The 144,179-nt window shown below is 39.8% G+C and overlaps 4 protein-coding genes and 1 long non-coding RNA gene across 9 annotated transcripts; 1 reads left to right on the top strand and 4 right to left on the bottom strand.

Annotated features, from left to right (window-relative positions):
- Positions 1 to 5,074: 5,074 nt before the first annotated feature.
- Positions 5,075 to 12,353, bottom strand: dhcr7 (7-dehydrocholesterol reductase). Its single transcript, XM_086302036.1, has 8 exons — positions 12,237 to 12,353; positions 11,105 to 11,213; positions 8,714 to 8,936; positions 8,540 to 8,630; positions 8,158 to 8,371; positions 7,854 to 8,058; positions 6,520 to 6,651; positions 5,075 to 6,389 (listed from the first exon to the last, which is right to left on the bottom strand). Exons 2-8 carry the CDS (start codon positions 11,191 to 11,193, stop codon positions 5,925 to 5,927), a joined length of 1,419 nt encoding a protein of 472 aa, XP_086158162.1. The 5' UTR covers positions 11,194 to 11,213; positions 12,237 to 12,353; the 3' UTR covers positions 5,075 to 5,924.
- LOC147338545 (uncharacterized) lies at positions 11,735 to 18,867 on the bottom strand. The gene is made up of 3 exons (XM_086297608.1): positions 17,941 to 18,867; positions 17,138 to 17,826; positions 11,735 to 11,794 (listed from the first exon to the last, which is right to left on the bottom strand). The coding sequence occupies exons 1-3, from the start codon at positions 18,590 to 18,592 to the stop codon at positions 11,735 to 11,737; spliced, it is 1,401 nt and encodes a 466-aa protein (XP_086153734.1). The 5' UTR covers positions 18,593 to 18,867.
- Positions 18,868 to 37,161: 18,294 nt separating this feature from the next.
- LOC147338543 (protein MTSS 2-like) lies at positions 37,162 to 115,398 on the top strand. 3 transcript variants are annotated; one of them, XM_086301823.1, is made up of 15 exons: positions 37,162 to 37,656; positions 57,558 to 57,619; positions 58,367 to 58,440; positions 88,015 to 88,099; positions 88,924 to 89,015; positions 90,052 to 90,126; positions 94,561 to 94,718; positions 95,316 to 95,423; positions 95,513 to 95,610; positions 98,317 to 98,464; positions 98,781 to 98,855; positions 101,600 to 101,755; positions 102,208 to 102,390; positions 104,664 to 104,829; positions 105,367 to 115,398. In XM_086301823.1, exons 1-15 carry the CDS (start codon positions 37,570 to 37,572, stop codon positions 106,233 to 106,235), a joined length of 2,436 nt encoding a protein of 811 aa, XP_086157949.1. In that variant the 5' UTR covers positions 37,162 to 37,569; the 3' UTR covers positions 106,236 to 115,398. The 3 variants fall into 3 exon arrangements, with proteins under 3 accessions (XP_086157949.1, XP_086157866.1, XP_086158036.1); XM_086301740.1 differs by having other exon boundaries at positions 98,188 to 98,464; XM_086301910.1 differs by lacking the exon at positions 101,600 to 101,755 and having other exon boundaries at positions 98,188 to 98,464.
- On the bottom strand, positions 81,056 to 82,496 carry LOC147338544 (uncharacterized). Its single transcript, XR_015130139.1, has 3 exons — positions 82,320 to 82,496; positions 81,322 to 81,427; positions 81,056 to 81,166 (listed from the first exon to the last, which is right to left on the bottom strand). It is a non-coding gene; the product is annotated as an uncharacterized LOC147338544 (long non-coding RNA).
- Positions 115,399 to 122,280: 6,882 nt separating the features above from the next.
- On the bottom strand, positions 122,281 to 129,010 carry LOC147338542 (sterile alpha motif domain-containing protein 3-like). Of its 3 annotated transcripts, XM_086301450.1 has the most exons (9): positions 128,512 to 129,009; positions 127,388 to 127,583; positions 127,060 to 127,218; positions 126,814 to 126,901; positions 126,463 to 126,618; positions 125,798 to 126,004; positions 125,364 to 125,535; positions 125,179 to 125,258; positions 122,281 to 125,074 (listed from the first exon to the last, which is right to left on the bottom strand). In XM_086301450.1, the coding sequence occupies exons 1-9, from the start codon at positions 128,837 to 128,839 to the stop codon at positions 124,778 to 124,780; spliced, it is 1,683 nt and encodes a 560-aa protein (XP_086157576.1). In that variant the 5' UTR covers positions 128,840 to 129,009; the 3' UTR covers positions 122,281 to 124,777. The 3 variants fall into 3 exon arrangements, with proteins under 3 accessions (XP_086157576.1, XP_086157663.1, XP_086157743.1); XM_086301537.1 differs by lacking the exon at positions 126,463 to 126,618 and having other exon boundaries at positions 128,512 to 129,010; XM_086301617.1 differs by lacking the exons at positions 126,463 to 126,618; positions 128,512 to 129,009 and having other exon boundaries at positions 127,388 to 128,486.
- Positions 129,011 to 144,179: the final 15,169 nt, after the last annotated feature.

Raw genomic sequence — 144,179 nt, 5'->3', positions numbered from 1 at the left:
GGGAGAATTCAGGGTCATCTGGTCCAGCCCTAACTATATGCTTTAGCAAAACAGAACGTTTTAAGCCTTAAAAGTAGAGATAGTGTCTGTCTCCCGAATCCAAACTGAAAGCAGGTTCCATAGAAGAGGAGCCTGAAAGGCTCTGCTCTCTCACACTCCAGGCTTATTTGTTGTTCCTAGAGTATTTAAAAGTAGAATGGGAGGCAAAGTGATATCATTAAGATAAGATGGGGACTAATTATTTAAGACCTTGTATGTGAGGAGCAGGGTTTTGAATTCAGTTCTGGATCTAACAGGAAGCCAATGAGGGGAAGCCAATACAGGAGAAATATGCTCTCTCTTTCTAGTCCCTGTCAGGACTCTTGCTGCAGCATTTTGGATTAACTGAAGGCTTTTTAGGGAGTTTTTAGGACTCCATGAAAAGGGGAGTCCTAATAATGAATTACAGTTGTCCAGCCTAGAAGTAATAAATGCATGAACTAGATTTTCACTCTGAGACAGGATATTTTTAATTTTAGAGATGTTGCACAAATGGAGAAAGCAGTCTTACATATTTGTTTAATATGTGTATTGAAGGACATATCCTGGTCAAAAATGACTGCAAGGTTCTTCACAGTGTTACTGGAGGCCAAGGTAATGCCATCCAGAGTAAGAATCTGATTAAATACCATATTTTTAAGATTCACATTCATTCAAACACTTTTTTCTACTCCTAGGTGCTTTCTATCTAGCATCATCAAAGAGCAACTTGGGGTTGAGAATCTTGCCGGAGGACACTTTGGTGACTGTCGGAGCCAGGAATTAAATCTCCACCCTTCTGATTGGCAGATGACCTGAACTACAGCCACCCAAAAACTACAAATGTTTAGAGAGTGAGCCTATTGTTCCCGTTAACCATTTTAAAATATATAAAAACAGTTCAAAAGATTTAGAACTATTATATATATATATATTAAAAAAAAGCAAAGGTGTTGCGTGTTGCTGCAGAAGTGTTCTGAGAGAATTAGCCCATGCTGCACCGCTGCACCTGTGCAGCTCCACTGTCTACACCACATTGAAAAAAAAATTAAAAAGAGTGCCACAATTACTAAGCATGCTGTGTTGTGCATTGTGATTGCAGGTCCCTGTGTAATTAGGGACCTGCATCACAGTTTGACCCTGAAATTACTTTCAGCGGGTGTCGTTGTCACCAGATGCCATGCCAGCTAATGTTCCAAATTCTGGAGTTGGGTGAGGTCTCGTCAGGCAGGGGAAATCTGGTCAGAGGCTGTCCTTGGTGTTGAGGCTCTGCTCAGTTTGGCAGTGTCAACCTTCACACTGGTGCCAACAAATATTCCTTGCCCTACTCCCTACCCTTTAGACAACTGGCTGTCACTCGTGCAGTTCTGCCACACCCTCATATGCATGTGTGTACTTTTCCAACGCAACCAAACATGTCCAAGAAATACCCTCCTTGTGGAAACTATCCACCTGTTTCTTGTGAATGTGCCATTATGCTCAAAAACTTGTTCATGAGCTTCCTTGTTTGTGCTTATGTTGTGTACGTCTGTGAGTTCAGTGGAAAATAAACTGCTTATTCGGTGCTTCAGTTGTGTTTTCAGGGGTAATCACAAATGTTGCTGATCTCTCAGCATCGTTTATTATCTGGTAAACAGTGAGAGTGTAACTTACAGCCACAGCAGCTTCCCTCCAGCTTTGTCAGGCTCAATTTGGCTCAGTGCTGGCAGTGTAGAACTCAAGCTGTTCTCAAGTGTTGTCTGTCTGTCAACTCACAGGAGAAGCAGAGGGAAGTCAGACTCTTGACTCCAAACACTCCAAACACTTGAAACATGTAAAATATGAGCAATTTGTTGCCCAGTCTGCTGGTGTTGCCACTCATGTGTGACGAGTGTTAGCTCCATCCTTCACAAGCCTTGTTAATATGAGCTGTAGCATCTACAACCAATCTTTTTTCTTTCTTTCTTCTTTTTTTTAAACCACATCAGCTATGGATTTGTTGGTGCAGCTTGAGAATTCCTTTTAATCCATCTAATTCTTTCTCTGCACCTAATCCTTTTTTAATTCAACACCCTCAGTAACTTACAAGGAGACAAATCTAAAATGTAGGCATGGGATTTTGTCAGCTTACTTTGGCAAACTCCTTTTTCTCAATTTAAGACCCATTTCACTTTGTCTGGAAGACCACAGCAGAGAAAGCCTTAAGAGTTTAGGTGGGACGTGTTGTCTGGCTACAGGCTAAAGACGCAGATGCATTTGGAGCAGAGCCATAAAGTTAATCTAAGAATGAAGATATCTGACTAAAGCTCTGACGTGAAAAGATTTTTCAGCAGTCACCACATCTTTTCTTACTCTGTTAAACACTGTCAGCATTAACTATTCCCTGACATTTACCATCGCACAACTTTTGAGACTTTTTGTTTAGTCTGATAGTCAGTCTGGTTGTCTCATCAGTTATCATTAGCTAAGAGAGACTGGACTTGAGGTCAGAGGTCAGAGGGGGAAAAGGGTGTAAGGAAGGAAGATTACTGGAAGAATGTGGAAAAAAAGGTGTCAGAGAGTTGAAGGGTTCAGAGATGTTGAGTTGCTGAAAATGAACAAAACTACAAAGCTATGTAAGCAGTTGTGTGGCTTTCCTTTTGGAGCAACGATGCGGTGAAGGTACTTTAGGAAATGTCAAAGGATCACAAAAGTCAGAAACTGCATTTCAGAACAATGATGAGCTACAAAAGATTCAGTTTTGACCAAAGTGGTGAATAACCTGACAAAGCTGCTGCCTGTGATGCTAAAAAAAAAGGGAAGATTTGAGTGGCTTTTTTTTTGGCTAAGCTGTTGAAGAAGAAAAAGAGTCTTGCAATAAATGTAACCATCAAACCCGAAGTACAAGAAATCAACATTATGACGGCCAGAATTGCTCCTCTGCCACCAACCACGGGCAGCCGGTCTATCTAGCCTCACGCACCGCAATGTGATTATTAGGCCCTGCTGCAGTCTGGAATGCTCTTTAGTGGTCTGCTGTACTTTATGGTATATGTGAATTATCATTGCCTACAGTTTGCTGACAAATCATGTACTTTCCTACCTCTCCGGTGCCCCTTTCATTGCTCACTTACGACTCTTACCCACAACTCTCTTAGCCCTCAAACTTATAATAAAAACTAATTTGGTCTCTTGGGAAATCACGCCAACTTTAGCTGAGGAGTGGCACCAGCTCCAAGTATCCCATTGTGCATTACGCATGATTCATTCTTCTGTTTTGTCTTTCCTTCTTATTCTCTCTGCCACTCACTCCATATCCTGATTTTTTTTTTTTTTTTGCCCCATAACCCCCACCTGCCCCTCACTACAGATGAATGTGCTGCAAACCGGGGCTTCAACAATGTGTTTACTGTGAACACTGGACATTCATTGGATGGGTGCATGAACTCCACTGGCAAATTCAATAGTCTGGCTTTTAGTGTCGTCACAAAAAAAGATGGGGTCTTTCTTCAGATTTCCATCTCATTCACACAGAGCTATTTGTCAACTTGGTTATGGGTGAATCCGGTCATTGCACAGTGAAGCCCCTTTCAAGCTCCAGCGATACTTCTTTGCCTTCAGGGGTAATTTGAGAACCAGTTACGATAAAAAAGCAGTCGAAGGTCATTTGGTTCTGTGTGATGCAATGTAATGAATCAGACCCATAATGCATTAGCTTTGCACAAAGGCAAGATGAATCAATGGGTATTCCATTATCATAACTGATTTACATTCATAATATGTATTATTACACTCAAAGGGGATCTACTGATGGTAAAGCGGCCTATTGTGCTTACGTGGCACAATAGGCCGCCAGTTCTGATGGATTACTAGATACTTGAGAACAAGCTATCAACAACAAATGGCTTGTCCTCACCTATTATGAGGGGCCCAAAAAAGGTGTTTAGACTGTGGCTTGAAGGTAGAGTTTCCATCTAACACCTTCATTAGAGGAGAATGCATCCTCAAATACCCCAACAGCCACGCTGAGGAAATCCAGTGTTAATGTAGAAGATGCCCTCTTTGTGGCTTCCTGCCAAAGATGCAACATTTTCACGAGCGCTTTACGGACTGAGCTCAGGTTTCTGGAAACAGTCAGAACAAACTTATGGCAAATCCCATTCAGTCGCTGCTCTGAGCTCTGCTGAAGGAAGCATATTTAGTGAAATCGGTTAACTGAATTTTTTAGCAATAAGATAAGGCACGCTCTAGGTTTTCCATCTTGGGATGAATCAACTCACAATTCAGTTTTTTGATCCAACACACGTAGCTAAATGTAGATTTTCAGTTTGGGATGTTGTTCAGCATATTTCTTGAATCCTTTTGACAACTATTGTCAAATGGAGGTCCTTTAGTTCTTATTTTGTCTCCATAATGTTTTTTTTTTTACTTATGCACATCTCTTGTAACATAATAGTGGTGCTAAAGCACAATTTTAATTTATTGAAAGACAAAGAACGCCCATATCTAGGATAGGTTCAACAATTTCTGTTTTGAGCATTGTTTAATTTGGTCCAAAGTCAGGTCCAAGAAGCTTGAGTTAATAAAAAGAAATTCAAGTTTATAAATCTAGTGCAACCCTGTATTAATTTCTCCTCAGCTGACCAGCCACAGAGATTAGCTGTCACCTGCTGCCCTCTAGTGTTAGACACCGCAACGTACAACAAATGGGATCAACTTTGATTGTCCACTTTTTAGTTCCTTCACAACTGATATATGTAGAATTGTCTTGATATTTGATTATGATGCAAGTTTCTGAATAATTAATTTATAAACCAAGTGAATAAAATTTATTCATTGATTGATGGGCCGCACGGTGGCGCAGTGGCACTGTTGCCTGAGTTAGACTCCACCATCTGGCTGGGGTGTTTCTAGGTGGAGTTTCTATGTTCTCTTCGTGATGCGTGGATACTCAGCTTCCTCCCACAGTCTACAGAAATGCAATTAGTGCGGTTAGGTCAGATATATGATTCTAAGTTGCTCATAGGTGGAAATGTGAGCGCAAACGGTTTTCTGTCTTTATGTGTTAATTGGAAGAGGATGGACATTAATAGACTGATATTTTTAACATTTTAATTCTTTAAGTTTAATTCTTTATAGACTTAAAAAAAACAGAAAGTGCATTTTATTGTTGTTCAGTTGTGTCATTTCCATGATCCTTAATGAGTCTTAAAATGAGTCAAGGCCAGTATATGTGAGCATGCTGAAAAAAAATAAACCCCCCAAAAACATTCACCAACAAGATAAACCATTACACAACCTGGCTCGTGTAACAAAATTCTCCTGCTGGTTAGAAATGAGAATCTTGCAAATGCTAATGAACAATGTGACACCATAAAACAACCTTCATATAAAAAAGGCTTGTTTTCAGTGAACCTGTGAATAGAGCCAGCTATTAAGTCATTCAGAGCTATACGTCATCTTAAAAACTTATGAAAGAAATTCCCAGGAGATAAATTGTAATCAAAACTTACTTTTGATAAATGACTGTCATATCAATCACCCATACACAAACCACAGCATTGTGTAGTTGGAGAAAAAAAGGAATTACAGAACTAGCTGTATATGCTCCTGATTTTGGTGTGAGCTGGTCAGGCTGTGTTTGGTCCTTCTGGTAAAAAAAGGTGTTTGAAATCGTCAGAGCTTAAAGAAAATAGATTTGCATCAAACTGTCTTTAGTGAGGCGAAAGTTACAGCAATACATCTACTCTGCCTGCATACACACATGTAATACAGGCACCATGTATAAAAATACAGCACATGTGCAGAGTGTTCAATGATGTATTCCCGATGTGTAAAAATTCATGTTTATCATGCTAACCTAATAGCATTTCAAAATTTCTGTATTTATTTATCTTTTCCCCGCTCACCCTTCCTTCCTCCCATTATTCCCCCAACCCTTCCACACTCTAAAACACTCCAGGAATGAGCCGGGAAGGCACGGCATCGGTGTACCGTTTCCAGTCTTTGCCATACTTGCTGCTGCAGCGGTGTTCATCGCGAACACAGCGGTGGACCAGCAAGATAGTCATGTAAACAATGTAGAAATATGGAAGTATGTGGCCGAAACCACACGAGGCACAATAGGCCAGAGAGCCCATCAGGTCACCGGTGTAGTTGAAGTGCCGGGCCACGCCCCAGAAGCCTGAGGTCAGGAGCTTGCTGCGGTGCATGCCGCCATCGGCGGAGCGATATGTGCACTCAATCCATGTTGGTTTGCGGCCCCAGATGGAGCAGGAGCCCTCTGTGCGGCGGAACAGATCCTTCTGGTGGTTGGTGGAGCGAAAGATGTAATACCCAACGAGGCCGAGCAGCAAGACGGCGAGGGCGTGGGCATCGGAGAGCTGGACTGGGTGGTACACCAGGTACAGACCCTGAAGAGAAACAAACGCATTCATTCTTAATGGAAGCCATCTGATTATCAAGGTAAGAGTATGAGAAAAGTAACACTGATGAAGTTTGATCTTGTGTGTTTTTGAGTGTTACCATCTATATATTTGTTACCTGCAGTGTGTAGAGGTATGGCAGCCAAACACAGTCTCCCCAGCCCAGATACCATCCAAAGTGGTCATGACAGATATCGATGGTCTTCAGGTACCACGCCTCATTCCAGAAGAAGTCCAGTACATAAATAGCCTATCAGAAGCAGAGGCTTTTTACTCAAATTGCAGCTTTAGACTTCAGTTGCTTCGATTTTCATCCAACAAAGGTTTTCTTTAAAGTCGCCCAAAACTAAAATAGCCTCAGTGAGCCAAAAGCTTCGGCTTCAAAGTCATATATGCTCAGTTTCAGGCAGGCTTCGTACTATTCCTAATACGGTCATCTCAGACACACAGCACTAAGTGTGAGCACAGAAGCACCGCCCACCTCTTGTTCAAACTCTGTTTATAAGGGAGAGTGACCTTTAAGAGAGAGGAACTAAATCAAAATCAGGCTGAGGATGAACTGAGAGGTAAAGTAAAGAGAGCTCAAGAATAAAAATGTCTTTCAGCATTATGGGTCCGCTTTAATGAAACATGTTGGAAATATATCATGCACATCTACACACAACCTTGACGTGAACATGAAGGATGCAATGCTCTGTTGTATTTTAAGTTTCACAGCATACGGTGGGTTAGATAAACTTGTTGTACTAGGATATAAACCCGGATATTGACAAAAAGTTTGAGATAGTAGAAACATTTAATTAAATTCTGAAAAAATAGAAATGTAAAAGAAAGAATTAATATTTACAGATCTAGTTTATTTCTATGTCAGCAATCGAAGGTAAGTTAAACCTGACCTTCTGTCATTGAACACAGTCTGTACCAAAGATCTGCTGAGTTGCATTCTACCACTGAAACAGGTGACACTATCTAATCTACTCATCAGAGGCTTGCTCAGGTTAATCAGTCCGCAGCCATAGTTCACCTGTTATAATATGACTGGGCTTTAGAGCTGCCAACAGAAGACTGCTGACCAAGGAGCACTGTGAAAGTAGGACACATCAGGGCTTTTCCTGCTTACAGGAATTCATGAGCATCTTGAGGAGGTTTTATCCAAAGCTCGATGAAAACATTTTTTTCCCCTTGGTTCATTATGATGTCAGTGAGTGCAAATACCTACAATATGGCCTTCTCAGACATACAACTAGTTAAAGCTTCTTTGAATAGAGGCAGCAAATCTGGAGCTAAAAAACACTCATTTCAGGGCTGCAACAAGACTAAATAAGAATGATTTTGAACCGTAAACCTTGCAAAGCCACTCTAGCAGTGCAAGTATAAAAATATCCTCTTAAATCATTCAACTTTCACCTGAAATTGCGAAAGAAGATTCATTTAATTTAAACCTCGTCTTACCTGCAGTACATTCACCAGGATCATGGAGTTGGTGATGTAACCGTAGAGTTCTTGTTGCTTGGCCATGTAGGACAGATTGATTAGAGTCCAGGCTACGATGCCGGGCCGGCCGTTGAAGAATAACTTGAAGTCAAACCACTTGCCTATGCGGGGGTTGAACTCAATACCCATCATGTAGTTATAGAAGATGTTCCCTGTGAACTTGCTGTATAGTCAGAAACAGAGATGGAAGAAAACATGTTCAAAAAGTTGCTTTAAATTTCTGCTCCTCCTACCTCAGTGACACGTGTGCATCAGTACTCACCAGTCCTCAGCGTTGGTGGGGAAAAGATGCGCTTTTATGAAAGCAAACGTGGACACAGCATAGCCCAGTATGTTAGTGCACCACAGCAGGGGGATCCAGTTGTCGAATATGATCGTGGGAGAAAACCAGTGGAAATAATGTGCGTTGGCAAACCACAGTGCATGAGTGATGAGCCAGCACTGCAGTCCATTGATCTCATACTTGTTAATCAGGCCTTGTGAACAGAGAAAAAAAAAGACAACTATTTCTACATACTGCTTTGATAATAAAAGCCAAAATCTATTAATCTTTTCACAGGCATGGGTATAAAACAGGTCCTCATAATTAAACAAGTGCTGTGGACTGATGAGTGGGTATATGTGTGTGTTAATCTGTTAATCACCAGCTGGGGTTCGTGCTCCTTCCTGCACACCACCAACATAGCCAGGGATGAACTTGTGGGTAATATCAGGAAAACACATGTACAGGAACACCTAAAGGAAAACACAGAGCATTTGAACTAAAAGACAACAGACAGTTTCTTTGAGTTACACTGCCCTCAAACTCCCCTGCTTACCTGGAAGCTCACCCAGATGGCATAGATCTTAGCAGCTGACCACGAGAAGGAGGGTGCCCGGGCCCAAATGGAGAGCAGGGTGGCCTCTCCTTGGTACAGATCCAACACAGGCTGGGTGATGGAGCACTCATACTGATCACAGGCCATCACAAAGTAGAAGACAATGAAAGGGGCAAAGCAAAGGAGGCCGATTACACTGATGAGGGAAAACCAGTCCACCTCCCTGTGAACAGATCATACATGCACACAGATACAGTGTGAAGACTTCAAGCTGAAACATTATTCACCTGTTTCATATTTCTCTAAATGTGAAATGTGAGTGCAGTACTCTAAACCTAAATACTTTGAGCCTCTCTTAAATAAGGGTGATAGGACCCCCTAGAGGTACTTTACGGTACTGCATAGGAAACTGAAGTTTATTTTGTTTTGGGGTTTTTTAACCTATAAACTATGTATTATGAATAATTCCTAAAATTAAACATGTATTGGTTAAACAAAATAATTGCTAAGATAAAACTCCATTTTAGTACCAATCAGAATAAAACCTGACTGATGGAAAAGGCAAAAGATTACGAGGAAGAATTACAACAAAATAAATCCATCTATCCATTCTCTTCCGGTTATCCTTTGCAGGCTCGCGGGGGACGTGCTTCATGACTTGGTTCCATGAAGCTGGTTTGCACAATAACAGGAAACTAGAACAAAAGAGCACCAAAATGGAATGCAGCTGTTTTTTATTCTCTTGCATTACACATGTGAAGAGTACAACTTCTACCAAACATCACATGATTCAACAAAAAAGGGAATTATGCAGTTTTTTTTGTGGATTATCATTAAACTTTCATTTCTTAGTCAAGCATCATTTCTGCAAGGGAAACCATCTTAGCCATGTCAGCTCTGTGGCTTCGGTAATGACCGACTGTCAGTCTGAAATCGATCAAAAACTGTTTAACGGACTGGCTCGAAATTTTACACTGACCTTCGCTTGCCCAGGTGATCAATTTTGCTCCTTAGCAGCTCATCCTTCATCACCAGCAGGTAAATATCATTTGACTGGTCTTATTGTAGATATTTATGGTCTCCAGGTGACAAATCCTAAAGCTGCAGTTATTGTCTCTAAATAAATTGATGGATCGATTCTGCACTGATGTACCACAGAGATGACTGCAGAGACTCGCAGACCAGCCTGGTTGTTAAACTGGGAAACAACAAAATGTTCCGTGCCAGCATACCTGACGACATATTTGCAGCAGGTGAACGTGAACTGTAATGAGTGCTGCTCTCCTTGTGTTTTCAGGGAAATAAATAAAAAAAAAATCATAGGATAGACTGACATTTATTTTGGGTTATACATAGTAATTAACAGCTTAATATTTCATCTAAAGTCATCATCAGCTCCAGTTTGTGACAATAATGTGTTTATGATCAAACACTTGTCAAAGTAACGACAGTCTCATTAGCCTCAGACATACATTCTGATTAATTTTTAATCTAACCACTTCCCCCTGGTGCATTACTCTCTGTTTACATATCTGTGTGTCTTCTCCCAGCTTTGTACCAAGGCTCATTTGTGTGCCATGAATATATGATGTGTTGATCAAACCGTTTATGATGCCATATCCCAATGACCCAGATAAGTCTGAAGATTGTGTTCTGAATTTCATGGACTTGTTTAACAAATTGTTCCAGGATGTTGCTGAAAAAGCGGTGTGTCAGTGTTTCCATTTATAGTTTGTGGAAGATTTCAGTTTTTTGGGTTTTTTTTTTTATAGTCTTAATCTCAGTAGAAATTTTCTGGCGGTCCTCAAACTTTACTTTGTTATCAAAAGTTAAATGCAACAGCACTTTGGTCTTAAAACTCAAGACTAAACTTGAAATCACTTACTGATGTCAGTTAAAAACCAACCAAAATACCAAGTGGTATTTAAAGACTCTTTCATCATCCTGTACATGAATGTAGACATGCTTACATTATGATCATAATAGTGAGATAAGGGTTCGACTGCAGCTTGTTTCAGATAAATAAATAAATGCAATTGCATGTGTAGAGAGTGAGGAAATAGTAGCACCGTTTAATTGAAGCGTTTTTGTTTTTAAATTTTAGAGCTTAAGACAGTTCATTTTTAAGGTCTGTGTTCTCCTGGCTTAAAAAATGCATTTCATGGAGTAATTAAACTCTGTGTCAAGACTGCTCTGTGTATATTTAAGCCAAACACGTCTATGCATTTTAACATTATTTCTGACTATATGATAAACAAAGATTATATGTTTTTAATGTCCGAGTAGATTGTTTGCAGGAAAGACTCTCAACAACTTTTTTAGGACTTTCTGAGAAGTTTGTCAAAACTGCCAAGGAAAATTTAGGGTGTTTTTTCAGTGAATTCGACTCACCACGCTCTCCCCCACTGTGCTAGCTGCTCCTTCTGTTCAGATCTTTTCCCATTGGCACTGTGCTGCAGTCGTCTCCTGGTGGTCTCCATGGTCACTGCTCCACTCAACTCTGGTGAAGAATTGTGCTATTAGTTTACAATCTGTTATCTACAAATGTGCTGCACTTTGTGCACCACTGCGGTAAGTCGGTCAGATACTCAGTAACTTTCACTGAATGTACCAGCAGTAAGTAACAGCCTGTTATTAACCAAACAGATGTTACCTTCCAGTTCACATATTGACTCTTTTGTGTGTACTTGCTGAACAAACCCTCCAGAGTCACAGTCTCACTGCAAATCTAATCATGCAGCTTACTCCACAGGCTGCACGTTTCTAAACAGATAATGTGCTAATTGGAGGAATAAAGTGCAAATCCTTGGAGATGTGCGATAACAGACAGACCCAACTCGTTTAACAGGAAACCTGATGGCATGAAATCTTTTATTCTTCTTTGCATCGGTTTCATTTTCGCTTCTCTCTTTCACACACAGACACAGTCACGTCTCCTCCGTGTCATGCATTCATGCACTGTTGCTTTACAGTAAACTTAACTGTAACCCATCCTAAGCTAAAAAAGGTAAGTACTAAAACTTACTTTCCAGGAATTTGCATTACCTGCACAAACAGGGGGCGGATCCCCAGAATGTGACCCTGTGAACCGCCCCACAAACATGAGTAACACAAATGCACACCGTTCTGCAGCACTAAAGCTACAATAACAATAAAACTGGAAAACTTCAGTTTAAAACACTTAAGGCTTTCATGTATATAGTCCAAACAAGTAAAAACACGCTGTTTTTAGCAGCTTCCTGTAGAAAGCTAAATCTGACGGGGGAGGGGGAAACCCATCGTTGTATAACGTAAACAAAACCTTTAATTTCCGGATTATGTGTTGATAGTATGATTGTTCAGTACATACGTCTGTCTGTCTTGCAAGATCCACTTCCCATAATGCAAACTTAATCTACCGTGTCCATACAGAAATAACTGCGTCCTTTGTTCCATGTACAGTGGATTTTAAAAAGCACACTCACAATTTATTCACGGAATACCGTTAAACACACGCTACACAAATGCACCGTGACCCACTCACCTGTAGATAACCGTAACAAATGAGGGACAACCTTCTCTCCACTCCTTTCCTCTTGCCCAGGTGTTGGTTATAGAATAACAGCTGGAGAGAGCTCACCGTTCAGTTACAGACTCCGCCTATAGCGCCATTAAGTTGTCAGAGTCAGCCAATGCCAATCAAGAGAAGGCGGGCACGGGAAGAGATTCTGATTAGTGATTGGGTGATGCTGACTGGAGCCACAAGCGCCTGATAGCGTCACTTGTGGTTGAATGGTTCAGAAAGACTAGACAACAAACTTCCGACACACACATTCTCTGCCCTTTGACATTTGAGGATTAAAAAGTAAATGTTTTTTTTTTTTTTTTAAATGTTAATTACAATAATACTCAAGATATATGTAAGAAAATGACAGACAATTATTCAATTATTGTGTTGACATCGATACACGACAGATTTGGGTCTCTTTTCAAGTAAATAACTAATAATAACTTTTAAAAATGTTTGAAAAGTGTTTTTTTAAAACTAATTAAAAAATTAAAGAAGAAAATAAATATGGTCATTTCAATTCCCAAAAAAGGTTGAGAGGCTGTGCAAATTGGAAGTAAAAATGAAGTACAATGACAAGAGAAGATACCAAATGTTTAAGTGCAGGAATTTTATAATTTCATTAAAAAAAAAATACTTGGTCATTTTGAATCTGATGGTAGCAGCATGTGTCAACAAAGCTGGGAGACCTACTGAAAAACAACTGGAGGAACATTTTGCCACTAAATAAGACAACAGATCATTAACATAACCAGTATAAAAATAGCATCTCAGAGGAGTTTATTTTTTTCCTTTTTTAAAGAGTTTCTTAGTAGTACAGGTACAGGTTCATCAATTTTCAAAAATAAACAAAAAGAAAAAAAATTCAGAGAATTAGATAAATCAGTATTGGATGTCAGTGATCTTCAGACACCTGAGGCAGCATTAAAACAGGCAGAATTCTGTCATAAAAACATCCAGAAATCTTTTTCTGGGAAATCCGTTTTGACCAGGATATATCCTTCAATGCACATATTAGGCAAGGCAAGGCAAGGCAAGTTTATTTGTATAGCACAATTCAACAACAAGGTGATTCAAAGTGCTTTACAGAGACATCAAATCAAATCAAATCAAATCACTTTTTATTGTCACATCACATGTGCAGGCACACTGGCACAGCACATGCGAGTGAAATTCTTGTGTGCGAGCCCCACAAGCAACAGAGATGTGCAAACACAACAACACAAACGAGCAAAATACAAGAATGGCCAACCTGAAACTAATAAATATATGTACAATATATAATAGTGTATGCATTTCTGGATGTGTATACTAAATATTTTCCTACGTGTGTGTGTGTGTGTGTGTGTGTGTGTATACACATTTTTACAAATTAAATAGTAAAAAAATAAAATAAAATAATAATAATAATAATAATAAAATATATAAAATATACAGAGTTGAATATGTGCAAAACAACAGGAACAAATAAAAAGCATGATTTAAAATTGAATAAAACAAGCAAATAAACTAACTAACTAATTAACAAACAAACAAACAAACAAACAAACAAACAACAGTATATAAAATCAAAACAGATAAAATCAGAACAGTAGATAAAATCAGTAGTTAAATGTAAGTTTTGAAATTTAAGCTTAAAGTGTGGATTTGGTGCTTTATTCAAATGCAGCTGAGAACAGGTGAGTCTTCAACCTGGATTTAAATAAACTGAGTGTTTCAGCTGATCTGAGGCTTTCTGGGAGTTTGTTCCAGATATAAGGAGCATAAAAGCTGAATGCAGCTTCTCCGTGTCTGGTTCTGACTCTGGGAACTGATAAAAGACCGGATCCAGATGACCTGAGGGATCTGGATGGTTCATACTGGGTCAGGAGGTCATTGATGTATTTTGGTCCTAAACCATTCAGAGCTTTATAGGCCAGCATCAGAACTTTAAAGTCTATCCTCTGACGGACAGGCAGCCAGTGTAAGGACCTCAGAGCTGGACTGATGTGGTCCACTTTTTTGGTCTTAGTGAGGACTCGAGCAGCAGAGTTCTGAATGAGCTGTAGTTGTCTGACTGATTTTTTAGGTAGACCTGTAAAGATGCTGTTACAGTAATCAAGCCTACTAAAGATGAATGCATGGACTAGTTTTTCCAGGTCCTGTTGAGACATCAGATCTTTTATCCTTGATATATTCTTGAGGTGATAGTAAGCTGACTTTGTTATTGTCTTAATGTGTTTTTCTAAGTTTAGGTCTGCATCCATCACTACACCCAAATTTCTCGCCTGGTTTGTGGTTTTTAGATGTATAGATTGAAGTTCTCTGGTGACCTGTAATCGTTTTTCTTTGGCGCCAAAGACTATTACCTCAGTTTTGTTTTTGTTTAGCTGGAGAAAATTGTGGCACAACCAGTCATTGATTTCCTCAATGCATTTACCAAGAGCCTGTACAGGGCCTCGGTCTCCTGGTGACATTGTGATATATATTTGTGTGTCATCTGCATAGCTGTGATAGTTTATTTTGTTGTTGTTTATAATCTGTGCCAGTGGGAGCATGTAGATGTTAAACAGAAGGGGTCCCAAGATGGAACCTTGGGGAACTCCACATGTGATACTTGTCTGCTCAGATGTGAAGTTACCTATTGATACAAAGTATTTCCTGTTTTCTACGTATGTTTTGAACCAGTTTAGTACAGTTCCTGAAAGACCTGTCCAGTTCTCCAGTCGTTTGAGTAATATGTTGTGGTCAACTGTATCAAATGCTGCACTGAGATCCAGTAAAACTAGGACTGACATTTTTCCACTGTCTGTATTCAGACATATGTCATTAAACACTTTGGTCAGAGCGGTTTCAGTGCTGTGGTTCTGTCTAAAACCTGACTGGAAGGCATCGTAGCAGTTATTCTGTTTTAAGAAGTAACTGAGCTGTTGAGAAACTGCTTTTTCAATGATCTTACTTAAAAACGGGAGATTTGAGATCGGCCTGTAGTTGTTCATTTGTGTCTTGTCAAGATTGTCCTTTTTCAGTATAGGTTTGATTACAGCAGTTTTTAGTGATTCTGGAAACACACCTGATAATAAAGAAAAGTTGACGATCTGTAACAGGTCTGACTCTAAAGTCTTTGAGACCTTTTTGAAAAAACTTGTTGGCAGGACATCTAAACAGCAGGAGGAGGAGTTCAGTTGACCTAAGATGTCCTCCAGGTCTTTGCTGTTAATAGGTTGAAACTGTTTCATGGTGTTTAAACAGTTTTTTGGTGGACACAGTACATATCCTGGATCTGCTGTTGATGTACCAATTGCTTGTCTAATTTTTTAGATTTTTTCAGTGAAGAATTTGGCAAAGTCATTGCAGGCCATGGTCGAATGAAGTTCAGCTGCCACTGGCACAGGAGGGTTTGTTAGCCTGTCAACTGTAGAAAATAAGACCCGAGCATTATGGCTGTTTTTAGTGATGATGTCAGAGAAGTAGGACCTCCTTGCATTCCTCAGTTGTAAATTATAATTGTGAAGTTTCTCTTTATAAATGTCATAATGAACCTGGAGGTTTGTTTTTCTCCATCTGCGCTCAGCTTTCCTACACTCTCTTTTTTCATTTTTCACCAGTGCGGAGTTTCTCCATGGAGACTTTTTCCTTCCAGAGATAACCTTCACCTTAATGGGAGCAATAGTGTCCATTACATTTAACATGTTAGCATTGAAGCTATTGACGAGCACATTGACTGACCCTCTGGGCAGGTCAGGTGTTAATGGGAAGACCTGGTTAAAAATTGCACTACTGTCTTCAGTTATGCACCGTTTTGTGATCACTGTTGTTGATATATTTGTGTGGGCTGAGATTTTACTTTCAAAGAAAACACAGTAATGATCAGACAGGCCCACATCAGACACAGTAACCTTTGAAATGCTCAGGCCTTTGGAGATCAGTAGGTCAAGAGTGTGTCCTCTATTATGTGTGGCCTCTGTTACATGCTGAGTCAGCCCAAAGTTGCCCAGAGTGTTACTCAGGTCTTTAGTCCCTTTGTCCTGAGGGTTGTCCACATGAATGTTAAAATCCCCAGCAATAATTACACAGTCAAAATCAACACAGATCACAGACAGCAGTTCACTGAGGTCATTAAAAAAGTCTGTGCAGTATTTGGGAGGCCTGTAAACATTAAGAAACACAACTTTGGATGGGGCCTTCAGCTGTAAAGCCACATATTCAAAAGACTGAAAACTTCCAGGAGATAGCTGCTTACATTGAAATGATTCATTAAATAAGACAGCAACCCCTCCTCCTCTCCTGCTCGCCCTGACCTCACTGATAAAACTATAGTTAGGAGGGGTCGTCTCGATGAGAACAGCTCCACTGTTACTTTGGTCCAACCAAGTTTCAGTTAAAAACATAAAATCAAGGCTGTGCTCAGTGATTAAATCATTAATTAAAAATGTTTTCCCAGCTAGAGATCTAATGTTTAATAAAGCCAACTTAAGTGTTTTAGAGGTATTACTTGTCCCCTCGTGTTTGGGAGCAGTCTGTGGCACACAAGGTATGTTTACTATGTTTAAAGATATTTTAGAGTGCAGCTCTCTGTGTTTTGACCAGGCCACATGTCTCCTTCTGTCACCTAAAAGTACAGAAATTTTAAAACCTTCTAGTAAACAGGGTCCCAGCTTCTCCTGGGAAAAGTCATCACTGCCATAATCCTCACAGCCCGGACCCTTCACACATCACGCATCAGACTGCGGAGACAGGGCATGAAGAGGAACTAAGGGGGGCGAGGCTGGGCAATGTGACTTCGATTGCTCTGTTGAGGGTGGGGCTCGATGGCGAACCTTTGGCCGCTCTGGTGGGGGATTTATGGGGGACAAAAAGGGATTGGGACGGGGGGTAGATCTGAGCCCAGCATTGACCCGCTCCATCATCTCCTCAGTGAATTTCAGGTGTGGGGAGGAGGGAGAAAGGGAGGGGGAGGAGGGTGATGGCCTGTCAGGGGTTTGGGGGACTGGGGAAGGTCGTGGTCCCTTGTCCTGGTCGTTGGTGTTGTTGAGAGAGTTGGAGGCAAATAGGGACCCCTCTTCTTGCCTTAGATGTCTCTCCTTTCTGAGGCTCTTCCTCAGATGCCATGGATGTCTCTCCTTTCTGAGGCTCTTCCCGGGTGGGGGCAAATGGAGCTCCTCCTCAAGGTTTCTGCTGGGCTTTGTCTGTTCTTGGAGTACTGTTTGTTCCTCTTTATGAGATAACTCCTCGTTTATCTCAGCCTTGGCACCAAGCACGGATGGATGACGTATGGAATAAAACAAGTTGGAGGTGAACAGTTTCACCCCTGACTTGTTAAAATTAAATCCATTTGCTTTGAACAGATGCCTGCGTTCCCAAAAAATATTAAAGTTGTCGATAAAGTGCACTGAGTGGTCAGCACATGCTGATATAAGCCATTTATTCAGTGTAAACAACCTGCTGAATCTCTCGTCTCCTCCTCTGACCGGCGGTACAGGTCCACTGATGAATACAGCTGCATTCAGAGAGTTTACAGTATTTAATAATCCAGTAAAGTCCCGTTTCAGAACCTCCGACTGTTGTTTGGACACATCGTTTGACCCTGTATGCAGAACAATGTTTGTCACAGTTGGATATTCATCTGCAATTTGAAGAATTCTCTCCTTCAGGTTGTTGACCATATCCTTAGAAAAGCAGAGGACTTTAGTGTTCTTACCGCACATCCTTTGTACATCCTTTACGGCAGAGTCACCCACAATCAGAGTTTCAGGCCTAGCCTTTAGCTTTCCCTGTGGCCTTTCACTTTTCAACAGATTTTCAGACCTTATTTCGCTGCTTTTAGATGGATGGTTGTCCGATATAGATCCAGGGTCCTTTGATAGTGGAGCAAAACTGTTCTGCAGTTTCACATTCAGTTGTTTTGGAGGTTTGTTGTTAACCTTCCTATTCACGGTTGTCCAGTCCTGTTTCCTCCCGTATACAGGGGTAGAAGAGCTTCTCTGTCTCGTAGGAAGTGAAGGCCAGTCGGTTTCAGAGATTTCAGCTCGCTGTGCCCTGCCTGTGATACGTCCTCCCCCTTCCAGGAGACATGATTTATGTCTTGGTTTTGCACCAAGACAGTCTAAGGGGGGATTATCACTTGAGGATTTATAATAATGCACAGAGTCTACTTTCTTGGTCATGTTATCTGTGCTCCTTAGCTGTGTACTAGCTTGCTCATCGCCATTGTTTTGAATCAAAGGCAAGGTTGTTTCATTTCCACACAGTCCATTTACCTCCACGTTTACTTCTAAGCGATGAATTTTTGTCTCCAGTACTGCAATCTTCTGCAGGAGGCTGTGGTAGTCATCTGTGGAGAGGGAAGGCATCTTGTTGCTAGTTAGCCTAGCGGTTAGCACCTTTCCAGGCTATTGAGGCTGCTCGGTGCCCAGACGCTGTAATCAGGCTTCAGCTGTGTCTAGGCCACAGACACACGGAGCGCTGAGGATAAGGTAACCATAAAATGTTGCTGTTTCTGTTAAGAACACTCTAGTCCTAATGATCTACAAGTGTCCAGAAGTTATCGCAGGTAAGCTCACACGGAAAAAAGGGAAAAAATCAGCGTAAAAATCAATAAAAATCAATATAAGAAGCAAAGCATTCAAGAGCAAAGAGATTAAGCGTGAGCAAAGAGATGAAGCATATATTAAACAAATATGTAAGACTGCTTTCTTCCATTTGTGCAACATCTCTAAAATTAGAAATATCCTGTTTCAGAGTGACGCTGAAAAACTAGTTCATGCATTTATTACGTCTAGGCTGGACTACTGTAATTCATTATTATCAGGAAGTCCTAAAAACTCAATTAAAAGCCTTCAGTTAATCCAAAATGTTGCAGCAAGAGTACTGACAGGGACTAGAAAGAGAGAGCATATTTCTCCTGTTTTGGCTTCCCTTCACTGGCTTCCTGTTAAATCCAGAATTGAATTCAAAATCCTGCTCCTCACATACAAGGTCTTAAATAATCAGGCCCCATCTTATCTTAATGACCTTGTAGTACCATATCACCCTATTAGAGTACTTCGCTCTCACACTGCAGGCTTACTTGTTGTTCCTAGAGTATTTAAAAGTAGGATGGGAGGCAGAGCCTTCAGTTTTCAGGCCCCTCTTCTATGGAACCAGCTTCCAGTTTGGATTCAGGATTCAACATTCATGTATGCATGTACATAACCCAGCCACTAGATGGCAGAACTCAGCTGTTACATACATAAATATTACAGAAAACATATACCAGTGCTATATAAACTCCAACTAAACACAGAGACACATCAGTCTGAGTTCAGAATGCATTCAGAACTGCCACCGAGTGTATTCATACATGCACCTTATTGTCAGTGCTGTGGAGGGGACTCTTAACAGGACTAAATCTTTGGGATATCTCAAAGAGCGTCTAACTTTCCCATATGAGTCTTTATTGCTAACATAAAATTCAGTGGTCTACCTCCCCCTATATGGCCAAGTGGTATTAGAGGTATGAGTTGTTGCTGTTCTTTTTCCCAGTCAGCCAGCTACAGCAGCTGTAACCTATATTAAACATCTGAGGTCTACTAACCTTCCAAAAAGCAGGCCCCATCTTCTGAATATCAAAATAGGTTTTTTTTTTTTTTTTGAATAACCGGTATGTCTCATGTAAGCCCCTAGATCTGATGTTTTTGCAACTAGAATCATAAGTGTTCCTCAGGGAAATAATGGGAAAAAACAATGATTTACTTTTAGATATTGTTGTATAAAGATGCTACATGATCGCATCATTTAACTGCCCACTGTTAACTGTTTGGATCATTTTTGAACAGGACTTAACACAATGTAAATCCTAGATCTGATTTCAGAATGTGAAAACTAATATAAGCAAACACAATGATAGTAACAGTAATTATTAAACGCTGCAGAACAGGAGAGTCCTGGTTATTTGTCTATCTACTTTTGCAATCTGAACAGCTGATGAGGGGCATTTTCTGATCTGAACCCGAGCTGTGTTTTGTTATTGGACTTCTGTGCAAATCACAGTTTGTTCGAACACCTTGTTCGAACATAAGAGTGTCCCTAGTGCACGTGGCACCAGGAAGCTCTAGGCCGCAGGTCGATGATTGATTTTGTAATCGTATCACCAGACCTGTGACCATATGTTCTGGACACTGGGGTAAAGAGAGGGGCTGAGCTGTCAACTGATCACCACCTGGTGGTGAGTTGGATCACGTGGCGGGGGAGGACGCTGGACAGACCCGGTGCACCTAAACGTGTAGTGAGGGTGTGCTGGGAACGCCTAGCAGAGGCCCCAGTCCGTGAGATCTTCAATGCACACCTCTGGCAGAGCTTCAACAGCATTCCGAGGGAGACTGGGGACATTGAGTCTGAATGGACCATATTCAGCATCTCCATTGCCGAAGCTGCTGCATTGAGCGGCGGCCGCAAGGTGGTTGGTGCCTGTCGTGGTGGTAATCCCCGAACCAAATGGTGGACACCAGAGGTGAAAGGAGACACCAGGCTGAAGAAGTAGTCCTATCGGGCTTGGTTAGCCTGTGGGACTTTGGAGGCAGCTGACAGGTACCGACAGGCCAAGCGGAATGCGGCTCGGGCAGTGGCTGAAGCAAAAACTCAGGTGTGGGAGGAGTTTGGAGAGGCCATGGAAAAAGACTTTTGGACTGCCTCGAAGACATTCTGGCAAACCGTCAGGCGTCTCAGGAGGGGAAAGCGGTGCTCCACCTGTGTATAGTGCTGGCGGAGTGCTGCTGACTTCGACTGAGAAAATTGTCGGGCGGTGTAAGGAATACTTCGAGGACCTCCTTAATCTCACTGACATGTCTTCCGAGGAGGAAGCAGAGTCTGGGGATGAGGGGGATGACCTGCCAATTTCTGGGGGCGAGGTCACTGAGGCAGTTAAACAACTCCTTGGTGGCAGAGCCCCTGGTGTGGATGAGGTCCGCCCCGAGTTCCTGAAGGCTCTGAACGTTGTAGGGCTGTCCCTACAATGTTGCTAGTCGAACCTCGGATACACGAGGAACACTGCTGTTTTCGCCCTGGTCGCAGAACACTGGACCAGCTCTTTATCCTCTCAAGGATACTTGAGGGCGCATGGGAGTTTGCCCAATCAGTCCACATGTGTTTTGTGGACTTGGAGAAGGCATTCAACCGTGTCCCTTGTGGTGTCCTATGGGAGGTGCTGCTGGAGTATGGGGTGCCTGCCTGCTATGGGCCATTCGATCCCTATACAACCGTTGCAAGAGCTTGCCAGCAATAAGTCGGACTCATTCCCGGTGGGTTATGGGCTCTGCCAGGGCTGCCCTTTGTCACCGATTCTGTTCATAATTTTTATGGACAGGATTTCTAGGCGCAGCCAAGTGGCGGAGGGCTTTCACTTGGCCTCAGAATCTCGTCTCTGCTTTTCGCAGATGATGTGGTTCTCTTGGCTTCATCGGGTGATGGCCTCCAGCTCGCACTGGAACGGTTCGCAGCCGAGTGTGAAGCAGCGGGAATGAGAATCAGCACCTCCAAATCTGAGGCCATGGTTCTCAGCCGGAAACGGGTAGAGTCCCCACTCCGGGTCAGGGATGAGTTCCTGCCCCAAGTGGAGGAGTTCAAGTATCTTGGGGTCTTGTTTGCGAGTTATGGTGAAAGGGAGCTGGAGATTGATAGATGGATTGGTGCTCCGGCCGCAGTGATGCAGACGCTGCACCGGTCCAAAGCTCTCAATTTACAGGTCGATCTACGTCCCTACCCTCACCTATGGCCACAAGCTGTGGGTAGTGACCGAAAGAACGAGATCGCCGATACAAGCGGCGGAAATGAGCTTCTTCCGAAGGGTGGCTGGCCTCTCCCTTAGCGATAGGGTGAGAAGTTCAGCCATCCGGGAGGGGCTCAGGGTAGAGCCGCTGCTCCTCCACATCGAAAGGAGCCAGCTGAGGTGGTTTGGACATCTGACAAGGATGTCTCCTGGGCGCTTCTTGGGTGAGGTGTTCCGGGCATGTCCCACCGGGTGGGGGGGGCAGACCCAGGACACACTGGAGCGATTATATCTCTCGGTTGGCCTGGGAACGCTTTGGTGTTCCCCCGGATAAGCTAGAGGAGGTGGATGGGGAGAGGGAGGTCTGGGATCCTCTGCTTAGGCTGCTGCCCCCTCGACCCGGCCCCTGATAAAGCGGAGGAAGATGGATGGATGTTAGAGATTCCAGCAGTGCATCACCCTGTCCATGCAATCAGCACCAAACACAGATCTTCTGAAGCTATTTAATAACAATAAATAGATGGGGCTGCCTGGGCATGAAGTCACTCTACACGTTCAAACACAAGGTTGTAAGTTTATTTTGCAGTGTTTGGAGGACTAGAAGATAAAAGAACTCAGTCCTGATTTTGACTCTTCTGCAAGTGCCTCCCTGATGAAAAGCTCTGTTTCTTGTGTTAACGTCTCAAATAACCCCCATCTTTCTCCTTTTCTTCAGTTTCGTTTAGTGGTCTCTAATACTTGCTTCCGTTTCATGTAATTCCTCCCTTATCTCCCTCTGCGATTTCCTACATGTTTGTTTTTCACCAGTTTTCTGTTTCTGTAGTCCTTATTCTCTTTCTGTCTTTCCTCTCCTCTCTTCTATACTCTTTGATCAGGTGCCTTGTTGCTATGCTGTATCCAGACAGTGTGATGTATCTGGGCCAAGCAGCAGTCAACAAAACTTCACAATGGCTGTCTCTGAGAGAAAGAAAAGGTTTTGTGCTGTTGGTACCTTTTGTTACCTTGTGAAAGGTGAAATTTGATGTAAAAATGTGTCAGTCTGCTCTCAGGGAGTTCAGTCATTGAATACTTTTGGTTTTCTGTTTTTGGATTCCTGTGGAAATTTCACATTGTTTCATAAGGAACAAGATATATTAGTAGGCCAGGATCACATATTAATGAATCCCAGTCAGTTAAAATTACAGCTGTTGTTCTTGTTATATCTTTTTTTCCTGCTTCTTTTTTTATTTTTCTTTATATTTGTTGTTCATGGCTGTTGTTTACTTTTCATTGACTTCTGCCTGCTCCACTCTGTGTGTAATGAGAGGCTCGCACATAAAGGCTTTGTGAGGACATTCACTGACATTAATGTATTTCGAAACCTGTTAGGTGTCAAACCCTCATAACCTAAAATTGCCCATTATTGTATATCATTTGTTTTGTATTACTTTAATAACTGGGAATGTTTTAATCCATGTGTTAAATGGACCAGAGATGCATATGCACACACATTAATCTCCTCCTTCTGATTGCCTGGATGTGATGCAGGCTCATCAGCTGGGTAGACCATTAAGATGAAATGTGTGGCACATGTTTTTTAACAATGTCCTTATCTGGGTCTAGATTTTACTTTTTGTGACATTCAAGCCTCTGTTCCCTTTATGATTCATGGATTATTCAAACTGAAAAGGTTAATATGAATATGAAAGTGCATGGAGGAAGGTCTGTGCTCTGTTTCTGCGTGTTTGCGTGATTATTATAAAAAGAACTACTGGCAGTGGTGGCGTGGCACATAAGGTGCATGGGTGCTGGGCCTGGGGGTGGGGTGGGGGTTTGTCTCATTGCCTGACATGTTTTACTCTAATCGGATCCCCTGGGAGAGTGCATGTGTGGGTCTATATGCCTGTATAATGTTCTGAATTTATGAATATTGTTTATACGTGTGCCACTCTCGATCGTGCATACTCTGTGTACAACTGTGTGCTCGCTGTGAGTGTGCCAGTGTCTTCTGCATGTGAGGCCCATGCTGCATCATAGACACAGTGCAACATAGCTCTTAAATTATTTACAAATAAATGAAAGTGAAAAATTAATGAGAGCAGCTTCTTTCTTCTGTTTGTCCTCCTCCTTACCCCCACCCCTGTCCTGATATAAATATCCTCACGCCCTCCAATCTCCTGCTTAGTCTCACTATCATTGTCATTAGCACAAAAATTCAATACTCAGCTTATTCTTATTACTGTATATCTGCAAAAAATGTACATACAAATTAATTTCAGAATGACTTTAAGCTATGTGTCTCCATCCATTCATCCATTTTCTTATGAGTTAATCATATGAAAGTTCACAGGGACAACCTGTCCCATTGTCTCAGTATTGCTCTTTGCTAATAATTTAAATAATATAATGTATCCACAATACATTGTCTCATGTACTTTAGCTTAAATCTGTCGTATCGTATAGGAAAATTGATAAAGCCTGCATAGGTAAAAGCACTATCCTGATATATTTAGAGCCTCTGTTGGTAGTTTCAAGTAGTTTCATGATGTTCAATAGAAAACCAGTTAGAATAAAAAAGAAGGCTATGGCAGGGTATTCTTCACCATCTGATTAACAAGTTGCTAACCTATGAGTGTACAGGGTCCCTTAATTCCTTGGTTATATATCTAATCCTTGCTAGTGGAGACCAGTTACAAAAAATCAAGATGGCTGTGGTGAAAATGGACAGCTTGAGGTGACAAATGGACTATATCACGGTAGCTACATCTGTCTTTCATATACTTACAGATCAATTTTTGACCAGGTCAAGGTCACGGTTTGATTCAGAGATGGCAGTGTAAGCAGAGAAGCCCAGACCTTTTACATACATGCATTTTCAGCACTCAGAAGATGCTGCAGTGAGGATTTCCTTCATTCTCCTGTCCAGCTGACTACTAAAAGTCTAATGAATTTTAATAATTACAAGTCTTCTCTGGAAAAGCATAGTGGCCTGTTTCTCAGTGTAGTATTGTTGTCATTCTTATTTTTCACTTCTCTGACAAATGAACTTTTATTTATTTATTTATTTACTTATTTTTTTATTTATTTTTTTATTATTTAGACTAAAAGTTTGTTTAAGACCATTAATACAAGCTTTAATTCAAGGTTAGGCTTCATTTGTAACAGGAACAAAATCATGATGTGACCTGAAATTCACATATATTTGTGACAAATCAGTTTTACAAAACAATATAATTACTTGTAAATACCACTTTGCAATGAAGTAGAGAAAAACAGAGATTTAAGTAATTTTGTTAAATAAATGTTACTTTTGTATTTCATGCTAATGTACGTAACATGTCCGTATAATAAACATGTAGATGTAATGAAACAAACCCAAAGAGCATCCCATGGGGCCCGAAGAAAGCAGCCCAGATGGGCTTCGTGAGGAGTCACTTCACAATAATTTATTTACAGAAATTCCAACACTGATGACGTCTGATGACAGATTCTGATGTTTGTGAAAAAATAGGTCACATCAACACAGATGATTTGCTGTTTAAATTTATCAAATCACACCGGGAGCTTAATTTGTGTTGGGTTACTGAAGGGACATTCAGTGAGTGCAGCATGTTTTTTAACCTCAGCTGGCTCAGTAATGCAAGCAGAAAAGTCAAATGTTTAAGGAGACCATGCTGTCCATGCCCAAGAGATAATGTGGGAGCAGAGCTAAGTGCATTCCCTGGTTTGTCAAAAATACAACCCAAGAAGAATCAGCCTGTCCTTCATCCAAATTCTTAAACACGTTTTTTTAAGATAGCAATTAATTAGTCTATAACAAAGCCAAGACAGAGACGGACAGCCCAACACAGTCATATGCAAGATACCAACGACATTGAATATGCTGCCAATTTACTGTGTTGAGCAAACTGGAGTACGTGAGAAGAAGAAAAAAGGAAAGGTGATGGCCTCTTGAGGCTGACTCTAAAGGGAATGAATCCCCATAGAATCAGTGTAGCAGAAATAAACATGTTTACAGCCTGGTACAAAAAACTGTTTTGGTCTCTGGAGCTAACTGTCACCTTTGCAACAACAAGTCTTGCAAATGATAATGTAAGCTGTTTGTGCCTAGCCTAAAATATGACTTCGAGCCTTTCCATAACGAGCGCCCCCTACAGGTGACCGGAGACAATGCAACACAATATGAGGTGGTTTCACAAAGGCATGATAATTTATGATTAACATTTTATTAACAAAGTATCTTAAAATGAACATCACTCAGGCGCATCACTCAGCAGGTACAGATAAAGACAATGGCCATCTTGTTAAAAGGAAACGCCCCCAAATGCTGAGAGCAGTCATGGAACCAAACGATGGATGTACAGCTCGCCTCATCACCTGCAGCCAGCTGAAAATAAAAGTAAGTTTGTACCAATAAAAAGTAGTTGCCTACATGGAATTTTGAAGAATAAAGTAATTCTTGCAAAATATTATCAATCTTTTGAGCTCCACAGCCAGTAAAAGTGCACTCCTGCCTTCAGTGCATCTGAAGTAATGTGCTGATTGTAATTGAAACTGTGAGTCATCATGTTTGTGTCTAACTGTTAGCTCCACTGAGTAAAATCTTGAGGAACAAGTCACTACATTTTTAATGACTATACAGTTAACCGATTTAAGAACTGAAACACAACAGTCACTTGCCAGGAAAAGGTATGGAGAGCGAAAGACGCCTGATTGTGTTGCTGCAGAAGTCTTGGCAGAAGAAAACACAAGGTGCATGGATTTTAATTATAACCCTCCATTTGGAGTTTGCAATGGTTTAAAATCAAGGAAGTGGCCACTCTGATAGCTGTGGAAGATAACTGCCAGCTCTGAACGTGACCTCTTTACTTAATATTTCTGTTTCTGTGTTTTATCCTGGTGATATTTGTGATCTTGAATTTTGGATCACGTCTCATTATTAGTGAGCCCAGTACTTTTTTTTCTTTTTCTGTTCATGCACCTCATGTTCATATTCTGTGAGCCTTTCCTTAAGAACATCTTGATTTTCAAAATTGCCAAAAATACTTCCAACTTCCTTCATGTCAACATAAACAACTGCAACATTAAAATACTTGGATTTGAACCTAAATTTATTGACTGTACGGTCAAATTCTGTGAATCCACTGAAAACATGAATTTACATTGTTTACATTTCCCCTCTCTTGATTAAATCTTTATGATGCTGAGCTCATGTGTGCCTGCATGATCGCACAATGTCGGCACCATGTTAATTTTGTAAATAGTAAAATCAGTGTTCAACCCTTCTTGTTGTTAAAATGTGAAAATGTGATCATGCTTAACTGTTTGCATACATCTGCACAGGCTTGTGGCAGATACTGCCTCTGTATGACAACATGTGTGTTCTTCAGAGACTGTTGTGTGTGTGTGTGTGTGTGTGTGTGTGTGTGTGTGTGTGTGTGTGTGTGTGTGTGTGTGTGTGTGTGTGTGTGTGTGTGTGTGTGTGTGTGTGTTTCTGCGAGCATATTGTTCATGTGTCTATGTGCATCTGTGTGCGTGTATTACTGCATATTGTGACGTATGCGTGTGTGTTTAGTCTGTGAGATGCGTCAGTAACTGGGGCAGAACTGATTGTTGCTGATGGCTGAAGGCAAGAGCAGACCTACATTCTGCTCTGCCATACAGAGGAGGAGGAGGAGGAGGAGGGTGATAAAAATTGGGGTCTTTTCTGTGCTCCTCTCCCTCCATTATCCCCTCTCCTAATATATCTCCCATGCTTCTCCTTGCCCTCTCCTCTACATTCCCTACATTTTTTTTCCTTTTGCCTGGTGTGACACTTGACAGTCATATGGTCTTACTCAGCACACTGAGAGGAAGTGATAGAGGAGGGAATAGAAGCGAAAGAAGGTCATGAGATAAAGGGTACAACATCTGCAGAGGGGTCCAGAAAGAAAACATCACGACATCGATTTGTTTTCCAATATATAAGGATTACAAGAAGAGACACAATGCTCTAAATGGAGATTCAGAAACACTTGATATGCAAAACTAAAAATTAAGCATTTCAAATAAATAATACGGTGCACACTCCCAGAAATAGGGGTGCAGTAAAAGTCAATAGTGTTTCTACAGAAATGTGCCTCCTAGGGCAAATTATTCAGCCTAAAGGCAGCTGCGTACTGATTTTAGAGCTAAAAAGAACTGGCAGCACATCTTCATGATTTCAAATAAAACTAAACAAAAATGAAAATTCCTTTTTATGAAATATAAACTATTAGATTTTTCGGTTGAATGATTGGGTTTGAGGGGATTTGATGTCCTTGTGCCTAGTGGAATTTCTTTGTTTGCCAATGAAAACAAAAGGCAAAAGATCCAACTAAACAGTCACAAATACAAAATAAACTGACTCACTGACTCGAAGACAAACAGACAGAACTACTACCTACAATGTGGGAGAACACGACAGTGAACAGAGGGAAATGCAAACAATATACACACAAGGAGGATAACGAGGGAACAGCCCACAGATGGGAACACAGCTGACACTGATGAGACAGGAGAAGCAAAACTGAACACAGCACACAAACACAAGACTATCAAAATAAAACAGGAAGAACAAACACTGAGACCATGACTAAGACACATGGGCTTGACACTGAGACTGCGGGAGAAAACAGAAAGCAAACATACAACACAGAGGCATGGTAACCGAAACCTGAAGACTGGACAACAAAACTAAGACCAGAAAATACTAAACATAGCAGGAATACAACAACAACAACCAAAACCTGGAACACAAACTAAACGTTAGAATATTAAATGAATCAGAATCACAAAGGTCCAAATACATAAACACTGGACCATGACAGTCACAGTGTATCATCATTTGGTCAGCAGCGGTTTACTATATGCCACACATTACCCAAAGGCCTTCTGTATTTTATGAGGCTATTTTTGTCTTTGGGGAGCAGTTTACATTCTGCAGTTAAAGTTTATGTTTGGATGTAGGATTGTGGTATTTTTAGCTTGTTTATTCTTAGCTGGACTTTTATATGAGATGCTGGGGACTACAACAGTAAAACTTTACAGGCCTCTAACTATTACCTGGAAGTTTCTTGGAAACAGAGTTGTTTATATGCTAACCCGCAAGACATGTTTTATTTATTTGGGTTTAGTTAAGTTTATGAATTGTTTTTCCTCAAAACAAATGCTCTGTGTAAATTCAGTTTGCAGATAGAGTAACGAACCATGTGACGTAACCATCACAAATCTCCCCCATGTGGAAAGAACCTTGTGAATTTCCTGGGAAAGTAGAATGACAAAACACTGAGAGAGATGAGTGACAATGGCAATATTTGGAAGAAATTTGTGCAGGATTTTAAATAAAAGGGTTGAAAGACATGGCTTTTTACAGTGGAAGTTGGATGTCATTGATTCCCAGCCCATACCTAGAGTCTTCTGACACTGATGCTGAATCAGAGGCCAAACAGAAAGACAGTGACGTGCAGACTGGGATGAAACACTGTGGCATCGGCACAAAAAAAGAGGATTTGAGGTGGAAGGACAGTGACGGGGAGCAGTGACTGGACATCACTGCCAACTCCACAAAGTGGGACAGTGCTGTGGCTGAGGAACAAAGCCTCAACCTCAACAACAATCGCTAAATCTGTACTTGAGAACAGAATAACTCATTGTGACATCTTCAGTCAGTGTCTGATTACCAATTAACTTTGACAGCATTTTCTAACACAGAGACTAAAACCAACTAAACTCAGAAGATGAAATATCAGTTAAGAAAGCACTTGTGATGCTCTGAAAGGCAGTAACTAACAGCATATATCACATGTTGTGGCACAGAGAACCTCCACCACATGGTGTACCAAAGGTCTTGTAGCTAATTCTGTTATTATATGTAGACTAATGTGAGTTTCCTCTATCAATATTAATATAGGAAGTCTTGATGCACGCTCAATCATCTAGCTAAATAAATCCCAAAAGCTTGATTCTGTTCAGCTACATCCAGATGAACAGAATCAACCTTTTGGGATTATTATAGAAAGGGGGAAAAAAACTAGAATACCATCAGCAAACAGATCAAATGTTTAAACTAAGACAATTAATTATTTCATCAAAAAATACTGCCTCATTTTGAACTTGACATATTTTATAAAAGATGGAACAGGGGCAACAAAAGGTTGGAGAAGTAAATGCTAAAAGAAACAACTGGATGGAATATTTGAAACTAATTAGGTACATTAGCAACAAGTTAGTAACATGAACAGTGTGATCCAGAAGGGTCACGTATTCTCTGGAACAAAGCACACATAAAACGGACTGAGGCAAACTGAATGTCAAATGAGGCAAATTCTGGAATTCACACATCTGGAAAAGCACCATCAGTGCTGAAAGGTATATACAGATTTCAGGGCAATACATGCTCCCATCCAAACAGCATCTTTTTCAGGATCTTCAGTAAGGCAATGCTAAACTGTACAGTCAAAGGAGGTTGGAAAGAAAGAAACTGGACTTCAGAACTAAAGCTTTCTTTCCAAACTTCTTAGACTCCCATGCCCTGCACAGACATCTCTGTGTTTATATTGCATATATTACAGTATGGATTCATAGTAGAGGAGTCAGGGTACTAAACTGGCCTGCAGTCCAGAGCTTTCACCAACTAAAAACCTTTAGAGCATCATGAAAAGAAAAATATAAGTGTCCCGACTGCTGAGCAGATGAAACCTGTATCAGACACGAATGAGACAACATTCCTGTCCCCAGAATCCGACAACTACTATCCTCAGTTCCCAGACATTTATAGACTCCTGTTAAAAGAAGAGATGCTACACAGTCGTAAACATGCTTACTTTCTTGAGACGTGTTGCTGCAAATGTTTTCTATTTTTGAATGTGAATAAAATAAGCATTTATGAGATTTTCCAATCATTGCAATATGTTTCATTCACATTTTACACAGCACGACAACTTTTTTTTGGAATGAATGAATGTTGGATAAATCATTAGGTTGCATATTCACTTCAAACGGAGTCACCAGATGCCAATCTTTAAACCTGTTGAGAACATTTTCTTGCAGTTGGTCAGTAGAAGTTGCTTATAGGAAATAACACCTGTGGGCTAGTGAAGATGTCTTATTTTGTATCAAAAATCTGCTTTCTGTCATTGTATATGTCATTGAAAAATGCTGCAGTGGCAATAATCACAGCTGCATTTCATTCATGTTGTACGAAAACAAAGCAGAAGGTTTCTGTTATCTGTCTTTGAAAGAAATTCCATCTGACAATAAATAACTTTCTTGAAAAGGCGAACAAACACCAGATGACACAAACATGAGTTCACATCTTGCAAGACACTCTTGTGCTGAAAACTCCTTACATCTGCTTTAAGCAGGGCGTGCCAGTTTTGCTCAATTTCTGGTGCTTCCTCACAAAAGAAATGCAGCATCATCTGCTTTTAAGGTCAGCTGACCCCTGACCTCTGACCCTACCCAGGGACATTGCAGATTTTGCTTTGCGTATGCGTGGAGGGGCATCAGTAAAATACATCACCACACAGAAATTCTCACTCCAGATTTCAGTAACAAATGGATCCTTCAATATAAAAATATATTAATCAACAGTAAACAAATCTGATATGCTGGTTTGGGTTTGCTTTGTTTTATTGTTTGATGTGCATCCACAATGGACTAATGTCAAAATGTAAATGTACATGCTTTTAATTAAAATGCTGTAATGTATTTATAAATAAATAAATAAAAAGTAAAATGATAAGTAAAACTATTGCTTCACTCATACATCATTATGAAAGGCCAGTGCTGTATAGCCGTAATCTCCCACATTTAATAGTAATTTAAATCTTTATGCCTATAGTGTTGTCTCATTTAACCTCCAAAAAATGTTTTGGCATGTGTGCCTTTATCAGGGAGTTAAAAAGCTTTCATAGAAACAGCAGCTCGTTTCTGGCAAACCTCCACCTGGGGTGAAAGTGGAAAATTATACAAGTGGGTAAAAATACGGAAATATGGATACCAAAGGGAATCCATATAACCCAGACCAGTGCTGGAGTCCAAAAAGGCCGTCAACAGCCCGCAATCAAAATTTCATAAGCATTCCAATCCATGTATTAGTCCATTCCACTTATTACAAATATTATTGATGTGTTTTCAAAACAACGACACAGTTAATAAAGATGTAAAAATTATTTTTTACGTTGAAACCACACCATTGTTTTTCTTGTGACATTACCAATAAGTTTGATGTGTCACATGGCCCTCTTCCTATTGAAAAAACAAAAGTTGTATCCAAGATGGCCGACTTCTAAATGGCCACCATGGTCACCGCCTATCTTGAGGAGTTTGCCATCTCACATATACTAATGTGCCACAAACAGGACTTTAATATCACCAACCATTCCTATGTTATTACGGTGTATCCATATAAATGGCCCACCCTGTATTTATATAGCACATCTCTAAGGGTAAGTATGGACATCTTGATTGTTTTTACTTCTGTTTTTGTGAATAATCATTTTTATTAATTCTTTTTTTCCCCAGATTATATAAGCTAACTGCCAATAGTTCAAAATGATAGTGCTGGGTGTTTTTCTGAACTGGATGTGACTCAGGCTCTTTTATTAGACATCCACGCCTTTAGTAACAAACATGATCATTATAAACAGCGCCGCTTCCATCACTGGCCCCATGCAGGCTTAGCTTTGTCATATGTGATTCACTGCAGTAACTGAATCATCATTCTCTTTTGAGATCATTGCAACATCCACTGACTAATCTTTTGATTTTAAACCATTTCAAGGACAATAAATATTTAAAACCCATAAATCTATATAAGCTTTACTTTTGAATCCATTGTGTTCTACCAAAAATGCTTAAAGCCCCTGACATGTCCGGTTTCTCTTCATTCTGTAAAAAAGTGTCAACAAGAGTAATAAGAGTAGAAAAAAAGTCTTAATTTCTTATACAGAGAGGGAGCATGTGTGCCCATACACATTCGGTGAATGCAAGATTTTTTTTTACATGCAGGCTAAAATTCAAGAACCACAAACGTAGCTGAACTAGGATGGAGAATGACAAAACCCAATTAAAAATACAGCGTCCAGCCTGAGGATGAGGGCCCAATCAGTGAGAGGTTGTTGTTTGTGTAGATCAATCAAGCTCTCTCAAGGGAGACAAAGCAACTCCGGAGGGTTTTTGGTAACAATGAGAGGGAGAGTGTTACTGATGATTGTTTAGCTTCCATCAAAAGGAATTTGAAAAGGTAGAGTTAGCTCTAAAGCACCTGTACAGCCACCCCAAGGAACAGAAACAGGCCAGCAATTTAACTAACAGCAAAGTCCTAGAAGCATATTGTTTTGTCTCATTGTTAATGTCTCTACTAGCAGTCAAAGTATTAGTTTAAGGTAACCCTTTCAGTTACAAATGGAGGCTGCAGGCCATCAGAACCAGCACGGTGGAGATGTTTGATGACTGGATGTCAGGTTGATGCCGCGAGCTCTTTGTAGAGTTTGTCGAAACTGTCCTGTGGAGTCTTTGCAGTGTAATGAGGTGGATTCTCTTGGTGGGAGATGTCATTGCCCTCGAGTCAACATGATAGGTGTTTTTCATTTTACCCGTTAGTGGTTTTAATGTTGTGGGAGATTCATGTAGTCATCATCTCTGTTAGTGACCTCTGGCTGTCCTGGACTATTGTGTCCAAAGACATTCAAATACTCACAATGAGGAGCCTCTGCCAGCTGTTTTCCATGACGAGCAAAGAGCCAATAACAGCTACGTGATTTATTAGCAGGTGTTTTGAAAGAATTTTTACTTTTAATATATGAAATGCAGAGAAGATACACTAGTACGGGCTCTTTTTAGGCTTTAAATAAATAAAACTAGATATTATGTTACAACGTGTGTATGAAGCAACACTCCTATCATGAATCTGGTTGAAGGTCTCTAATGTCTTTAATAATATGTATTTTAAGACCTTTAAGCATGACAGTAACAAAAAATAAATAATAAAGCCAAAAACAGGATAAAAGGGGAAAGTGAATCATTGCTGTTATGTGTGCATCACTGTATACCATCAGGACCATCTGGGCCACTGTTAGCAGAGTGCAAGGAATCTTTAAATAGAAATCAGCTCCAGAGTTAGGAATGCAGTAAAACCTTGTCAAACTGTTTTAACCTGTCTGGAATCTGTCACTTTACCATACACAGCTGTTACTACACCCACACTGTTTTCATGACTCTTTGAAGTATGTTTACTTTCTACACTGAGCCGATCATTTTCAGGAAAGGCCTCATGAGAGATAATGAGAACCAAAGGAGAGTTTTTTGCTGCGCTTGAACACATGCTCTTCAGCTTTCTGCAGAGTCCAAGTGAGCGAGTAATGTGTGATGTGTGAAGGAAGACCAGACAGAAGAAGACGCATAAACACACGAGGGGTTACATTAAGACGTAGAAAGCATTGGCTATGTCATATGCATTACATCCTTCAGTCAAGGTCACCAGTGTAGCCATAGAAACACATAGATGCACATATACATAACACACAGGAGTTGCATGGGTGCATTTTCCCTGCACAAAAGGAGGTCTCTAGGAGGATGCTGAACATTTGGCACGAGCTTAGAGCTAAGTGTTTGTGTGTGTGTTCAGAAATTCATCCCTGTGTGCATACCAATGTGTATTACGTCGGCTATCGCTTCCTCTCTATTATTAAATCCCCCTTTTTTACAAGTAGTCTCATTTAAGAGTTGTACACAAAAACAACTGGAGCATACACAGACAGAAAGACAGATCACCTCTTTTCAGAGTTAAAAATACATGCTGTATGAGAAATATATCTACAAGGACTATGGGACAGTGTTACAGAATCATGAAGAGGGCATTTGTATATTCCACCTTAAATATTGTCCATCTGATGATCTGGAATTTTGAGAAGGTTTGTGGTTTCTCTGGTTGTTTAAACTCGACACACAAGGTGTTCCAATAAAAATGGAATATCTTTACACCGCACTCTGAAATCTTCAACTCGTAACAACATTTTTCTGCTTGAAACCAATTCCATCTAGCCTCTCCGTTGTTGTCCCAAGAATTCCTTTGACATGCTTCATCTATAGTCTCAGAATTACCACCCCACTGTGACCTTTGACCTTTAAAGCATCATTCTGGCTGCGTGGCGCATCATGTTACTGTTATGCTGCCTACATATACAGTAGATGGTGAATATGGCTTTCAGAAAGCACAGATTTTCTTTTTTTCTTTATCTGTCCTTTATCTTTACAAAAAAAAAAACATTATCAAGAAATGCCTTTATTCAGGAGCTTTTTCCCCCATATCCAGCAAACAACAACCCCCCACTGAAAGGATTTCTGCTCATACTAGAACTGCCTCAGGAAACATTTTTGTAGTTAGTTATGGCTCTGAAAAAATGATGTAACTGTCTACATGAGAGGCACAGTGGTTTAATAGTAGCTACCAAGAACCTTATGACCGCAGTCATCTTTATGCATTTTCTGACTCAAAAAGCATAAATGTGACTCACAGTAATTTGACTACATTAATGAACACTGTCAGAGTTCATTTCATCACTGTAGAACCACACGACTCCTAAATCAGCTTTTATTTTCATACTCTCTCAGAGTTACTACTGCATTCTTTTAACTTTACACTCAGCAGCTTCTATGAAGATTAAAGTGTGAAATGCCTTCAGGGGGCGTTTTTTTAAATGCATGCAGATGTGTCATTTGGGTGTTTTATTAAGTGTTTGTAATGTCATGTAACAGTAATCGGCTTTGTATCAAACTGAAATTTTAATATTAACAGCAGTGTAAGTATAAATATTAATCCCCAACTCCCCAACCTACTCGTTTTTCTTTTTTCTTTTTCTTTTTTGGATAGTGATATGGCCAAAAACAGAAAGACCAAAGTTTCAAATAATGAGATAATGATATGTATGTCCAAGTAATCTCCTTGAGCTACAGACTAAAGCTTTAGACTACTCTAAATGCTCATTCAGAGTTATTATTTTTACAGTCATGGATTTGTATGTCAATGAGAGTGAACACCCCTAATATGGTCATGTTAGGTACACAGCCCTGAGTGTGAGCACTGAGACTGAGCTTAACGGAAGGAGGCAAAACTGAAAACAGAAAAATAAAACTATGAAGCTGGAAATGAGAACAATTAAACCAGTTTATTTCAAAATAAAACACATATTATTTATTTATTTAAGTATGCAACACACAATGATGTGCATTATACCAAATATAAATTCATCGTTCCCAGTTGTTTCCAGTTTGCTGCATGTCTTTAAACTGTTATTTTTTATGTTCAACAGAAACAGTACAGTCAGTGAAACAGTTGTTTAGTGAGGATATAAGCATAGTCAGGTAGCTTTAACCTCAGTCAAGAGGTTCTGTTTAGTCACTTGAATCATCACAGGTGTTTTCTACCAGTCATCTACATGTGCCCGTGCCAGCACACCTTCCAGACAGAGAGGACACACCACGAACTGTAACCTCTAACAGTTTCCAAACAGCTGTTATGAGAGGGGAAACCTATCCATAAAGATATTTTTGTACCGTAAACTGTAAACCATGGCATGGTATCTAAATAACTGCTTCTTCTTAAGGATCAAAATAAAACAGTGTCAACTTTTATTTTTAATTACTTATTTATGTATTTATTTATTACTCTGAGTAACTGGTATGGAAAATGAAGTGTGTTGGACCTGAAGATGTTTTGCCTCCTGGGTACACCAGTGAACTCATGTCACAAGAGGGTAGCAGGTGGAATTTCAGAAATAGCCACAATGTCAAAAATAACCACTCATACATGTCACTGAATGGTTAGTGGTTTAAACATAAATCAGGTGGTCAGTACGCATTCCTACACACATACACACACTCTGCTAGTATCTAACTCTATCTGACAGTAAGCCCCATGCTGTAGTGTGTGTGTGTGTGTGTCTACATGCATGTATATGTGCCTGCGTGCGGCCATGTGACACACCGTCCAGGATTGTCCAGCCTCCCCTTTTTGTGACTCGCTTGCACGGATCGTATTACTGGCTGCTCTCCCTGCACCGCTGAGCCCACCGCCTGTGCACCAATCACAGCCTGTCGTTATTTTACCTACGAGCACATGCATGCACGAACGCACAGACACAGGCTCTGACACACCACATCCCTGTGCTTCTCCGCTGCGTTCACATGCGTCCCCGCGTTGCGCTGGCTGCGCCAAGATGAGCGTGGTCGCCCCGGTACCATCTCACCGCCTGAGTGGGAGGGAGTGAGAGAGCGCAAGAGAGAGAGAGAAAGAGAGAGAGAGAGAGAGAGAGAGAGAGAGAGAGAGATTGTGTGTCTTTCCTCTCTCAAACCCAATCTTACCTTCTCCTGGAAGAGACCGCAACGAAGCCGTTTGTTTCGGCATCGTTCTTTTTTTCCCACCCCTCCTCCTCCTCCCGTTCTTCCTGCATCCCTCCCGTTATTGTCGGTCTCCCGGTTTTCAGAGACCGGTCGTGATTTTGTGGAAATAATTTTTTTGTATATTTTTTCCCTGCTGGGTGTTGGTAGCGCGCAATTGGTGCGCGCTTCTAAAAATTCCGGCGAATGGTGGATTTGGCAAACATGGAGACGGTGGAGAAGGAATGCGGGGCCCTCGGTGGTCTGTTCCAGGCGATTGTCAACGACATGAAGGTAAATGAAAGTTTATTTATAAGAATTTGTTGCCACGGTTAAACACATGTGCTCCCTCTCTGAAAATAGCGGTGTCCTGCAGCCTATTCCCAGCTGGTGCTCTCAGATGGGCTACACGGTTAAAATACCTGAACACACGCCTCTCCTTGAAAGCTAATGCTGATTTGTCTTCTATTTAACAATGAGGTGAATGAATGGATGATGGCAGCCTTTTACTGACAGTGATGCGGCGGCCCGGTGGGTTATTGGTGCGATCCGACCCCCACCGCCTTCCTCACGCCCGGAATATTGGCTGCGCATGCAAACGTCAATCCATTCTTTTATTTTATTTTCATTTATTTTATTTTTTTTTAATGCAATTCTCAAATCTCAGTCCAACCACAACAACCAGGCACGATCACCGCTGTTTTCTCTCAGTCTGATCAGGTTTATGCATAGGGATAATTTTGCAATCAATTTGTGCTAAATGTGAAGACCAGCTGGGTCTTATATCAAAGCCCTGTGGAAGTGCCCATATTAGCCTGGGACTCCATTCATCTCAACGGCTCCGTGGAGTGGCATGTATAATTGGCAAATATAATCAGATGTGTACCCCTGTCGTGACTGACACATTCCCTCACATGCACACGCCTGAATCTTCACCAGGCTCTCCTCAACCTAAGACCTGCAGCGACTGTGTAAGAATAGGTGCGCGCTCGACTGTTGCATGTTAAGCCTCCGTCGTCCTTGCTTTTCTGGTTACTCTGCGTCTCCGTGAGAGTGCAGCGTCATTGATTTTCTGTCAGGCTGATCCAGCGAGAAAACACAAAAGCACGAGAAGCCGCGCAGATACCTACCCCCTCTGTCCGCGTGTCTGTCTGCCCATACCGCGGCCTGCCTGTCAGTCAGTGATTCTGCAGCAACCGTGGAGTGGTTCGGTACCCACCCAAGCTGAATGTGCACCGGTGCTGCTGTAAGATGCTTTGGATGAAATGGTTGGAGATGCAGTCTCGGGTGTATGCCTGCTTGTCAGACGCCCATGCAGCTCTGCATGCTTTTCTGTCTGCCTGTCACCTAATGACACGCACCCTTCTCTGTATGTTCCACTAAAAACCAGTTTACATGCGTGAATGTAAAATACGTAAAGGTTTTTCTGTTGCACATTTCATTGCTATCTGTATGGCTTCACATGCTAGAGGTCACAGCCAATGCAGCACATTCATTGTGTTGTAAGCATAAATTATTGACTTTCTGTTGTGGGTGAGACATGTCGAAGTGACAGAAGGGGATATGATCCCGGATATCAATATCAACCCACGATCAGAGAGTACTTCCAATGGATCAGTTCTATTTAATGTAATTCAAATAATACAGGTGCATGGAGAAATGACATGACTGGCAAAATCCAGTCAATAGTGACTAGAACATTATGGACAATAAAAAAGGAGCATTCCTGTGATTTACTATTAATAGTGTTTAATGATAAAGCAGCAGAAAGAGTAGAATTTTCTGTTTGTAGTGTGCACATCTAAAAGTGATTGATGCCAAGAAGATTGAGAAGGGACTAGAATACCTAGATATCACTTTTTAAAAGTGAAATTCATATTGCAGTTGCACTTGCAGCAAATGCAATCCTCTTTTTTTATTTTGCTTTTAACATGGAGACTGGTCAATATGACTCAGACTAAGAGCAGACTACAGCGAGAGTACCACCATAAATCATGTCTCGTATTTACACTCAGCAATAAGCATGTGCAGAGATCTGTTTACAGTGATTGTAGATCCAGTGACTGAAATTTACACATGGCAGTAATGAAAATATTTAGCTTTGTGTGACGTATGATTAGAAGTTAGCAGTAGCAACAGTATGTATTTATACGTTGGTAATGGTTGAGGAATGTCTACTTAGAGTGTTGTAATTGGATACATATTCAGTGGTGATCATAAATCAGTATTTTCATGTGTCTTTACCAAGGATTTGTCATTTTTTTCTCTTAAGAGCTCATGCTCAAACATATGTGTACAGTACACATTGAGATGGGTTAATCATTGCTCAAAGAATAGGCTTCTCAGTGCATCAGTGTTTCATTTATTATTCATTTATTTTCTAATGCATCTCCCGTGGATGTTAACCGCCTAACTCAGAAAAATGTGGGTCACTAGAAATTGGGCTAAAGCACTCCTGACCTGATATAGTTTGTATGAATTCCTCAACCAGGCATTGAATGAACATTAGTGAAGGGATAAGAATCATTGAGTCATCAGCCCTCAAACTCTTTTTGATTCTACAGGAAACTCTGTCTTTAATCAGTGTTCATAGCTCACCAAGAAAGAAGCCGTTTGTCAAATGTAACAAATTAATAGTTTTTCTTGGAAACAAGCTGGTTTTGACAGCTTTGGTGATTAAATTGATGCATGACTTGTGCGACAAAATACACACTTCTGAGGAAGCATTTTTAAAATGCCAGTACATGATTTGTGCATAGTACCACAAACATCCACGATTCATATTTAGATTAGATTTGAATTAGTAAAAGACTTGGATACATAATTATATAATAATGTACAGTCATTTGTGAGCTACAATAAAACTGATCGTTATGTTTTAGACATCATATTCTTTAAAATGAAATACAGCACATTTAAAAGAAAAATGTGCTGATTCCTGTACACACACTGTCAAATATTTAAGAATATTCACCATCCCATCTGCATCCATGAACATGTGCACTTTGATCCAAAGGATTTGTATAAATTCGATGTAGTCTACCCTTTCATCCATAGTATTCTAAAATGTTACAAAGCTGTACAACTCCAGGCTTCTATAAATGGTGTTAATTAAAATGCAAATGTAGTGCAAATTAGAAGCCATACTGACATAGCAGTCTGTTTGATTTTTAGATCCTTATCTTTTAATTTAGAAGAAGACTAAGACTAAATTCATCATTCAAGTATTCTCACAACTACTCATGAATTATGAAAACAATTAGAAGATGAAGTGAAAGTAACTGTAAATTGCATACATAAACTGTATATGAACGATGTGCACACCCACCCTGATGTCACTCATTGTTTAGAAACTCCCAGCGAGGTCAGTGTTTTTACTGTTGGTGTCGTGGTGGTTTAAACCTGACACTGTGCTCCATGGATCGCCTACAGCTACAGGTAATGGTCTGCACCAGATCGTCCAAAAATGGTCATGTCACACACTTGCTGATCAATGCATTTCATGCCTAGAAGAGGCAAACCATGGCAACTACACAATGGAACAGCAGGTCTTTTGCTGTGATACTGGGTTGGCTGATTTTACTGCACTGGCTCCCTATCAGACTTCCAATGTTCACATTAGGTCTCTGCACAGTTAAGCATTATATTAACAAACATTTGCAGCCATATGTCACCAGCAGGCCTTTCAGGTCTTCTGATCAGGGATCGTTATCCATCCCCAAATTTAGACAAAAAACTGAAGGTGACATTTGCAATCACTCTAGAATTCACTTCTCTCCCGTCTATGATCTGTGATCTCAATGGACTCATTCAAAAAGCAGCTTAAGACTCATCTTTTTAAACTGGTATTAGGGTAACATTTCATTCTATTTTATTGGTTATTCTTTTTTATTGGTTTCCTTGTTGGCTTTAAATTGATCTGAAACACCTTATATATATTATCCCACTAATGGATTCCAACTGCACATGACACATGGTAGTCCTTGCTCTGCTCTTTGGGCTCAGTGAGCTTGGAGCAACCTAGAGCAGGTAGAGGATTTCTGAGTGGCTCTCAGCAAATCTCCTGAGCAGAACAAGGATTATCACTGCCAGCTACAGTCCAAGACAGACAAGGGAATCTGAGGCTGAATGTTATGACAGCGACCTTGCCAGTAAGCCAGCTGGTAGAAAAACAACAGGCTCAGGAATGGACCACGGGTAGCTGTGAACAGAGACTGAAACCTCAAAATGTGAATTAGGAGTTTGTGCATCAGTATATCAACTACAAGTGTCATTGTTGTTTTGCATGAATGAAAAATAAAAACTGAAACAAAAGTTAGTGCTTATGTTTAAGAAACACTGAGGTGGTAAATGTCAAGCTCCTAGATATATTTTTATGTATTTATGGGATATTTAGCTATTGAGATTTCTGTTGAGTTGATAAAAAATGAGTTGATAACTTATTTATATCTACAAATCTAAAACACTTGGACATCTGGATTTACGTGTGATATCAGGGTTGATCAGTATACTATACTGCCTCACAAGGTTTCAAGGTTAGTACATCAGATGAGAGAATGTTTGGTCAGGGCTTCTCCCCAAAGTTTGTGCACTCTCTCAAGATGCTGTGTCCTGCCAGTTCACGTTTTTTGTATAATTTTGTTTTCTGCAAGTGGATCTATAAGCCAGTGCCCTTAGGTGTCATTGATGGTTTTCGGTTTGCAAGATTCAACCCCAGCGTTCACTGTTTGCCAGCGTCAGCAGAGTGGATTCACGCAGTTTAGAAAGCACTTTTTCTTCCTCATTTCCATCATCTTCCTCTTTCTCCTCTTGCTTCGCCCTTCCTCTTCCAGTACTCAGCAGGTTCTCCACCCGAGGCAGTCAGTCACCCCTCATGCATGTGCACATGTGCAATCTGTATGTGCATCGTATATGTAAGCTGCCTTTGATCTGATGTAGAATTATTGAGGATAAGTGTAAATTAATAATGGTGCACAGTGGGAGTTGCAAAGTAGCTCATAATAATAAAACAGCCACAAAGTAATAATGTTCTTATTACTGTGTACAAAAAATATACATGGGAAACGTTCCCATATACTCATACAGCTAATTCTGTGCATATCTCTCTCTCTCTGTGTGTGTGTGTGTGTGTGTGTGTGTGTGTGTGTGTGTGTGTGTTTAAGGGCATTGTGTAGTTGTCAGCAAATGTATATCCCTTGAGGGCCATGTCTCGCCATTTTCAAGTGAATTGTTCACACAGGTTACAGAGGGTCAATCTGATGAGATGAAGACGTCATGTTCATGGTCATCTGATTAAATCAGCCAGTGGATAATGTTTTCTTGACAGTGGCGGGAGGATAGAGTAAAGGAGAATATAATTTTATTGTCAAACTTGCTGTATTTCTGGTATCTGGATACTGCGCTGTGTCGTGCATGTTCAGTTCTTAACATTTTTTCTCCTTTTTATCAGACTTTAAAAATCCTGTGTTGTGCTTTTGTGATTTTTTTTCCCCAGTTAAAATTGGTTTCATTAAATAGTTTTTTTTTCCCTTTCCCCCACTGCTGGAAAGACCTTGCTGGCAATCCGGGCATTTATTCCAAGAGTCATCTATGTAACACATTTATGTGATGTTTCAAACAAGTGTTTCTTCAGCTAATAATAATGTTCTAATAATCTTAGCAAGCATAGCACACTGAATATTTGCAAATGCAAAAATGCAGTTGAGTCTTCATGTATTGCCTGCAGCGACGTTGTTGGCATTGTGGGATGCACATCAAAAATACAAAGTTATGATGCAAGTCATTTATGATCCACTTGCATGTGTGGCAGCAGTGCTTTCATGTAAATGACTGCCCTATAGCTTCACTTATCCTAAATGCTGGCTTTACAGTGACTCTGAACGGCAAGTTAAATTCCACAAAGGAATTGAAAAAGGAGAAAGAGCTATTACTGCCATTAAAATGTTGCTGCTGGGTTGTATCAGAGGATAAGTGGTTAAGACACCATATGCCTACAAAGACCCTCGTTTGATTCAAACAGGGGACCTTTGTTGTATGTCACAGTCTGCCTCAATCAGTGTTTATGTCCTGTTTTTTTCTGTTTAAAGAGAATCCTAAAAATACCAGATGAATTGAGAGTGTTAAATGGACATAGTGCTTGCCTGAGTCCTCATTAACGTGTTGAGCAGGAAAAACAACAACCCCACCAAACCAGCAGAAGTGGAAGTAAACTGGTCAGTAGCCTCACAGAGACAGTTCATTGTTGTCCATCCCTTTAAAAGCTGGTGACAATTATGCCCCATGACCCTTGGCCATGCCACAGAACTGAAGATGCTCTGTGGAAGCAAATCATTAGTCCAGTCTGTGGTGCGCTTGTGTCCATGTGGTCCAGGACACTTCCGAATGCAAGGCCTGTTGTTTAGAACAGAGGCCCGGGTTCAACCCAAAGATGGAGGAAAATCGACAGGCAGATTTCTCCACGTAGCTCGTGTATGTCCATGCAGCCTCTGCTACTCACACCAATGAGCTTTTTGCAGCACAGACATCAGCACCAGCATGTTAGCTCATGCTGCAGATGTTTGATGTTATGTTTGATTGTATTGCCTTTCAGTGAATTTCTCACAGATCTTTTGACAATGGGCATCAGTATGACATATGGGTTATCCCATGTCTTAATGACAGACCTGCAACACTAATAAGTCTGTTAACTTGCACAATTAGCAGTTCTGTCCTGGAACAAACAGGCTAAACCTTTTTTTTGTTGTCAGTTCTGGAGGGATACTGCTGGATACTCCAGAAGTGAATTCACATAACTTGCAAATCTACTTTCTTTATGGAAATACATGAAATGCAAATCGAATGATTTATTAGAAGGATTGCTGTATTTCTGTAATCTATCCAAGCTGAGTAAGTTTAGCAGAATTAAGGCAAATAGATACAAATAGATACTTTGTCGTGATACTAGTTTTTCTGTTCTTCCTGTTCTTCACTTTGCTGTGATATTGAGTGTTTAATTCCTGTTTTCATTATGTTAACATTCTTATGCTGAGTTTCAGTTTGGCAATTCTGGTTATGGTTCATGTGTTTATTTTTATTTTTATAATAGTTTTACTTCCCTCAGTGTTTATGAGTTTTATGTTCAATTTAAGTTATTCACAAAAATGTAAATCACATTGTATCTTATTCACATTTTCACATTGATTTAAAATTTTCTTTTCTTTTTTCCTCTGGAATGATTTTATAACAATGGTTTTGAAAAGTTCTATACAAATAAAATATCATTATCATTATTATTATTATTATTATTATTATTATTATTATTATTATTATTGTTATTATTAGTAGTATGTTTTCTTCTCTCTCTCTTTAGTATTTTCTCTTTTCCCTGCGTACTGTTTCTGTTGTTTGCCACACCTTAGTTTGCCCCACCACCTGCATGGTTGCCTTCTGCCCTCTGTGTACATGTAATGTTGCCTTTTTTCAAGGTTCATGTTTGCTTTTTTACTGCTATATGTTGTTCTTTTCATCTTTTCATTCCCTGGCTCCCTCTGTTTATCTTTATTGATTCCTGTTTGTTCCTTGTGTTTTTGGATTTCTGTTTTCAGTTGGAACTTTGTTTACACTGAACCTTTTTGGCTGTAAGTCTTGCTTTTTGATGAAATATTATGCCTCACTTGAAGAGTTTATGACAAACTTGGTTGATTAATGGAAATTTTGATTTTTTTTTTCTTTCATTGTCCTCATCTGGCAGTTGAGATTGGTTATTATTGCTAACTGACACAGTTCAGGTTTCTGCTAATAACAGTAATAGTAAGAGCACTGTTTAAAAACAGAGAGCATAATTCCAATCCTAATTGCATCTAAAGTTAATAACTTTGGACTTTAATACTGAATCTTAATGGTGTTCAGAGCAACTGCTTTGAATTTGTCAAATTCCATCAACACTGAAGCTGAGAGGCACCAGCAATATCAGTTGTAGTAACTTTTCAGGGGCATCTATTAAATTTTTAAGAGTTGGCTAGGAATTTACTATATACTTTTTGCTATATCCAATAAAATGAAATGACTGTACTCTTACTAAGGCTGCAGTTTTAGAATGTATTGACTTTGATATTCCTAAAATATGTACTTTAGAGAGAATCAGATTTTTAAAGTCGCAAGAAGAAGCAAAAGTTGAGAGCGAGGCTTTGTGTTTCTTTCATTAAAAATAACAAAGAATGAAAACAAGAAAAAAAAACTTACAGTCCATCATATACTTATGTATAAGATGCCAATATTCCAATAGGACACGCAAAGGAGCATCTCCCTCGTTAGAGCTTGTTAAAATCTCAGAGGTCGTTAGGGCCCCGAGGCTCATTAGAGTCGGTAGAGATGAATGGGGAGGACTGGTCTTGGGAGGCGTGGAGGCTACTTGGGAGCCCACCAAGACAGCTTCACTCAGTGAACCCTTTGTCAGGCCTGTCAAAACCTTTTCATCACAACTCAGCTGTTTACTGTAAAACACGCTGATCATTATGAACAGGCCAGAGGCTGACACAGAGAATAACAATGAACATGGCAAATCAATATTCTCCTGTTCATTTCAAAAAGAAAGTTTTCTTCATGCTCTATATGTCATCATTTCATTTCATAATCACATGTATTTGACAAGCATTTGATTTATACCAGCATTAGTGTGAAGGGCATTAGTGAGCAGGGGCTTTCACACTCACAGTTGCTCTCATCATTTTTTAATATGAAGGGTTACTGTTATGAACGGATAGATTTTAACGGCAACTGCAATCTTTTTCTAAACCTGAACATTTTTAGTGCCTAAACTTAACCAGCAAGTGGAAGATAGAAACGAATCAGGGACATCAGTCAGGAACTCCTGCTGACAAACCTGCAAGCACGTGCCACTATCTGAAACCTCTTTATGCAGACTTTGTATGTGGGATGTCACAACACCAGAAATCTGGTCGAAGGCTCTAAATACCTGAAGAATTACACGATGCTCATTACCCAGCTCAACAGCTAAACAAAATGATCATCAAAACAAAAATAAATTCCTATATTGAAAATACATTTTAAAACATTGATATAGTGGAAGATCAAAATGTTAAATCATATTTTTCAAGGCTACTGCTGATACAGTGCCAAGACTTTAGCATAAGCATTTAATGTTAGCAGGTGTGGCAGCTATCGAATGGTACCATAACTGTGTGTCCCGGTGACATCCCTGCTATCTATGCCGTAGGATGAAAAGGGGTTGGCTTTGCACAGCTTCACTCTATTCACATCTTAGCTAGCCTGAGGTTGTCACTTGGGATAATATTCCAAGGTAGGTTTTCCATCCACCCATCCATCCATCCATCTTCCTCCACTATTAAATTCAGGGTCCTTTCACAACAAGACATATGTCGTATTTCTTGAAAACAGTTAATTGGTAGAATCTATTGTGTTTCGTATCATCAGCTGATATATAGCATTAGCAATATTGAACTGCAATAGTATTACAGTAATGCATTAAAACAAGAATAGCTTAACTAAGTAAAAGGAAACTGAAGTCATAATTTCTTTAATATGTGAAGGTCAGCCAGTCCTTAACTTTTAAGAACGTTTAAGTGCAGTTTTGTATTTTGCTCTATTTTGATCTCCACACAGTGGCAATATGGCCCACTAATATAATTAACCATTGATACTGCCATGTGATACAGTGGTAATACATAATATTATGAGGCATTACAATCAAGTTCCACCTCTCATCTCTGTACATGAGGGGAGTGACGATAACAGCTGCACTTAGTCTTAGAAGCCTGATGGGCACACCTTCAGCATCCAGTGACAACCCTTTGACAAGAGCGGAGCAGTGCAGAAAATAATAACCTTCAGCCCAGTAAAGGAAAAGGGAAAAAAAGCCACGAGTTTGGATGATTGATGGCTCCTTGTGAACATGCCATCCAGTGAATGATAATGCACCTCAGTCTCATCTTTTATCACTGTGCAGGGTGTAAAATGTGTGCATCTCTGTGTGCCTTTTATGATTCAGGACTGAATATTTATGCTTAAAGTGTGTGTGAATCATTACTTGGCCTGGAAATTAAGGCTGAAATCCACATCATAAGTCAGTTTTCTTGTTTACTGGCTAGCTGATGATTTTCTCTTTCTTTGATTGGACTTTTTCCCAAATTAATGGACGTGTGGTTCTGACTTGCTGGACTCTTTCCCATAACCTCCTCTGCTTAACTGCATCAACCACCCCAGCTCCACTTTGTATGTCATATAGATTAGTATATACTGTTATTTTTATTTTTAAAAAACTGATTTTGTCATTTTAAGTCATTATAGTGTTGCTACCATAACTAGCAGCAGAAATATATATTAATCAGTGTCATCAATGTAAAACGTCACTTCACTTTTAGATTACCACCTTTCAAAATATGGAGCTGCTGTCCTTGACAAGTGCCAACAGCAGATGTTCTGAACAAGCAAGATGGAAAATAGGACAGGTGACACATCAAATAAATGCAGTCAGACAACATCATGATCTGAAGTATATGTTTGCATATAGCATATAGGTGCTGGTGCAATTGCTGCTACGCTCGGAGTAGTTTTTGCTATTATACTTGTTAATTAGTGCAAATCTAAATTTCCAATTTGACCGTAAATTTCCAATCCCCACCCTAACCAGTCACAACTGAGCCTGGTTCCGCTGGAGATTTCTTCCTGTTAAAGGGGAGTTTTTCCTTCCCACGTTTGCCAGAATCCTTGCTCATAGGCTCTCATCTATTTGTCGGTGTTTCTCTATATTATTGTAACGTCTAGCTTACAATATAAAGCACCTCAAGCAAGCTCTCGTTGTGATATTGGGCTATATAAATAAATGGAATTGAACTGAACTGAACCCTATCTTCTTCTGTAGATTATTGTTAGAGCACTTGATGACACTTCAATAGATACTGACACAGACTGAACACAGATAAGGGCACATTGGCAAGTCTCAACAATCTCAACTAGTAAATCTAAACTTTGGGTTTCAGCATCTTACCAGCTAAACTTTTCTTACTTCTCACAGTTACAATGATTTACTACTAAATGAGGTCAGTTGAGTGTTTTCTATAGTGGTATTTTTGTGTAGTGCAGCATCTCTGCTGTCTAGGGCTAAACCTTGATTACTTGACACTCACAACTGAAAACAGTCATTGATGTGATACTTCTTCGAATGCACAGTTGATGCATTTTAATGTAAATTCCCCAGGGAAGTGTCTGTATGGTCATAAAACACTGGCAGGTATTTGGACGTCCAAACGGAAACCTCTTGCTCAACTTATTATGATGATATCAATGTTACTCAGTCCCATAATAAAGAGACACGTGTGTAGAAATTTAGCATAATATCTTAAATTTGAAATTAATTTTTTTGTGTTTCCTGTTGGGTTGCTTCATGTAGGTGGAAATTCTGTACTGAGGGTTGGACATTGCTAAACTGACACTCAATGCTGAACCAGCGATGGCTTTCTAGTGATTTGGTGGATGTTAGTCAGTTAAAGGAAAAAGATTTATCTGTAGTCACAAATAATACCATGTAACGGTCCTGAAATAGTGTAATGTCATGATCCTGCTAAAGCACCGGTTAAATATTTTTAGCTGTATCCTATTGTAATAATGCTAATATTCTTTGATTCTCGGCTTTCATTCCTATTATGATACACTTGATTGATTATGTGTGTATGTTCATATCTACCCCTGTTTGGCATATTACATGACATTCATCAGTGCAGTGTATGATGCAGACATCCCAGATGTTTCACTCGTAGGGAGTCTGTGATCTCTGGCCTAACAGCAGAGTGACACAACAACACACAGATGGTTTCCTCTTTCCTTCATCACTGTGTTTAGATTGGAATTAGCTGCTGCACTTCATCAATTATGCAGTGAGGCAGCTTCATCATTGCTGCGCTGATTCTTTTTTCTCCAAAACCAACTGCCAGGTGATGTGGTGGAGGATGTGCGTAGTACCGGTTTATTCAGAATGTTTAAAACTGATATTACATACGTGACATTTTCCCCTGTTTAGTTTATCGATTTTTAGTTCAACTACTAGCTTCTCTAACTGAAACCACAAAATGCATATGTCCAGTGCAAATGCACTTCATAGGCAGAGGTGGAAAAAGTACAGACATTCTGTACTTAAATAGAAGTACAGATACTTGTGTTAAAAAATACTTTAAGTACTAAGTAGTAAGTATGTTTTTTTTCAGTCGAGTAAGAAAGTAAGAAAGAGTAAGAAAGTAGCTTGTTGAAGGAAAATTCCACCATTCCACCATGCAAAGGTAACTGAACCTTGTACTATATTACTATATTAATAAAATAATATTAGTACACAAGAATAAAAATATGATTCCAATCTTAATTCTAATTCTAATGGATGTGCAGCTGTGAAGGCCTCCACACATGAACAGTAAAATGAGTACAGTCAGGGGTTAAAGTGGAATCTGGCATGTGGAAGAACCCCAAGACTGCAGTCTAGTGAATTCAACAAGATGTCAACAGTTTCACGAGCCATCATGGCTGATTTCCATTTCGTACACTAACAGTATGAGGTCTTTATACTAGACAGTACTGTTGATACGTTGAGTGAATTAATCTAAGCATCATCATCTTAAATCTAAATGAGTTTACTTCACTGATGTAAACCCAGACTGGTCATAAGGAACCGCAGCCACTGTGCACGAATAAAAATAAAATAAATTCACATTCAATTCACAACAAGCTAACTTTGTTATGTCCCATACAAACTAACCAGTAATTTAACGCAACCTTTAAATAAAAATAAAAAAATAAAATAATAAAATGGTTGCACAAAAGCAACCATTGATTTACGCTAAGTATTTATTCATTTAGGCAGCCATTAATTTACTTTACTTTTTACTTTACTTGACTGAACCCTTGAAATTCCTTATAAAGACTGTTCAGCATTTTGAACATCAACTAGCGGTTGTGTCTGTCTGCAGTGGTGTGGCGTGAAGTTGTGTGTTGACTGAAGGATATTGATACTGTTGCAAATGAGTACGTAATCTGATTGTTTTTAGCGCTCATTGGTATCTGAGAAAACCCTAGCAGCAGCTCTACTCTGGAGTCTACTTACTTCTCGTCACTGAGTATTTCCTCTAACAATTGTTTGGAGAAAGCTTTGTCATGATGTCTGGTATCTTATTCTTTTAGTCAGTGCCCACACCTCGTGGTCTTAGGTGACGGTAGATCAACCATTTAATTGATTCTATTGTCTCAGTACTTTTGTTACTCTCCAGCTTCATTCCCAAACTTCAGACTTGGCAGCTAATTCTGAGCCACTTTGTACTCAGGTGCAGTCTAGACTGAGCGGGACATCATCATAACCAGAGGAGTAATCTTCTCAACATGAAAATTTAAATTCTAAAAAGCAAAGTCAGCCACCATCAAATTCAAAGAGTGACTGATATTTTATTGATGATACAATAAACCAAATCTCTGTGAGTTAAAATAATGAAACAGGAAAATATTGTAGTTTTACAGGAATATACAAGGTCTAATTTGCTGGTAAAATTAATATATTAGAAAGGCCCAAATTGGAAAAGACTGTAATGTAACATAATTGAATTCACTGGCCACTAAACTCTATCTAGCCACACTGAGCAGGAACGTGAAGCTTTACCTATGTAACTAAATCCCAGTTAATGCACTGGTACTGTTGACTAAAAGGAGACTAAACACATCACCATTCTTTCTGGAAGAGATATGATATATAACACTCTTTCTGTGGGTTATACATCCATCCCCAACCTTGATAATAGTGAGTTTGATCCTCGTTATGAAAGCAGATGATTATGCATATGGAGCACTGTGAAATTAGCTTCTATTGTTTGATTCTTGCATTTCTCTTTTAAAGTGTGAACTGGCTCAGTGATACGACCAAAAAAAAAAAAAACTCATGCTAATCCTTACATCCCTCTCTGCCTGCCTCCACCCGTTCCCTTTCTCCCTCCGTCTCTCTTGCTGGATTTCCTCTGTTTTTTTGTCTTGCTGTGGGGGAGACAAAGGGAACAAAAGAATGAGAGGAGACAGTAAGCTTCCCGTCCACTATAGTGGAGTGGTGGAGTGGAGCTCTCAATAGAATGCTGGGCAGACTGGATGGACTGGTGCTATGAGAACTAGGCCAGAGGACTGTTGATAGTACCCCAGAGTCTAGAATCAGAACTGGATTAAATGAAGGATTACTAGAAAAAAAGAGTGAAAAGAAATATATATATTGCTGAAAGATTAAAGCACAGTTTGTCTACCTTTTGATATTTGCACAACTATCAAAAAGTAAGTTTTAATTCAGCTAAAAAAAATAAACAGGAAACTGTATCCATCAAATGTACACCTGAGAATCATATAATCATTCTATGGGTTCATGTCACTTATTGTTCTTGTCCACATTAATGAAATTCAAACCAAATGGCCTTCTTAATGTATCCTGATCATACTGAATTACCAATATGTTTGTTTTGTAGGAACTTCTGTAGCTGGCCACAAATGTCTTTTTCTGCAGCAGGAGTTGTACTTTCAACATCCCCAAGCATACAAGGGTCCACTAGAGTCCAAGTAACATAAATATTGTCATCAGAGAGTGTTCATAAGGCTCTCTGAAGATATACATTCTCCAAGTGGAATAAAAAGTAGTAGCATGTGTGTGTAGTGCCCACAGTTGTCCACAAGGATGATATTATTCTGTTTGTTTGTTTGTTTTTTAAATAAATACAGCTCACCATTTTGATATTTTAGTTATTTAACGTATAGACTCATGCAAAGTCTTGTCAGTCTCGTGCATTTTTTAGAACTTGTCTGTAGATGACACCACGGTCTAAATCCTACTTAACTTGGATTTTTTTGAGTGATTTTCCAGCATGCAAAGAAAAAGAAGTCAATGGAGGAATCATCAGATTGATGATAAAAAATAAAGCTCAAACTCTACAGCCCTGAACTTAAAATGTCCAAGAAGGCAAATGTCTACTTTAATTGCATTGAAGATTAAACAGTTTTTATGCTTGGTGATTTCACTATGAGTAAGTGCAGTGTAGCTGACTCCCTGCATGCTCTATCCAGGCAGCACTGTCGCCAAACTGAGTATTTCCAGTAGCCAGAATGCATTTGAACTGGAATGCACTGCGTGTAAGGACGGGAAATTCGGATCATGACCCCAGACGTTGACTTCTAACTCACTGTTTCAATTGCAGCAATTTACTCTGTGTTTAGAAACTCAAAAAGTGATGAGTCCTTGCAAAGATCAGGAGAACTGGCATTATCTCTCCATCCATTTTCCTCCTCTAATCCAATCGACGGCCATGAATCTTGCCCTATCAGCTTGGCTAGGCTCTAGTTAAAAAGTGGGTTTCACCATGGACAGGCTAATTAAAAGTATTTCACTTCATAGTATCAATGCACTAAGGCTTTTCTTTTTTGTGTTTTCATGTTCTACCTATGCCTGCGTGGATATTTTCTAGGTGCACTGGCTTTCCTGAGCAGTCCAAATTAAGCAGGTTAAGTTGACAGATGATCCTAAATTAGTTTTGTTGTTTGTTTGGACTGTTGAGCAGCTACAACCCTTTATGTGACAAGAACCGGACAACTTTCCTGTCCCAAAACTTCAGCAACTGGTCCCTTCAGTACTCAAATTTCTACAGACTGTTGTTAAAAGAAGAAAGAATGCTATGCTGTGGTAAACATGGCCATGTACGCACTTTTGGGAAACACTGAAAACATTTGTTTTCTGTGTTCTATTGTGAATAAAATGTTGGTTTATGAGGTTTGCAAACTTGTTTTTACATTTTACACAGTGTCCCAACTTCTTGTAATTTGTATTGTATTAAGAACATACACTTTTGAAGCTCAGACTGGATACTTATATATATGCTTTCGCAACACACATTTACTGTAAAAAGGATTTTTTTAACAAAGGAAAAACACCCAAAACAACTGCTTACCCTGTCCACCACTAACAGTGCTTTCTGATAACTACTAGATGTTCCATGACAATCAGTATAACATGGAAACAGGGATACCGCTAATTAATTAATTGTCACAATTAACTCAAAGCAGATGAACCTTGTTATTCAAAACTGCTAAGGATGGAGAAAAAGGAAAGAAAATAAAACCAATCAATTAAAAAAACATGCAGTTGTTCTTTGAACGTTAATCACCATTAATTTAAAGAAAGCTACACTTTTGTGATTTGGCTTCAACATTTTGCGGTCACATTCATCATCCTGTTCTGTAAGTCCAAAAACAACTGATTGTTTAGCTTCATGAGCAAAATAGACAGATGCAGAAACTGTTGTATGACAGTGATTAGTTAGTTATCACTAAGCTATTTTCAAAGGGTTTCTATTATAATGAATGGTTTTGCTTAGAGTGCAAGTCCACTCTCGATAGAACATGAAATCCAGGCAGCAGCTCAGCAGTCTAACCACATTCGGTTTTGCTACATCCACAAAAAAAGAAGCAATAAAGGAAAAAGGAAGGAAGGGAGGCTATAAAGGAAGAGAGAAAGACAAAGTGTCGAGGTGAAGTGGAGCTTGAAATTTCTGTTATGATATTCTATAAAAGGAACACAAAACCATTCTAATTACATGATTATGCACACGCTCAGCTGATACATGGCCGATCCAATGTCTTTAGAATTTGACCCATTTTTAAACAACTGACTAACATGAGAGGAAGACGGCTGGGATAAAGTTTAGTGGTGCTATGTTTACAATAAATGGATGGCTGTTGTGTCTGTGTATGTGAGCAAGAGGTAATCGTGCATGCCCTGTTGATGTTTTTGTGACACAGGAAGTGGTGATGTAACAGTATACAATCCCAGAGCTTTTTCGCACACTCACTGTCTCCCACTGTCTGTGTCTCCCACACTCTGATGTATTTGCCCCTCGGCCACAGTGATGTTCCAAGTCCCACAATCATCTGAGAGCAGTGGTTATGGTCGCGGTCTTTTAGCTCTCTGGTTGAGACAAACATACACGCAACGACATATTTAGGGAGCAAGAAGCTGTGCAGGCCCAGGGAATTTCAATCTCCTTAAATGCAAAAGTCCACACATGTGTCACTGACCCTGTTTTTGTAAGAATATTTTAAATCTTAGCCTCATAGGTTTTAAGTGTCAACTAAAGAAAAGTACCAATTGTGTAATCACTGGTTTTGTGTGTGTGCAGGCAGCACGGTGGCACGGTGGTTGGCACTGTTGCCGCACAGCAAAAAGGTCCTGAGTTCAATTCCACCATCAGGGGTCTTTCTGTGTGGAGTTTGTGTGGGTTCCTCCGGGTACTCCGGCTGTCTTTGGACAGCATTCCTCCCGCTGTCCAAAGACATGCAGCTTGTGGGTTAATTGGATAATCCAAATTGCCACTAGGTGTGAATGGCTTTCTGTCCCTGTGTGTTGGCCCTGCCACAGACTGGCGACCTGTCCAGGGTGTACCCCACCTCTCGCCCTATGACAGCTGGGTTAGGCTGACCCTGAAAAGGATAAGCGGAAGCGAATGGATGGATGGTTTTGTGTGCTTTTTTTCAAGAAAGATGCCTATTATGCAAAATCTTGATGCTATTTTTGAGTATCCAGTAAATCCAGTGTCAAATTACTTTAGCTGTTGGCTCACCTGATACCTTTCTATGAATTCAATCGTTTTTATTTGTTATTTAGCTAGACTAGCTGTTTAGCCTGTTGTGTCTGACTTAATCAATGTCATATCTTTTGTCACTGATGCCTTCTGGCTCGGTCCTGAAAGTCTGGGTCCCGCTCTCCCCACGTTTCACATGGAAGGGCCTGTATTTGTATAGCGCTTTTCTAGTCCCTAAGGACCCCAAAGCTCTTTACACAACCTGTCATCCACCCATTCACACACACATTCACACACTGTATAAAAAAGCAATTTAGACTACGATTCATGTTTAGCCATATATTTGTATAGCATTTAATTCCATGCACCTTAAATCCATAGCAAAATTAGAATCAACAATTAAAACAGCATGCATGTCTTTGGATTGCGGGAAGAAGCTGGAGTACCCAAAGAGAACCAACACAGGAATGCTGAAAACATGTAAATGCCACACAGAATGGCCTCGAGACCAAACCCAAAGCCTCCATGCTGCCATCTGAATATTCAGTGCCACTATCCCACAGAGACAGTCTTCATTTAATCTGGAAGCTACTGATCATACCTCATACCTCACAGCAGCATACAGTGTGTGTCCTGCATTTTAAGAAGCTGAAAGCAATCACACGCATCCTTACTCAGTCTTCATACAGTAACTTACCACCAAATTTTTATTGGATTGAAATTGCACAAATATGCTAATAAAGTGAAGGATTCCCCTCGTGTGTATGTATGAGTGTGTGTGCGAGGAGGAGGGCATCGCTTTGGTTTATCTTCCAGCCACACTATTTAAGCTCCTGCAAAGGGAGGGTGCAGGGTTACTGTGTGTGTGTGTGTGTGTGTGTGTGTGTGTGTGTGTGTGTGTGTGTGTGTGTGTGTGTGTGTGTGTGTGTGCGCGTGCGTGTGTGTGTAGAGGGAGTAGCTTTCAGTACCAAGGGGAAATGGTACTGTGATTTCAGACCAAATTAAGCCACATCAAACAGGCCAGATCAAAGAGTATACAGGCCTTACTGTCTGTGCCAGGCTGACATCACGACAGGATACCCCACCCCCCAGAAACACACAAAAACATCCACTTCCTCCTTCTTTCCTTCACTTTCATTTTTTCATTATCCCCTCCATTTCCTCGAGTTTCTATTTTACACTGGCAGATTTCTCATATTTCACTGTTCCTGTAAAGACATTTTTGACCTCATGCTGATATAAATACACCCGCCAACCCCCGGCACGCACAATTTGCAAGCATTTAACAGGGTTATAGGTTAACCTGGATCAAGTATAATGTAATATGTGCTGGGGGTGTGTGATAGAGGAATCATCGAGTCTTAAGAAGTGCTAGGAGGATGGGGGAGTAGCATCCATTAAGACACCGTTTCAGCTTTGAATTGTGTTAACGATCTTGGCTGTTCTAGTCAGACCCTTTGATGCTGCCTGATGCCAGTGGCTGTCAAGTCTTCTCTATATGTGTGTGTGCGCATTTGTGTGTGTCTGTGTGTTGGATAGATGGATTAGATGGCTGCATGAGGAGGAGAGGGGGTTGATGATGAAGGACGGGGTGAAGCGGGGGTGAAAAAGGGATTGGGGGATGCAGAGTACCAATGGAGGAGAGAATGGAATTGGTGTGTGTGTGTGTACATGTTTAGATATCTTTGTGAGGACAGAAAAATGTCATGCTACTATACTTGTGGGGCCTAACAGTCACTTATGGGGACAAAATGCCGTCTGCACGAGTTTGAAGGCATTTTTCAGGCTCAAAATGCAGTTTTAGTATCAAGGTTACAATTAGGTTATGGTTAGGTTTAGGCTGAGGGTTAGGATTCAGATTAGGCATTCATTTTTGATGGCAAGGGTTAAGGTAAACAGCCAGCGAAAGCATTATGTCAATGAGATGTCCTCACTAAGATATGAAAACGTATGTGTGTGTGTCTGTATGGTTTTAACTTGAAAAATGTAGAGCTAAAGGACATCAAAGCATATGAAATGAAAAAGTCTGTAGTGAATTTACAACAAAGACACTTTTCTGTTATCAGAATATTTGTTTATTTTTAATTCATATTGAACATTATTGGTATCAATTTAAACACACGCATGCACAGAAACATATATAAGCAAAATGCAATGCAAAGTCTCAAAAGTAAAACTTTTTTTATTCTTCAAAAGCAACTCTTCATGTTAGAATATTATTACTACATCATTATCTTCCCACCCCATATGGAAAAGAAATAGTAAAAACTTATATGTGATTACTCATGAAAGTGGCCACTTTCTCATTACTTTCATATATTGTTTTAGTAAGTATCCAAAACATACAAGTTTCATTATATAATTTTTCAAGGGCTCTTATATCTGTTTTCACTCTTGTATGCTTTTCATACAAGTTTCACACAAGACAGATACAAACTAAGATTTATATTAAATCTTTTCCATATGGGACTTCATGTATCTTTTTTCTTCTGGCATCCTTTTTAACACGTGTATTTTGGTTTGGTAACACATATATGCAGTAAACTTTTGTCATTAAATGATATTTTTCCATTTTAATGTGGATCCCTTTCTTTGTGTTGTCAGTGCTCCTATCCTGTGTGGGAGGACTTCAGCGCCAAGGCCACCAAGCTGCATTCCCAACTCCGGTATGCTCCACTGCACAACACACCACTGCACAGTCGACAGCTTTTGAATTATGAAAATATTAAGAGAATATTTAATGCCAGTTTCAAAACAAGACAGATTAAAGTCGAGAGAATTTGGGATTTTTTTTTTTACCTTCAGTATTTAGGCCTTTAGACTTCATTTAAAGGCATAGACTAAATATGAGAATGCAGTAGCCTGAAAAGTGGGCCTAATATAGGGCATTAAACCAGTTAATATGGGAGTGGATAACTGGGTGTTACAGTTTTAACACACTCTGAGATTTCTTGTAGGACAGTCCTAGCAAAAACTGTGGAAAGGTATATGAGTCCCACATCACAGACATGACTTTTCCACTTGCTTTTGTTCGCAACGCTGTTTCCTTCAAAATATTCACATTCTGTTTTTTCAGACATGCCCACTGTCGCATCCAAAAGATGAATCAGAAATGACAATGAATGAAATTAAAGTGTTCATCTATTTGATATTTTAGTTGTTAAAATGTTTTTATTAGTGAGAGGCCTTAGAGAAATCTTGTACCCTTTTCACTTAAATCCAAACCTCACTTAAAATGAGTTGAGGAAGTTAAGGCTTTAAAACTGACACAGCAGCAGGTATTGTTGGTACAGCTCCATTTTTATATACAGTTTTAAATATAGTCTATGTATAAATTCCATAATACCATAATATCCTAATATCATGTGAAGTCAGGCTGAAGTTTTGTCAAAATGCTTTTTTTCTGTCCATAGAACCACTGTGTTGGCTGCCGTGGCCTTCCTTGATGCCTTTCAGAAGGTGGCAGACATGGCTACCAATACCAGAGGTAGGATAACAACGTGTGTCTGCGGGTTTGTAAGAAAGAAACAGCGACTTGCTCAGAGAACTGTAGGCTCTGTGTCTTCTGTTGTTGCTTTTCTGAAATGCCCTCCACATTGCAGAACTATCAAGAGTATTATTATGTTGTTGAGATATTATCAACCAGCCTTCTAAAGAGCCATCTTACTCATGAAAGTGTTTCCAGTGTCCTCGAGGTAAACTTTGTCCCAAACTTCAAAACAAGTTTACTGCTGTTTACAGAGACAAAAACATGATGGAAGTACCTCAGAGAGGTCAATCAAATCTATTTTTGTAGCAGGATGCATTTTATCAGGCATCCCAATGCAATGGGAAACACCTTTTAAACACTGAGGCAACAGGGGACAAAAAATACGTGCATCAGGATTTTATTGCTGGGAAAGAAAAGAAATGGAAAGTATTGGTTATTATTTTTATTCCATGGAGTCTTTTTGAGACACACAAAAATAGTCCTTCATTCTTTCTTGTCAAAGTACTGTAAGAGTTTTTGAGTTATTGAGAAAGTTCTCACAGAGGTAATGTTTGAACATCAGCAACCTGCAGAATAGTTACAGTCCCCAGTACTCCAACTACTGTACCGGAGGAATAACTAAGATTTTTTCCGTATTTTCATATTGGTCATGGTGAATACACATAAAAGCCAGCATCAAGCGTCAGCATCAGTAAACCAACATGTTAATGCTGATTGGTGAGTGAGTAAAGTGTGAGTAATGCCAAATGCAGGGTGCAGAAAAACAGACCAAAATGACTAAAACTCATATCTATAAATGAAAGTGATAAGTTGTTTTTGCGTCAAATGAATCAAGTCGGTCATGTAATAGGTGTGAAATCTTCATAATTCATGAATGACACAACAGTAAGCTCAGTGTGAAGTAGGAAGTAGCTCCAGAAGTATAGCCTCAGATTGTTTTTGTACCCAATGATTTTGGAAGGTGTAGAAAAAAAATGTATTTTAGGGTGAGAAATGCTTGTAAAGCTCACTGGGTGATTGTTGCTGACAGAGGTGCAGAATGATAGTGAAGTTCTCACTTTATGTAGCAAATAAACAGCTTGAATTGTGTGCAATGCGACTACTGCACTTTAAACTTTGTCTAAGTGTCATTTTTGCTACAATTCCATGGATCATGTTTCCTAAGAAGAGCTTACAAAAAATGTGCACATTATACACAGCCGGTAAAACCTGTGGGTAATGTGCCAAACAATTGTAACTTTAAACAGCTGTTTGGTTGCTTTCTAGCAAGTTGATTCACATCTTAAATTCCTAAAATGCCCATGATTAATGTTGTTACATTTTTTTTTTCTGCATGGTACTCAGCCAAAAATTCAACTGAGTTTATAGACTTATGGGCTATGGATTGTTTTCTTGTGTGTTTGGCTTGACACTCTTGATACACTTGATATTCTGTGCGTAGGCTTAAAGCTTGGCACAAGTTTTAAGAGAGTGTGGGATGAGAGCTAAGAAGGTCAGACAAACATTCATCGCCCACCGGCAACCACGTGAATAGTACGGTACCACTGAGGAAAGTGAGGAAGATGACCGAGACCGTAATACAGGGAATTTCTCCATCCATGTAGCTTATTAGGTGCAGCTGCCAGACAGTGTATGTGGTGTGTGTCTGCAGCCCCAGGTGGGCTCCTATAGCAGAGGATACAGGAAGATCATGCTGCTTTTACAGGCCAGACAGGAAGTCACCATGCTTTGTCAGCTCATTATATGTGCCCCACACACACACACACACACACACACACACACACACACAATGACAAAAACTAAGAAAACTGTTTATCTTACCTAATGTGGCCACTTTTAATTTTGTTAGGAGAAAATAATGAATATAGATGACCCCAGGAGAAAACATAGATCGAGACTGAAAAATTCATTACCTGGCGTTTGTGACTTTTCCCACTTACATATAAAAATAGAGCGTGGCTTTGTTTTAAAGCCACCCTGTTAGCATTTACAGATGCACACATTTCTGTGTTAGTCTTCCTCTCCAAATCCTCATCTAACCCCTAATAAGAAAGAAAATATAGACTATCTACCAAAACACATACTTTTTAGTTATTTGTGTTTATCAGGTATTAACAGCAGACTGTGTCCAGACATATTATTTACTCATAGAGGTTTCAGCTAGATGCTAGTGTGAGCAGACTCTGTAGCACACAGATATCAGATAGCTGATAGCTATCCCCTTCTAGTGTTAGCATGCTAACATTAGCTATACACACTGAACGCAAACGATAGTGGACACTTTTGTGACCAGGCTAAATCACAGAGAGTGAACTCTTTGTATTTTACCAATCAGCAGGTCAAACAAATAGTGAAAGACGTGATTTTAGTCAGTTTGATCACCTTGACCGAACTTGATTTTCAACATAAAAAATGTAAAATTAAATAAAAAGTATATAAAAATATCCTCTAATAACACTAGAAATGACTTGTCTGTAAAGGGTTAATCTTGAGAGAAACATACATCAAATATCATGTCAGTACAAATAATAAAATACTTTTGAATAATACATGTCAGCTTCATTAGTTAGATAAGTTGGGGATCCTTCTCTGAGGGGCATGTACAGCAGCGGTGAAGGGTTTGGGGACATTTTGAAACGTCCCTGTTTTTGGAAGAAAGATGAGAATAAATTGATCATTAATCAGAAATCTTTTATGAGGGACTGCGTAGAAAAATGTACAGAGTTGTGTGTTTCAGCGGCACAACGTGTTCCCTGATGGAATATTTAAAGGCTAATTCATCATTAGAAAACTTTTTAAATCGTGCTGACTCAGCAGAAAACCCTTTTGTTAATTAAATAAGGCTGCTGAGTCTCTGAAACATCAGCCTTCAACTACAGGCAGAAACGGCCAGTGAACAACTGTGTGTACAACTCCAGTCACAGAAAAATCAAAAGTAAATTTGATCTGAATAGAAAAAAACCCAGGAACAAATCTTGAGAGTTCCTGGTTTGACATCTCACAAGTCCTCAACTGGAGGCTTCATTAAGCTGTAAATGTAACAGCCGCATTGTGCTGGTCTGGGTAGGGAGTCCTGCACGCTGTCGCATGAAAATTTCAACTTGTTTTCGAAATGAACTGCCACATAAGGCTTTTCTTTCTTCTGTTTCTAAGAACTAAAATAGTTCACGGCAAGTTTCACAAGATGGTGAACGATAACATGAATCATTAGCTGTCAAGACTTTGAGAAATATTCCATGAATAATAGGAGCCTGTTTTTTTTTTCACTTGATAACATTTTGCAGCGTTTCAGTTCACTTAAAATTTGTTTGACAGCCGTAATGAAAACATTCCCAATCCAGCCTTCCAAATGGGACTGTCAGTACTAGAGCAGAGCACAGGATCATCAGTACCCTTTGGGCTTGATTCATACACACTGTAATAAGTAGCACATTGATATAGCAAGTGGCAGGGAGACAGAGAGCATCATTATTGGTGCCGTCTCCTGCCTGCATCCATTTAACAAATCTATTATAGAACATCACACACTGAGAAAGAGACGCATCTGTATCGCAGTCTGACAAATGGACTCTAACAGGAATGACTCATCAGTATAGAAAGTAGAAAGAGCCTCTGATGAACAGTCTGGATCTTTGTGACAGGACCATTTATGTTATATTTCAGTGCGTGTGTGTGTGTGTGTGTGTGTGTGTGTGTGTGTGTGTGTGTGTGTGTGTGAAAGACATTTAACAAGTGGGTGAAATCCAGCAGTAGGAAGTGAACAATTATTTGTGAATTCCCTGGTGTGGGATGAATGGGAGTGCACTTTCAGATGTGCTCTCCACCCCTGTCTTATGGCCCAAACATTCACTTTCCGCAGCGCCCCTGAGGGAAAACTGTGTTTTACATGCGAGTGTGTTTGTGTGTGTGTTTATACAAAGAGATTAACTGAAGGTTTTCCCAGCAAAACCTATTCCTTTTGTTGTTTTGGCTTTTGTTTAAGTTACAGAGTGGGCTTTTGTAGTTTTTTTTCTTAGTTCACTGGCAAACTCAAAACTGAGTGGGTAACATGGGCTCAAAGTTTTAATGCTGGAAAATATATAAAGATATTTTTCAGATGATGGAAATTATCTACAGTAACAGTTTCTACTGTCAATAAAATCTGTATAAAATTGTTGATATGCAGATTCACACCCGTTTGTTTGAATTCTTTTACTGATAATATCTGCCCACTTCTGTCACCACCCTCATATAAAGATGCAAATACAGCGATAATATTTCATGTTTCTTTTTGCAGCATGACATGAGAATTTGACAACTTGTAGAATATTTGTATTATATATTTGTTTATTTTATTTAACCTGTTGTTCTTGAAGAGATCTGGGCTGTGGCTGGAATATTCTATTTATATCATGTGTGGCAAACTTAATATTTTGTTCCATAGCGTTTATTACAGCCATTACAGCCACCTCTTTCATTTCCTGACAGAGGTGGCTGTAAATGAGACAGGATGTCATGATAATCGTAAGTCCCAAAAAAGCCTTTTGTGACTTGTCATCATGTATGAGATTTGTTGTTTTACTCATGTGTTTTATTCATGCAATATTGATGATGATGAAGATGATGATGTTAATGATGCTGAGGCATCTGTATCCACACACACCCTCCCTCATATCTGTCCTCTCTCTGCAATCACAGCAGTAAAACCTGGGTCAGTCCCAGGACTCTCACTATGCATATTTGGCACTGTGTGCAGCAATAAAGAGCCCTGTGTGTGTGTGTGTGTGTGTGTGTGTGTGTGTGTGTGTGTGTGTGTGTGTGTGTGTGTGTGTGTGTGTGTGTGTGACAGAGAGAGAAAGGGAAAAAGAGAGGAAGATGATGATCTGATGGTACAGAATGCCTGGTGGTTCTATTGCCAGGCTCCCTGCCTGCACCCAGATACGTAATGAATATCATAAATCTTTTTAATGCACACCAACACTTGTGTGCACACAATCATGCATATGCCAAGAGCCAAATTTCTCTGTTATTCTTCCGACTTGTACAGTTGCAGTTGGTGGATAAATGAAGAGATTGTGATTTAGAATATATATGATTGGATTTAGAAATACAATATGCCCACAGAACGCAAAAAGTTTTGCACTCTTTATATAGAATATGAACAACAGTGTGTGCAAACAGCAATTTTCATTGTGTTTTTATTGAGCAGTAGCATGTGTCCTACCTCCTGCATATCCATCCAGCACTCGGGTAATACCCTCGCCTAAACCACATAGAATTATTCCAAAAGTGAGAACATGGTTAATGGAGTGTGAGAAAGGACACCTTCAAACAATGTCCTGATATCATCAACTTGTGTTCTGGGAATACAAACACACCGAGAAAAACCAAATAAGCTTACGGTTCTCCTGAAGTTTGTGCACTTTGATGTCTATTATATCGCTGTTCAGTGACTAAAGTCATCAGACAAACCTAAGCACTGTAAACTAGATGGAAACAGAAGAACCTCGGTTGCATGTGTTGGCTCTCAGTTGGTGTAAAACATCATCCAGTGTGGATTGAATGCATACAGTGGCATTACACTGGAACTTTATAGTTTCATGATTTTCTAAAATAAATACGAAAGGAGAAACAAAAGTCAGGTTTATCACAACTGCAGATGGTCGAGAGGAGAGAAAACATGCTGGAAAACTAATTTCTAATGTGTTTATCTGTGTCAGTAAATCCAGAGGAAGTGAGCTGGAGGTCAGGAAGTAATGAAGTTTATGGGAAATGTGGCCTTGATTTTCAGAAAGACTAGCACTATATACCAACAATATGACATGGAGGCTGCCAATTATCCTGGCTGTGGTCTTACATGTTTACAGTAATTTTAACAAGGTAAGGTTTTTAATTGGAGCAGGGTTTATTGGTGCTTAAAAAGTGCTACACACAGCACATTTAAAAGGAGACAAAAAGAAGAAGAATGCATGTGCTGCAAATAAAGAATCTTAGATTCAAAGCACAGTGATGCAGTGTGAAGAAATGAAAGATAATTGGTTAAGGAAATGATAGAAACAGTAAAGGATTGTTCTGACCTCAGAGCAATGGAGTTATCACTGCATGAAAACACAGAGGTCCATGCTTGAGAGAGTCGAGTATAGAAAGCAATAAAGGCAGAGAATGGACAGAGGGCTGCTCTGGAGAAATGTGAGGCGGTCTTCAGTGACAGGCCTGTGCTGTCATTATAAATATGACCAAGCTCAGCTAAGACAGTGGCTGAACTTCAGCTTTACCCAGCACTGGTTTTATGTACGTGCGCATCACGTGCTGGGCACAGGCCACAAAGTGCCAGAGTGGCACCAAAACAATATCAGAGCCTGCTGGCGAGTGCAAGAGAACAGTTTTACATTTTGTTACACGGCTGCCATCTTTGAGCTCTGAATCCTGGACTCCATCACCCTCACAGTCTTTATTGTACTCGTGCAAAATCTTATCTTTTACTATAATCATTATTGTGTATATATTTTATATAAATACATACATGATATAACTTCTGTTATTCTTAAATATGGCAACATGTTGCCATTCAGCAATTAAAGATGACGACTTTCTCCAACACCCTTTACACACAATGTCTAACTATTCAGTGGTGCTCGTTTGTAAAGTAGGCTGCTGGAGATGGGCAGGTAAAAATCATATCATATTGTTTCCTTTGGCACCAATGCAGCTAAAATGTAAACATTACGTGAGGATATCTTAACAATAATTTACATGCAGATGCGATGTTACCACAGTAATTAATCAGGCATTTCATCTGCTAATGAGTAACTTTTACTGATATGGAGTCAATTTGTTGTTTTAAGTTGACTATTTACGTTTTTTGTTCTTTACTCTCCTGATGGGATTTACTGAGCTGACTGTCTAAAGAGTCATTCATGTGTGAGGGGGTGGAGATTCATATGTAAGAAACTGGCCTACTGAGACATTTTATTGCAGAAGCGCTATGAATGAAAAACTATGTGCTGCATAATAAAGGAACAGTGTTTATGTCTGTGGGTGTGTGTGGTGGTGGTGATGGTTTTATTGCGGGGGTTAATATTTTTTTATTAATCTCTTAGTAAAAGTATTCAGCACATTCTAGCTGGCAGGGTTCTCCATGCTGGCGTCAGTGACACTCCCTGTGTGTGGGGGGGAGACGTAACCTGCAGATGTGGGGCCACTTAAGTTAATACAGCTACTCAAACGCACACATGCAACTCAGCAAGAGCGGTTTCCCTTATTCAGCTTGGAGCATGGCACCTCCTCCAAGGACCACCTGCTGTTTAATACAAGTGCACAGAGATAAATCCTCTCCTCACACACACACACACACACACACACTTTTACCTCTACATATGCAGTTCTGACATGCATATATATTAGCTCCTGGGCATGAGTGTAAACATATGTATATTATACCAGTCATGAGCACACAGACATACACAGTGGAAAGAGTATGTTAGTTGTACTCTGCGCTCCAGATACTTTTGATTTTTCATTTCAGTTGCTCGATATTTTTACATTTATAACTCTGGTGCGTGATGCATTCGTGTCTACCCATTTTCTGTCTCTGACTCTAACGTGGATCTACCCTCTCTCTTGAGCCAATCGCAGACAAGTGGGATCACATTTATGAGCTTGGTTGCCAGGCAACAAGGAGGGAGAAAGCAAGCGAGAGAGTGAGTGTGTGAGAAAAAGAGGGACGTGGTGGCAGAGAAAAAATAGCCATGTTGTTGCCAAGAGGAGAGGAGAAATCTGAGAAAGATGGTTTAATTGCCTTTCACAGACAGCATGCCATTCACGGTCAACTGGAGACGCACTGGAGCTGGAAGAGTTCATCATGCAACCAAAATGTTTGAAGCGAGATTTTGTCCTATACATAACCAGGTTAGCATCAGGTTAAGTCAGCTCTTGTCCTTACCTAAACCCCAGAGTGGTACTTAAAAACGGTGTGACATAAAAGCTAGGTGCAATTTAAGTTTGGCTAAATTAGGATAAATTAGTGCCATTGCTGGGATTTAAAGTATTACTGTGTAAAAGGCAGCATGTAGCTTCTTCATGAAGGCACGGCGAGTAAGGAATAAAAGGAGGAAGGTACAGAGAAATAACTGCAATACCTGGAGTTTCTAAAGACACGAGTTTTTACACACGCACAAACACAAAACTAAGCGGGCGTCTAACTAGCATAAAGGTAACATTTAGCTAATACACTTTCTGTTTAGTGTACGCAAACTGTGCAAAAGCGTACTTATCTAAAAGCACAACTTTAAATTTGTCTTGTTTTCCTTTGCTTACGAGGATAATCCTCACGTGTTATGCTAATGTGTATTTTGTATTTGACAAATTTGTGAGATTACCACATGGAGATAGTTTGATACCTTTGATTTATGGTCTCAAAAAAAAAGAAAAAAAAAAAAGCTATGACACAACGTCACCAAACCTATGTGTTTTTTTAGAATTCAATGATTCGCTTTTACATTGTTATTTTGTAACATGCTATGTCAGCCCTGATCTTACTGTAGGTTTGTTAATGTTGTATAATATGAAATGCTGAACAGAACAAATTTTGGTTGTAGGTAGGGTAAGCCGTTTGCTAGATTGAGGGTCAGTTCATACATCCAAATAAGTGTCTAATTCTGTGCCTAACTACACCGAGATGTTGTAATGATAATTTCTTTCTTTCTTGTTTTCTTTCTTGCTTTCTTTCTTTCTTACCCTCCCCTCCCCCTCTCTCTAAGTAGGCCATGGCTGAGGGGTCTGTTGTTGTGGAGGGCAACAAAACAACATTATTGTTTTTAATTAAGCCTCGGCCACTGTGAATCTATTTCCCTCCCTGCAGCCCCTCCATCGCTCTTTTCTCCCTCCTCACTTAATCCAAATATTGCGTTCCTCCTCACGTTTTCTCTTTTTCCCCCCTTTGCCATCTCTTTCTTCACAACATGTTTCTCCTATCAAATTTTTGTGTTTCTCACAATTCCTGTTCCTCGATTGGCCTTTTCCTTCCCTCCATCGCTCTGTCTGTCTCTGGCAGCTCTCTGTGGACATTTCCTCATGTCACAGTGCAGTATTGTCCCAGAGGTCAACAACACAGGACATGCTCTATTGGACACACAAACACACACACACACACTGAGACACACATGCAATGTCCTCGCTCAGTAAGCATGGGAAGCTGAGCTCAGTGAGTCTCACTGCTCCAGGGGCCAATCCTGTTTAATCAGTAAAGAGGCTGGGCGGAGGAGCAGTGTGAGTGTGCTTATGTATCTTTGTGTTTTAGGAGTTTTGTCAGGAACAATTTGAAGCACAAGGTTTTCTTTTACATTTACATGCTTCTATTTTCACTTTTAGCATTTAATAACTTTTTTACTAAGTTTCTCAAAATACTGATGCAACTCTTGCAGCAGTTAGAGAAAAGCTAGTATAATGGTGTGTACATGTGTTTGCTGACAGCTATGTGAGAGTTAGGTGTTAATCCTCAGCATTAACGACCATCAGCCAGGCGTGATAACTGGTGTGGCTGGTGCTGGCTCAGCTGCATGCGCGCGCGCGCGCACACACACACACACACACACACACACACACACACACACACACACACACACACACACTCAGATGGCTTTCTTTCTATAAACCCTAATGTAATGATCAGAATTACATGTCCAATCTCGACCTGTTATGATCTTAAAGGGATTCTCCCTGATTTTAGCATCACTCATAGTCTGATACAAAGTGAATGTTGCTGTGCAATATGTATTACATGCTGAACAACTTCTTTGTGTTCTGTAATGTTAGGAGGAAGGACTTTATATCTGTGGAATGTTAAACATGCAGCAATCGTTCTATCTTTCACTACAAGAGTTACCAATAAAATTGTGATTTTCTGGGACATAAAATACAAACCCAGACCAGCTTTGCGTCTCCATACTTCCTGCAAACGTCTGGACTGCTGTCAGTGCTGCTTCAATTCTTTTCACTTGCACACCTGCAATTTCACACCATACCTTCTGCAACTAGCAAATTTCAAATTGAGAAACTGGCTTGACTTTTGAGTAGTAATGAAATCTGTATTCAACATTAAATACTTTAGTACAGTTAAACAATTCAATTGATTTTATTTCTGTTCAATGAATCTGCTTTTCTTTACATTATTTTATTTGTCATGTGAGTAACATCTCGTGCCATAATGTTCCCTCATAATGGACGCAGTACCTGTACAGATGCAGGGATATCTACGCCGACTCCTCTCCCATTCATATTTTTTGCATCCCCTTCATCCCCTCTCTCTCTCAGGTCTGCAGCTAGCCCAATGATTGTGTTGCCATGGCAACAGTGGCACACAGATGCCAGTGTGTTATCTTTTGGGGAAAAATCGAACCCCTTATTCTTCTGCATGTTTTCTTTTTATTTTATGAGCAAATGTATTAAAAAAGAACAATAAAAGTAGAAAAAGAAAATAATATGAAGGAGTTATGGCTCGAGGCTCCATGTATAACATGCCATCACTCACTCCCACTTACTGTGACAGTCATGGACCATCATTCTTTTGTTTGTCTCATGTTCTCAGAGCCAGTTCTATACATTATTTTGCTCCTTGGGGGATCAATAATGTGCAGAACAGCAGACGTGCATACATGATGCTCAGACTACATTACCCACAATGCTATATTTAGATCACTGCAGTGCATGACTCAGCAGAGACAAGCCTAACTCTGGTTGTGATGGCATAGCTCTGACTGGTGATTCCACGGTGTCATATGTGCATTTATTATTCATAAATTATAACCATATCTTAGATCCTGTCCTTTGAGGCAATTTAATTAGCTTCAAAGGACATTTCATGGCATGTAAATATAACACACTTTATCCTTTAACTTTTGCTTTACATAATGGAAAACTACTATCTGATGTTATGAAACCCAATGCATAGAAAAGCATAAAATAATAAATGATTTTTATGTTCCTCTTCACATGTGTTTTGGTTTTTCAGGGACAAAGTCAAGAATTAATCAAAAGTTTGCCAAACATTTATAATGATAACAACAGTTAATATGCAATTATAGGCAGTTGCCACACAACTGCACAGCAACCTTTATATTCACGTGTAATTTTTTTGTTTTGTGAGAGAATGTGTTCACTGCATACCAATTAACTCTAAGCACTTCTCCCTGTTGTAAGCCCTGTGTGTTCTCGGCATGCAAACCAACATGCCAGGAAACCACACTGAGCAGTTTTGTGGAAAATTTGTGAGTTTATCTAAAAATGTGTTTTAAGAGAAAGCAGCCAAAATGGCACAAACACAAACACTGACGCTAAAAGAAAATATGATTTATTTAAGAGTACCAGCAAGTAGCCTTGAAGGATGTTGGTCTTGCACAACTTCCAGATTTGACCTCCTGACCTTATTTGGAAGGAAAATTTCTTGCACTCCATAAAGCATCTCTTGTAAAGAACATGTAACAACAGATTGCAGTATTTAACATGTAGAAGTTCTGGTTTATCCCAGTTTTTTGTAATTCACCAGATTACTAAAATATGTGCATTATTCTTGGGAATAACACATTTTATTGTTTCATTTAGTGACTTTAGACCATATATATATATATACTGTAGCAATATCAGAGTGGCATCAACTTTATTACGGCCAGTTTGTTTTCAAAAATGTTAAAATGTTCCTTTAAAAATACATCACATCACTGAGATAAATATAGAGTGCAGTCCCTTGTTTCAGGGCCATTTTTGGAAATTTTCTGTGTTAAAATTGTAAAAGACAGAAAGGCAGATTAGCTCACCCCACTGGCAACAAATTTCTGTTATTATAAGGGAAAAAACATAACTCTGGACTGGATCCCATGACTCAGTCAAATGCTATTTTAACAATGTATGGATTAGAATACTTGACAGTGACTTCAAGTATGTGGAGAGCACTGTAGTGTTAACCCTCTGTTCTTTGTGTGTGCTCCTTTTTGAACTTTTGTAAATGCGTTGTGAGAAGTTTGAAGAGCAGTGGCCACAGAAATGTTCAGCTGGCCATTTCAATGCATGATACAGGAGAATGCACATATGCACAGACAGCAACAGGGTGAATTTGTGACGGAGATAAGCTTTCCCTTGAACCCAATACTGAGTGGCTTTCTAAGTATTTGCCAGAGCAGTGAGAGCACTTTAAGATCATGTGTCATGTAGCCTCAAGAGGTTAGGAACTGCAGACAGCTTAGAAAACCAGCCACTCAACAGCCGGTGCTGAGGGAAGCACCTCCGCCTACTCTGGCATCAGACAACAGCTTTGTTTAAACTGTTCTTACCAGTGGGTGAGGTGTTCCGATCTGGATTCAGAGTTTTCCTTGTGAAAACCATGTGCTGTAGGATTGATACTCCACCTAAACTGAAACTCAGGTTTGAACATTTACGGTAACAGTAAAAGATATCAGATCAATATCAGGTTGTTAAGATGCACAAATGTACTTTCCATTGATTTTCCTTTTTATTGATCCTAATTAGGTGTCATGTTTCTGTATTCGAGTAAAGTGAATGTGAAACAGCAGTGCTACTGCGTGATTATGTTCTGTTTTTCCCTGACAAGGGACAGGATGGTTTCCAGTGAGGTCATCAACCTTGTAGGTGGAAGGGATCCAAGGTTTTGTGTATAACCGAGTGGGATGGCTGTTTGAATAAACCCGACCACAGACCTGATTTATAGTATTTTTCTGTATGCCAAGTTTTTATTAATGCTGACTTAATGTTGAGGACATTCTTATTTTTCTACATAAGCTATTTAAAGAGTTACATACGTGCATTATGTGTAGTCAAGGATGTAAATGAACTTATCATACAAATAAATAATGCTTAATTATTAGCTTAATTGTTATATTTTATATATTAGTACTCTATATACAGAAAGGATTAATTAACACCAGAGCAAGACTACATCATTTGGCACTGTGCTGAAATAAAGTGCCTAATCCAGTGTTTCTCAAACTCTTTACATCGTTCCCCACATGGCGAGAAGAAATATTTTCACGCCCCATCTAAACAAAACAATGACAGAAAGGCCTAGCTGCAGCTTTATTTAGATCATAAACTCATTCACAATCAATCCTTCAGTAGTTTTTGTTTTAAACAAACAACTTTCATTTCAAACAACTATTTGTAACTTTTGTCACTAGACTGCTTCATTAGTCTGCACCACTTCTTCAAAAAAGCAACAAGTTAAACAGAATGTGAACATTGGAAAAATACATTTCAGTCTTAGTTTTATTTAAAAAAAAAAAAGAAATCCAGAAACTTGTGAACAGAGGTGAAAAATATATATTTATTGAGAGTTTAATACTAATTACTCTTAGTGGCTGCAGTGAGCCTGTTTTTGACTGCAGAGCTGTGGTGGGGCGTGGTTTGTGGCGCGGCCGTCGGGTAGGCGGACGCACCTAAACGGCATCCCCATTCATGCCTCGGCGGCTTAAACCAGAATGAATCAGGTCCTGTTGTTGTTGATGATGTGTGTAGGCTGTAGCCGAAAAGCTGCACCCGCATGTGTATGTCAACTGCCGCAATAAAGAAGTGTACTGAAAAGTGCGGACATGTGCCTAATCAAACAACTTGTTTTTATGGAAATTGTTTAGACGGATATCAAAGAGAAAATCAGCAGAAGACTTGATGATTATTTTTTTTCCCTCTGAATAATTTATCAGGCTTTTTTGCTGTTTAACCTCACTCCATTTAGGAATGTATCAAATCTAATAATGTGCAACTTAACTCAAAGGTGAAAGGCACACGCAGTCACTTTGCTTCCTTCGTCTTTTTGCTGTGTTGGTCTGAAAAGTGAATCGAGTGTCGAAGTGCAGTCTCAATATTCAACTTCATCCATCCATTTGCTTAGCTTCTTATTCATTTTAGGGTTGCAGCTTGCCCAGCTTTTAATCAAGAGGCGGGGTCCACCCTGGAGAGGTCGCCATCACATGTACTGCATACTGTTTATTCAAATACAGAATAATAGCTAAAGCATTCTAGCACACTAGCTAAAAAAGCACCAAGCTTATTCACATCTTCAGTGATATTTCACTTCTGAAAAAATATTAAATTTTTCTACATCTGTGAGAAGAAGGAACCCATGGAGCAGTTCAGATGCTAGAAGGAAGGTCATGGAGGGTATGCTTAAAGCCTGTATTACTTTGAACTTTGCTTTTCTCTTCTTACTGATTGGTAGAGACAGCAGAAAGCCTTTTAAGTTGCATTTTCTTCTTCTTTTCTCGTTGCATTTTTTTCCACTGATTATTGTGTAATGTAGGTTCAAGCTAGCTAACTTGGCCAGTTTCCCTTTCTCTGTTGGTATTTTTAGCATCAGAAACTGTCCTTTGGCAGCATCCCCCCATTTCTGTGTAAAAAAGGCCTATACCCTGTCTGGAGGCCTTTAGTTCAACCCTGTCTTTGTCTCTGGGGAGCGAGTGTGTATCTGTATTTTAGTTCGTATGCTCATGTGTGTCCTTGTGGATATGTGTGTAAGAGAGATTTAAAGCCTCTGTAATCAAAGCCAGAGAATGTGCATGCTTTCCCAGGCCCAGCTGACTCCTCTCTAAACCATTGCACCAGTACACTGGTCTACTGTGCCCTGCATTTTATTGGGTCCAAGGTTGTGGGCTGCGAATTACTGTATACATTTGTGCATGTCTGTTTGTTGAGTAAGGAAGTTGGACTTCCTCTGTGATCATGAAGTGAGCTCTTTGATGCTAAGGTTCTTTGCCAAGTAGTGTCTAATCCTGGAGCAGGGTTGCTTTCTTGCAGGCTGTTCTGAACTCAGGTCAGTTTTTCAAGTTCTCAGGGTCAGTTAATGGAACTTAATTATGCTTCATATTTGACATTTTTTTTCGCATAGAAAGGAGATCAAATGGCAGGGATGGAAACAGATAAAAGAAACTGCAGTTTCAGGTGATGCATGTTAATATATTTCTTTGATAGAAGGGAATTAATGTGCAGCTGGACTACACAGAAATCGCCTATTATTTTGTTTACTTGCTTCTGCACATTCAAACCTGTGTTTTGACCTGTCACGTTGTTTGAATGTGTATTCCCACATGTTAGGAAGCAAGAACTCTGAAAGAGGGGGTTTAATGTGTATTACTGAAAAATTTAGAGGAAGACTAAGACAGAGAGCTGAGATATAGAGATGGAAAAATGTAACCTTTTATTTCTGCAGCAATAATGCACATAGACACATGAGCTGTCTCCTATTCCTTTTAAGCTAAGCTTCTGGCTCTAACCTGTGACCTGTCTTTGTTGAACACAGATGCACTTTGGCTTTGACTTTTATTTATGGCACAGTACATTACTCCCCAGCTGTAGCTGCATTTCTGCAGTTGTGATGCCCTTAAGATGAGTGACATGGATAGCTTTTTCAGCGTATGCATTTCATGCTCCAAGGCAACTATTTTTTGAAGTATAAGTTGATAAACTCTATATGGTTCAACAACTATCCATCCAGGGACAGACAACCATTCACACTCACATTCACTCGCACATTCACACCTAGTGACAATTTGGATTATCCAATTAACCTATCCCCACAAGCTGCATGTCTTTGGACGGTGGGAGGAAGCCGGAGTACCCGGAGAGAACCCCCGCAAACACGGGGAGAACATGCAAACTCCACACAGAAAGACCCCAGCCTGATGGTGGAATTGAACTCAGGACCTTCTTGCTGTGAGGCAACAGTGCTAACCACTGTGCCACCGTGGTTCAACAACTAGATAAGAAAAACCAAAAAGGTACAAATCACATGTACATTTTGTATCTGAACTCTTACATTACACAGTTTGTCTACAGCCTCCACGATCTCGTCGCATGTTAGAAACTGCTGCATTTGTCATTTTTCCTGGCACCTATCCACCAGTCATCAGTACGGTTTGCACAGTTTCGCCACTGATGATGGGAGAAGTGACTTTTATTCCATAAATTCCATCTACGTAATGCAGAAGAGTTGCTTGTGTTGCCAGGGGTTCGTCAATCAAGTAGGTCAGCCACTATCACAGGCAGACTGCCATACCCTATTTCATTTTTCAAAATTAACAACAGCATGACTGATGCAGGACATGTGGAAAGCGCTTAATTATAGATCACATACAGAAAAAGGTGAATGTGCTATGTGCTATTAAGGAACTTTGATGGTATGTGAGTTTTTTTGTTTTTGGTTTTTTTTTTGCTTTTTCTGTGAAACAGAACAACAACAGTTAATCCCAGCTGACTGGACAATTAGTGCTCTTACTCATTTCGGGACATAAAACCAAGTTAATAGAAATTCCTTGAACAGAAAAGGAGCTCTGCGGCCATCGCTTCATGATGATTTCTTAATCTCGTGCAACTGGGGAGGACAATGACTGCTGTAAAAATCAGCTAGACTCAAGCAGAACATTGATTGCTCGGGTTCGTCTCAGCTGACACTCATCTGGGTCCTGATTGATGCGTCTCTGGGGACGGCGTCTGATAAGCAGCTGCAGCATTAAACTGCACCCGGTTTGAGCATGATACCGTTTCTAAAACTGTTTTTTTTATTTTGTTAACATTTGATAATCTGTATTTATTAATACTTTTAAAACCAAACTACTATAGCAAAAAGACACCAAAAAATGAGCAGTTTACAGTTTAACACATCAGCCATGAACCATTTAAATGAAAACAAACACAAAAATGAAACAATAAAAAATTATAAAAATAAATGAGGTAGGAAAGACTCTGTGGGGAAAAAGTATGTCTTGAAAAAGATTTAGAAGAGGGTATTGATCTTATTTTCTCAGACTGTTCATTTTATAACTTAAGAGGTTAGACAGCAAATATCGTCAAGGAACAGATAAAAGATCTTCGCTCAGGAGACACAGTCTTCCACTAGGCTCATTAAGGAAATTAAAAGTTCGGATGTAAAACACAAAGGAAATAAAACATTTGTTGGAAATCATTAATAAGTAACCAGTCAACAGATATAAGGAAACTAAGCTAATGTCTGAGTTTGTGCATCAGTTCATCAGCGATCGCCTATCTTAGTCTTCCGTCATCATAGCTATTGCAGTTAGGGTGGAAAGATGTGTTTTGACAGGAAGTGACCTTGTCATGACCTTCTGACTGATGTCATAAATCCAGAGTGGGTCAGAGGTCAAAGCTAGAATGTACGTGTCACAGTTTCTGTCAAGTCAAAACATTTCTGACTGACAGCACGACTTGCAGTTCCAGGCTGAGCTTGACTTTATCTGACACGTAATTTGAGTTTGACCAAACCACGTGGAGCTTGAATCAGGTAACAATGCTCATAAGCTGGGCACTTTAATTACTTATTAAATATCCAGTCTTACAAATTGAAATCATGTCATAACATGACAGAAGGGCTGTCCCAAGGGGCACCTCCAGAATTTTTTCATAAGGATGGCCATATGGGGGCCAGTAAAAGTACTGGAGTGGCACATCCCGGGGGTGACGACGGGAAATCGTGAGGGACATACAAAGAGACACTATACGAATGACAAAGATTGTATATGCAGGAATAAATAAGAACTTTATGTTTCAACTCGTTGGCAGTTGTTTTCCTCTGTCTTGTGCTCACATTTATTAAAATCATTACCATATTAAACAGTCTTGCCAAGGGGGACCACTGGGGGGGAAATGAAGTGAAGAAAAAGAGACCTCTATCTCTGTGTGGCGAGCAGGACCTTCTACAGTGAACCAATACCATCCTTAAAATTAACATTTTATTTACACAATTAATAAAAGTAACTCATTCAATGATTTTCTGCTGCTTATCCAGTTCAGGTTTCACGGTGGGGCTGGAAACTATCTCAGCTGTCACCGGACATGAGCCGGGATACACTCTGGAAAGGTCACCAGTCTGTCACAGGGCTAACACATAGAGACAACTCATTCACACTCACATTCACACCTATGGCCAATTTAGAATCGCCAGTTAACCTAGTTATGTCTTTGTGGGAGGAAGCCAGAGTACCCAGTGACCACCCACGCAGGCACATGGAGAACTTGCTAATTTCACACAGAAAGACAACAGATTCAAACCCAGGGTCCTCTTGTTGTGAGGTAATCATACCATGCAAGCATGTTGTTGGTGTAGTATCCTATCACATAAATGCTAATGTGTCCTTATTTGAATCAGACTGCGGCGTAACAAAAAGATGAGGTCAAATTTTGGATAGATGATGGGATCCCAATCTTGGTGTAAGGGTAAACAGATTCATATTCTACCATCATTGTGTCTTTTGTCATTTCTCCCTCTGCTTTCTTCTCTTTCACCACAGCGCCAGCTGCTCATGGCTGCCCTTTCCTGAGTTTGCTTCTGTTAGAGATTTTTATCTTGTTAAAAGGGTTTTTTATTCTTTCCCACTGTTGCCAAGTAGTTGCTCATAGAGGGTGTTTAATGTTTGGGTTTCTCTATAAACAGTGTTGGGAAGGTTACTTTTAAAATGTATTCCACCACAGATTACAAAATACATGCCCCAAAATGTAGTTTGTAACATATTCCATTAAGTTACTCAATTTGAGTAATGTATTCTGAATACTTTGGATTACTAATTATATTGTCATGCTTTTTAACAACATAAATTGCTGTGTACTGCACTATTGCTGTGTGATTTATTACTATTACTGAAGGCTACTTGCCATCGAGCTAACATTGTTAGCTGGCGTTAGCTGAGGTTAGTTCATAGACTTTCAGAACTGCACATGGTTATTTGCAGCTAGCAGGTTGTTAATACTATCCATCAAGTCTACGAGCCTATGAACTAACCTCAGGTAACCCTAGCTAACAATGTTAGCTCGGAGGGAAGTATCCTTCAGTAATAGCAATAGTACATCAAAGATACTGAAGTTGCACATAACCCAGGTAGTTGCCACAACTAAAACAAGGTAGTTGCAGCAGGCTAACATTAGTTTTTAAAAAAGAACTTGTTTCCAGATGTTTCTTTAGGTTGCAGGTGGAGTCTTTTGACGCTGAGAGCAGCTTGATTGGTGGCAAACAGAGTTTGCACTACACTGTTAGATTTCACCCATCCCTTTCTTCTTTAAATGTGAAGTGGTGTCAGAATTTCCAAGTAAGAAATGCATTCCTGCCCGATAGAGAGGGGATAGCCTAACATATGAAACAGGAAAAGACTGTATTCTAATGATCACCTTTTTAAATGGTAACTGTAACGGAAAACAGTTACTCATATTTAGTATTTAAAATAAGGAACACTGGCACATAAAGCACCTTGATGCACTTGCTGTGATTTGGCTGTTAATGGTACTGAATAAAGAGAAACTTGAAGCAACCCCAGAAAATAAAACACCCAAAGCAGCTTGATGTATGCAGAGTTAAATGTGTTTTAAAGTTTTTTATGGCCACATAAAGATAAAAAACACGGAGAGCAGTCATTAAGACATTTCAAGATCTTTGTACGGCTTGTTGACTTGTTCCCAAAGGAGCTCAGCAGAAGTAACAGCTTAAATCACTGAACTACTGTATTTCAAACATGTGAGACATTTCTTTGTTTCTACTGAAGTGCTTGGCTCTAATTCTTGTGACCTTAACTGCTCCTGCCTTTGATCTACACAAAAAGCACAGGTAAACACAGCCACTGTGACTTCATTTAAAATTGATCCACTGGCTGTAAAAACACGCAGTTATAGTGTCGTGATACTGTGCAACATTAGCTGAGTGTGTGAAGTGGATATAGTTGGTTTTCATCATATTTACGCGTTCCCAACAAACCACCACATTATTATCTATGTTAATAATATGGGGCAGGGATAGCTCAGTAGGGTAGAGTGGTGACCCCATGATCGGAAGGTTGAGGGTTCAAATCCATTCAACGGCTACCCTGAGGTACTCCTGCTTCACTGAGTGAATGGATTAAATGCATTCACTCAGTGAAGAACATCATCACATCTTCATGTTATTGACCAGTAAGGCAAATGAGCCTTAACACCGTTACCACCAGTGTTCTTCTCAGTCAGGATCTTTCCAAACCACGGCCTCTTGTGGTTTATTGCTTAAGTATAATGTTTCATGCTGTAATGCATTCCTTCAGCATGCTGTATTGGAGATTTGCGGCACAGGATTTACACTGGAACATAATGTAGATGCTGTTGTCTCAGAGGTGGTTTGTTTTGGCCAGGGCTGTCTAGTTGTCTGGAAAGCACAATCTCTGTCTTGGTTTCATGGTGAGAGGAGAATCTAGGCCTCATGAATAATTCTGCTTTATCAGCCGGTGCTACTACTGCAGACTCTCTTCCCATCTTCCTCTCTTTAATCTGTCTCCATCTATCTTTGTCTCCTCCTTCCTTTCTGCCTTTGAGTTTATCTCTTTCACCTCTCCCTCTTATTGTTGCTGTGTCACTGAAGAGATGCTGCTGTCAGGGGAACAGATGGGCGGATGCTGCAGACGTCTGTAACCCTGGCAACCACAGCCTCACCTGCTCTAGCATTAACCCTGCCTCTGTGTTTTGCCACCTGAGACACAAACGCATCGTCATCCTGCACATTCCTTTTCGTCTGTATATCACCTATTGCATTGCTTTTTTATTGTCTTTCTTCTTCAGTCCTTGTTGTCATATTTATGTGTTTATGTGTTTCATCTTCATGTGTGGCTGACCCTTTGAGCTAAGTCAGGGTTACTGACAGTGTCTTTGGATGTGCAATCTGCTAATGGACTGTGGCCTTTAGTGGATTTACAGCATAACTAACAACACTTGGCCGGGTTAAATTTAACAGACTATAAGTGTGTCAGCTTTCCTCGCTTTACACGTCTTATTATGTCTTTTTATTCCCTTATCATTAAGGGAATAAAAAGTTAGGAAATAATTATAAAAACTGCAATGATCTCTAATCAAATACAACCTTTCTCTCAGATTACCTTATGTGAAATGTGAACTAAATGGGGTTTTTTTTCTCATTCTGACTGGTTTTCATTTGTACAACCTAGCTAAGGTTAAGGGATTGCGTATAGTTTATGAGAGTCCCTAAAAGTTTCAGTGATGCAGTTGCCTTTTTAAGTGTTTTCAAACCAAACGGCTCACATAATAGATGATGTATTAGTGAATGGGAGCAGCAGGCAGTTGTTTGTTTTGGATGTGGGCTGCTTGTGACTAAATGTGGAGGATTCGTTCTTCATTAAAGTACCAGAAGCAGCTAAAAAGTCTTTAGCTGCTTGTGTAATATTTGACAGTCTGCGTCTCTTAACAGCAGAGCCAGAAAACAAAGTCTGCAATGTTGAAACATATTATCATATTGCAGGTATGCGTGGCATAATTACTGGTGCCAGCTGGTGCGTTTCCGAAACTGCTGGACTAGACTCAGATAAAAATGAATGTTTGGTCCAAATGTGTCCCACATCTGCAGGTTTCTTGTGGGCAACATTTGGTCTTTACTGATGGTACTGACTCAGAGTGAGTCTGGCTGCCTCAGCCCAGTGACAGGTCTACCATATATGGGCTGGTGTGTCTTGGGCCACATCTGGCCAGCACACCAGTTACCAAACCTATAACTGAGCCTTTATTCCCAAAAGCAGCCCAGATTAGGCTCAACTTTATCTGCTATCTGGAAGCCAGATAATAAAGACAACAAGCTGTGTATTATGTTACACAGCATGTCCAGCCTTGAAGTAAATGGCCTTAAACTGGAGAAGTCAGCTCACGGTCCTATCAGGACAGGGCAGAAATTGTAAAGCTGCAGTGGCCTCAGACTCACAAAAACCAAAAACAAGAAAGCGTGAGCTGATGAGCTATTAAGGAACTTTGATGGTATGCTCAGAATATGATATGGCATTGACAATTCATGGGTCTAACGTGACTTTTGTTCACTGTGTAATGGCGCCAGAGACTTTTTCTTCCCACATCTTTGACCCCTTCATACCAATCAGCTGTAGTCAAGGTGGAGATGTCACCATAATATGAAGAACTATTTTGCTTAGCAGTTGTATTTTTCCATCCATTAAATCTGCGCCATACTCGGCCCAAGAAACACAGTGTTGATGAGAACAGAGTACGATGTACTGATAGCATTAAGAAAAGTTTAAATACCAAATACTAATCATAACTCATGTTCTTATTTTTCTTTGCAAGTTTGTGTGTCACCAGCTGTTTTTAGGTGAAAACGACACTAAACAAAACAATAATGTGCGTGTGTAAGCTGTGACTTTAGTAATGACCGGTGAGATAATTATAGTCGTTCTAAGTCATTAAACTAATTGGACCTGAAACACAAGCAATTGAAGCAGATACCAGTGGGAGCAAAAGATACCAGTGACTGACATGTGGCAGGATGTTAATTTAAGAGTAATTATGCAACCATAACCTCAGCTCACTAAGAACTAATTGTGAGTAATGAACAACTAATAAACCATTTGCTTCATATATAGTTGTGTCTCTGTGTGTATGCATCTGTGTGTCTTTATGTGTGTGTTTCCATTTGACTGTGAAGAATCCAAACACAGTTGTCATTTAGTCCTGTCACCTGATATGAAACTGAAAAAAGGCCTACACCCAGTGCATACACACATAACATGAAAGATGTGCATACGCCTGCTGGATTCATTTATCCAAGTAAAACAGATACATAGCAATCACTACCATTCACTTTATTACAGTTGCAGGTTTGCTTGCATTGCACAGCAAATGAAAACCCAGAGACTGATGAATCCCTCTGCAAAAGTACAGATAATAGTTGCCATGGAGATGCACTGGTGGGAAGGCCAGAGATGCCCTAGGCAAAGAACCAGAGAAAAGGGAAGCAGAGAGAGAGAGATGCTATCATTACAGAGCAGAAGAAGTGATTTTCCTGGGAAGGAAACAGTGTACAGCAGCATGTACAGTGTGTGTGTGTGTGTGTGCACGTGCAAGTGAATTAGTTGCAATTACTCCAAGATGGGGCTTAGTGGCCAAGAGGAAGAGTGTGTTTCTACAGTGGGGAGGTTGTGGGTTTCAGTTCCCATCTCTGCCAGACTGGAAGTGTCCTTCCACCTGCCTTTTGTGTGAATACAATAAAGTGTTGTATGACTTGTGCGTGAATGGCTAAATGGCACATACAGTTCAAAGCTTTATGAAGGATCAAGAAGACTAGAAAGCACCTTATAACTGCCAGTATATTTACCATCTTATGCAATGAATGGAGTTAGAAAATATACCCACACTTTGAAAGAAAGTACCTCATTGTACCTGCAGAGGTAAAAGGGCTTATAAGTAATAATGTTATACTTTTAAAGGGTTTGCATTTTATAAAGACCTTTCTTTAACGTCTCTGGAAAATTTTATGTGTTTATAGCGGTAAGCATTGATATATTTCTATAGTTTCATTATTTGTTTGTTGCTATAGTCTTTATCAAGCCTTGCTGAATTTCTTTTTCTTCCAGTTGATATAAATCTAGAATGACAGTATTATTGTCAAAAAAAAACTGTAGCTACAGGGATATTAACCCTTTAAACCCCAACCTAATTTACCCTTTAAACCAGGGGTGGGCAACTCCAGGCCTCAAGGGCCGGTGTCCTGCAGGTTTTAGATGTATCCTTCATCTAACACAGCTGATTTAAATGGCTAAATTACCTCCTGAACATGTCTTGAAGTTCTCCAGAGGCCTGGTAATGAACTAATCATTTGATTCAGGTGTGTTGACCCAGGGTGAGATGGGTGAGAGAGGCCTGGAGTTGCCCATCCTTGCTATAAATGCTAACCATCACCAGTGACGGGTTAAGGTTATTTGATTGTGAAAATAAACTCTTATATTTGAAAACTAAAACAGTTGTGATACAATTTCTGTTCCACTCTGTACAGACACATTCCTTAACAAAACAGGGGTAACCCTAATAACGAGTTAATGTAATAACGATGTTTGTGCTGGTGTGTCGCTTCCCGTTCCCACCGCTTTGAGCGCTTTTCCGGTGTTCACAGTGATGTTACTGTGTGCCAGTGAGTGACTGCAGTCTGTGTGTCTGTTTGGTATTCCCACTCTGTTCTCCTGTCTCTCTCTCTTGCAGTGCAGTTCAGACAATCGCTTCCGTAGCAGCAGACAGTTTGACCTTAGCAACAGGCCAAGATCTGTGCTGTCATGGAAACCGTAGCAACCCTGTCAGTTAAGTCAGTTGCTAGGTGATAAAGATCAGTTACTTTGCCATTTACAAGGGAGGCGCTCACTTTGCCTCAAGTGTGAATACATATCATCAGCTCCATTCAAGGTTTTAAGCACAAAAATATAGGAGTTATATAAAGAACATTAATTGTCATTCAACACTCATTTACATTACACACACACACACACACACACACACACACACACACACACACACACACATATATGTGTATATTGTTAATTATTACTTTTTGTAATGATTAACAATCAGGCGGCAGGATATCACCGCTCTCTATAAATAGTTAGCTGTATATGAATAAACTAAATCTGTATGCAAAGAGCAATATTTTGCTCCTGGGAGCAATCGTGTATGAACAGGATTTGGTTGCATTCAGGGAAAATGCACTGAGATAAAAGAGAGAAGCTCGTCCAAATGCAATCTTGAAACTATTACTTTTTTATCTGCATTTGTAACTGAACAGGAAGTCCGGCCCCATTTATCATTTGGTTACTCTGGAACTCTGAACCCCAGAGGCCATATCAGCAGACTAGTCAGTTCTTTAGTTTGACTGGTTACTGTACTAACAAACCAAATGTAAGTAACCTGCTTGCTGTGGATAGTAATAAAATAATAAAATAACAGGTTTCTAATTTTTAATTGTATAAAAGTTAAATTATTTTTAGATCTGAGAAAGTACAAGGTTAAATTCAAATTCAAATTTTATTTGTCACGTACACAGTCATACACAGTACGATATGTAGTGAAATGCTTGGACAACTGCTCGTGACCTAAAGAAAACAAAAAAGGAAAGGCTATGAATAAGATAGGAAATAAATATGAAAAATTAAAAAGGGTAAATTTAACTAGGAAGGAATAAAATATAAATTAAGGTTAAAAATGAAATAACTGTACAACACAAATTAGAATGAAGGGTAAATTTAACTGGGAAGAATAAGATAAAATATATAAATTAAAGTTGAAAATAAAATAACTGTACAACAAAATACACAATACACAATATAGAACTATATAAGAATGTATGAAGAAATCTAAATATAAATAAATATATACACAATAACAGCAGCTACCAGAAGTTACCATTCATTAGCCTCTCTCTGTGGGTTTCTCCAGTTCTTCTGACCTCAGGGTCATTCTTTCAAAGTCGCAAGTCTCTTACTTCCAATTAATCACATATAAATACTTATAAGGAACCTCTTCATGTCACATTTAGGAAGTACTCATCGTAGGTCTGGATACCTCGTACTGCATTCAAGCATGACTGCTGATTTGAAATGATTTTTTTCATTTATTTTTCCATTTTTATTGTCATTTTGTGGCTTAATTAGTGAAGCAGTGACACACTGTCCCTACAGATTTGTGAATTCCTTAACAGAAACATAATTACAGAGGCATCCGTGGTTGAGGAAGCACTTGGGTGCTGATAGTCATCACTTGCATACTGCATGCTTACATGCATACTGAGCCTGAGTCCAAATGAACCAAGTGGGCAATGGCACAGCTCTCTTAACTTTGCCCTGGCTAGTTTTTCCTAATCAGTCAAGTTTGTTTGACACTAGCAAACAAACTTAACTTTGGGAGTCACACAAACTTGGTTTGTGTATGGAATGGAAAGCCCACCCTTAATCTTACTAGGTGAACATCTTTTTTGCAGCATGTAGGGTCAGTGTTGTAAAGGGGCAGATTTTAACCTACTGCATGATTTTTTTCCTCAATATAGTACTTTTAGTACAATATTTAGTTTTATAGTACTTTCCTAAATGAAATAAGTTTTGGTTACTGACCCTAACCAGTAAGTAAAAAAGAGAACAAAAAAGTGAGTTTAAATAAATCTCCTCAGCGAGCAAAAACTCCTAAACAGACTCCCGGCGCACACACACACACACACACACACACACACACGCACACACACACACACACACACACACACACACACACACACACACACACACACACACACACACACACACACACAGTCTCTTGGCTGACAAACATGTGACTTTCACCTCATCCCTCCAAATTCCAAAAGTGGATTTGTTACTCTTTTATCCTTTTTTTATCCCTCTGTACAGTATATTCACAGAGCACTTTGCAGCCAGGAAGCATATCAAAAGCAGGAAAGGGAGAGTGACTGAAGGGAACATGAAGGAAAACAAGTAAGGTCGCATGTCCCAGGAGGCGGTCCCACCCCGCTGCAGGACAGACATACAGAGAGGGGGGGGGGTTATCTCTGAAAACTGGTGCACTCCAATTATGTGAAAATAACAAACATAAAAAAACTGTAATTCTGAAAAATATATTCTCAGGCTGTAAAGTAAAAAAAAATTTCATGGGCTGTGGCTTTTTCCTTAAAAACTTTTGTTCTTGTTCACATATTATTAAAAGCAGACTATAGATACACTATTATTATTATTATTTTTTTTTTTTGCTTTTTGCCTTTAATGATCACAGCTGAACACACCTACAGTGTGTGTACAATTATGTAATCCTCATTCACATACAGCAATTCATAAACGGTGAAGCAAATCAAAAGATAAGTATGTTCAGTGTGGTTTGAGTCTTGTTAGTTCCTCTTTTGGTTCAAGTTAACATGGTGATTTGGCTTCGGAGAAAACGAAAACTGACTTGGATGTGGACAGACACAGTAGCTGGATTCCAGATGTGAGTAGTTACAGTTTTTTGTCTAGTTGTTGATCTCCTATGGAGTCTGAGAGGCCTGGTAATAACAGACAAACAGGAAGAGCACCATCATAAATGTAGAGATCAAACACACACACACACACACTTGGCTGTAACTCCAGTCCCGTGGTTCTCACTCCAGCAGTGAGCTCATTAAAATGTGCAAAGCGACCCTTTTCGTCTTCATTCCCTCTCATCTCTCCTCCACCTCGTCCTCTCTCATTTCTTTCCCAAATCTTCATTTTTCCTTCGACACGAACTATCACACACCGACACTCTTCATTAGTTTCACTTGAGATCCACTCACTGATCTGGGGTAAGATCACATTCTCGGCAGGCACAGTTCAAACTACTCCTTCAGTTGTATAACTGCTCAACGTGCACATTGTACACTTTTATATTCTTAGTATGTGTGTATGTGTCTATGAATGTGTGTGTGTTTGGGGGTGGGTGTCGCTGCTTTAATGAATGGTTGCCGGGTAGAACAGGAGGCGTGAGGGAGGAATTTGCTAATTATGAATGGCGCACTTCTCTCTGGTTGTGAACAACACAGTGTGTGTGTGTGTGTGTGTGTGTGTGTGTGTGTGTGTGTGTGTGTGTGTGTGTGTGTGTGAGAGAGAGAGAGAGAGAGAGGGAGAGAGTCCATGTGTGTGGTTTGGCGTTTGTGAGTGTGTGGTTGTGTGGTAGGCACAAGGCATATGCTCAGATGTATGCCTGATACATCTGAGTATATGCCTTGTGGTTGTTTTAATCAAGGGGTTGCTGATTTGAATCTGCTGACTATCTGGTGAGGAAATTAAATGAACAATACTAATTACCACTGTACTGCTCATGAGCAAGGCATTAGATTGATCAGACGAGAATAGCACCAAATCATTGTTTCATATTAGAACAGAAGGGAACCCACATAACACTGATTTTGTGAAATCAAATGTAGTAGGTAATGCAGATTTAACTGACTGCAAAGGAGGTCTCCACGCTCCCTGGTAATTATGGGGTACTCTAGACTAGTTTGTGTGTCAAAGGTTTAAAGCTGCTGAGGCCACTGTGGTGGAAGTGGTGACGTGGATGTCTGCCTTTGAGCAGGAAACAGCAGGAATTTTATTCCTTAAAATATACATTTCACTTTTTAAAAACTCTAACCCAACTTCCCAAAGCTTAACTGCCTCATCATCACCCTAAGCTGTTTTCACACATGAACTTCAGAGGGTATCAGGAGATTAGGTTGGAGACTGTCCAAAGTTCACATTTCTCACATCTAGGAAGCAACAGGAGAGAGTTCATTTAAGTGTACCAGAAGCACTCAGATTTAGATGAGACAGCTGCCTGGATGGAGTGTGCGGGAGGCAGGACACATGACTTACTCACTGCAAATTCAGTGGACCATCAGTCTGACAAACCATAAACTATCGACTGAGCCAGCTAAACTCTGGGGCATCAAGTGAAACCAGTTTTCACTTCGGGCCACTCATCACTGCATTCAGAGTGCATTCAGTTTTTTTAAAAGCTCTTCACAGTTGATCTGCATGCAGCTCAAGTCTGTTCAAACATGATCAAACTGACTCCAAAAAGTTTGCTGTACCAACGTTTTTGTGTCTTGCTAACAAATTCTGCACTGCATAAGAACACGCCCGCTTTGAGAGACTGCTGCATGGTCCTGATGAATGTTCAGTTCAACTCTGTTAGACATATCCTGACACGCAGTTCCTTTAGGTAAGGTCTAGAAAAGTTCAGGGCTGTTAAATAACTAATATTTAACAATATTAACTAATATATATTTAACTAATAAGTAATTTCAATCATTTTGTCATGTGGAGTGTGCATAGGTGAGCACCCAAATGCAGGACACAGACAGGCAGAGTGCAAATGAAGAATATTTCTACAATTACAAAATTATGTGTTTTATATGGTGAAATTAAAGCTAAGTGGAAGTAAAGTTCCAGTAAACGTGTGCATTGGTTGAAAATTTCCTTTTTATTTGGAAATTATAATTCCAGTTTTGGATGAAAATGTTAAAAAGAACATATTAGATTAATGCCCTTCCTCCTGCTGTACTCCCCCTGCACATTGCTTTGTAAGCCAGCCTAAGCCCGTATGATAAACAGGAGGAAATCCCATTTGGTTGCTGTTTAATCTGAATTTTCTGCTATATACATTTCACTGGCAGTAGAGATTATGGTCTCTCTAGGTAAGGTATACTATATAAGCCTGACTTCTGTTTAAAAGTCTTTAAATGCGTAGCATTTAAAGCATTGAGAATAAAGCTTTAATCACTTTTCTTGTGCAGGCTTTCCACCTGTAGCGCAGCGGCAACAGATCTGAGCACCTTGTTTGGAAGTTAGCAGTCTCTGCCATCACTTAAATTGACTTAAACTCTGAGGTCAACTTTTTCCACATGGATCTACTGCCTTAAAATAGACTGCTGTTTACAGCTGCAGGTTAGCTACTCATGAAACTGGGTCCCTGCACAGGATACACACACACTCACAAGACACTGCTTTATTTGGATGAAGCCGGGGTGTGCGCGTAGTGTCTACACGAGGCAGATCGGTGTCTTGTGTAAACACTGGCTGGAGGTAAAATAATACAAAGTCTGTGTAGCTGTTCGTGTGTTTGAAAGATGCAGCGCTTTTAACTGCATTACATTACACAGCACACAGCGAGCTGTAACGTAAATATTGATCACAGCTTTGTGATCTATGTTTTTGTGGAACAGAAAAAAGAGGTCTTTGTGGTAAATTTACTAGGAGATTTTATGCTTCACAATAAGATCCTGGTTTGTTTTTCCAGGGGCAACCAGAGATATCGGATCAGCTCTGACCAGGATGTGCATGAGGCATCGCAGCATTGAGGCCAAACTTCGTCAGTTCACCAAGTAAGAAATTATCCTTCAAGCTCCCTTATTTCAAGTAGGAATTTGTTCCCTTCTGTAACTTTTTCCTCTGATCCTAAACTGCAGCCCATCAGGATCTTTCAGAAGTCAGAAAATGCTCAACTATGTGTGTATTTCCAAGTAAAGCTGACTTTGTTTTATGATGGGGCACATGTTTGGTGAGGTTTTCTTGACAGCAATATGGACTCCATTAGGAACATTGGTCTGTCTATCCATATTGAAGTGGCTGTAAATAAATATAGCTATGGCACACAATGCAAACCGCTCTGGAAACCTCACCAGAGTCTGCTTTCAACCATTGTTTGCCTTTATCTTCATTTTTTCTACTTTCTAATGACTTTTCCACAGCAAAAGCTATTACGCTGATGATGATGGTAATGGCGATAATGATCTATGACTGTGGTAATGACGGGGTTTTTGATGAATGATTTATCTTCAAGCTCTTGTGTGGCTTTACATAAAAGATGTACACATGTCGTAATAGTCATGCATTTATCTTAATATTTGAGCATGTGTATCACATGTGTATGCATGTGTGGACATGTTGTGGGAAAATGTCCAGTTACTAAAATTCTGAAGTAGAACAATAGGTGGAGGTGATGTATACATTAACATGTTTTCAGAAATATGTTTTGTACTTTTTGCACTGTTCTGTGGAGATCTGAATATTGCAGGTTTACATTAAACCAGTCATTTGTCACAATGTCACACTTAGGAACTATTTAATGAATCCCTGCTTACTGTCTCTAATACTGCCAGTGCATCTAACTTGCATTCAAATATCTACTTCTTTGTCTCTCCCACAGTGCTTTGATGGAGAGTCTTATCACTCCTCTTCAGGACAAGATTGAGGACTGGAAAAAGACAGCCAACCAGCTGGATAAGGATCACGCCAAAGGTACACAGACATCCCAGATTTGCTTATTCATTCAACTTCAACATCACTAAATTCTAACCCCATATCCTCACCGCTGAAGTAGCTTTAAGTGTACTGCTTATGTACGGCTCTAACAGAAGGGCAAATGTTTGATCAGCTGGGCTGCACCATTGCTATGCTAGCACAGGCTAGCAGTGAACAGAAAAAGCAAACTCTGCACACCATTTTAAAATGAGGTTTCAGCAGCGCTGCATGTGGCGTGTATGCCTACCTTGATCACATTGCAGCTTCTTAGAGCTACGCTCCTCTTTACCTGCTCATCGTCACTCCTTGTAAGCTTGTACCCCAGCAGCTGGAAAAGTAATGCCTGCAGATGTCCTAACTGTCAAACAGCCAAAGAATCATGTCTGAAAATGCCGAGGAAGTATTCTCATCAAGTTATCTGTTCCATTATCTGTCCCACTGCCAGGGTGTCAGATAGTTGACCTAAACTTTGAGGCAAAGCATGTTTTGGGGCTTCTGACGTATCCGGGACACTTCCTGCTCTGTGCGCTGGTCATTCTTTACAAATGCTTTAAAAAAGACAAAGCCAGTGTTGTTAGGATATCATTGTGCCAAATACATGTTGTCTTTTCCTCATTCCATAAACCATACTACTCAGACTATGATCAGACTGAAACCTGACACCATGAAAATTTTTTCCAAACCAAACTGTATGTTCATATGCAGGAGTAGAACTAGCCTTTGTCAATATAAACAGGATATTTACCTGTTAATATGTGTTTCCGCAGTAAACAGGTAATCTTACTTAAACATTTGCTTCCACATCATTCGGTTCTAAAACTATACCTTTGTATACAACAGTGTCTAAACGTGAGCGGTTACATCTGAAACCAAACATAATAATCAGTGTTTCGCTGACCTCTTGGTGGTTTCGGTTCCTGAAAGTTAATATTGTTTCTATTTGAGTTATTATTGGAAATGCAAGACAGTATGAGTTTGCTCAGCAGCTTTTGCATTCGTTTTTCTAAAACATCTCTCTTTATTCTCTGTCAAGAGTACAAGAGGTCACGTCACGAGATCAAGAAGAAATCATCTGACACCATGAAACTGCAGAAGAAGGCTCGTAAAGGTAACGATCAGCTGTCTAACAGTCAAGCTCAGGCTCATGGTTGTCACTCAGACAGTTCTTGTAAAGTGCTGTTTGTGTGTTTTATGTATTGCAGCTGTAAATATATTTAGATATCCAGTTCATTGTTCCTACTGTTATTTATCTAAACACAACATCGTAAGTGTAAGGCTGCAGTTAATCACAAAAAATGAGCCATTTTGTATCTGACTGGCACTCTTGATAACAGACTACGTGAGCATCATCCAAACAGTAACTTGAGTCGTTATAAGTTTATATTGCCATCTGGTGGCGTTCTGAAAAATTACAGATCTTTTCTCATTTGTCCTGAATCGCTTTACCCAGTGAGGCAGCAGCCAATAATTGTTGGTTTCTTTCTGCTGCTGCTTCCGTTCAGTTGCCAGGCAGATTAATTTACACATGCAAGTTGTCTAAAATATATTTCAAGATAATTATTTATCATTATTGAAATTGTTGTTTTATATTTTATATAAAACATATACCCTTGAATGAGTATATAACACTCATTCAAGGGTTTGTCAGAATTTAAATGTATATTTATGTAGAAAGAGAGGGGGGAAAGCAAAATGCACTTTCAATTTGAAGTATCTTTAAAGTAGCCACATTTTGCTTTGATGAATACTTTGCACGCTCATTACAGTCTCTCAGCCTGCATCATGAGGACAACTTCCAAAATGTTTTCCTACAGCTATGATGGAGCTTTTCCTTCTATATGCACAGTAACTCATGCCTGACTGTGTCAGGTGGGTTTACATTACCATATTGTAGAGGTCAGGTCCTCTGGTGTAGTATTCCACACTCTGGTAGCCTTTACGTAGCCTACAGTTGCATTGCCTCATGGGAAAAATAAGAAAACAAATTGTCGTCCAAAGCACAGGTAACTCTTGGACTTAGTTTCCTGGGGCAGTCTTTGTGAGAGTCCATCATTTTTGTCTTTACAATTATTAAACAGAAAAGCAAGTCAATATGTTAATATGTCATTCCTCTTTACTTAGTTAGGTGGGGTTTGCATTAGCATTTATTACTGCAGTAGTTGGATGAGGCTAGCTGTGTTTGTTGTGCTGTGCTGGCACAAACACAACTAATGGACTGAAACAGAAAAAGAAAAAAGTTAACATTTTACAGGAAACAGCTATTTAATCTTTAAATTCTGTTTAGGGAGAATGGCTTGTAAGCACATTAGTATGTTGGAAACAGAGTAAACAGTATTTGTAAGGCGAAAAATGCGCCCCTATGGAAAGCAAAAAAAAATAAAAAATTGAGAGGTTTGCTGTGAACAAACGCTTAGAATGTTGGTAATGTGATAACAATAATAATAATGATAATGTTGATACTGGTACCTCAAAAAAGTTTGCACCATTTAAATTGGTAAGTTTTTTTTTTGCTTCAAATCATATATGATCAAAATCAGTGAAAAAAGAAGAAGAATTTAAATTCAGCCTGTCTTCAGAGGTTTCCTGTGAAGCAATAATGTATATTAGAGAGGCTACTATTTAATATAAATTATGAATCTTAGTTTTCAGTTTGTTTCTCACTAAAGATTTCGTTTGTATTGATAAAAAGTCCCGTCATGATCATGTCAGTTTTTTCTAGCCTGATTTCTTTAGGAAGTCCACACCTTCAAAAGCAACCCAGTGACTGTGAATCTGAATGCAAGTTATATGCTTAGAGATGTCATTTTCTCACATAAAACAAGGGTAATATAAGAAATTATCTTAAAACGATAGTCTGATATCTTTGACGGGGGGGTTGTATGAGGCGCTTCACAGTAGTCAGTGCGTTACCTATTGTAGAAGTTATCACACACCTACTGTATGTACTGTAACTGAAAAGTTACCAGTGTAACAGATAAGCAAAGTCCTGCTTTCAAGGGTCAGCAGCAAAATGTGTTTTTTAAAAAAGTACAAAAGCATACCGCGACGTCACACTGCCCTTTCTCCTTAGTCCTCAGTCTGAACTTCTATCCATGCAATGTTTAAAGCCATCAGACATTCTAGTTCACATGACATGAGAGTTCATGTGGCTAAAATACGTTTTGATGCTGATCTCTTCCACACTGGCACAATGTTTCCACAATGTTGCATACCTGGGTGCATCTCCAAAATGAGACAGCTCCACTTTTGAAAACCTAAACTATCCTTTAACAGGACTAGATTAACAGTTAAACTGTGCAATGTCTGTTCCTGTGTCTGATAAGCCCCATCGCAGCTGATGCTTGAGGATATTATTGTTTCTGGATTGAACTTTTGGTTGCAGCTGTGTTATTTTGCTCTAACATTTGGCACTGTGGCTGTCTTGTGATGGCTTCCTTGTACTAACCCTAACAATGAGTTCTGCTATTTCTGCTCTCCCCGCCCCTGTCACTCTCTCTCTGTTTCCTTTCTCTTTCCTTACTTTGCTTCCTTTTTTTCTGTCTCCCCCTCTCACTGCTACGTCTTTCTGTCTCTCCTCCCCTCTGGTATTTCTATAGAGATGCAGGGTAAGTATCAGCCTGCCGCTCGCTGCTCTACCGCATCACATCCTTTTCTTTTTAAATTTCCAGCATTTGCCTGCAGGCAGTGATTATTACTAAATTTGAGGTCATGGAAAAGTTTTGGGGGTATATCAGGAAATTGTCTTTCATAATGAAATAGTCATGTAAGCAGACTTAAGGGGAATAGAGAGAACCTTATCAGGGCTGGATTAACCCACCACAGGGACTCCCATAATAAGCTGTAGGCTTTTGTTTAATTTAACTCGCTCTCGGTGCATAAATTGTTATTAATTAGTTATGAGTTTATGGTAATGTAATTAGCATACAATTATTTTGTCAAGTACACCATATAAGCACATTGCAAGCTGAAATAATAAAGCCTTAAAGCCAAATTTCTATCTGAGGCCCCATTACAACACAGGTGCTTTTAGGCTGGTGCCACTCTAGTTTAAACATGAAACACGTGCTGTGTGTGTCCTGAACTGCATCACTCTCAGTCTGTTTTCTTCATTTTAATCAGCTAAGTCCTCCATTCTAGTCTGTGTGCAGAAAATGTGCAGAAAACAGTTTGCCCAGTGGCCAACGGAAAAACTGACGTTTGTATTTGTGTTGTATTTCCCATATTTTATTCCTCCTTTGGTGCCAGAGAAACCAGACAATGTTCAAAAGTCTGCATGACCAGATTTGAAGATTTAAAGCTTTAAATCAACACAGAAAAAATGATAAAAAACTTTCATTATCTTCTACAGAGCAGACGTGTTAGGGTCATTGTAGAAGATCATGCATTTTGATGTTGGAAGGTTTCAGTCAGAAAATTTTAATTTGCCTGAAACAACTGATATTGAGATTTTTTTGTGACCGGTGATTCATGAGGTGGGGTAGCAATGTTGTTAAGTGATGTTAATTTATAGGTTAAAATATACTTCTGACTTTTCTGCACAAACATAATTATTTGTAGTCTTTTTACCACAAATTGAATGTCACATTTTGAACCTCAACCTTTCGGATCACCTGAATAGTTACATACTGTGCCCAGTGGGCAATCCAGCCTTGCTTGTAATGGGCATCATTCTACTGAGCCAACAACAACATGACAGTTTATTTATTACACCTAAATGGTCAACTGGGGTTTAGCTTTTAATTCTCCATTGAAACTAATGAAACTTGTAACCATGACCTTTTTAAAAACTACATGAACTAGCTCCAATGCTTCCTAAACAAGTTTTGCCCCTCGTGACAGATTAGAGCTCAGCGTCTGTAGTTAGCTGTCGTGTAGTGTCACTTTTAACAATGCATGATGTAACTGAACTTCTTCCTTGACTCCTGCATGACTTGTAGCTGTTACTATCAGCTTTGTAGTGACACTGCAGGCTTCAGTCTGACTCTCATGCTACCCCTCCTCGTCTGTTATCTCTGCCATTTTGTTCCTCATTCTGCTCTTACATGCTGTAAAACTACAAAGAAATTTTCATGTCTTGCTTTCCATTTACTGCATTTGATGTATTTTTAGAGATAGCAATCTTTTTTCAGATTACATATGCACTTATATTTAAGCTTTTATTATCAAGGTATTGCAGTATAGTTACAACAGATATGATAACATTACATTTTTAGCAAAACTTTTAGCGAAAAGTTAGGAAACTGACTACTGCACATTAACATTAGAACAAATACAGAGCTAAAATAGCTTAAAAACAAACACATAAACAAGTTGCTGCTTTTTTTGTCTTGGTCAAAATTTTATAATCTGTACTAGCGGTTGGATGAACTCCTGCATTATGAGAGATATCCACATTTAGTTACATTAACACTTTTCCACACCTCCATCTTTCTTTCCTTTTTCATTTTCACCCTCTGATGAAAACCTCTACCTTCCTGTGTCAGTCTCTGCTCTCTCGTTTGATAAACATCTCTCACCCACTGCTGCGCCTTCTCCCACCCAGGGCGAGGGGACCTGCAGCCACAGCTCGACAGTGCCATGCAGGATGTGACCGACATGTGCCTGCTGATGGAGGAGACTGAGAAGCAGGCAGTGCGCCGTGCCCTGGTGGAGGAGAGGGGTCGCTTCTGCACCTTCATTGGTTTCCTTCAGCCAGTTGTGGTGAGGACACATATGGAGGAAATGTGATAGACTTTAACAGCAGGAGGAAAGATGGACAGATGAGGGCAAGCACTGTCTAAAGTAACTTTTGAAGTGCCGTACAGAGAAGCATGTTCACTGAACAGCTCCACTGATAATTACTGTATTTGAACCCTTATGCCAGAGGCCATTGTTTGATATTGCCCCATTAAAAAAAAAAACACATGTATTTAGCTACAAAACTATAAGGCTAAAATGAACAACCTTGGGCTGTACTGATGGGAGACACTTTAAAGAATAGCATCAGTATAACATTTATCTTGCAGAAAACCATTAATTAATAAACAATGTAAAGCAAAAACGTGTAAAATGAGTTGTTACTTTGTGTCGTACTGACACGTCAACCACATTATCTTTATAAAGACAAGAAACTAAACTGCTTTGCTTACAGTACCTAATTTACAGTTTAATTATATCACGAAAAATAATCATACATAAAAATAACTAGAGCTTTGAGTATAATTAACTGTGTTATGGTTGTTGTGGAAACTGTACACTGAGAATTTTTGGACTTTAGTGTAAAAGAAAAAGTAAAAATGTTTTCTATCTTGTTTTAAGAATGGAGAGATTGCTATGCTGGGCGAGATCACCCATCTCCAGGCCATCATCGATGACCTCACTGTGCTGACAACTGATCCGCACAAACTGCCCCCTGCCAGTGAACAGGTGAAAAGCATACGCAAACATGACATCCAGAATACACAAAGACAGAAACAAATAGAAGACAAACCTCTGACTCCTACACGTTCTCTCAGGTGATTAAAGATCTAAAGGGGTCCGATTACAGCTGGTCCTATCAGACCCCTCCGTCATCCCCAAGCAGCTCTGGCTCACGCAAGAGCAGCATGTGCAGGTACTCACACACAAATACACTCTTATCCATACACACATAGGCAGTGTTCTGAGTATCAGAAAGAGGAGCCATCCTTGATGTTTATATGTCAGTGTGATTGTCAGTCGTTTTGTCTACATGTCAGTCTGCCATTACATTCTGTGCAGTCCCCGAAAAACAAGTGTCTATGGGTGATAGAGCCACTCATTTAACCCCAGAAATGTTCCTTCATAATCAGGCTGTGGTGATTCTGCATAACTATTGGACTGATCAAACTGGACCACATATAGCTTTAACATGGCCATTAAAACATGATGACTGCCAAAAACTGACTGAAAAATATTAAAAAGTAAACTTAGCCAGCAAATTAGAAAATGCTGAGTGAAAGGTTGCCTGTTCAGGTAGTTGAAAGGGCATCAGAAAAAAGGATGTTTCTCTTTAAATCCAAATGTCTGTTGAAATGAAAGGTCATTTATACATCTCCAAAAGTTGATTCTGTTCATCTGGACGTAGCGTTTTGTGGGAGAAACGTTTTGTCACTCATCCAAGTGACTTCTTCAGTCTCAGCTGACTGCAGGTTTCAATCTTATAAACAGTACATTTGCATAATGACTGAAACCAGCCCACTGAAGGAACAATGGGCTAGGAGGTCAGTTCCTTAATCTTAATTATGCAAATTCTCATGACCATTGATCAACAACCACTGATCAAAGCCCACTGATCAATGGCCATGAGTACCATTCACAGAGAGTTGGGGAATGGCTGCAATCACAGCATTCTAAGATGGCGAAAGATGTATCCTTAGGCCCCCTCTTCGATTCATAGACGGTCTTTCCCTTTTCACTTAAATGGCCTCCTTGACTCCACGCTCAAACCAGTATTCTTCCCTGTCCAGGATGTTACATCCTCATCATTGAAAGAGTGTCCACTGGCCTGTAGGTGTAAATAGACTGCAGAGTCTGCAGCCTGACGAGGTAGCTCTTCTGTGTTGTGCCATCTGCTTCGCCAGAGGTTGTTTGATTTCCCCGATGTATAAATCCTGCCAATCCTCCTGGCACTTAACAGCGTACACTATGTTACTCGGGGGACCCGATCCTTGGGGTGGACCAGTTTTTGGCGCAGCGTGTTTTGGGGTTTAAAAGCCACAGAAACCCGGTGTTAAAAAAAAAAAAAAGTGTCTCAACTGTTCTGATACTCCTGACACATATGGGATCACTACAGGTTTTCGCTTATGGAGCGGTTGTCCTTCTCTCCTGGATCGGCTGGAGCTTTCTTTAGGTGCCTTTCCAGCTTTGACAAAAGTCCAGCTGGGATAACCACATTTACTCAGGGCCTTCTTGATGTGCTGTTCTTCTGCCTCCCTGGCTGCTGTGTCAGTGGGGATGGTGTTCGCTCTGTGTTGTAGTGTCCTGATGACACCCAGTTTGTGCTCCAGTGGATGATGAGAGTCAGATGTTCATCCTCCAGTGAGGTCACTCAGATGTTTTAGTCAGTGGTTGTTGATCAATGGTCATGAGAATTTGCATGATTAAGATTAAGGAACTGACCTCACAGCCCATTGTTCCTTCAGTGGGCTGGTTTCAGTCATTATGCAAATGTACTGTTTATAAGATTGGGGAAACCTGCAGTCAGCTGAGACTGAAGACGTCACTTGGATGAGTGACGAAACGTTTCTCCCACAAAACGCTACGTCCAGATGAACAGAATCAACTTTTGGAGATTTACTTTCCTGGATGATTGAGAATACATCAAGACGTCATTTATACATCTGATGAAGTTGGTGCTTCAACAAGCTTTTGATGATTGGGTCATCCTCAGCAGAAGCACTGCCTTCAGACAGAAAAGCATTATAAATAAATGATAATAAAGAATCTAGGACTTTGGCCTTAAGATAAGTTATGACAGCCTCTCTTTTATAAGCCAAATGCATAAAAAAACTAAATACTTTCAAAAGACTACAAACTGATTTCTATGGTTCTGTGAAGCAAACTGTATGAGTGTCAGTGCATGTGAAGCGGATTCACAGCATTTTGTCTTCAGTGTTTACTGTGTGTATAGATGTGTGTGTGCTGGATCCTTCTAAGTTTACACACCCTCTGTCTACCCCCTCCTGTCCTTTTCTTTCCCACTTTTCCACTCAAAATAACTGCCATTCTGTGTACTCTTTTTCACTTATCTTCTATTACTTGTGTCTTGTTTGTGTGCATTCATGTGATTTGCCCTCTTTCTCTCCTGCTGGATCTTTGCTTACCTGATTTTGTTGCGGGTCTCTACTTTTAACTGTTCCTGGTGTGTGGCTTTACTGCGCATCGCACTGCGGGTTTTCACTGACCTGATGAACCAACGATTTGCTGTAAACTCCTCTTGGTCCTTCAACCCATCATACGAACTTCCAACACTTCCTTTAATTGTCAATCTATCACTTTCTACAACAACCAACCCCACTTCTTCTCTCTGAATTCCACCATTACTTCTCTAATCATGCTGTCTCTCTCTGATACTGCCTTCGCTCTACGCTGGGAATCATCACCTCCACATTCCTCACACCTCCATCGCTCTGCCCCCTCCCTTCTCCTCTACACCTTCCTCCCCCAACAGCAGTGTAAACAGCACCCACAGTAGTGCCTCCCGTTCGTCAGGGGGAGGTGGTAGTGGTGGTGTTGGTGGCGGAGGCTCCTTGCCCCACTCGCCCACCTCATCATCCTCCTCCTCCTGTCGCTACCGCAGCAGCCTGCCGCACCAGCCTCCACCACCGGGGGGCATTGCTGCCCACCGCCTCAGCAGTGTCTCCTCACATGATTCGGGCTTCGTGTCCCAGGATGCCAACATCTACTCCAAGCCACCCTCACCTATGCCCTCAGACATCACTAGTCAGGTACAAATGCCTCATGGACAAATTTACATTATTTATGTGACCCGTTCAGAGTTACTGTGGCTTAAATTGCTGGCTTCCAATGACACACGCACAGCCTGAAAAAGACAATGACACAAAATTTTTGGTCTCTATTTTAAGGACAGCCAGCAGGTAAACTAAACATTTCAGTGTAACTTTAAAATAACAAAGGACAAATATTTGAATAGAATTTAATTACTGGATATCTAATGAAAAACATTAAGTTTCACACATGTGTTTTGGTTCTTGGTCTAAACTCTTATCGGTTTGTGTCACTCTTATTTCTTTCCTGGTGTAGAAATCATCCAGCTCAGCATCATCAGAGGCCTCAGAAACATGCCAGTCAGTCAGTGAATGCAGCTCCCCCACCACTGTAAGTATTCTTATTCATAATATATAACATGGACAGTCTGAAATGCAGCATAAAAAAAATTAAAGCAATAAAAGTGTGGTCCTAAAAAGTTAACAAATAAAGGTCAGTGTGTGTACAAGTAGTCCTTATGAGCCAAAAGCTCAGGCTTCAGACTTTCCTAACACTCTGTTTCTGAGAGCTTCCTCCTCTGTATCATGTCAGAGCGAGAGGATATCACTAATATGCACAGCTGTCATTGTAAACACAGACGACCCATCCTTGTGTGAAAATTAGCTTTAAGCAGTGGCTCCCAAACCTTCTCTGGCATGCTCCAATTAAAGAGCCGAAAAAATGAATAAAAAATTAGATGATTTTTATAGTGTCAAAAGACTCTTGTTTGTTTTTACCCTCAAAAATTATTCTTAGTTATGATTGTTAGACATAACTATTCTTCTGTTAGTTTCACTTGATACTTATTCATACTTATTCATATTCACGCTATGTATGCATGGTGCATACATGTAGTATTGAGTATATAGTGGGTCTATGTCCCAGTAGCGGGGCCCAACTTAAAGAGAGGGGGGCTATAATGATTTGCTTCACATGGAGGATGGAATGAAGGCCCAGTATAAGAGAAACAGGAATTATTGTGAGCTGTGGATCATACAAAATTATTCTAGTTAGCATAATGTGTGTCCTTTAAGATTTTTACACAGTAATCATACAATCATACATCATACTTGTGGTCAGTCTGTGACATCACTGTCAAGAGATTAGTTTTCCCTGACAGTGCTGGTTTATTCTTAAGTTAAACTCTCAGTTTAGGATATATTTACAAATACAGCTTAATGATTGGTGGGGGGGGGAAAGATAAATGAATTACTTGAAATTAAAAATTAAGCTCTGCTTCATTTAAGTTTACTTCAAGTTTCCTCATCTTGTCCAAATCAACCAGATTTCCACTGAACACCCGTCAGATTCACACCTATATTATCTGTAGTGTTTTCCAGAGACATCAGGCAAGAACAACAAAATGTAATTTCATATAAGATTGAGCAATTTTTTAAACAGCTGTGATAATTGTGGTAGTATAAAGTCATTGTTGATACAGAATTACAAGGTAGCGCACAACACATGCTGTTTAAAATGAGACGTTACACTCATCAAGGTAGCAGGACGTTCATAAGATTTTCAGGGATTTCCGAGAACAGAAGGAGACTTTGATTTCTGAATGGTAAGTCAAACTTGGTGTAGAGCTGACAGTATTAAATCTCTGGGGCCTTGATGTGTTCTCCAGCAGAGAAAGCTTTGTGGTACCATTAAGCAACATCATATCAAACACCGCCCACTTACTCACAAGAGAATAGTGAGGCAAATGTATTTGAGACACGAGGGTTTGGTTGAATTTATGCATTTTCTCCAATTTAAAAAAATGTTCATTGCAGCAATTAGCATTGGAGAGCTCTGTTTTCATAGGCACATGGGGCAAAGTTGTATCTTCCTCAGCATAAACCACCTACACATTGGTGCCAGTTGCAAAGTTGGCTTTAAGATTTACAGCCATTTGCATCTTCCCCTGCTTACCAACTGAAAATAGGAGCATGTAACGCCGGTCTTCTGTGCTTTTAATTGATGGAGACATACCCAAATAAAGCTCTACAAAATCAGAGACTTGTTTTATTTATGTTTGGGAACTTGTCTCCTCCTCTTCCATTATACATTCTTTAGCCAGTTTGCACACCATTATATAAATCATGCTTGCAAGGCAAAATAAATATTCATTTCTGATCTTAAGCAGCATCTGTCCTCCGTACCAGCTTGCATATACTGCTTCTCTTTCCCTTGACGTGTTCACAACCATCTGTGATCCATCTCTAATTTGACTGATACACATTGTCAAGCTGGACCGTGTGCCCCACTTTCACTGGTTATCTTGACAAGATTTAGCATAAGCATCACGAGGCAGACTTGCAGTCTCTCCTGTGCATTGCATGTATTGGTTATTTCTGGATGTTCTTAATTAAATCATCATGGAATCTGAGGCAGACACACTAGACACATGACACGTTCCATTAAAAACTCACGAGACAATTAAAATTTGCCTGCTCCCCTAAAACTGATCTAAAACCCTTTAGATCAGTTTCATCAGCTCATCTCACTGTATCCACATCCAGCACCTTTGGGAAAATGGTGCAACAGCTCCATGTACATGCAACAAAAGCAGAGTTACTGTGATTTCTACCTGAGCTCCTTTACTTTAAGCCTTTCCTTGATCACTGTACAAATCCCACAAATATGCAGAACTACCCAAGTCTTCTGTGGTACCTGATGCACAAGTGCAACAATTCATCAATCTGAATTTTTGCTACAAATACATCAACATAAACGTGTTAAACATACAGTATCTGACTAAAAATTAGAAGTAGGCTTTGTTGATGTAGAGGCTTAGTCACACTCTAATCACACTTAACTTGCATATAGAGTCATTTTGATGCATGGCAGCAGTAACTAATTGTGTTTCAAGAGGCCCATTTTGGTTTCAGCTGTATTGTCTATCTGTTTCTTAGAATTTGGTGTGTGTGTGTACACATGTTTGGCTTTTGTTGTCGTGTGTGGCCCAGTAGCTGGCTCTCTCTCTCTCTCTCTCTCTCTCTATATATATATATATATATATAATGTCTGTCTGCCTGTCTCCCGCTCACTCTTGCTTCATGTCTGTGGCTTTTCCATTCTCTGATGACATGACTGTGTCTCTCGTCCCGCAGTTTGGCTCGTCCTTCGCTACCTTCCGCCCCGCTCTTTTTCACTCTGGCTCCACCCGGCCTCTCTCTGTCATTCTTCCTGTTCCTGCGTCCCCACCCTATAACCGCCCCCCTGGATCCAGCTCCTCCTCTCCCACATCAAAGGTTCCTATGTGGAAGGTTTGTTCTCCATTCGCTTCCATTTCTTCAGTTGCACATTTTCTTCTGTTTCTGTTTAACAAGTTAATGCATAGAATTTATTTTCTTTTACTTTTTATCACCTGATTAACTCATTCATAACCACATTGCACTGCTTCATTGCAAGTGTTCATCCCCACTTGCTTTGTGTGCATTTTATTTGGCTTCATCTGCCTCATTGGTTTTACAGTCTGCCAACTGGTAACTGACCAAAACCAAGCAGGGTCAAAGGTCATCAACATATACATGCTCTCTAACACTCGAAAAGGCCTCTGTTCCACACATTCTGACCTGCACACAGTCCTTGATGTACCCATAAAGGCCCCCTCTTTCTGCACTCAGATGAAGGGCATCAAACTGCTGGATAGTGGACAAGTCGTGTGTGCTAATGTTACCACCTACTTCCTGTTTATTAATTCCGCTCACCTCTTCAGGACTGGTCCAAAGCAGGTCAGTATGAGCAGCCTGTGGCTGCAGCGGCAGTCCAGCGAAGAAGGGAACCTCTTGATAGGCTGAGGGAGAGTGAGGCATCACCGGGCTCCCAGGGATATGCTGGGCCATCACATCCTGATGATGGGCAGAGAGCCAGGATGACGCCAGCTAACATCGCTGCCAAGGTAATAGTGAAGTTGATGATACTGAAACACGGGCTGAAGATAGCAATTTGTGTGTACGTCTGTACAAATGCATGAATATGTATAAAGTATGGCCTATAGTACAGGGTGGGCCATTTATATGGATAAAACCGTAATAAAATGGGAATGGTTGGTGATATTAAAGTCCTGTTTTTGGCACATTAGTATATGTGAGGGGGCAAACTCCTCAAGATAGATGGTGACCATGGTGGCCATTTAGAAGTCGGCCATCTTGGATACAACTTTTGTTTTTTCAATAGGAAGAGGGCCATGTGACACATCAAACTTATTGGTAATGTCACAAGAACAACAATGGTGTCCTTGGTTTCAATGTAACTTTATTCTTTCATGAGTTATTTACAAGTTTCTGACCACTTATAAAATGTGTTCAATGTGCTGCCCATTGTGTTGGATTGTCAATGCAACCCTCTTCTCCCACTCTTCACACACTGATAGCAACGCCACAGGAGAAATGCCAGCACAGGCATCCAGTATCCGTAGTTTCAGGTGCTGCACATCTCGTATCTTCACACCATAGACAATTGCCTTCAGATGACCCCAAAAATAAAAGTCTAAGCGGGTCAGATCGGGAGACCTTGGGGGCCATTCAACTGGCCCACGACGACCAATCCACTTTCCAGGAAACTGTTCATCTAGGAATGCTCGGACCTGGCACCCATAATGTGGTGGTGCACCATCTTGCTGGAAAAACTCAGGAAACGTGCCAGCTTCAGTGCATAAAGAGGGAAACACATCATCATGTAGCAACTTCAAATATCCCGTGGCCTTGAGGTTTCCATTGATGAAGAATGGACCCACCCTATCTCTCCCTTAGAGATAGGGTGAGAAGTTCGGCCATCCGGGAGGGGCTCAGAGTAGAGCAGCTGCTGCTCCACATCGAAAGGAGCCAGCTGAGGTGGTTCGGGCATCTGACAAGGATGCCCCCTGGGCGCCTCCTGGGTGAGGTGTTCCAGGCATGTCCCACCAGGAGGAGGCCCCGGGGCAGACCCAGGACACGCTGGAGAGATTATATCTCTCGGCTGGCCTGGGAACGCCTTGGTGTTCCCCCGGATAAGCTGGAGGAGGTGGCTGGGGAGAGGGAGGTCTGGGCCTCTTTGCTTAGGCTGCTGCCCCCGCGACCCGGTCTCGGATAAAGCGGATGAAGATGGATGGATGGATGGATGGATGGAAGAATGGACCCACTATCGTCGTACCCCATATACCACACTAAACCATCACTTTTGTTGGTCCAACAGTCTTGGAGGGATCCATCCAATGTGGGTTAGTGTCAGACCAATAGCGGTGGTTTTGTTTGTTAACTTCACCACTCACATAAAAGTTTGCCTCATCACTGAACAAAATCTTCAGCGTGAACTGAGGGTCCTGTTCCAATTTTTGTTTTGCCCATTCTGCAAATTCTGTGCGCCGATCTGGGTCATCCTCGCTGAGATGCTGCAGTAGCTGGAGTTTGTAAGGGTGCCATTTGTGAGTAGCTAATATCCGCCGAAGGGATGTTCGACTGTGCTACGCTGTGGGCTCCTGCTGAATGAAGCTAGGACAGCCACTGATGTTTCTTCATTAGTGACAGTTTTCTTGCGTCCACATTTTGGCAAATCCAACACTGAACCAGTTTCACGAAACTTAGCAAGCAGTTTGCTAACTGTAGCATGGGAGATGGGTGGTCTCGTAAGGTGTCTTGCATTGAAATCTGCTGCAATGACCCGGTTACTGCGTTCACCAGATATCAACGCAATTTCGATCTCCTCCTCACGTGTTAACCTCTTCGACATGTCAATGGCTGTGAACAAAGAGAAACTTGTAAATAACTCATGAAAGAATAAAGTTACGTTGAAACCAAGCACACCATTGCTTTTCTTGTGACATTACCAATAAGTTTGATGTGTCACATGGCCCTCAGCAGCTCATATATCATTCACTGTGGAATACATCTGAGACAGTCAGCTAAAGACTTGACTTAGTTGTCAATTTAGAAAAAGCATACAAAGCCTATATATGTCTACAAAAGGCTGTGAACACAAGTGTCCTTGTCAACACAAGGTACGGCACAGGCAAAACACTTCCAGGTTCTCAGGTGGATGTTTACAAATGAAACAAAAAACAAAACTCTTTTCTTTTTGCTACTGCATTTTAGGACCAGAAACCTTTTTTATTCTATTCAATTTGTAGATTAGGGTTTAGTTTTCAAACAGCGGGTTGCTCAAACTCCAGTGCAGTGTTTCATTGTATGTTCTCAGCATGGAGAGGAGGTTTCTCCAGCAGCCAGTGACCTGGCCATGGTGCTTACCAGGGGACTCAGCATGGAGCAGCAGAAGAGCAACAGAGACTCCCTGCAGTACTCCAGTGGATATAGCACAGAGACCACAACCCCATCCTGCTCAGAGGACACAATTCCTTCACAAGGTGAAACTAATCTACCACACTCTTTATGGCAGCATTTAATCTCATTCGGTGCCCACATATATTACATTTCACCTGGCCACATTCATCATCTTATTTTTGTAACATTCCAGGAAAAGCAACCTGTTAAGGGAAGGTGTTTTTTTAGGGGAAATATCAATATTTAAAACTTCTGCAGAAGTTTATTGTATTCCTCCCACTAGCACTCCTGCCATTGAGTGTAGTTTTACCAAAATCAGATTAAGTGAATCCATTTAATCATCCAGGCAGCAGCTAAAGTGTATGATGGATGTATTCTGACAGTTTCTCTTACAGCAGTTGGAAAATGACAATATAAAGATAAAATTGAAAAATATTAAATGTGCTCACTTGCTGGCTTGCTCTACCAAAATGATGTAGCTATCCCTGTGTTAATCTAATAAAGCGACCACAGAACATTGTCTTTCCTCTGTCTCTGTTTCTGGCACATATAGTTCAATCATTTCTCTAAAATCTCATGAATACCTTTTTTTGTTTTACCCTCTGCTCTCCTCATATTAGGTTCAGATTATGACTGCTACTCAGTGAATGGTGATGCCGAAGGTCCAGATGGACAGACAGAGTTTGACAAGTCCTCCACAATTCCTCGCCACTCTAATATTGCCCAGAACTACAGGCGAATGATCCAGACCAAGAGGCCAGCCAGCACAGCTGGCCTGCCCACTGGCGTTCTTGGTCCAGGGGCTCATGGGATACCAGGGCAGCCCGGTGGAGCTGGTGGAGGTGGAGCAGGGACTCCAGGGACTGCCACCATCCGCCGAACCCCCTCTACCAAACCTGGCGTGAGGCGCACGTTATCCAGTGCGGGGCCCATCCCCATTCGACCACCCATCGTGCCTGTGAAAACACCCACTGTCCCTGGAGACTCACATTCACCTGGTGCAGGTGGAGGGCACGCTGGTGGCGTACCTGTCCGTGTGGGGAGTGAGGAATGTGTGTTCTTCACTGGAGCTGAGGATTCACAGGGAGCGCTTGATTATGTGAAGGCATCACCAAAGCGCCTCAGCCTGCCTAACACCGCCTGGGGATCAGGGGCTGCGTTAGAGGTCTATGCTCAGCAGCATGGGGGCCTTGCAATAGGAACAGGCTCGGGCACTGGATCAGAGGAAGATCAGATGATCGCAGCCAATCGGCACAGCCTAGTGGAGAAGATTGGCGAGCTGGTAGCTAGTGCACACGCCCTTGGTGAGGGCCAGTTTCCCTTCCCTGCCCTCCCTGATGACCCAGCCCCACCACCAACTGGCCCCACTGACACTCAGACAGGGACCGAAGGGGCAGAAGGGTCTGGTGACATGCTGACCACCATCAGGAGAGGAGTCCGTCTTCGCAAAACCGTCTCCAATGACCGCTCAGCTCCCCGTATATTGTGATCGGAGGAACAGCAGAAAGAGGATGATGCTTGTCAACCGAGAGGGAGTCAGGTGTTGGTGTGATGCAACCCAACCACCTAGTACATACACAAAAACTTAACCATGTAGGGAAAGCTATAATATAACAGAAGACGAATGAAAGCAGAAACATACACAAAAAAAAGTTTAAAGACACCATTAGAGTAATGATATATAATATAATGATAATAATAACAATAATAATGTTAACCCATGCTGACAGTTAAAAGTTAAATGCTGAACATTGACAGGCTCCTAGCAGGCCACTATAACTAGTGTGTGTTGGACGCATGTTTGTCTTCTATACACCTTCACCCAGGGAAGGAAAGACTCACAGGACAAAAAAAAAAAAAAAACGGATATGATTTTTTAAAAAAGAGGCAAAGAAAGAGAGAAACGCTGGGTTCTGTTCTGTTTTGCCAACTTACACCTTTCCCTATCCTCTTCTCCAACTAACCCGACTGTCTGATCCCAGATGAAAGACTGATGACTGAACGAGGGGCTGGTGTGGACGAGAGAGAGAGGGGACTCAGAGTGCCATGTGAGCAGCTGGGTTTGAACCCAAGCTGTCTCAGCAGCAACACACTGTACTTATTAGCCCATTGAACTGAAGCTTTGGTATTAGTACGGGGAGCTAACAAGCCAGAGGGCCTCTCTGGTTCATCCTAATGAAAAGAATCTTGGAAAAAAGGAAATATCCACTGTTGGCATTGAACCGTGCTAGTGCCCCCTTCCCCCCTCTCTCGCTCTCTGCGTAGTGAATGCGTGCATTCATGGGTGTGCATGTGGGCAAATGTAAAACATGAGTGTGTGTCTACGTGTGACTAATTGTGTGTATGTGTGCGAGGAGGGTGGGTAGAGCTCTGCTGCAGGACAGCTGGTTACCCAATGAGGGCAGGGCTTTTTCTCCTGTGTGTTGTGCGTGTATTTTCTTGTTTATATTGTGACGTCATTTACCTTGTTACCGCTGTACGAGAAGTTACAAGACGTACTCCAGGCGTATAGATATATTCATATATATTTTCTAGAACCAGAGAGAAAATGTTAAATCAGAAATGGAGCAATAAATGTGTTTTATTTTCTTGTTTCGAAGAAGCGGCTCGATGGAGGATTGTAGATTCTCCTTTGTCACATTCAGGCAATCATCAGGAATGCTAAATTACACATCGACTGTGAATTCATGCCTAGCCGGTTTTGGCGTGTGTCTCTCTCTGTCCCTGTCTCTTTCTGGTGAATGAAATGGATTACAAAAGTCTGGGGGGGGGGAAGGAAAACTGTAAGCACTTTGATAGGGGATAGGTAATATGTACAATAGCCAGTAGGTGTTGTTTTAGTCATACTGTATGATAGGGAGTGTGAAAGTGAGCGAGATGGTATCCAGGGGGGAATTATTTAATTTGTGAAAGAAGAAGCAGAAGAAGACAGGGAGGGACAAAGAGCAAGTGAGAAAGACTGGTTGATTTGGGAGATTGGTCGAATGAGATGGGATAAGAAAGTGTCAGGGCCATACAAGCTATTGCTTGTTGTGGATCGTGAAGAGCACTGAAGTTTTTAATGCTGTGGCTGCACTGGCATTTAAAGGACTGGTCACATAATGAAAAAAAAAAGCACAGTATAGACAGGTCAGACTGTATAAAGCAGATCCATACTTTCCTGCCAGTTTTATTTTTCTGTCACTGAAACTTCTGCCTCATAGCATCAGAGGGGAATGTAGGTTTGATTGAGTTTCTACTGTGGACACAGACCTTTAAAAAACCTAATAAAAACAGCTTTTCAGAATAAAACTTTTTCCACTGTGAGTTTAACAGTTGAAATTCGGTTTTCCTGTATTATGTTATTGTAGAGAGGCGAAAATGTCAAAAATTGGGCCAATACAATCAAAACTATAAACACACCTGTGGTCGAGAACAAAATCAAACACTTTTACTTGGATATTTGCCTCTTAATACTTAACCAGTATCAAAAATTAGGGCTGTATTTTTCACTGTCCAAATCTTCAATGACAGCTGCTTATCTAAAAAATATCGTCTCACCTGTAAATATTGTGTCTTTTTTTACATTGTGGCCACACAAAGTAAAGCCTTGAACAAAGCTGAACAATACTCTTTTGCCTTAGATTTACTCTGTATGTTGTCCTTTCTAAATAAAACAAAGATTTTAATCAAACAGCATAGCACACATAGCACAGATGTAATAAAACACTCGGAGACATGTCCAGCTTGTAGCTGACAATTTTTGACATTAGTTCTTAGTTCTTTATTTTGGTAGAGAGTGAGGGATTATTGTTTGAAACTAAACAATAGCATTAAAATTGCTATTCAACAATTTGGAGGTCTACATGTTTATAGTCTTGACAGATCAAGAGACTTGAGATCATTTTCAACTCTTCAAATAAGAGACAGGATGAAGTTGCCTAGTGCAGGGGGAGTAAATTTGTCAAAGTGGTTATTATGCGTAAAAGTTTTCTTAGCTGCCCGCAAGTTCCTGAAAGTTTTGCTGTTGCCCAAGTCTTCGATTGAAAGTTGGACTTCTGCACAGGGTGTAAGGTGAGACTGCCTTTGAAGCTATTGAAAGCCACCATTCTCAAATCCAGTACAAGTACTGGAGGACTGTAACAAGTAATGTAATCTAACCTAAATTTTTCAGATTCTTTGGCCAGCTGGTTTTAAATTGGCTCAATCACATGCAACATAATTATTTAGCCCCACATTTATTCAGTCACATAAAATGAATGTATTCCCAGCAGTGAGACACAACGCTGGTGTCTGAACACAAAAAGGCCGCCCCAGTTCAGCTCAGGATATGGCTGTGTGAAAGAAACTTTTATGAACATTAAGATGCAAGAAATGGTGAAGCCGGCTCGCTGATGACAAAGACGTGGGAATATTTAACTTTGCAAGTTGACAGAGAGGAAAAGATGTGTGAAATGAGCATTTCACTGCCTGTTCATACAATATGTACTGTATGTGCTGTACTTGTTAAAGAGAATCAGGCGCACAGATTTGGTATAAAGGTTTGTTAGAAAATATTACATGGAATATTTAGTTGTTTTTTTTTCTTCTACAGTACTGTTTGAATGTTTTGTCTTAACTTTAATTAATGTAAAAAAAGAAAAAAAGAAAAAACTCCAGTTGTAACACAAACTACTAAGCTGTGTAACATACGGATGCAGGACGTGTGGGCCGAGAGTGAGTGTGTCCTTGTTTGGCTGTTGATCTTTAGGCTAGTGAACTCTTCATCAACATGTCTGTATGCTCTTTTAGCAGTGACCTGAACATAGCCTGCGACATCCACTCTCCTATATACTCTTTTTGTCAACTTATTTTATTTATTTTTTTTGCCTTGAATAGAAAATTGTTCCAGGCACATTTGTGGCTTCTTTAGAATGATTTAATATAAAGAGTTGGAGAACAGATGTTTTTAACATAGGCACCCTCTGCAAGCACACCATTTTTTTTTGTTGAAGTTTGCAACAGTGCATCAAATAGGGGATGTTTTAATGTTCTGTCAACAGCAAACTGTGCATTTGTTGTTACATGTGGATGCTGTGTGATAAATCTGACTCTGAATCTTAGAAGTTGAAAGGGGGAAAAAAAAACATGTTCTGAGTGAGAAAAGTGAAAAAGAGTTTCTCCTAAACCACCTGTCAAGGTCACCATGTCCATGAATCTGTATACCTGAATGTATGACATGGTGAAGGATGGCATCCAACTGTGTCTGATTTGCTTAAACTATTGCAATGTCAGAGCATTGTTCCTGTACAACTGGGTGATATTTCCTCTTTAAACAACAGGAAAGCAATACAGGGGTAGTGCATGTATGTGCATTCACAATCATGATCCACTGTGGGTATGATAAAGGAGAATACCATTGTTTTGTAGACTAGGATACTTGTTTTGTCCACCTTAAAGTTATTTCACACTACACAGCTCTAATGGTGTTATTTGGAGTTCAGATATCTTTAAAGAGACAGAATAAATAATACACACTGGAGAAGAAAATGGTGTATCATCCTCACTGACTTTGAAAATTTACCTTGCCTAAAAGCTGCTGTGAGGTGTCATGCACCACCAAATGGTTTAATAAGCTGCCAAACCAAAACACTGAGCCATTCAAATGGTAAAACTGGGTGTTAGTGTTGGGTAGTATGTTTAATTTTTCAGGTGGTTACGATGAGTCCAACAACTGGGTACTGTAGATATATTTGCAGAATTTTGCAGCAGAACCCATATCGCCTAACTCCAAAATGGAGATCGGAACCAAGACTTCCATATTAAGATTTATTTATTGTCAGTATATTTGTCTAATTATCCAACCCTGCTAGATAAAAGTAATAAAATGTGAGGCGTTAGGAAGAATGGGAAAACTCTGGGATCCTGAAACTCAGTGTGCAGCATGACGTTACTGTAGGCATTAACCTAATAAAGCTATGCAAGGCTTGGTCACTCAGTAGGAAAATTTACAATTTCATTAGGATTATTAATTCAGCTATCTCGAGGCACTTTATATTACATGCTATATATAATGTAAAGATTCTATTATAGGGGGAAAAAACTAGCAATCCAAAGATTCCTTACGAGGAGGCACTTGGCAGCAGTAGGACATTTAAAAACTCCCTTTTAAAAGAAGAAAACTCCTTTTGTTTAGTGTTTGACAAGATACTACTTCCTGTAATGTTCTAAAAGTTTCCCAGAGTTGTGAGAAGCCTAGCCAAGATTCAAGAAGGTTTATTCTGTAATACCATGTTTTTACATGGTGTTTACAGACATACACAGGCTGAAACAAAATGTTGTTGTGTTGTGCAATAATCAGCAAACAATAAAAATACAGTATAACAACCAAGCTGCAGCTTGATGCGACACTCAGCAAACTCAGGCATAAACAATCACACTCATCCAACTAGCAGCAGTCCTCTCACGGAGAGGGATTGAATAAGATCAGCTAAGTGTGTGTAAAGTCCCAGATTAATAGAAAACTTTGCCACTGAAAAAGGTTCTAGTCTAGCACCAGACTTAATCGCTTTCTGAGAAACGGAGCCCTAGAGCCATGAAATATTCTAAAGTCCTGCAAAAGTTGCATGTTGAGGCTATGATTGTTTTCTTCTCCAGTGGGTGTGATTTTCTGAGTATGAGAAGCTGACTTCAGTCTTCATAGCTACACATGTCTCCCTGAGTCTGAAGATTTAAGTGCTGCATATTTATTGAATGAAATGAAAACTAAGGAATAAACTGCCAGTTATCTACAGGAAGTTATTCCTTTAATAAAGTTTTAATAATGCCCTGGAGAACAAGCACTCAAATTATAAATAACAACTTGGGATCAGACCAGTATTCTAAAACCTCTGAGTTTTTCAAATTGAATGAGATCACGGCAGCCTAAAGGCACACAGTAAAAGGTTGAATGGTTAAGATGACTAAAAGACACAACACTGCTATTTTCCTTTAAAATACCCAGTTTACAGCACAAGAAATATCATACTAAATAATAATGTTTTTAAAATTCTAAATTAACTGTGTAACTAACTGAACAAGCTGGAATAACTGTGCTACAGTGTAAGTTTACGAGTGTATGTGTTGTTCAGTGTGGGCCCACCTTCAAACGGAGTGGCTGCTGCAGAAACATACAAAGGCACATAGACACACATGCATGCAGGCATGCGCGCATAGATGGGAACACTTGTGGACATATTAGAAACAGGACTAACATATAGAACAATCTCCTCTTATGTTAATTTCATAATTTGGCTCAGTCAATGATATTACCACAGTTTACTTTATATTAGCTTTCTTGTTTTCCATCAAGGTTAATGTGCAAGCTTCTTTAGTAATGCACACACTTAAAAACATGCACAGTACTTAAAAATACTGTGTATACTTAAAATACTGCACAACAAGCCCTAAAAACTAGAAAGCTATATACTTTTCAATGATTAGCACGAGGCTGCATAGAGCATGTGAAAGGACTAGTTTAACATTTTGGAAAATACTTACTTTCACTTTTGGTGAGTGTGTGCATTAAAGAATAATTCATAGCCAACAGATGGTAATTTTAGCATGGCAAGGTTTGGAAGATGTAGGAAACCCAACCCCTCCAAACTGAAACATTCCACCTACCTTTATACCTGTAGTTTACTTAGTAATACACTTTTGTGTTTAATCTGAAAATGTAAATTATACAAAGTAAGAGGTTAACTGGCAAGTGTTGTTCCCACAGTGAATGGCTCACACTGACAAGAGAATAAAGAAATAAGCTCGAAAATTTCCAAAATGTTAAGCGGTTGCTTTAACTTTTAATGAAAACATGATTTTTTAAAATTTTTTTTTTGGATTATGTAACTGGAGATGGACTGAGCTGAAAATTCCTAATACCATAATTGTCTGAACAGCCTGGAGGTATATGAAAGCTACCAGTTAGCCATGCTAATCGTATTTCGCCAAGTGGAAAAAGCAAAAGAGAACTGAATTTAAATGTTCCTTTATTCCCAGACATTTAAACTTGTGTATCCCCGTCTTCTCTCCCTTTCCCCTATTGCCATTCAACTTTAATCCACTTTCCTCAATCAGTACACACAGGGATAATGTGTGGCTGACAAATCAGAAAACAACACTTGTCAAGATGGGAGCCCCGTTGGCATTACTCTGTCTCTCTGTGCCTCGCAGCCCATCAAAGCTAATGAAAAATAATTTTGATGACCATAGTCCACAGTGAATACACACTACGCTCAGTTTATTATCTTTCTGTCTTTCCCTTCACCCTCTTCCCTCCCCCTCCTTCTGTGTCTGATTACTGTATGTCAGGATGCATGTGTGGATCCAGTGTGTCATAATGGCTAATGGATGCTATCATTTTGGGACCTGGGTGTTTTGTTCAAAATGCTGGAATCATTAGGTAGGTTAAACTTTTCCCTAGCGTGCACATTAATATCTGCTGGTCTCAAGGCAAGCAGATGGATCTCTAACACCGTCTCAGTGCTAGATTACATTTTAATTAATTTTGATCAGGCTTTTTACGGCATCTTCCTGACATCACCTCAAAGGCGTTCATGTTACTTGGTTTCTCAGTGAGCTTTTGTCAAAGACACCATGTGAGCATTTTAAACTAACAGTACAAGGTCAGTTAGGGAGACCACCAAAATACCATATGTAAATAAATAAAATATATTGCAGTTCAATTGTGAATTGATTTCCATTGTGGCAAGGAGTGACAAAGCATAAGAGTAAAAAAGGGTAGAATATAAAAAACCTGAACAACATACAGGAAAAGGTTAAAACACTAACTGACCTTAGGAGCAAGAAAAGCCACACCAACTACAGCTGTAACACCAATTTGTTAAGCGTGGTCTTGTAACCCAAATTTAACTGAAGGTTGATTTCAAGAGGAAACAGTTCTTCTCTGATTTACTTTAAGTAGATGATACATGTTAGCTAGCTGCCTAGCAATTTGTCTTTTGCAAGCTATCATTAGCTGATGTCATCCAGACAAAAGATGGCTTAAAGCAGGTTTGGCTTTTTTAACCCGAGTCGTTCGAACAGAAATCTGTCCACAGGCTGAGAGTCTCATTTCTAGGGAAGGATTGTTTACATCATTTAATACATGAAAAACAACAACATTGTCTACTTTTAACTAAGCTTTCGGTATCGCCAATTTCACATGTTCTGTTTTTGATTGGCATGGCTCAGGAGACAACACTACTAAATTGATATCTTGCATAAAAGTCATTTTTCTATCAAAATTGCTGCACATGTAATCAGCTTTTTTCCAACTGCTGTCTGAATTATTTCTTCTGAAGCCATTTTACATCACTGTTATAGAGACTGGAGAAGATGCAGCAGTCAGCATCCTGTCATTTTACTGTTAGTGCAACATAATCAAATTAAAATTAGAGCAGAACAGAAGTTCAAACTGCATGTTGACGACTGATGATGAAACTTAAGGCACGGCCAACTTCTCTCAGCCGGTAAACTTCATGACCCGATACATATCCCTTTCCCTAGTTACGGAGATTTATAGGCGGTTGGAAGACTTCCACTGTGAGCATTTGCTCGCAGCATGAAAACAATGTTAGAAATCTGTATGGAAATAACTTCCCTTTAAATGTTGTATACTTACATAATATGCTACACAAGATTTAAAAATGTCTTCATTAGAAATACCCCAGTCAAAATGAACATAATGTTCTTGATTGTTGACTTGATCTAAGTAAGGAAACCACAATGCTGGCCATTGAAGAACAGATTGTTTTATATTTTTGATCAGACAAAAAAAAGTTTTGAGTTGCTCTATATACAACCCACTCGTTTAGCCATCTGCCCAAGTTATATTGAACTATGTACTTGTGTATGTGTGTCTGTATGAGTGTGATTATGTGTGTGGTACAAGGAGAGATGGTTAAAACCCCTACTGTTCCTCCCTTCAACCTCCCACACACAATCTGTCAGTCTTTCCTGCTGTCTAATACGGAAGGTATCCACATTACTACACACACACACACACGCACATATACACACTGGTCTGAAGCAAACATGACTAAGGTTGATTCTCAGAAGCCACATGAGGGTACCTTGAAGTCCTCTATGAGATCCTGATGTAACACATTGCAACCTCTTGTCATACAGCCATGCAGAACAGAGTGGCCGAAGTGGCCTCCCGGTGCCACTGTCACTGCAACTAAATTGAATGTCTTGGTGTCTATACTCCAGTTCCAGTAGTGTCTCTTGCTCGCTTGCTCTCTCTCTCGACAGCCGACATCTGAACTCTCAATGAAATCTCTACAAAATTCACAGCTGAGGCATTTTCTGAGGGGCTTTTTTTTTCCCAAATAATAACATTGTGAGAGAGTCAACACCTGCTTCTTCTTTCTGTACAAACCAGTCTTTTAGCTCCTCTTTTTCCTCCCGAGTAGCCCTGCAGGCACTGTGGTCTTGTCTTTCTCTCTTCTCACGCCCCCTCACTTCCGCTTTTTTTCCTTTAATTTATTGTGAATTGATTTCTAAGTTTGGTTCGCCTCTGTCGCTGAAGGTGAAGATTTCTTTTCTGTCTTCCTTTTTGTAAGATTGACCCTTTTTTTGTTAACTTTAGTCACTGCTAATGTAACAAAACGCACTGTGATGATTCCAGTATTAATAAAAGTTGTACTTAAACTGTGTGCTGCTGTGTAAAACGAATCTTTTTATTCAAGAAATATGGTCAGAATCCTAAACCATCTACAGAGTTTAGTATGCACTGTAAGAAGCGATTCAGTATGGGTCAGTGAATAGTCTGTGTGGCATCTATAGGCCAGTCAGCGGTAGAAAGGCTAACTGTAGTCACTGAACCAAAGAAAGACACTTGCACTTTCAGTGCATAATAACAGTGGTTAGGAAAAGATTCCATATCCCATTGGTACATATTTTCCACAACAATAACTTTAGGCAGATAATGTAAATAAAAAGTCGAATGTCTAGGTTAAGTTAGAGTTAAAATGAATTACACTCTCTCTCAGATGTATATAGAAACATTAAATAGGAGTCTGCAGATGAGAAAAGAGTAATATGTACAGGTCAGCACAGCTCACATTTATATAAAAACATGGTCTTTATGTGTATTGCACATTCCTCTCCATATGCAGAATACAAGGCCTTATGTATGTGGCACACCTTCAAAAAGGAAGAAGGCATGCCAATTATTCAAGGTCTTTCTCTCTTCTAAGCTAGAAAAGAAGTGCTCTAAAGAGCTGTCTCCAGATGAGTCTATATTCTTACAAATAAGGTTCCTCTGTTATCGTTTTTTTTTTGTTAACTCGGTTTTCCTGGGTCTTTTCACATGTGTCATGAATAAAGCTTCTTTTTTTCGGTACTGGCACTAGTTTTATTTTGTTGTATTTATCCGCAACACCTTAAAGGCCGGTCCGTGAAAATATTGTCGGGCACAAACCGGCGCAAAAAAGGTTGGGGACCGCTGAGGTAGGGCATTAACAGGGAAAGGGGGGCACAAAGAAATACTTCTTTCTTATTCTCATTTAAAATGTCTAGCTTTTTATAAATAATCTTACAACCAAAGTGGTCAAACGCATAGAAATCATACATATATACCAAAAAGAAACTGTACATCACTGTCACAACAGTGTTTGTTTTCTTTCAAAGGCTTTATGGCTTTTCCTACAATACCTGGTGGGCCGGTCTCTAGCCAAAATGCCCGGGCCGATTATTTGTCCCAGTCCAGCCCTGAGTACCATTATGCACAGCTACTTTCTATAACGTTGATATTTATTTAAACTATTTTTCTCCAAGTGATCTTTCTGAGTTAACTTCAGTAATAACTTCCTCCAAACCATCAACGTGTCTTTTAGGCCCCATTCCTACAAGACTGCTTAAACAAATCCAACCATTAATTAATCCTTCAATCTTAAATATGACCAATTTGTCTCTATTAATCGGCTACAGCTTAATCCATTGTTTAAAAAGCCATCCCTTGACCCAACTGTTTTAGCTAACGTTATAAATTCTGGAAAGAGCCACCTACATGTTCATTCTTTTTCTCTGAATTTAAACCAGTTTCATTATCCCATCTTACTGATATAATAATGCACATGAAACCAACTACGTGCCCCTTGGATGTGTCACCTATACGCCATTTTTCAGAGATGTGCTGAAGACAGTCGGCCCTAACATCCCCACTATTGTAAATGGCAGTATCTCAAATGGAACTGTTCCTCATTTGTTTAAACAAGCTGTTGTCCAGCCACTTCTAAAAAAAAAACCTGGTTTGGAGACATCAGTTCTCTAAGCTGTCTATTGTTCTTGTCTAAGGTTCTCGAGAAAGTTGTCCTCCACCAATTATCCTCATAATTGGTAACACACATAATATTCCGGATAAATATGAGTGTAGTTTCAGAGCCTTCCACAGCACAGAGTCTGCTCTACTGAATGTGTTCAATGATGTGCTTTTAGCTGCTGACTCTGGAAAAAGTACAGTTCTTTTAGACCTGAGTGCAGCATTTAACATTGTCAACCACACAATCCTATTAAACCGTCTAAGACATGTGTCGGCATTCAAGGCTCTGCTCTAAAATGGTTTGCCTCTTACCTAGAGAGCAGATCATACTCTGTGATGCTGGGTAACAAATACTCTTCCCCAGCTACACTCACTTGTGGAATACCTCAGGGCTCTATTCAGGGCACTGTCTTATTCTCCTTATACATGCTCCCATTAGGCTCCATTTTTCAGAAACACCAAATTTCCTATCACTCTTATGCAGATGATACACAGTTCTACCTCTCTCTAAAACCAGGTGCTGATAGCACATTGCAGAAAGTCTCAGATTGTCTTAGCGACATACATTGCTGGATGTCTCTGAACTTTCTCAAATTAAATCACAACAAAACCGACATTATAATTTTGGGTAAGCAGGACTCTGTTAGTCTTATAAGAAACGACTTGGGCCCATTATCAGCTAATGAACATCCCCATGTAAAAAAAAAATCTTGGTTTCATTTTTGATTCTACCCTTAAGCTGGACAAACAAATAAATTCAGTTGTTCATGGCAGTTTTTTCCAACTCAGGAGCATTTCTAAACTAAAAAAATCCTGTCATCTAAAGACCTGGAAACTGTTATCCATGCTTTCATATCATCACATCTTGACTACTGAATTCTCTCTATTTAGGCATCTTTCACTTAAGCCTGTCCCGCCTGCAACTTGTTCAAAATGCACCTGCAAGGCTCCTGACGGGTACCGGAAAGAGAGAGAGAGAGTATTACTCTGATACTCGCATCTCTACATTGGCTGCCAGTTAAATACAGAATTGATTTTAAGGTTTTATTATTTGTTTTTAAAGCCCTCCGTGGTTTGGCTCCAGGTTACATTTGAGATCTTCTTAGCCTGCACCTACCCACTCAAACTCTGCGCTCCTCCAGTCAAGGAGTGAGCCGGTGTGTACCCGGACGCCCACCCCCAGACACAAAGAACCACCAACACACCGACACCTGAGGGAGTCCGCCACCGGCAGGGGAAGTGGTGGTGGGTGGAGATAGGCCTCCAAACCTTGGAGGGCCTGAGGTGTTCCCAGAGAGGTGGCGTCTGATACCCAACCTGACATATAGACACAGACATACAGGCACACACAGATACAAACATCCATTCCCACCCTCATGCTCTCATATGCACTTACTCCACACTCAACCAACGTGGAGACAGACATAAAGAGACGCTGTACACACAATCACACTCCCCAAGCGTACTCTACAAACCGGGTCTAGGTACCCTTGCCCCTGGAGGGGGGAATTGCACCCAGACCCAGGTGGTGTTACCCTTTTCCCTGTGGTGGGGAGAGGCAGACCACCCCGACTCCGCAGCAGCAGGGAGGCCCCACACCCCAGACCGCAGTCGGACGGCCAACTCCTCCTACTAGCCCTCCCGCTCCAGCAGGCCGCAGAGAATGGGGGTGGGAGAAGACTCCAAACCTCCCTCCACCCGCTCATTGTAGTGTTGATGCGTATGTGTTCTAAGGTGCAATTACCTACCTATTTTCCAAGGATTTCAGAGCTCTCTGACACCTCTTTTATTCTGTTTTAGCTACTCTGGTCTTTTATCTCATTGGATGATGTTTGCATGTGTATACGTATACATGTATTTTATGTTCACGTATGGTAAATGGCCTGTATTTGTATAGCGCTTTACTAGTCCCTAAGGACCCCAAAACGCTTTACACATCCAGTCATCCACACATTCACACACTAGTGATGGCAAGCTACATTGCAGCCACAGCCACCCTGGGGCGCACTTTCAGAGGCGTATGCACACGTATGTGTGCTTGTGTGTGAATGTGTACATTTTTGTATATGTATGTGCATATTTGCATGTACACATACATATTTACAAACATATATGGATGTCTTACAATGTTTTCTATTATGTTTTCATAATATCTATTTTTTTTGTTTTTATTATATTATCCCTCTGTTTAAATAAAGATGACTTGACCTGAAAGAGTAAAACAACTAACTGATCATCTGGAGAGGAATGTTTCAGTCAGGTTTCAGAGCTCGTCACATTTAGTGAAGGTTACAAATGATCTTCTTGTGTCTTCTGACAGTCGACTCATCTGTAGTCCCCTGTCTGTAGGTGTAACTGTAGGTATTAAATGTATTGACGGTGGTTTGAATCATATCTATCTAATAGACTCCAATTTTTACCTCTATTCAAATGATACCAAACTTTATCTGTCCATTAAGACAGATAGCATATACCAGTTAGTTAAACTACAGGAATGTCTTAAAGACATAAAGACCTGGATGATCTCTAATTTCCAACTTGCAAATTCAATTTATAGAGGGCTAATATATAAAATATTAACCAACTATGTAGGACTGGTTCCATTGTGCAATATCTCTAAGATTGCAAACATCCTGTCTCAGAGTGACACTAAAAAACTAGTTCATGCATTCATTACTTCAAGGCTTGACTACTGTAATTAGTTATTATCAGGATGTCCTAAAACCTCCATGAAAAGCCTTCAGTTGATGCAAAATCCTGTACTGATAGAAACACCCCTCTCATTTTAATGACCTTATAGTATCATGTCACCCCATTAGAGCTTTCAGACTTACTTGTTGGTCCTAGAGTATTTAAAAGTTGAATGGGAGCCAGAGCCATCATCTTTCAGGCCTCTCTTCTGAGGAACCAGCTCAAAGCTCTACCTTTAAGATGAGGTTTTTAAACTTTACTTCCTTAGATCCTTCTAAGGAATTCAATGGGGATGTGGCAAACAACTCTAGAGGCCAACTTCAAGCCAATAGCGCAAGTCACCATCAAGCGTGGGATCTACCAAGGAGAAGCTTTGTCCCCACTGCTGTTCTGCCCAGGCCTGAACCACCTCAGTGAGATAACTGACTGGCTGCAGATACTGACTACAGAATGGATAAATCGTCAGCAGCCTCCTCTGGATTACAGCAAGCTGTACGCCTGGAGTGAATGAAGCATCAATTCACACCACTAGGATCTACAGCAACAACATTTGAATGTCATTCAAACTGGAGAACTGTAGTCAGATAGCAACACAGAGAGGGAAGGTAGTCCGAGCTGAGGGGATCACACTACTAAAAGGCAGCATTGCAGATATTGAGATACCTGTGAATCCTACAGCTAAATGGGAACCACCAAGAGGCTGAAACGAAGCTGAAACCAAATACAGAACCTGCAGAGACTAAGACAAGTCTTCAGGAATCAGCTGAATGAAAAGGAACAAAATCTGAGCAACCTATGCCCTCTCGGTTATCAGATAGCCTACTTGGACAATGAACAGAGCCAAGATCCTGTGGGACTTGCAGACATTTCTGGTGATGGCTAACCAACTGGACATAACAGTGGTGAACAAGCAGAATAAGAAGATGGTCATAGTGATAGATGTTGCCATACTGAGCGATAACAACTTCAGGAACATGGAACACGAGAAGCTCGAGAAATACAAGGGCTGAGAGAAGAGGTTGAAAAGATCTGGAGAGTGAAGGCAAGAGTGGTCTCAGTGGTAATTAGAGCACATGGAGCCTCTGGTGGAGGACCCAAACTTGAACGATAAAGACTGTGTGCAGGCGGAGAGGGGAATTGAATATATTATATAATTATGAATGAGATCTTGTCTATGAATTAGAGCATATAGCACACTGAGGCAGAAATGAAAAATGAAAACAAGAATTTTAAAATCTAATTGGACGGCTAAAGAATTTCTCAAAACCCACATACACCTTGCAAAGCTTAGCCTTCAGCTGCTCTTAAGCTGGATACTTTGAAAATCTTTTGTTTGTCGAGAATCAAAAGGGCTTCAGCTGAGAAACTATACTGTGAAATACCCAATCATAACCTTTGTGGTTATGAACAAATCATGAACGCTTCCCTATGCCTTAAAGATCCTTACCATTCTTTAATTAACAACACATCTCCCCCGTCCCTCTTCTCAGTTGTTTCTCTTTCCCTCTTTCTTTCTCCCCTTCTTTCCCCCAGTCAAGTCTGTCCCCTATGTCCCCTAATGTTGGACAAGAAAAATTTGTATGATTAACAGTGAAAATAAATAATGATTAAAACCATGGCTAAGAGTGTTGGAAATGCCTGTAGAGTTTTATTCTGAAGCACAGACATTGATTTCTTGGCCAGAGAAACTAAACCCCATCCTGATTACACCTTAGTGAACATTGCCGTTGCTAATGCTGAGTTTGCAGTTTCCACTTCAATTCAGATTTTTCCAGGTCATTGCTCTTGACAAAGAGTTATAGATCACTCATGAGGCTGGAAATGAAGTGAAAGAAATTAGGTGTATTCTACTGCGTGCTGGTAGGGGGCAGCCAAGACCTTTAACTCTCAAATGCAGAAATGGGTCTGAAGCAGACAGAGCAGTGATAGTGCATGCTTACTGTACACACATGTAAATATGTTAAACAACACGAGTTGTTCAGGAATATGTCACACAGACATAGGGACATCATCAGATGGCTTACATTTCTGAGGCAAACTGTGGCAAGGTACTCTAAAATGAATCTAATTTATTTTCCTGTGAATACAGTTAAAGCATCAATAACTTCTTTCTTTCTTTTCAAGCTTGAAACAGCCGAAAACACTTTTCATTAGCCTTCATTATCGTTTCTGGAGATTTATGTTCCATTTCTAACAATAGCTGCCGGTGGTGGCCATCATCTGCTGAGAATTAGTGAATGGTCTGCTGGTTAACTGAGCTAAATCTTGTCAGCTGGTTTTGATTAAAGCACTTGATACACACTCAGAAATTAAAGTACAGAAATGTACCTATAGGGGTACAATGGCTTGTCACTGGGGTGGTACCCTCTAAGGTACCGTTCTGTACCCTAAACTGTGGGTACTGATTTGTACCCTTGTAATTTGTACCTTTTACACGTCAAACCTGTACTTTAAAGGGCAAAGTTGTACCCTTAGTATAAAGTACAAAAAAGAACCCTTAAAAGGAGTACAAAAATGTCTTTCTAAAGGTTCAGTATCTACACACAGATTTCCTATATTTTTCCTCTCAGGATTTGAAAAATTGAAGATACAAAGTCAAAAATACTTGTCACATTTATTACCTTCTTAAATACATTGCTTAACTGTTACATACAAACTGTTATCAACAGAGTATGTGTCATAAGCTGCAACATCAATTTCCTGTCCAGGTTTTAGCAACGTCCATTCACTATCAACTCTAACACTGTATGAATGAAAATGGTTGTCATATAACAGAGGAATGAGAATTTTTCCACAAAAGACCCACATTGTGTCAATATTAAATATGTACTTAATTTGCCAGAACAGAGGAATCTTCTCTGAATGCAGTACATCAATGACAAACACATCTCTTACACAGTATTTGACACTGTTCACAATTACTTCTGACACACGCTGGAAAGCTTTCTTAGCACTATCAACTTCAGAAAAGCCACAATAGACTGTCAGTGCTTGTTGCAGTTCCAGTGGTAATGACAAAAATGGTGTAGTCACACTTTTTCCAAAAACATTTTCAAATTCACCAAGTAAACTTTTGTTAGAAAACTCCCAGCACTGTCTGAACTGATGTCTGTTGCTCAAAGTTGTAGCAATGTTCATAAAATTTCTACAATTGCGGGACAACGTTTTGAAATACTGGTGCTTACTTTCAAATCTCATACACCATAACAAACGTAGAGGGCCGAACATTTCAATCAGTCTTGCATAGTGGATTAAATAATGACACTTTGGTGTAATTACATCCCCAAATACACTTTTCAGTTTTGTGAGAAACTCATGGACAAGCAACTTCAACAATAAAATATTCTCTTTTCGCACTTTTTTAGCCATTACAATCTCTGTTATTTCACGACATAGAAGAAAAACATGCCAATATTTACAATTAGGTGGCACACGGTCTGCCATCAGAAATGGCAGCAATCTGAACAGGCACCACTTTTGAGATGCTGATCCAACAATACCAACACTCTGAAGTCTCTCTGATAACTGTACTGGTTTGTTTGTTTTGTCATTCTGACCGATGGGCATTTTTTGCAATTCTTCATTGATCTCTCTAATTGTAATATGCTTCTCAGTGTGGGCTTTACAAATCACTAGTTTCATAACTAGAGGAACTACACCTTCCAGCAGATCATGCATTACATCAGGTGGTAAAGCTTGCGTAACACTGAAATAACTCAGTCTGTCAAAAGGACATGAACTATTTACACCATATATTGTTTTATCATCCGGAAATTCTTGGATTCGTGCAAGATGATACTGGTGAACCTCTGATGTTCTTAAAACAAAGCTTTCTTCCTCAAAGGATTGTTTCATATCTTCATAAGAAGCCATGCAATACCGACAAATTCTACCAGTGTTAAATGACATAGAAAAACCACCAATCATGTGAGCTGATAAATTATCACAAGATAAAGTTGCAAGAGCAGCATGAATAGTGTGTTCAGTTTTATCAATGGTAAAAGTAAAGCCATCAGTGGAAAGTTTTTCCAAATCATCAAGCAAAGGTTTAAGGATAACATGCCAACCACACCGCTTAACGAAAGAATAGCGTACCAATAACGCTAGATGAATGTGCCTCTGCTGAGAAGTGTACCTTTTGTCCAAATTGCCTACAGTGTAATAAAATGCACAAAGTTTGTGTTTGGATCGTTTAGATCCTAGAGGATTAAGTACTTCAAATTCATCCTCATAAAAATGGAGTCGCAGTGCATTTGGGTTATCCTTGAAGAATTGATGATGTCTGAAGATTTCTCCATCAGAGTAATCTGTTAGAAATTCATCAGTTTCCAAATTGCCACTTGAAAAAATGTGATCTTGTATGTCTTCATGAGAAAGATAATTTTTTAGCACCTTATCAACAGGCACATATGAATACGAGCCAACTGTATGACCCACAGAGTCTCTTAATTTGCAATGAACAGGCTCTGTCATGTTGAGCTTTGATTTGCAATGTTCTTTGACCAAATAAGGAGATCGAATAGCTGTTGAAGCCTTCTCAAAAAATTCATTTGAATGCAGGACATTTTTAAGCTCTGGACACAAAGACACATCAAGACCCATTTTCTCTAAATGATATGCTATAAAAGCATCGTAGTTCTCCTTGAAAAAACACATCAGAAAATTTACATCTTCCACAATTTCTTCCTGAACAGAGACTGGTAAAGAATTTTTCTCTCTGCACTTAAGAATGAACTTGAAAAGATTGTCTCTGAAATTTATCAAAAATTCATCCCAGGATGGAGGGGTTTCAATATTTTCAGTCATGTCATTTGCAAATTCATTTGGGTGTGGACTGACTACCTCCTGCTCATTTTCATCTAAGTCTTTATGGGGACACAACACCTGTTCTCTGTGTTTCCTATACACATGTCGTCTGAAAGATTCATATTTTTTGAAGGAAGAACAGCAGTCACTGAGTCCACAGGTTATATCAAAATTGGCATCATGGGAATGAATAAGTCCTATGTGCTGAATAAGCTTTGTCAAACTAAAGGTTCTTCTGCCACATTTGGAGCACTGATATGGCTGAGGCATGGTGGTCAATACAGAAGATTTATTTGTCTGGTGACTGTGATTGGCAGAGGCCGGTCCTCACCCTCATCTATTTTCACAATGTACTTTTGGAGAAAAATCAGGGTGTTCTTCAGATGTTTTGGATAAGCAAGGTTGAAGACAAAATACAAGCAGAAAGAAGAGATGATTCCTTCAAAAATACACGAGCTTCTGCACACTTCACTGCCATCCAACTTCACAATGTTTGGAGCGCTTCTGGAGAACACTGGTTTCCAGTCTTCATGAAGTAGCTGCACAGTTGGATAGGGGGTTTTCGGATGAACCTTTGAAGTCAAAAGAGAAGGTAGAGGAAAGCAATATCTTAGTCTCTTAACAAAAGATACATTCGTTTTCCTTTTATATAGACTAAATATTTTAATACACACACCTCTCCAAGTATGACAAAGAGATCCAGTTTCTCCTTGAAGACGTATGGCAGGAATAAAAGTGCAGCCCTTGTGTCAAGATCTGCCAAAAAAACCCAAAAACAACACAAGATCACCCATGCATTTTATCTGGCATTTCCAGTTACCTATAAAAATTATATAAAATGGAAGCCTTGAAAGCAAATACCTGGTAGGTCATCAGTGAGAGCCTCCTCTCTTGCATCAAGGTAGAGCTGGTAGAGTGGGGTTTTCCCTCGTGTAACGTCAATCACCTTTGCTGCAACACATGAGAGCCCTTCACGAAATCGCTGGCTTACATTACCCGTTGTTGGTTGGATCCACCCGAGTTCGTTGCACAGCTACAAGTAAAAAATTAATTTTCAGTACAAAATAACAGTGTATGAAAATGAAATAATCTAAAGTTGATATTAATTATGTATGGTGCTGCATAATTATTTTTTATAGAATTTAACAACAATACTGTAAGAAGTTACATGAACATACAAAAAAAGGAAAGAGGGACAGATGAAGAAAGCAAGGTCAAGGGCAAATAAAATTTACTACTATAAACATGTTAAATGTGACAGCTATTTCCAAGTTCAGTTCAGCTTTCTGACTTACACCAGTAGGCATCCCTAAGAAGGGGTACTTCTTCAACACATCCTCCACAGGCATACCATCTGCAATTTCTTTTTGCCGCCAAGCAAACGTTTGCTGCATACGGTTATGAACCACCATGGTATCTGGTTGCATCTTCTGATATTGGCACTGTAAGACCTTTAAGTGGGCGTCGATGGATAATAAATCCTCTCCTTGGACGCATGGTCCCTTGAAAGAAAGCAAGAGTGAGAAGAGAAAGTCAAAACAGATTAGAAACCCAACATAAGACTAAATATACAATTAGAGCTGACACGATCTGTGCATCACAAAGAACTCGTATCGTTTAAAGTTAACCGATACCATGAACCAATATTTAAAATATGGAAACTCTGAAATAATTTCACATAAAATCTTAATTGTTAACTTGAAATTTTAGTTTTGGAGTCATATTTAAAATGTTGGTTTTTTTTAAATCTAGTTCACCCTCTTTTAGCGCCTTCTAATTAATAATATTTTGTGAGGTAGAAGTATTAGCACTGGTACTTTGTATTAGCAAGTGCTCTAATCCAAGTATTGGTATAGTTTTGGTTTGAAAAAAGGGGTACAGTTGCATCCCTAATCCTTAGTTTTAGATGTAATAACAGAGGCAAGAACATTTTATAGCTCAAGATGTCCCTCACACCAACCTGACAAACATTTCTCTGACTTGTTCGTTGACATTTATTAGGCTGCCCTCTCCTCGTAGAACCAAACTTCTCCTTACAACGCCTCACTGCCTCACTGTCGACTAGTGGTGCCCGCTCTGATTTGAATTTACGTCTCAAAGACATATGCCATGTGTGCTTGTTGAACAGAAACATAAGTTACTGTAAAAACAATCTACACAAAATACACCCAACAAAGAATCAGTAAACATACTTCATACAAACCTACTGAGAGGCTACAGATTGTCTTACTAACAAAACAAGATTGAAAAAAGCTTCACTTTTACTTTGTAATCTTGAAGGAACCTTATGCAAATTTTAAATTTAACTTACATAACCATTTCCCTCACGATCCTTGAGGAAAGGATACTTCATTACCAGCGTCTTCACAGCTTGCACATATTCAGAATTTGTGGGATACCTGTAATATCAGAAGAAACATAAGTGTTAGAGCAACTGCTGACAAACAAACTTTATCAAGTGTCAGTTATTGTTTCTTAGTAATGTAGCGTTTATTTTCAATATGACAGATTCAGCTTTTTCTAAAGCAACAAGCTAACATTACCCTGATTAACTTACATAGTATACTGTGCCACAGCTTCATATAGAACTCTGATTATTGTGTGTCTGTCCCTTGGATTTTTATGGCACGGTTCTTTGTTGTCCAGTTTTAGTTGCAGATTTTTGGGAAATCTTGGAATTTCAAAAGAGGCTGGCAGTCTCAAAGTATTTTCATTGCTGTGAAAACAGTTAAATGTTTGTTTTTATTGCATGAATTGAAGTATAAAACACTACAGTAACAATACATATGGTAGGAAAAATGATCATATTAACTAAATCCTAAAAGTGCATAATGGCCAACATGTATGTTTCAGACATACTAACTTCATTATAAATAAGAAAATACCTTATTGAAGTTGACGAAGTAGATGGTTGCCAGTCTTCTGGAGAGACAGTCTGTAGAGTCAGCGTCACTGAAGATTCCTTCATTCTTGACACAAATTGGTTGAATTTAACCTGCTTTTTGAAGGATCCTTGGAAAAGGTATGCAACCATAGTCTCAGTAAGACCGCAGTCAACTGTGTCACCATCAACCTCATTGTCTGCAAGATAAATGGTAGTACAAACTCTAAATTCCATGTAAGAATATTTAACACCACATTTTTACATGGGTAAAAACCGTATATCACACACATTAAAACCTTTTGTACAACTTCTTTCAGTTCAAAGAAATATTCATTAAAAAAATCAGTAAATTAAATAAAATAAACCAAATTTTTAGAGTGAATCCTCTTGATATGCAAAGTTTTCATTTTTAAATTTAGATGTTTGTTTGGGACTACTGGACACAGGAGAGCAGAGTCTGAGCATGCTTTTGTGCCCTTTCAAGTTTGGAAGAAAAAAAAAAAGACTAGAATGCTGTAATTTGTTAATATTCACTACTAAGGTGACTCCTTTCTCCAGATTTCCGACAGTTTCTGCCGTCTGTTCTTTCAGACCGATTACTTATAGCGATAACACCCGCAGGACCGTATTACAAGCTCAGATTACATGCTGAAAAAGTTCCCACATTGCTGAAAACGGGACTATCAAACCCCAGCTGCGACACCCTTGTTATATTTTAAACAAGTGCGGCGTCAAGATATTTCCTTTAAACGCCGCCCATGTGTGTTAATGGCCTTGGAGTGGATGTAAAAACGTGATTTTATTAAACCATTAATACACTAACGGTAAACTGCATTCAGCTACCAGGGAATCAAATTTCGCGCCGTTCCGCTGCGCAGGGGTTACCGAACCCATAGACTGTGGCCGAACCACATATATAAGTTCAAACTTATACAAATACTATGTGTACACATTTTTCAGAACTGTGACCTCAACTTTACACATGAAACGTTTGTAAAAACGTTTGTAAAAAGACATAATTTGAGCTAAGAGAGTGCCGAAACTAGCTAAATTGCTAATATACGTTAAGCTAGGCTAAACCAATAATTAGTAATTACGCTACATTTTTCTTTAAATAAAACTTACCTCTGAAACGCTGAGCTTCAGCTTCGGTGACATCTAAGCCCCACTCTTGTATTTTTGTTAAGAGTTCCTCGGTTGAAAGTGAACAGAGCACACCAGGACTTGCAAGTTCGTAATCCATCTCCGTCCGTTGATAAAACAAAATGGCACCTGCTGCATTTAAAGAAAGTTCTAGAATCCACCAGCTATTCGTTGAGTTTCTTCTTCTACTTTTTGTTTGATGTTGTGAGGATGGGCTCAACTCGCACTCCGAGGGTGCTTTTTTGCAATTCATCCAAATACTTATACTTAAAAAAAAAAAACGCTCTCTTAAAAAAATGTTTAAATGCATTTTTACTTTTTTTTCTTTCAAATAAATTCGTTGTTCTTAAAGCAGCTTAAAAATAAGGGGGGTTCAGGGAATACAAAAACAACAACAGCAATGAAAATAATAAAAAATAAAATAAAAACACTAAAATATATGCTTAAATCAATACAGTTGCAAATAAATTACTGTCAAAAAGAATTAAAAAAAAAAACCTCTAATCAAAAAGAGCTTAATCAACCTGTACTTTATCTTTTGAAAGAATGGGTACAAATAAGTACTTTTCACAATTAAGGAACATGTATGTACCTTTCAGACGCTAAAAAAGGTACAGATAGTTCCCCCGAGGTCCAATATTTGTCCTTAGACTGTATTAATGTCATTTTTGTACCTTGGGGCACAGTAATGTACTCCTTCCGTACCCCTATTTCTGACTGTGTAGGGCAAGGACAGACTTCTTTTACTTAACACCTACTCCCCATTGCCAGCATGGAACCACACATAGAACTTTAATTAAAAATAAGTGGGGCACAATTAATCTGAGGGAGGCAAGCTTCATTCAAACGCACAGCAGCTTGAGACTGTAAGCCCGTTATACTGCCTTTTGTGTGTGTGTGTGTGTGTCCATGCGCTCTTAGCTGAAGTGAAGTGAATGTGTCTCTACTCTGCTCTTCTCTTCTCATACTGGGACTCTAATTAAATGTTTAAATCGTGTGGCTCAGTGTTAGCAGCACTAATAGCGAATTGCTGCATGACATATTGAAAAGACTCACGTATTGTTGTGATTTTATTCATAGAGAAGTAGCACAGACACTGCAGGATAGGTATATCAGCAACTAATTTTACTATTACTTTTAAACTTTGCTTTTTAAATTAGTTTTCCTGCACTGTCAAACAATCCACCCAGTGAGTGCACATTTCTGTCGACCTAAGAATGTGTGTGCTTTTGCCTTCGTATCCAAATAAACTGAAGTAACATTCAAAGCATGCCATGCTTTTTATCTTTTTTATTTTGTGCAAGGTTTATGGAGAGAGTTTCACATTCAGGGTAACCTGACCCATACTGTGCAAAAATATCCCAAAGGTAACAATAACCTGAACTGATTGTTATGAGTAGAAAAAAGAGAGTACAACATTATATAGTGTATGTATGCATTCTTATATATTAACTGTGCTTGGAAAGCATGGTTTATGCACATGCATAGAAGTCTACAAGACTTGTTTTTTTACAATTAGTCTACATAACCCACAGTGACAAAGTGAAAAACATTTTTTCAAAATCTGAAATCTTTAATTTACAAATGTATCAGATCCTTTTCTGTGGCTCCAAATTGTGGTCAGGTGCGGTCTATTTGCTTTAATAAGATGTGCCTAGATCTTGATTGGAACCCACCTGTGGTGAACTGAACAGACAGGACATTGTTTAGAAAGGCACAAATTAGTTTATATTAGAGATGGACCGATCCGATATTACGTATCGGTCCGATACTGACCTAAATTACTGGATCGGATATCGGAGAAAAATAAAAAATGTAATCCGATCCATTAAATATCACGAAAGCACCTCGCAAAACTTGCAACACGCCGTAACTCACCTCAGAACGTTAGCACGTCTGAGCAGTATGCATCACGTGATAGAGCGGCTGTGGCATGCGGGACCTGTCGGTGGTCTGGATAGCATTTGGAGCTTCGCTAGCAACCTGGCATTTCATCTCCGACAAAGTTATCCCCGAGAGAAGTAAAGCAAGTGTGTAAGTCCATCTCTGAATGTTTGTAAAGCATTCCCACGTTAAGCTTAACAAGCGACTGCCTCTCGCTCTCCGGCTGCTACTTCAATCGTGAAACTGCTTAAATGATCAGCTGATCGGCTTTTCTGTCGCGAGTCTGTCTCTCGTTTGTTTTTGGTCCACTTTGCACCAGAAAGAGGAAACCAGCGGCTGAACAACAGCAGAACGTTTAAGCTTGATCAGCTGTTGTTAGAATGTATTTAATATTTCTTTCTACACCAGGATCTTTTTCTACGTAGCTGACGCTGGTAACTGTGCAGGGGCGGATCTAGCAAAGTTTAGCCAGGGGGGCCGATAGGGCATGAACAGGGAAAAGGGGGCACAAAGACATACTTTTCTTTCTTATTCTCATTTAAAATGTCGAGCTTTTAATAAATAATTATCTGACACCCAAAGTTTTAATTTGATGTAAAATGAATAGAAGTCCATTACTGTATATAGTGACTATTAAGTCTAATATATACCCTAGTAAGCTATAGTACTTTTTCCTTTGGGAAGGTACCATCTGTGCAGTCTGCAATTTTGTTGAAGAAAGATGTTGAATCTATTTAATATTTCTTGAAAAATAATTGATTTCTGTGCATTTTTTTTTCACACTGCATTAAATTAAGGTTGATTACGTCGATTAAGCATCATGAGGTGGCGCGTGAGGGGTGGTTCCTTATTTTTTATTTATTTATTTTTGTTGTTGCTGGGAGTTGGAACCCTATTAGTTAGGTTGCTTAATATTTACGCTAAGTACTCTTTAAAATACCAGAATAGGGAGGATGGTGTAGGTCTAAGTTTATTAGATTGATCAGTATTGCTGAACTATGAAATATTTTTTTTGTATACAGGTATAACAGAATAGCTTTAGTGTAGTTGTTGTTTTAAACTTGAGTATGAACTTGCAGACTTGCAAAATGCAGCAAGATATTTTAAAAAACAGTTTTGTTGATTAAAAAACACTATATCGGATTCATATCGGTATCGGCAGATATCCAAATTTATGATATCGGTATCGGTATCGGACATAAAAAAGTGGTATCGTGCCATCTCTAGTTTATATAAGGCCAGACATCTGAAACTGCATGTCAGGGCATAAAAACCCAAAACGTCCAAAGTAAAATTGATGATGTAAAGTGTAAAATCTTTCAAACTGAGTTAACAGAATTGTGGTACCTTGGTCATTTTAGTGACTGGGACCAAAGAGTCACTTTAACAGGGCTTGAAAAATTATTTTAGGGATAAGGACAAAAGTAAAACCACCTCAGCAGTGCTCCATCAGGGAAAAGTTTTTCTGTCAAAAAGAGAAATATTTAGGCTCAACTCCAAAAGCCAGGCACTTTCACTAGTTTGTTGCCCAGTAATCTGATCCCTAACACAAACCAGTGGTAATGGACAGTGTCGTGCTATGGAGTTTCTTTCTTAGCTGTTGGAAAAGTAGGAAAAATTGAAGGGGGAATGACTATAGGCAAACACAGGGAGTTATTGGGCTGTCAAAAGAATGTTTGTTTCAGTATGACATACTGGAAGTATCTGACTAGCATTGAGTGGTCTAACCAAAACACAGACATAAAGCCTATAGAATGTCTCTGGAGGGACCTAAAAATGTCAGTTCACAGATGTTCCACATCCAATCTATGGAAGCTTCACTGGATCTGCCAGGAAAGAGATAAAGTATTCAGGTGTGCAAAGTTGTACAGTGGAAACATACAGAACAAGACCAAGCAAAGTACTGAGTCTAAGGTCTTGATATACTTTTATACATGTTAGCATTTGATTGAACAGGTATTCAGAAAACTGCCCTAATTACTTCATTACAGAAGGAGAACAAGAAAGCCAAGAACAACATGGAGCCTTCTTACAGAGGCACTTGACGAATCCGTGTCTGACGAAGTGCGTGAAAAACAACCATGCCTTTAACTCCAGCAAGTCATCTCCTCAGGTCTCTTGAAAAGTCTGTTAGACAGCTGCAGCTCATGAACAAAAGCTCTGCTAGAGTTGTGACATAGACCACAAAGGCTAAAAACAAGCCTCCAGTTGTGCTCTCGGTGTCAGTGAACTGGTTTTAAAATAGTCCTGCTCATTTACACACTGGTTTAGAGTAAAAATACATCCCATAGTTTCTTTCCCATATTTTCAAACCCAAAATTGTTGAGAATGTTTTGTTTTCCTCTCAGACAAAACACGGTGAATAAGAAAATATTGACTCTTGCTATTTTTAAACTGAGACAGAAATATATTATGTCTGCTGCAATATTTCCTACTGTGGGCACATGAATGTCATGGATTAATGAAAGGAGTGTGTGAAATATGTATATAGTGGTTAAGGAAGTGTGAATGTGATGGCCATTTTATCTTGAAGAAAGAAATCCCTCCATTTAACAAAACACACAATGACATTGTGGGTGAAACTGAAGACAACCATTCTTTCTTCTTGAATGATTATAGTGCTGTAGTGGTTTTCTGCAGCATAAGAAACTTGTAACATGAAGCCTTTGAATCAGAGTCAGCTCAGTTAACATGATTGTTCTATTTACGGTTTAAAATTTCAAGCATTTGGGATTTACTGCACATGTCTGGTTTCCAGGTCAAATAGAAACTAATTTTATAAATTAAACAATTCCACTTTGACAATCTGGGAAAAAATGGAAATGGTAGGGTATATGTTTATAGATTTAGGGTCACATTTTATTACCTATTGTCATTTAATAAAGTGGCACCTCTTTCCACTCTTGTTGAACCAAAGTACATGCACATCTCACAATAAACTACAATTACTGAAGACAGAAACACAGATTAGTCTTTTTCTGAAAATATGCAGAAATATAAATAACATATGCAGTCCACTCAAACTCATAGCAGGTTGTTAAACATGAGAGAGAGATATAGAGAGATCTCACAAACGGCTTTTTTCCTCTGGGCCATTTGGACTGTCAACAAACACTATCATGTATAAACATGGCAAAGGAAATTAAAAAGGGAAAGGTGAAAGCACTAGTTTTACTTTTGATAAAATCCTAATCATAGAGCAACAAGGCCAAAGATGGCATGTTTTTATTATTACACTGATCAGTGGCCTGCTGTGACACCTCAAAAGGAATCGCAAAGATCTCATGTTTAATATAAGTATATATTATTGACTATAGACGGAGGGCATGGAGGGAGATGGGGAAGAATTAGTGGAGAGAATAACAAAGCAATGTTGCTTGAGATGAAAGGGATCTGGAGCTTGGGTGTCTTACACAATGACAGAAAAATGCCAGTCTTCTCATTTTGCGACTGTCATCATATCCTCCACATAGCTGTCAGGCCTGAGGGATAACGGCGGCTCCTTGGTCTGAAGCTGTTGAAAGCTGCATCAGAAATCACAAAATACTTCAGCTTACAGCAACAAACCATTGCATGTCTCTTCTGCATACATAGTGGCCTTGAGTACTGGCGACAGAGAGAGAAGGAAGAAAGAGGAGCGACTTGGCGGTAGAAAGAAAGGCTGTCTCAGTAAATGATGTGCTATATGCTCTTGCAGCATGTCCACAGCAGAGGGAACAACAAAGGGGGGAAAAAAAACAATATAACAAGTAAGTATGTTTGTACTGACAACGCACCGAAATGTGCACAAATTACAGCAGAACATGAAGAGTGTTCACAGACATGTTGAAATGTTTGACAGAATCTTTCAAATTACGAATTCCATCGTAATGGTCTTGGTGGGACATCCAAGGTCAGCTTATCAAACTCAGCTCCACGCTCACCAGTTTGAGCTGGACTCCAACATCTTCAACATGTTTGCTTTTTTTGTATTTTAAGATGAAAAAGAACAGATTCTTGCAATATTTGAACTGTGCTTATGTGTTCATTACCCTTCCATTCAATATGCTACTTCTAGATGAGCAACTTAGACAAATATGTGCCTGCCTACATACTTACTTTCAAACAGGGCATGTATGTACCACAGGGAGACCTATCCCACTAAACATTGGACTTCTGATAGATATGCAGTTCATGTCTACACTGGATCCGTTGGTCCATGACCAACTCTGTATGACATATGCACTGGACTATCTGCTCCACAGTCTTTGTCATTGCGCATATTTCGGAAACTGCCTGCGAGAAGCTGGGGAACATTTCTGCGCGAAATCCACCCTGCAGCTACTTTTTTTTTTTTAAGCATCAAGAGCCCGTGCCATCTTGGAGATGTCCGCTGATCACTTTGCTTTACTGCACACAACTGTTCATACAGGTCCCACGAGCATCAACGCTAGAAGTTCAGTAGAAGTCGAAAAAAAGACGTCGCCTAGCGTTACAAAACAACCCCTTCAGCAGACCAAAATTGTACGTCCCAAAATGCCATATAAAAGACGTCACTCTGACGTCAGTTTGCTCCGTGGGATTTAAGGCACTCGCCTACCTCAAACAGCATTTTTGAGATAGATAGTAGTTGTAGTATAGTGTGTCAGTAGTATTGTTTCTAGCATGAAATCAGGTAGTGGTTGTAACAAGAAAACACTTTTGTTTGAGTTTTTAATGATTTTTTGGGGGGGCTGAACTCCTTACTTTTAGGTTGTTATTTTATTTAATTTTATTTTTTTCCAGGAAAGAGTCTGCTTTCAAAGTGTTTGCTTCAGTATTAAATTCCTGTACCACAACAAAAACAATACTTTTTGCTCTCATAGATATTTTCAGTCTAACAAGTAAACACAAACTAATATGCCTACCACAATTTAAGCCAGACAGCTGCACGTAGTATTGAATTTGTAAAAAACAAGTTTTGCAGTTATTAGCACAATGAATTAAAATGAACAATTAAGATATAATGGGAAGAGGGTTGGAGAAGTTTATGTTTAACTCAGGTTAGACAGGAGTGGTTGATTTTTGTCTGTGTATTTATTTAAGAGCTGCACACAAAATATAGAGAGGGAGAACAAAATTGTATGCCCCTGAAAACCCAGCGTTCATGTTTTGCCTTGCAGCCCCTGGTATTCCATCAGTTATACCTGAAATTAACACCAAACTAGCCAAATATTTGGTCATGAGATGATTTCCATTCAGCTTCCCAACCAGCTGAATCCCACAAGGCTGTGAGCTTTCACACCCGTCAATCACCACTAATGATTTCCTGTCTGTTTATTAGTTGCCTTATGAATGTTTTTGACAACAAGTTAGACTGTGCCCCAAAGATACGCCCTGGTTAATATGCAAAAACCCAGATGACTCATATTTTAGTCTATACTGATTATTCACTTTGATTAATATCTCCTCCTCATTCTTTCCATTTTTCCAATATCTCTGTCCTTCTCCCAAAATATACCCTTGTCCCACCCAACACAGACACACACAGACTTTTCTCTTTCTTTCTCTCTTTTTCTTTCTCTCAGGCTGTTTGGGAATGGTGTGTTTCTCCTGTCTGTTGATGACTGGTCTGGCATTGATGGCTGCAGTTAGCCAGAAGCCCACAGCAGCACACTCACTAATTAAAGACAGCTAATGAACGACAGCATTAGCATTTCAATAAAGGCTCCCGCTCTCTCTTCACAGCTGCCTGGCTGCTGAGTTGTTCATGATGCTGAGTCTATGGCCAACCACATAGAGCTATGATGCTCAAAGGAGGTGATAGGAAAGAATCACCTACATAGTTAGATTTGTGAAAATAAAACTAAAATCCTGATGTGGCTCTTAAAGGTGCGTCAAATCTGAAAACGGATAAAATACTTAAATTTCAAGATCCAGACAAATATCCATTATGTTGCTGGCTCATTCATAAGCTGATCGGGGGGACTATTATCTCAAGAGCTGATAATTTTCAGGCTTCATTCACCATAGGAAATAACTATTGCTATGCTAAAATTTCAGGCAACAGTCCATACAGGATGGATATAATCACAAAGGATTTGTTAGCTCAGCTGTAATGATTTCAGTTTTATTTACTGATAAGACCCAATCAGGTAATGAACATGAATATCAAGATGACTCTTTCTAAAAGCACGTTTCTGCTCATCTAGACTGAAATAGTTTTCAGACCAGCTGTTTCATCGTCCTTTACCAAGTGCCAGTTTTAGATGTTCTTAAATGGCAGAGTCATTTTGGCACTGAAGTAATGATGCACAATTTCTATGTATCAATGTTTAAAATATTATATAAAGATTGTGGCTATACCTGCCTCAAAGGATGTCTATGCTTTAGGAGGTGCAGCTGCATTTTTCCACTATGTCAGCTGCACGGACACAGATTCAAGTGCAATGGCCAATCTTCTATTGATGCATACTAAAATTCCTGTAATTTACAATATCAGCACTGTATGTGTAAGCTTTTCCTGGATATGGTTTAATACATGCATATACTTAGTGGATGCTTTATTAGGTACACCTTGCTAATACTGGGGAGACCCGCGTTTGCCTTCAGAACTACCTTAATTCTTTGCGGCATGATAGCATCACACAGTTGCTCCAGATTTGTTAGGTGCAAATTCATGATGCAAATCTCCTGTTCCACCACATCTGAAAGGTGCTCAATTGAATTGAGACTAAGATGCTATTTGAGCTGTAATGTTCCACATCCATCCTTTATATTACTGGCATCTTGAAACTGCAATCATCTATTATGGCAGAAAGCTTAGCTTGTTTCATGCTCATAGAAAACTGTAGCTGTCTCCATTTAACAATGTATCCATCTCCCATTAACAATGACACGAGCTGGTTGCACATTACATGTGCACATTATGGATAAACCTCTGGTTTTTAGAGAGAAAGTGATGGGTGCCAGGCTGGCTCTAATTTTAGTGCTCCGAGATCAGTTACATTCTGTGTTTTGTGTGGAAACATAACTAGTATTAGCAAGTAAACGAGCTTCAGTGAATTATCATCGTACCAGGTGAGTTTCATCTTGCTAACCACCGGCACCGGTCTAGAAAGGTGGCATGGAGTTGCACCCACCCTAGTTGAATTCTGATTGGCTTCTAAACTGATCACTCAACTTCCTGCGGTATAGTGAAGAGTGGAAAAAAACAAAACAAACAAAAAAAAAAAACACCTCTGCTAATCACTTTAGCCAACCTGTTGAGAAAATGGAGTGTGAAAAAGTTGTTAAGAACTTCTTTAGTACATTGGCAAGTAAAGCTTTGATGATGAGGGAAAAAGGAGATGACAGCTCTGACCAATAACAGTACATTCAACTCAGCAGCACTTTTGGAAATGGCATCTTTTAGAATGTCTCAATGTAATATGTTTACCTGCTGTTTTGCCAATATTGCACCTTCATCTTGCTAAATATGTTTAGTGCCCCCACAGATATTAACAGTTAACCATTTCACACACAGCTGAAGCCTTTTAATTGGGCTTAGTTCTTTTTCTTTGTTTTTAATAAATGTTCCTCCTTTTAAAATCAAGATGCAGGTCTGCGTTTTTGAGTTCATGAACAAAAGTTTGTTTTTTCCCAGTGATATGTGGTCCTCACAGCACAGCCACTACAAAGCATAGAAAGGCAATTGTTTGTGTGAATGTAGTAGTAGAAAAGTGCTTAATAAGAACCAGAGCTATTTACCATTTACAAATATGACAGAATATAAAGCTTTTAAAATGTGCTCACCTGAACGATATAAAGCTATTTTAATATTAATCAATTTAATGTTGATTGGGAAACACACAGATGAGGGTTGTTGTCTGTGTTTCTTTTTTGTTTGTTTGTTTGGTTTTTTTGTTCTTGGGGATGGGAGGAAATTGCCTTTCTGTAAAGGTCACCACACACCGCTGTAGTCGAGCACAGTTAAGTCATTGTCATGTTCAGGTAGCCAATTTGAGATCATCTGAAGTTTTTGACATGGTGCCTTCTCCTGCTGGAAGCAGCCTTCAGAAGATCTGTACACTGTGGTCATAAAGGATGAATGGTCAACCTGAGCAAATTGCAGAAGTGGCAGGATTGGCACCTAGTTGTTTTCTGCTGCTTCAGCCCATCTGCTTAAGGGTTCAGTGTGTTGTGTATTCAGGGATACTTTTCTGGATACCTTGGTTGCAGTGAGTGGTTATTTTAGTTACAATCTGGCCATTCTGGTCTGTTCTCTGGGATCAACAAGTCATTTCTAACCACTCAGAACTGCCACTCAGTGGATATTTTCTCTTTTTGGGACCATTCTCTGTAAACCCTGGAGATAGATGTGTGGGAAAATCCGCAGTGAGGTCATAAATATTGTTCTAAAAGAAAATATGTAGCTTAGTGCCTTTCCATGTGATTTTTCAAATTCTACAGTTTTAAAGTTGGTCTTTTAACTGTTTGTATGTAATCTGATATGGTCTGATTTTTTTTTAAAGACAGTTTTTTAAGAAATTAGCACAAAGTAATCTGGATTCAGATGTCCTCCCAGGGACTGAGATTATTATGCATGGTGTGGAGAACATTTTCCACCTTGGCAGAGGTATGTAGTCAAGGGGCTAAACTTGCTAACCAGGGCAGCTGATGGGAGTGGAAAGTTTTGTGGGTGATCTATTAAAAACTTACATATAGAAGTCTTTCAAGAATCACTATTATCAAAATAAACTGTCTTTTAGAAATGTTTGGTAATGGTGAATTAAGTGGAAGCATTCGTTTTTCTTTTGTGCTTCCTTGCATTGTTGCTTGAAATAGAATAATGCAAGAGCTTGCATCACCGAGAGAGTTTAGAGTCACTCTGATGCAAGCTTTTCTCCTATGCTATTTCACAAAGCCACGGAGACTCATTGACTGACTATGTGATCCACTTTCCTTCACAACATAATGTCGGGAGCAGAGCTGACACTCTGGGGACCGACACTTTGAACCTGCATTTGTACTGTGCTGGTTGAGCCAGGGCCTGTGGTGAATTGTGTATCTGATCTGATGTAAGCCTATTCAGACATTTGTAGTTAAAGATGACAACAGAGACTCTCCTATAGTCATGCTGTTATTGTCTCTCTATGCTCATTTCTTGTATAACGTATCTCATATGTGCATGACCGGTTTTGTTTACCGTACTGAGCAGTTACAAATGAGAAAATTCAAGATGGTTAGCTTCTAAAGTGACTTAATTAAAACATATTCTTGATCAGAGAAGGGAAGTAATGAAGTAAAATTACATCATTAGTGTACTTAAGTAGACTTCCCAGATATATTACTTTTACATCCTTTTGGTACAAAGATCTCTACTTTATATTCCTTACTTTACAAACATTTTACTGTAGATTTCGATTTCAGACATTGTAGGTCAGTTATTAGTTCCCATCACTGTGTACCTTCAAATCAATTTAGAGGCAACAATGCTACATAAAAACCATATCAAACGCAGTGCTTATCACTCATGGAGGGATGAAAGACATGGGGGGGAAAAAAACATTTTTGTATCATTTATAGGTCTGTATTGAAGGGTTAAAGTGGATTGGACCAATCTAGGTGGTTTTGTTTTGTTTGTGCAGATGGTTGTGGTCATTTAACTAACATTTCTATAAGTGGCAAATACATTGAAATGCAATATTTCCAATATATTGATGCATTCTCAATCATCCAGGTAAGTAAATCTCCAAAAGTTGATTCTGTTCATCTGGACGTAGCGTTTTGTAGGAGAAATGTTTCGTCACTCATCCAAGTGACTTCTTCAGTCTCAGCTCACTGCAGGTTTCCCCAAGCTTATAAACAGTACATTTGCACAATGACTGAAACCAGCCCACTGAAGGAACAATGGGCTGTGAGGTCAGTTCCTTAATCGTAATTATGCAAATTCTCATGACCATTGATCAACAACCACTGACCAAAACCCACTGATCAAAGACCACTGATCAATGGCCATGAGTACCATTGACAGAGAGTTGGGGAATGGCTGTTTATAAGATTGGGGAAACCTGCAGTCAGCTGAGACTGAAGAAGTCACTTGGATGAGTGACGAAACGTTTCTCCCACAAAACGCTACGTCCAGATGAACAGAATCAACTTTTGGAGAAGATTTCCAACAGCTCAACAAATACCAGCAAACACACAAACCTTCTGTATTTTGCAGGTAGAGAAAAGAGTATGGGAGTGTGGAATGATGTAAGAATGTTCCCTTGTATTAATATTATTTTCATTATTATACCATTATGACATGACACTATGGTTGTACAGTCTTTAGCACACAGCAAGAAGGTCCAAGCGGGTTCGAATCCACCAACAGTTTGCATGTTCGAACGTCAAACCAATTCATGCATCAGTCGGGCACTCCAGCATCTTCCCACAGTCTGAAGAAATGCATGGGGTTAGGTTTCCTATGGAAATTCTAAATTGGTGTAAATTATTGTCGGTCTTTGTTTATGAGTCCTGTGATTGACTAATGACCTCTCCCACATGTACCCCCACCTTTGCCCTGTGACAGCTGTGATTGGCTCTGTAAGCTCGAAGCCAATAAAAACATGAACACAGTATATAAAGAGCTGTTGAAAAAACAGAAGACAAAAGCTGTAAGCTTAAACTCAAAGAAAGGCTTTGTCAAGTTTGAGAGAATTTGGGGTAGACAGCAGGTCTGGTGGACCATAGAAGCCAATAGGCCTGATTGGTCTGGTTAGCACAGTGAAACTCAGTGAGATTGGCACTTTCTCCCAGTTTTTTTTTCTCCTTTTTCACTGTTCCCCTTTTCTTCAGTCCATAGAGGCAAACGGGCTGCCAGGACAAAAACTATAAAGGCTGACCCAAAGTCGCGTGAAGAGGACGAACAGTTTATTAATCTTTTAGTTGCATGATTGTGGCCAAAGCAAGACAGGGTAAGGACAAAAAAAGGAAAAACTATCATGATAAAACACTGAATTAATTAGCCACTTTAATTGTGTGTTCTCCATCCTATTCTCTGCGGGCATAATTAAGATGTGTTTATTTGGACACAGTTTGCTCTTCAAGGAGGTAACACAGCTAATTGGTATTATACTCAAGTCACGCATACATTGCAATTATATCAGCTAGCTGCTGTTGCAGGAGCCACTGTGTAGAGCTGGCAACTCCAATTACTGATTTAAAAGATAAAAATTAGGACATATTTAATGGATTTGTAAATGCAATAACATTTAAAGGGGGGAAGTTGTGGGTAATGAAAGTTGGAGCAGAGTCTCCTGGGAGGAGGGAGGGGGTGGAAAATTCAATTGGCTGCTGCACCCACAATGTGCTCTCCCAATCAGTTCCACTGAATCTTTCAGTGAGGAATTTTGGGTGGGTGGGATTAGGAACAAGTTCATTTTCTACCTGATGATGTTGTATAATTACACCCTTCATTAGCAGATTAAGATCAGAACACCACAAGGCAGTTTTTTTTTTTCTTTGATGTTTCACAATGCTAAACCTTGGCCACATTGTAATTATTTAAGCCCAGAGTGGGACCACTTTCTGCAGACAATAAATCAACTTTTTCATTTGTTTTCTCTCTAGTTTCCTGAAATCATAATCATTTTATGATCTTCTTGTGTATTAATTAACCTGGAGTCATTATGGGTGGACACAATGTGTTGCTTATCTTTTTTTTTCACTACAGACGAGGAGGAGGGGTTTGTTGTGTATGACTAAACTGAAATAAGTAAACCACGAGACTTGCAGTCTCAATAATGCTGCAGCCCAGTTTGAAATCTGAAAATGTTTTGCATCACTTGAACTTTTAGTCACAACTGTGACTGACAGATACATCCCACTCCAGGAATAAACCAGGTGTTTATTTTCAGTTTTGTTACGTCCGTCACAATAAATCACACCAGTGTCTGAAGTGCAATGCTTATTCTGCACGGGGCCTATTCTTGACAATTAATTGGATTCTCTATGTTGTTCCTGTGTCTGACCTTCTCTCACCTGCACTCTGCAGTTTGAAATGGCTTAAAAAAACAAACAAACTCGGATTACTGCCCAAATGCACTGCAGCACATTTGGTGGAATCACAATGTGTGCATGAGCTTCAATAATATATCCATTTTCTTCGACTTACACTGACCTGATCCTGCAGGCAGCAGTCTAAGCAGAGGTGCCCAGATCTCCCTATTCACCACCAGCTCCTCCAGTTCTTCTGAAGTGATGCTGAGGCATTTTCAAGTTAGCCAAAAGTTATAACCTCTTTCCAGACCATGTAGCAGCGGACACTGTACCAATCCTTCAGTCATTCCCTTTACTTTTTGTGCCCTGGGACGCCTCTGCTTGCTCTTTTCTGGCTGAGAAACATAGCCTTAGACTTGGAGACTCTGGGGCTACCTCTCATTTTTGCCACTTCACACTCAGGTGCATTTACAAGAATACATGAGTTGAGTACATAAAAACATAAAACAGAGAGTACCTCCTACCACTTGGCTGTTCCTAGAAATTATACCCATAAATTATACCCATAATAACATAAACATTTTTTTTTCTATACAGGACAGCCTCGGTGAAGTCCGACACTCACTGGGAATAAGTCTTACTTAACAGACCCTATATTCCAGCTCCAAACACCATAAATCACTCCAAAAGTCCTGGTCAGAAGTCCACACCCACCAAAGTATCCTTGAGAGGAAAATAAGCTGGTGTTTTGTTCCACAACAGTGAAAAAACATAGATCTATGCCTCCCTGAATCTGAGGCATAGATCTTTCCAGGGCAGCTGATCTCAGTGAAAGTACACCCTCTGGTACCTGGTACCCTGTTTGGGGGGGGAGGAATCAACCACTGGTCCAGTCTGCAAATTCACAGGCAGTTTCCCCAACTTTCATCCAGTGGACACGTCAGTGGGATTCAGGTGATTCTCAAAGTATTCCTCCTCCCATCCTACTATATTCCCAGTTGACAGCAGTACTCAAACCCCAGTATATACATGTAGTCAGAAAATGGCTTCATCCTCCTGAGGCACCTGGAAGTTTGACAGAATTGTCTCATCATCAGCTGAAAATCTTGTTCAACGGCTTCACTGAGGTTTTTCTTTGGCCACTGACAGAACTGAACTTGGCTTGGCTCTTGGTAGCACTTCAGTCCAGTCCACTAAGCAGAGGTGAGGAATAGCAGGCAGTGATGGGCACCAGTGTCCTGTAACAGGATACCTGTTAATCATAGCAGTCTCTAACTCCATTATCCATATGGCTAGGGTTTGTTTTTCTTTTTTTTTGCAGCCACCAAAAATATTTATGCATGTCAGGTGTTCATCCATTTAGTTTCTTTCTTTGCCACGTTCTTTGTGCTTTGCTGGATTCTAGTTTTAATGCCATTACACTGAAGGCTTTGAGTTATTTGCTTATATTTTAATCTGCTTTCATTAAAGTTTGATTGTAACTGACAGAGATAAGAAAAAGCATAACACTTCTCTTTTACCAAAACATTTTTTTTTATCATCGTGTCTATTTTCTCTGTGTAAACAAATAAATTTGCAAATAAGTTTGAACTTTTCTCAGTGACCATTCTTTTCTCTTCAAACCGCTGCCATAACTGACATCTATAATACAGTCACAACCTCACAATTGTACAAATAAAACTAGTAACGAGAGGACTAATCTCAGTGAAATATCTGCTACGGAGATCATTTGTCACATTGTAAAAATACTAAATGCTAAATTTGCCTTGAAAACAATTTTTTTCCCTTCCTCTTGACAACTGGTCTTCAATCACCAAGCAGTTAAAAACACGCTCACTGGA

The sequence above is a fragment of the Aulonocara sp. 'chitande type north' Nkhata Bay genome, linkage group LG1, assembly GCF_057382095.1.
Source record: "Aulonocara sp. 'chitande type north' Nkhata Bay isolate Kocher_YH1m ecotype deep benthic linkage group LG1, A_spYH_male_GT1.1, whole genome shotgun sequence".
Taxonomy (NCBI): Eukaryota; Metazoa; Chordata; class Actinopteri; order Cichliformes; family Cichlidae; genus Aulonocara; species Aulonocara sp. 'chitande type north' Nkhata Bay.
This window is presented reverse-complemented; position numbering and strand designations above follow the sequence as displayed.

Coding starts and splice junctions, on each gene's coding strand:
- dhcr7 (XM_086302036.1), bottom strand. CDS start 11,193: ATGGAGACCACCAGGAGACGACTGCAGCACAGTGCCAATGGGAAAAGA. Junction 8,372..8,539: donor AGGAGCACGAACCCCAGCTG/GTGATTAACAGA, acceptor TCTGTTCACAAG/GCCTGATTAACAAGTATGAG. Junction 6,652..7,853: donor TCCTGGTGAATGTACTGCAG/GTAAGACGAGGT, acceptor TGCTTCTGATAG/GCTATTTATGTACTGGACTT.
- LOC147338545 (XM_086297608.1), bottom strand. CDS start 18,592: ATGCCTTCCCTCTCCACAGATGACTACCACAGCCTCCTGCAGAAGATT. Junction 17,827..17,940: donor GGATGTACAAAGGATGTGCG/GTAAGAACACTA, acceptor TTCTGCATACAG/GGTCAAACGATGTGTCCAAA. Junction 11,795..17,137: donor CTGAGGAGATGATGGAGCGG/GTCAATGCTGGG, acceptor GGCGGTTCACAG/GGTCACATTCTGGGGATCCG.
- LOC147338543 (XM_086301740.1), top strand. CDS start 37,570: ATGGTGGATTTGGCAAACATGGAGACGGTGGAGAAGGAATGCGGGGCC. Junction 57,620..58,366: donor AAGCTGCATTCCCAACTCCG/GTATGCTCCACT, acceptor TTCTGTCCATAG/AACCACTGTGTTGGCTGCCG. Junction 102,391..104,663: donor CAGCTAACATCGCTGCCAAG/GTAATAGTGAAG, acceptor GTATGTTCTCAG/CATGGAGAGGAGGTTTCTCC.
- LOC147338542 (XM_086301450.1), bottom strand. CDS start 128,839: ATGCATTTAAACATTTTTTTAAGAGAGCGTTTTTTTTTTTTAAGTATA. Junction 126,902..127,059: donor GCTGTGGCACAGTATACTAT/GTAAGTTAATCA, acceptor CTGATATTACAG/GTATCCCACAAATTCTGAAT. Junction 125,536..125,797: donor TCTTAGGGATGCCTACTGGT/GTAAGTCAGAAA, acceptor TTTTACTTGTAG/CTGTGCAACGAACTCGGGTG.